The sequence below is a fragment of the Buteo buteo genome, chromosome 1 (genome assembly GCF_964188355.1).
Source record: "Buteo buteo chromosome 1, bButBut1.hap1.1, whole genome shotgun sequence".
Lineage (NCBI taxonomy): Eukaryota > Metazoa > Chordata > Aves > Accipitriformes > Accipitridae > Buteo > Buteo buteo.
In genome coordinates this window covers 72,342,614-72,450,398 of record NC_134171.1, presented here as the reverse complement: position 1 = coordinate 72,450,398, position 107,785 = coordinate 72,342,614, and the positions used below count along the sequence as shown (strand labels likewise).

General features: G+C 40.1%; 4 protein-coding genes and 1 long non-coding RNA gene across 6 annotated transcripts; 2 read left to right on the top strand and 3 right to left on the bottom strand.

Annotated features, from left to right (window-relative positions):
- Positions 1-13,338: 13,338 nt before the first annotated feature.
- MGARP (mitochondria localized glutamic acid rich protein) lies at positions 13,339-36,658 on the bottom strand. Its single transcript, XM_075036273.1, has 6 exons — positions 36,414-36,658; positions 34,506-34,609; positions 33,334-33,436; positions 28,562-28,795; positions 14,100-14,258; positions 13,339-13,387 (listed from the first exon to the last, which is right to left on the bottom strand). The coding sequence occupies exons 1-6, from the start codon at positions 36,496-36,498 to the stop codon at positions 13,341-13,343; spliced, it is 732 nt and encodes a 243-aa protein (XP_074892374.1). The 5' UTR covers positions 36,499-36,658; the 3' UTR covers positions 13,339-13,340.
- LOC142034658 (uncharacterized) lies at positions 30,262-32,033 on the bottom strand. Its single transcript, XR_012651715.1, has 2 exons — positions 31,874-32,033; positions 30,262-30,553 (listed from the first exon to the last, which is right to left on the bottom strand). It is a non-coding gene; the product is annotated as an uncharacterized LOC142034658 (long non-coding RNA).
- Positions 36,659-38,008: 1,350 nt separating the features above from the next.
- Positions 38,009-41,068, bottom strand: NDUFC1 (NADH:ubiquinone oxidoreductase subunit C1). 2 transcript variants are annotated; one of them, XM_075036252.1, is made up of 4 exons: positions 40,927-41,068; positions 40,084-40,187; positions 39,151-39,233; positions 38,009-38,438 (listed from the first exon to the last, which is right to left on the bottom strand). In XM_075036252.1, coding segments are annotated over exons 1-4 (249 nt in total). In that variant the 5' UTR covers positions 40,988-41,068; the 3' UTR covers positions 38,009-38,437. The 2 variants fall into 2 exon arrangements, with proteins under 2 accessions (XP_074892353.1, XP_074892361.1); XM_075036260.1 differs by lacking the exon at positions 38,009-38,438 and having other exon boundaries at positions 39,150-39,233.
- Positions 41,069-41,584: 516 nt separating this feature from the next.
- NAA15 (N-alpha-acetyltransferase 15, NatA auxiliary subunit) lies at positions 41,585-83,363 on the top strand. The gene is made up of 20 exons (XM_075036238.1): positions 41,585-42,016; positions 55,499-55,583; positions 56,461-56,565; positions 57,287-57,444; positions 60,019-60,153; positions 60,324-60,477; positions 62,852-62,971; positions 63,626-63,721; positions 63,858-63,964; positions 64,381-64,453; positions 66,273-66,442; positions 67,131-67,283; positions 69,483-69,611; positions 72,046-72,259; positions 73,430-73,623; positions 75,781-75,889; positions 76,475-76,573; positions 77,317-77,460; positions 78,545-78,642; positions 81,550-83,363. The coding sequence occupies exons 1-20, from the start codon at positions 41,963-41,965 to the stop codon at positions 81,748-81,750; spliced, it is 2,598 nt and encodes an 865-aa protein (XP_074892339.1). The 5' UTR covers positions 41,585-41,962; the 3' UTR covers positions 81,751-83,363.
- Positions 83,364-97,678: 14,315 nt separating this feature from the next.
- Positions 97,679-107,450, top strand: RAB33B (RAB33B, member RAS oncogene family). The gene is made up of 2 exons (XM_075036225.1): positions 97,679-98,130; positions 104,102-107,450. The coding sequence occupies exons 1-2, from the start codon at positions 97,879-97,881 to the stop codon at positions 104,543-104,545; spliced, it is 696 nt and encodes a 231-aa protein (XP_074892326.1). The 5' UTR covers positions 97,679-97,878; the 3' UTR covers positions 104,546-107,450.
- The last annotated feature ends 335 nt before the right edge of the window (positions 107,451-107,785 follow it).

The following is a 107,785-nucleotide window of genomic DNA, read 5'->3' as shown; positions in this document are numbered from 1 at the left end:
CGTTAACCACCATACACGCCCTTCTTTGCGCTTCACAGTAATAAACAGAAGAGCTTTAGCTGAATAGGAGGCGTTACATTTTCACGACAGACGAAAAAACCCACATTGCCAAGGAGACTTTGGACACTGGAAAGCCACTTGCTCAAAAGGAGCTCTAGGCTGAAGGTTTTCTCTTCGGACTGATTTGGGCCCCCTTGTGCCTGTACATTGTAAAAGTCTGACATAACGCCTTTTCAACAGGAGCCCTCTGAGGACTGAGCAGCGATATGCAGACGGTGCACAACCGCACGCACACGCTCCTCACCTTCAGCAGTGTGCAAAAGCTCTTCTCTGCTACATCTCAATTTCCATCTCACCTTCCGTGTCTACTGCTCCCTTGGCACACCTGTTCGCCTCCTCCTCCACCGACTCTGATTTCCAGTCCTCAAGTTTCTGCCTTAGGCACATTACCACCCACTGCTCTACAGGTCCGGCTCCAGTTCCTTATGCATTTGAACTGGGTATTTCTTTCCTCTGCATCTTCAGGGCATCAGCTTCCTTTCCTAAGGAAATAAGATCTTTCAGAGACCTTTAGGCCCTAGAATCTGACTGACTTTTATAGGTTACGTACAAATAGCAGTTTTCTGGGATATATAATGTGGGCAGTTATATTCCTCAGGGATGGCACAAACATTTCCCTGACAATAAAGGTAGCCCTAAAAGTATCAAGCCTGTGCCCTGAAGCATGGAAACATTGGAGATTCTTTTCTTCCAACAATGTATCAGGCAATATTAATAATAGATGGTGCTACCAGCAGTGGCCACTACCAAGGTGTAAACTTAAACTTAGCTGTCACTTTGTAATAAGGCACACATCATAAAATTGAGGTCTTACCATATGCTAGGCCTGCCAGACATTTAATGAGGCATACACTTGGATGTCATTAATTACACAATTTGCTACTAGTTTAACATTAAGCAATATGAAATTTCAGTTGTCAGTCTGCTCTTTAAAAGATGAGAGATATCACTTTTAGATCTTTTGTTTATCTTTAAAAGGAAGCATCAGACTACATGGGGAAAAAATTATCATTTATTAATAATATAGCTGACATCCACATTGCTGATAGAAATTATAGAAGTGTTCAGTGTTTGCATATTGGAAAATGTAATTATTTTAATATTCTAACAAGCACGCAAATTGTATCAACAAAGGTGTAAAGTTAAAATCTCATTGGCAGTGGATGATCTAAGTCCACATTTCATAGGCTTTGGGTTTAGGTCAGAGATAGCAGCTGACAATATAAAATTAAAGAAAGAAAAGAGCAAGTCAAGAAAAGGGTAGGATATTGGGAGGAAAACATTAAAGGGTCCCTGGCAAAAACTGCCTTGTTATAGACTGGAAATAAGTCTAGCTGGGTGGGAGTTTTAGCCCTCAATACCAATTCTTTTGCAGCCTGGCAGACCTAAGTGCTGTCAGCTTCGTCTTTACTGCTTAATTACTCCTGACTCGACATGCTCGCTCTTTTAGGGTGGTGGATTTGGGGTTTTTTTTTCTTCTTCTTTCCATGGGTCCCCAAGTTAAAATTCAGAAAAAAAAGAAAACCTCTTGCCATGATCCTTTTCACAGAGAAAAAGAGCGGAGTGGACAGCTTCTTTCAAAACATAGGCCCACTGTCAGCTGAACAAAAGCCACGTAAACCAAAGCTGCTTTGTACAACTTGGTAGCTCCTTCATGGAGTCACTGGGCATGAGGCAGCCACATGGCCACCACTTAGGGGTGCTCTAAAGATAGACTTGAAGTGGTCCCTTCTGTAATGCTGATGGTCACTTTTCTGCCACCTGGCCTACACAGTCCTCTGTTTATTCAGTTTTTCTCCACTCTGGATGCCACGGGACCAATGTTTCTGCATCCCTTAATGTAGTTTATTTATGCAACTTCCACTTCTCACTTTTTCTTCCAACAAGCTGGACTGTGCAGCCATTTTCAGTGGAAGCTCAGCAGCACTTCTCTGGGAGGGAGTCATGACAAGTGCTCTCTGAGTGTAGAGACCTGTGCTTCTCTGCAGAGAAAAACAGCACTGGTTTGAGATAATCACAATGGCATCTTCATTTCTTTCTCTAGCGCTGCTTCTTTTTGTCTGTTTTGTTGTTGTTTTTTTTAAAGAAACTAGATTAACTCTTAAGAGAAATACAATTTTCCATAGGAAGAACAGCTCTTTTTGCTCTTTACCTTAAGCTAGTTGTAAAGCTATGCTGAAAAATGTTAAACTTAAAGTGAAAAAAAGCAGGGCCACCAAGGGGTTTGGATCAGTTCAGCTGAATTACTAGATAAATTATAAGTGATGCAGCTATTAAAAAAAAAAAAAAAAAAAAGAAGAGCAAAAAAGAATAGTAGCCCTTTTCACCCACTCATGATGTAGACCTGCAGTCAATTCAAAACTGCTATTGCTGGGATACTGCTGTGCGATAACATGGGGTCAGCAGTTCAACAGATGCTTCTCTGCCCCTTTTGCATATAGAAAGCTGTGGTCCACGTTGCTTTTTAAACATTGGTCCTCAAAAGACTGTAGCCTATCTAATTCTATATGCTGAGCCTACTGCCTTTAGTTGTTCAGATGAAAGGGGAAAGTTACACTGATTCAGACTCAGAAGTATGACCCAGAAGAAATGACCAAGAAATGACCCAGAAGAAATAAGGGAGTGAGGGTCCCATGACCCTTCTGTCAGTCAGTCCATTCTGTAAATCATTATTAATGAAGTAGCAGTAACTCTACAGGTGTAATTAGGGGTTTTTTCCTTCCTAGAATTGACTTGCAGAATATACAGACTATTTTCTGAAAACTCTAGAAATAGAGCAACAGTAAAAACTACTGATAGTTTCTAAAATAAAAATATCAATGTTTTGAGTTTTTTTGTTTGGGGATTTTTTGTTTTGATGTGGGGATTTTTAATAGACCCCATATTGTGCTTATAGAGTCATAGAAAAGCATCCCATTTTTACTGTGCAGTGCTCCAACGTCACTAAATTAAGCTATGTTTTAGCCTAGGGAAACATGCTTTACTGAGACCTAGCTCTCTCTGTCCATCCATCTCTCTGTCATTCCTTTTCTTTTGATATTATTTGCCAATTTCAGCTCGGTTTTATAAAACGGTAGAGATCTTAAAGATAAGTTCCTACAAGTTTCAAGAATGCAAGTATCAGAGCAGACAAGACCAACACCAGTGTGTGTCCCCACCAGAAGGCAGCTATTTTTTATGCTGACCCACAGCAGCCAGTTGATGTACTGATATGCATATAGCTGTGTACCAGCTACAGCAATGCTATTTCTTAGCTGACTTGCTTTCTCCCCCACTAAAAAAGAAGGCATTTGAGGTATATGGAGATGTAGTGGGAAACCGGTGGCACTAGGGAATTAGAAGACATGAGGAAGGCCTGATGGGCCAGGAGCAAAGGGATCACATGGACCACAGAGGATACAGCTGGGATTGCAGAGATAAAGATGACAAGAGAACTTCTACATAGACCACAAATCTGTGGTAAAGCAAGCATTACAGTAGAGCTTGCTTTCTATATAGCTATGGAAACATGAAGCTGTGGGACACACATTAGAAGTGCTTAAAAGGCATCCTAATGGAAGCCCTGCTTGGACCCAGATACATACCATGTTACCATTTAATTGTAAAACTATAAACTCAGCATTTTCAAGGAAGCTCTAAGCATACAATTATCCAATATAAAGATAGTCTGTAGAAATCAAACCCAAAATCCAATCCCTATGCTTGCTGAAATTAACAGTTGGATTCTGGGATATTCACTGTCAGCCTGCTACAAGGGATGTTACTGGCTGCTGTTTTACACATCTCTGCCAGCAGGAAGGAAATTCCTGATGGGCTGTTTGGGATGGATGTTTTGTTGTACACACTCGTCCCAAAAGTGATCACTTCACTAGCACAACTCTGAAACATTTGAATGGTCTTGCTTTTATATAAGATGATGTCTAAGACCCTACCAAGCCCTTATAGGAAAAAAAGTATTACATTGTGAGCCAAGAGCTCAAAGATTATTGCTGGTGGAAAAATATCACTCTGAATGGTAAGAAGCAGAAGTAGTCTGGACAGCATCCTATCCTTGAGTTGCTGTACCCCAGCGCAGAGCAGACACAAAAGTCAGGAGACCAGTTCCTCATCTATCCTGCCAATGGGGTTTTTTTGCAGTGGACCAAGGTGGACAGATCCAAAACAGAGAAGGCTGTTTTGACACACTACCGATAACTGGAACAGATTTTTAGTACCGGGCCAAGGCAACTGCAGGTAATAACACTGCAAACGCTGAGTCCAGAAAGGGTCATTGATTATCTGTTTTGTATATGACAAATTGACAAGTGTTTCCCCAAGTCCTGTCATACTTTGTACGAAAGGTACAAAAATATGACAGAGAAGTAGTGGAGGATGGCACCAGTGCTCTAAATCCCTGCCACTGCAAGGTGCTGGTCAAACAGCCAGTCAATCCTAGAAAGCAAGCAATCGGTATTCACACTTCACGGGGCAGGAGCACCCCCTCTCCCGTAGCCATTCCTGCCTGCAGGGCAGGGGGGAATACACCTCCCTGGCGCCAGACTGGCAATCAGGTTAACTTGGCATGCACAAGCAAGGCTCAGCAGCTTTTGGAGTTATTTTTGCAAGGATATGGGACCTAATCTGAAGTCTATAGATCTGATGATTCTCCTATTTCTATTGCCAAGAATAAATACCAGATAAATAAAGGTTCCATCTGTGAAGAATTCCAGATCTGACAGCTTTAAGGCAAAGTTTCAGACTTCTTGTTGCCCCCAAACGCAAAGTTTCTGTGCTATGAAGTCACGTCTAGTGTCAGCTTAACTCAAACTTACTTAAACTTCCTATCTACTCCTTGATTTTATTCATGCTGTAGGCTACTAAAGCAGCTTATATTTTACAGTAAGGTCCTTTAAATTGCATGTCTAATCCTAATCTTTTCTGAATTCATTCTATCTCCTTTATAATGTCCCCTTAATGGCACACAAGTTAGAAGAAAATAAAATAAAATCTCAAGCCAAAAAACACAGACCCTCCTTTCTTTAAAACTACAATTCTACTTTGGTTGTAAAGTAGGTAAGCACAAGAAGCTTGTGATCCTCAGCATTGCAGGGGTTGCAACACCACTAATCATGTGGGAGTTATGCGATTAAAGCAGGGGAGCAACGCAATGCTGAAACAAGCCTGTTTCAGGCAGGATTTTACCCTTGAGTAAATTTGTGTTGCTTCTAAGAAAGAAAGAATTGCATGGATATAAAGGAAGAAAGTCTGTAACAGTTTGTTGCTCTATGTTAGATATACTTTAAAATACAGCAGTTGCAGTATTTTAGAAAAAAGAATCTAAGAATAAGCGTGAAAGAGTACCTAATTTTCACTCAAAAAATACATGGGATGTCTGTGGCATGTTGATTTCCTTAATTTAGACATAGCAGAAAACAGAATGCTCACAAGGGACCCTTCTGATACAGGAAAATCCTTTGGAAACTGTGGTGTTTTGTGAGAAGAAATTTCTTAGGCAGACTATCTAGTTTTGTTTTCAACTGTTTTGCTTTAAAGAAAAATGAAAAAAAGAATTTTCCTCAAAGACAAATTTATCTTTCATAGCATATTATTTCAGCATTGGAAACTACTTTTCATTTAGGAACATCCAAGCTCTGCAATTAGTAAATGTCTTCATGTGGACAGGGCCCGAGTGAGGATCTCTCAGAACTGGTATAGAAGACAACTTTCTGAGAAGAGACTTGTTGAAAGCAAACGGGCAGGGGGTGGAAATCAAGCCATTAAGGTTTTTCTCAAAGTAACAACTTCAAAGTCCTTCTCTCTTTGTTTATAACCAGGACTGAATACTTTGTGTAACCTCCTACTGCTGATACTTGTAATAAGTGAAAAGGGGCAAGGCTGCAGTGATTTTGATTTTATAGAACTTCATTAATCATTTAAATGGAAACAAAGACATTCACATCCAGCCTCATTGTGTTCCCATTGGCAAGAACTGTCAAGCCTTGAACAGTTACTCTAGGTTTGGCTCTTCTGGTATTATCACAGCCTCGGCACCAAATACTTTGCATTGGAAATCAGTCACTTACTACAACAGTAGAATGAAAAGGATCTGTATGATTTGGATTTTCTCCAAACCACAATTAAACTTAAAAAAAAAAATCAAGCCAATTTTCTCCAGTGAAAAAAAGCATACATTATTCATTTCCTCCTGTATTGTTCAGCTCCAGGTTTTGCGGATGCGGGATTCTTTCTCTGTTCTAGGTTTTAGTAATCATACTGCTTTTGATTTAGTGCCCTCTTCTGCTGAATAATGTGAGTGCATGTTGCCCAATGGTTAATTATTCTCAATTAGCCCTCACTGGAGAATGACACTTCCCAGTAACTACTGAGAAAGAAGACAGCCTTATGAGGAAGAAAGAAGCCGGGGGGTGGGGGGTGAAAATCACATTATGGGGAGGTGATCAATGAATCTCCACAGTCCTCAGGAATTTAATTTAATTACAGAGAGGGAAAGAGGAAGTATGATCTTGATACATATTACTGTCTCTCCTCTTTCACTTACTCTCTATATTTTCCCCTTTAATTTAATTAGTTTGCATACTGCAGTCAATGCTGAACTGAGAAGACAAACTACAGGCAGCCAAGCTTCCCGAGATGAAGCATAGAAACTATAGCAATGTATAACATTTTTTCTAGGGCACAAGCAGAGCTCACACATATATCTTTTGAAAGATGATTAAGTCATGAAGGTTTAAAATAAGGAAAAGTGTTTATCACTACAGAAGCAAGATTTTTAGGTAATTAAGAGACATGGAATCTGCACATGAAGCTGATACAAATAATCAACAGACCACATGAAGAAGTCTTATATTCTATGGAAGCTTCCCATTTGTTTGTTATACAAGAGCTGTTGAATATCAATCGCAAACAGCCTTTCAGAGCTTGCCAAAGGCATCATCTGAGTTTGGTAAAATGTGAAGAAGAAGTGGAGAACGTTTGCAGATAGCTAAACTGCTAAGCAAATTTTGCCATTCCAACAACCTGTTCAATTACCTGTAGTTCAAGCAAATGGCAGGAACAACTCCAGCACAGAAACCTCCAGTTTTAGCCTGTCTTCCCATCCCAATAAAGTTGGAGGAGGCAACATCTCCCACAGCATCCCAAATAAAGGAGTAAAGACAAGAATGCAGGAGAATCCAGTTACCCGCAATGACATTTGATACCTGTCACTCTGGGATGGACTCTTATTTCCATCATTCTGCACACCTTCCATCTTCTGCAGCAGGTGAGCAGGGCAAGAGGAAAGTATACAACCAAGAAATACCTTTCCTAAGAGCAGAACTGTCTGTGGGGAACAGGGACAGCATCCCATGGAAATCAGCTAATCCATGGGTAGCAGACCAAGTGACACTAGCTCCTATGTCCTTTCACACAGAATGCCTTCTGTCCCTGTGTGTCTCCCCTCATGTGCCTGTGCCCTCTAAACTCTCCTCCTACAGCACTGCTGGCTCAGTCTTTCACCCCCTAACTACCAGCAGAGAGGAAACAGCATCTGCAGTAGCTGATTATAGCCACCAAAGTGCTACTCAGCTGCATCCTATATGTGCATTCACTCATCTGCTGGCAAACACAACAAAAGAAGCTACTGATCTCCTCAGTCATCACTCAGCTGGTGGGAATTTTGTGTCCTTCCCACCTCTCTGGTAAAACAAAAGTTGGAGTTGGCTAGTTGGCTCAAAATTTATGAGGGAGAAGAAAAGGAGAGAGACCAACGGGTGGGAAAAAAGCACAGTCTCAGTTCTTGGTTTGGTTTGGGTTTGTTGGGGTTTTGTGGGTTTGGTTTTTTTTTCCAGAAAAACAGATAAAAAATAGTGTTTTATCACATCATCAGAGCTTGCCATGCAGGCACAAGAAATCTTGGTTAAAGTATTTCACTTTCAGACTTTCCAAATTTTGAGTACCAACTTGCAGTTTGAATGATCTTTTTAAGTAATTGTTTTACGTTTTTAAGAGGCAAATGAAAATAAAATTTAAATTCTATATTGGCAAGCATGAGCAAAGAATAAAATTGAAACTGTTAGATAGACTTCATCTATCTCCAGCATTTCAGCCATGTGAATTGGCTGCTAGCAGCCACAGGCTGTCATCCTTCACGTGAACTAGCGCTAGAGGGAGGTGAAACACTTTGCCAGCTGGTTTCACAGATACTCGCTGACTGCAGAGGAGCAATTTGCAGTTTGGACAAATTTAGGAACCTTAAGTTTTACTCTGAGCTTTGAAGTGTATTGTCAAGAACAAACCTTTCCCCCATCTCCTTTAGTCTTGCACTATGTCTGCTCTGCTTTCTGCTCTGGTCCTGTTCTCCTTAATGAGCCCTTTCACCATTTTCTATGGTTCATCACAGCCTTTGTGTAGCAACTCAAAAATTCACTTTCCTGCAGGTAAAGGACAGAAAAATATTAACCTATGTGGTAATTACACTCCATACTAGCATGAGTGATAAAAGTGATCAATGATGGCCAGGGACCACTTAAACCAGTAAGACAATTTCTGATGAAGCAACAAGGCATTCTGCATGCAGTTATTGGCTATTTATTTTGAAGAGCAGCCCTCTGCAAATTGCAAAATATCTCTGTTGTTAATCTGGGACAAACAAGTGCTGAAGCAGACCATCCTGTGCTACATATCATCACAGCTAGAGTTTATATATATATTCCTAGTTCCTTTGGCTTTCAAGAGTATTGCCTTTTTTTTTTAATTAAAAAAAGAAGAAAAAAAAAAAGAGGATCTCTGACACGAAGTATATATACAGGCTATCCTGGGACTCCTACATTTTTTTAAACTGGAAGGACGAAAAGCTTTGGAAAGGGCATCATAGGTTGTGCTTCAATTCTTCAGGCACCTGTTCCCAAGGGCTAATATATTTTGCCATGTACCAGAGCAGTTCCAGAGATAAAGGGACATTCAGCAAAGCCTACAATTTCAGAAAACCTACTGCTAGCTGCAGAAATTAGAAACAGCTTTTTTCTCTAGGAATTAGTGAAAATGAAGAACATTTAAGAGTATGCATCCATCACAGGATGTTTAATCTACCAGATAAATAAAGATAGACTCTCATCCAACAAAACATCAGTCTAAGACTTTTATTCCAGTAGCTTTGTCTACAAAAATTGCTTTTAATCACAGTGGCTTTATCCTTTAAGCAGAAGGCTGTGGTGTGGCTTCTTGAAGCTCAGAAGCCTGATTTTGCCTCTGCATTATTCCAGTTATTCCTAAGCTGGTACAGGGGCAATAGGCTATATTTTTGCTGGAACACTGTTATGATTTGCTTTATGATGGGGGAAGGAGCGTGTGTTGCTTTGTGCCATGGGTAGGAAAATCATAATGCTGTAATTTTCCTTTCAACATTTTTCCAAAGTCCTGCTTGAAGATAAAGCAGTCAGATACACCTTAAAACTCACACTTTCTATTTAAATTGTGTATAATGTATCTTATTTGGCCCTGGTTTAGCATAATCGCCATTCTGTGATGGCTGTAATTGGTCTCAGTAAAGATTTTGTAGTAGGTGCACACTCATGCACATGCACATAGCACAATGGAGGTTTAGGAGAACAGTGTCATATAAACCCATTATTCATTATAGATTTTTTCATTATTAAGATAATACTAACAAGACAAGATTATTTAGCTATTCTGTTCTTTATTAGTCCCTAAGAATCCTTGTCCATTTGAACACCTGTGGCATAGCCTTCCATGGGGATTTTGCTGGCCATCTGCAAGCGCTCAGAGAGGAGCTTTACCATAGCCTAAATTGCTCATGATTTGCACAAGAGCGTTCTCTCAAACTTCTGTGTTGTTACACCACCGCTGCATGCCACTGCTAAGACAGAACAACACAGAAAGACTACAGCAAGCTGAATAAGGTTTGGTAGGAGCCACCACCTCAATGATGATAACTTTAACCGGTGTTATTTTGATTTTCATGCTACAAAGTACCTATTGCTAATGCTTGCAAATGGGTTTTGTTCTCAAAGCAGGAGCCTTAAAAATGTTTATTCCTGGATATTATTGTGCAAGGAAGGGTAGCTTCTAAAATGTTTATGCAGAAGGAAAATTGGGTCTTGTACATCCAAGTGTCCTATGCTTACAATTGCAAATCCAAACTTGGGAGCAAACAAGGTTATCTTCCCTGTGACCCAATTTAAAAATCCTAACAAGTAATTTTTATAAGATTTTAACTTAGTTAAAACTTTTTACTTACATTCTAGCATGGAATGTTACAATGGTATAATTATGCACCACAGTTTGGACCAAAAGTCAGAAATCAATGTACATAACAAGACAACGAAGACCTAAAACAAGTTCACTTGACATGGTTTCAGTTAAGTCTACCGCTTCTCTTAGCACATGTATTTATTACATACTGGGTGGTGCTTTGACAGTTGTTACTGGATGCTACTTTCTAAAGCAGAGATGTTAATCACAGAAGCGTCTCTCTGACCAACTTAAATTGTATCAGGTTGTCTGTTACAGCAATGAATACTGGTCCTAATGAGCAGTGTGTGGTATGACAAACTGCACAATTTCTTTTATGTCTCCAAGGAAGAGTATGAGGTTTCACGCAGGAATCAGCTGGTTGATTGCCACAAATATTTCCATTAAACTTTTCAAAACCTTCAGCACTGCTTACTGGGAAAAAGAAAAAAGAATCTAGTTTAGAGGAAGCAACAATAAACAATGTTTAGCAACAGACTCGATTCATCGGGTCTTTTTCTTTGCAAACATTCAAAGCACACTAAATTTGACTGCAGGTTATCAGTTAAGTGAATTACAGCATATAAACACTACTGCTGCATAAATCATGCTTATCTGATGGCTTGTGAAAACTTGCTCTGCTACCACCAACAAAGCCCAATTTCAAGGAATCCCTCACCTTCAGCCATGTTGCTCAGGTATAAATGAGTTCCCCTGCTTGCTGGACACATTCCACTAAGCCTTACTTCTAGCAACAGTTACTTGCTTAACTTTAAGCAGGAGGTAAACCAATTGTGTTTGCTGACATTACTGATACAAGTAGCTTCATGGCAGTGTGAATTCAGGGCCAACAGCCACACACAGTAGAACTGCTGTACTCTGAAAAGAGAGGGGAACAATAGTATATTCTTACTCAGGCATGCTCTCAGCATCAATTCAAGGCTTCATCTGAGGATTTCATCCATTACTACTACTTTTATCCCTTCACCAAATACTTAGTATTTTTTAAAAAAGTGAACTGGATACTAATTTAATTCCCACATCAACATTGTTTTGATTTTTTTTTTTTTGCTTTTAATTCCCCCCAAAATATGATTTGTTTTAATGCAAACTGAAAGTTAAGGTCTGTACCCTAAAGTGCTCACAATCAAAACATACACACACACACAAAAAACCCCCCAATTAGTTCTTTCCTAACTGGGCATGCATCGTTGCTCTTGACTTGTAAATTGGAAAAAGTCAGCCTGGCTTTCAATCCAGCCACAATCTTCTAGCACTAAGTAGTAAAGTGTTTTATAAACATGGCGCTTTTTTTTTCCCCAACAAGATTGAATTGGAAGGTAGTAAGAGATACTTTTTGTAATCTTGTGATGCTATATTTATAAAAAGACTTTTTTTGTCAAAAACAGCCAAAGCAGTTTAAGCAGAATTCAGTGGATGTGTATACTGGTAGCAGATTCATCTATTTTTCACCTATTTTCAATTTGTTCCATCAGAGATGCTTCCTACAGCTTGCCTTTCCTCCCACTCCCACACCTTTCAGTTACTATCTCTGCCTTCATTAATTGAATTGGATATATTTGGTATTTGCTGTCTAAATCAAAATCTAGAATAACAATGCAAAAATTTTTAACATTGCAAGGTGTTTACAGGGAAAAATAGAGATTCCTAACTCTATTGCTTTCCCCGTATCACTGCATTTATGTGTCTCGGAGTGGAGAGAATTTCTTGGTAACTTATTTTTCTGATGTGATATCCTCAGGTGCCCTTAGCTTTCACTCTGAGCAAAAATAATAGCTTTGAGAGGCACACTTTTGCAACTTTTCTGCACATCTCATCCATTCATTAAATATCTGTTCCCCTTCACACCATTATTCCTAGTAAAACACAAAAATTCTATCTGGTAGAGGAACATAACTTACACTAGCATTTTGTAAATTACTTTATAATTGTGGTGTTGGCTTTGCTTTAATTTTTTTTCTTAGTTTTGAATGCTAAAACAACATGGAAAAAGACCATGCAGTTTAAGAACAGTATTTACCTTTTATCACAAAAAGATAAGAGGCATTACCTTATTTTATATTGCAGTGGATGATGGAATAAGCAAACCTGCATTTGCAAGGGACTCAGATTATAACGATAAGGTTGTGTATATTGAACACATGTTTTGAGGATGCAATGAAAAATAACTTTCTTTGCTCTGTTTCCTTCTCCTCTTGCATTGGTGCTCCAAGAAATTAGTGTATGAATTGTTAACTAGCAGCAAAAATAATTTTGAGAATTCCTGACCTGGGAGGTTTATTTGCTCAACTTTCAGTTGTTTCTATTCTAGTTAGTATCTTTTCTAACAAGATTCATGTTCATATTTCAGCCAAACTTTTTATTCCCTCAGGTTTCTATCACCATCTTACAGTCCATTTTGGAAAGTGGAGTCACAGGGAATAGCAAAATAGTAAGAATATTGTGGACAAAGCATTTTATTCTATAAAGTAGTAAAGCCAACTGTGCAAGATACTAGCAAAATAGTAAGACTATTATATTCAGTATTTTTCATTAGCACAAACTAAGAGTGAAAAAATGTCTTTTTTTTACAAAAAAAAAACAGTCTAGAAGCTTACAACTTCACCATGTTTACACCGAGGATAACAAGAGAGGAGTTCACTTGTATAGGGCAATAATCCAGAAGTCCAATATCTATATAATTTAAACCAATGTCCGAAGAATACTTTTTGCCTAGAAGAAAGCTACAACTATTGGGTTTTTATCCAGTTTGCATGGGACTAAGATAAAGCCATAAATAAATACCCACCGTGACAACTGATATAGAAAAGTTTTGCTCCCTAGCCTGTAAAAGATGCCAGCAGTCGTTCCCAAACAATAAGAAATACTTCAGTTAAGTTCTTTTTTGCAGCGTAGTTGTTGGAAGCAGAAATACAAATTCACCATCAGAGTGCATGTGCAGACTTAGCACATGCTGCAATTGCCACTAACTGAGAAAAAAATAAAGGTGAGGAGCGGGAAACCACACGCTGCAATTGTACCGTGTACCTTTAGGGTTCCTTAGCAACTTCTTCAGGCATCTTCTCCTCCACAGAAACTGAAAATGGAGACAAAACACCAATGAGAAACATTGGAAACAACTTATTTGATGACAAATAGTCAAGTAAGTTGTTTCCTTTAGTCCAAAGGATCCTTTGCACTAAAGTGATACAATTTACAGTTGTATTAGGTATACAGACGTTTTTCCTTCTAGCTTTTTAATTCTAATTGCAAAAGAGTTGAGAGGCCAAACTTCTACATTCCTTTAAAAATCTCTGCAGTGATGATTTTAACACACATTTTTCTTGCATTCAATTATAACATTCAACTTCAATAGCAATATAAGATTGTTTATAGCTGCATTGAAACACTGCAGGGCTTATAAATATCACATTCTATATTTTTCTTTACAGCAATATAATTTGAAAGATAGAATTTTCTTAAATTAAGTCAGATGTTAAAAAAGTGTGTTACATCCCATGCAGCACAAGGGAGAATTTCTTGTTCTTAATGAACTTTACATCTAGCCACTTAGCAGGGCACTGAGCTCAAAAGACCCCCGCAGTCCAACTTAGCAATACCTATTTCTACTGCATGGCATGTAATTTCAAAATTAAATTTTCTGCTAACACTATGATGCCAAACACAGTCATCGCTAGCAGCCACATTGCATCATTTGAGTTCTGCGTGCTCTTTCAGCTAGTTCAGTGCAAACAGCCATTAGTGCTTTTCAGAGACCAAACATTTCAGACCCAGCTGTACTCTTGCACCTTCTGAAGCTTCCCCCGACTCCTCAGCATCAACGTCCTGGCTCTTTGAGGATCTGTCAGAAATCTCTTGAGCTGCTGAGGCTACTCCTTCCTTGACACTGTCTAGGTTTTCCTCGTGGGCAGAAGAAGCTGCAACATCCAAGACTTCACTCACAGTTTCTATGAATCAAATTAGAGAGAGAATTGTCTTCCCATTCACCAGCCTAAATGAGGGCGAGCAGTCAAGGCTCACAAAGCATAAAGTACCTGCCTAACATACATGTTTGAAGTAACTGAAGACAACAGGATCTATCAGATGGTTACATTTTATCATGCAAATAAAAGTTTGCAAGTGGAATTCCAGGGAAAGTCTGAGTTTTCCCAGCCCTGCAGCAGAAAACGATAAACATGAGCTATTTTCATGTCTTTTGACAAAGGTCAGTATTCTCTAACATGTATATTCTCTTGCAGATACCCTCATTTTATTTTCTGATTTCTGTCAAACCATTACCAATGTGTAAGATACTAATGGTAAAGCTTCCATGGAAATAATCCTAGTCTGATCAACACCATAGGACATTACACATAAACTCCCCAAAACCTTGCAAAGATGTCATGGGTAGTTTTAATGTAGAAATATCCTAACATCAGGCTGAAGGTTCAGGCTGTGATTCCAGTGTAGCATGATTGCCAACTAGCCATTTTTAAATACTCCTTAAGGATAAAGCAATCTATCTGTATAAAAGTTGGTAATAGGTAATGTGTCTACATACAGACATGCTCTGCAGGGAGACTGAACACACCATCCAGCAGTTACAGGTTAAATTTTACTTGAGTAAATTCTGTCTTACCATGTTCTTCCAACCTTACTGTTGGAGGTCTCCATCATCACACACCTTAACTGCTCAGCAGGATAAGGTTTGCAGGGACTTTGTTGTTACAAATTGTGTCCTATACTAAGCTACATGTACATTAAATACAGCTAACTAAACAGCTCCATTAGAAGTTCAATAAATGCAGCAAATAGGAGTTTTGCAGAGCTAGCATCCCATGCCTTTTTCCAAACATCAGCTTGCAGCTATTTAAATACAGCATGTTCTGAACATCAACTATTTCACTTTGTTTTGCAGAATACTGACTGAATTTTGAAGAAGCAACAAGGAAAAAAATTCAGGAATTGCTACCTTTGTCTTTAGAGGGAACAGGCATGCAATAAAAAGAGTACATTTGAAATTCAGAACATTAGATATTTTATAACTAGCATCACTTGATGTAATGCAATATATTTGCTATGGTAACAAGCTGCTGGGTTTGAGTTTGTAACATCAAACATTCAGTTTATATTACCAAAAACTTGCTCTGTGGCTTATAGTATTTCATCTGGCTAATTTTTGTTTATTTCTTGTGATGTTTCAGTGTTTTCATTTCTTTTGCACTAAGACGAGTAGATCAGTAAGCAAGTAGAGGGAGCAACATGGACTTTCCTGCTTTTTAATAAAACCTTATTTCCTTTGAGTGGGAATCGTGCTTATTTGTCACCTACAGCAATACCTGCCTTGAAAACAAACGTTAACACTTACACCACTTGTACTGAACGATTTATCTCTGGTCTGAAGTATTCTTTATGGCTATCAGAAAGGCAGGCTACTGCAACAAAATATGGATTCCTCCCAATGTGTCCATCCAGGTCTCTGCAGAGTAGCTGTCTCTCCCTAAAATACAAAGGGCCTTGTTGCGACAGGCATTGCCTTTTTGAAAACCGACATCTGTACGTATGTGTAATTGTCGTTGGTTACTGCAGAAAACTCCAGCTGGTACTTTTATTCAAGTAGCATTCACACCCATTCCTCGACCTTCCTGGTGCCACAGCTGAAGTCCTCTTTTTGAGAGGAGAAAGCTGGCCGTAGCTGGCGGTCCAAGCGCACTTGCTCACAGCAGCACCAGTCACGGCAACTTGCACCGGATCATTATACATGCCTTAAGACATTATCTCCAGCAAAGATTCAGACTGGCCTATGAAGATCATTTTGGCATCACTTCTTTGGCCTATTGCAACTAGAGCAAGCTATCCAAGTGTCTTTTGGTGCTTTGAGCACCATGAAAATAAGAACCAATCTACAACCACGAAGGCTATTTTGAGCATTAATCTGACGTACCAAAACAAATCTCAGTGTATTTTCTGGTAGTTTGTACACGGCTCGGTCTTGGAACAAACAGTCTGTACCCCACTCATGAGGATCAATGCGTTTTTCTCTGTCCCAGGGAATTGCTGTGATCCCAGAGCAAGAGCAGATGAATGATGACCTGGCAAGCTGAGAACGAGTCCCTCACCTCTTTCAGAATGGGGACTGCCACAGGGCTCCTTCTCTGCAGGGAGCACCAGGCGTACTGCCCGAGTCCCTCACATCCTCTCCTACCGATTAGCTGGTAGCACAAAGCATTACAAAGTTTAGGAACTTCTCCTTTTTGTTTCCCTGGATGTTCAATTTACCTCAGTGCTATTCTCCGCCCCCCTTCTTTTTAAAAATCTGCATGCATTTCATATTTTTTCAGTCCAGCTTAATCTCTCGCAGTTGTGCCATGTAAAATCCTGCAGTAACACCATATTTCATAAAAGAGATTTTAATCTATGACTGGTACAACGATGACTCATTTTCCATAATCCTTAGAAGAAGGATTTTACTTTTCTGTCTGTTGAATTATTGCAAAGTTGTTAACAAGTCTGTCGTGAAACTCTACAGCAATTAATAGATGTAATTGAAATTGCTTCTAACTTTTGTTAGTTTGAACACTAAAATATTTAAGCTTCTTTATTTTTTCAAAATAGAGTTGTAGAGGAATTACAGCTTCTTAACTGGTTCTGTGTTATTTTCCGAATGATGACCAGTTTGAAATTCTGAAGTCCCCATATTTCCTTGTGCAGCGACGACTGTGACCCATTGTTGTCCATTTATGCCAGCTTTCTTACAATTTCTACAGGCTTTAACTGAACAAAATTAATCTGCATTGTGCAACTGCTTCTCTGCAATGAAGACACAGGGTAAGTGCTGTTCATATTATGTTTTCTGCTGAATGCCCAGCTGGTTTATTAACAATATTACACAATACTGCTTCAGGTCCTTAACATCTTTAACAAAACACCCACTTGCAGTGTTCCAGTCAAATTCATCTCAGTCAAATTCACCTTGACCCATACAATTTAAAATCTGCCAAAAATGGGAATGTTCTTGATTTTTTTTTAGTTTCTTCTTATAGTCACAAAAGTGGGGTTGGTTGGTTTTTTTCTTAATTCTGTAGTAGGGGAAGAAACCCCCACATCCTTCATCAACAGCACTGGAGTTAAATAATTTCATAATTTTACCATTTCATTGAGTGTTTGGTGTGCCGTGTGTGTCCCCCCTCCCATCTTAGTAGGTTATGTTACTCTACAGAAGCTATATACTTCACTGTTTCATACAAGGTATTATACTGGCAGCAAAATCTCAGCCTTTGTGTATAATATTAGCCATTTTTTCCTGAAAAAAAAATATTTATTTTTCTTATGCCCTGGGATAAGTAGCTAAGTCCCAGTATCAGTGGCTACAGTTTTCAATTTTGCTAGGCATTTGTATATACTATTGCACTTACAGATCTGAATTAGGAGCTTAACTTTCTTGTGATTTCAACAAAAGAGAATATAAAAGAACTTCAGGCCTCAGAGAAATCAAACTAATCATGTTTACTAACTGTAGGCAAGTGGTTAGGCTTTGCATATTGCATCAACAGCTGTTCTGAAAGCATTCAAAGGGATTTTAACATACCGAGGATTTTGAGGACAAACATCCTCAGGCTAGTTAGACCCCCGACATATTTCTACTACGCAACCATCAGTACATAACTCTACATCTTTGTAATAACCATTGCTCACGTGTAACACTGAACCCTAACAAAAATATTGCCTGCTTCTGCCAGGATAGCTATATGTATGTACTCTCAAGTGGTCTTTAGCTCCTGTGCTTTATGAGATAAACCATTTTGAGAATAAATGCATCCTTCCAAATTGCACGTGCAGGAACACAACATGACTGGGCAAGCACCAGCAGCACATTACATATGCATCAAGCACAATACCAAACCATTTATGTTATGAAAACACATCTGTTTTGAGTAAATACAGAAAAGGAAATTGACTTTACAGACAAAAGGAAATTAGGGTTTTGTTTTTATTTTTTATTTTTTTTTATGAGGCAGCAGCATTAGGAAGCTCCTGTAGCTTATTAGAACAATATCCAACATCTAGTTGCACCCAGAAATATAATTTTTAGGAAACTATCCCTATCATCTCTGGGTTGGGGGAAGCTGCTTCCTGTATAAAGTAGTTATTCCTGCAGTCTTTAAGGACACATATTTTACAAGTGCTACAGTTGCAGCACTGAGAGCACAAAACGCCACATTTCTGTGCATTCACAGTAGAACAGAAAACAGTCCAAATCCCGGGCGCTTCTGCATCCTCATGATGGTCAATTGAATTGTCTGAATATTACTGAGCTCAGCATTCTCCCAGCAGAACAGAGAAAGCACAATAAGCGGGGACTTTCATGCCCTGTGTGACTGTTTGCTCCAGCTAATAATAAAAAATAAACCACACGCACACACAGATTGACTTTCTCCTGCTAATAATAAAAAACCCAACACAAAACTCCATGCACGTGTATTGACTTTCCACTATCCAAGATCCTACTGCTTGCATAGCCTCTTCCCCCAAAGCTTTCAAGCATTTAAAACAAGCTTTCCAACTTTCCTAGGGGAATTTTTATGCAGAATCAGCCTGGATTTTTGTCTGGGATGCAAAGCTCCAGTCTGAAATTAAACCAGCTCGCACTGGCAGTCATGTCCTACCACCTGGGAAACAATATGCTATAGGATGATCTTGAAGCAGGAGGAGAAAGGGAGGTATGGAGAGAATTGAGTTGGCACAGATGATGATATGTAGAATCTGAAATCTGCCAAGAACTTGGTTCTTGCAAGAATTTTTTGTAGAAGGTAACTGTTTCTGATAGCATTTATACAGGGCATATATTGTTCTACAGGGTGTTAGCATTCAGTGTTCATAAAGCTGGATTTTCCAAGCTGTGTTCCATACCACATACCATGCATGAAAGCTAATAGAGCAAACTACCAATTGTCCAATACGTATGTATTATTTCATACGTCAGCTTTCATTGACCACAATTCCTGAAGAAAGCAATAGGGTATGTGAGATCAAGGAGAAGAAGAAACAAATAGGCGACTTCTTTACTTATTCTACACGTCTACAGTCATGTCAGCATAGCCAAGAAGAGTAAGCAGACAGGTCGAGAGTGAGAAGTTCTGCTCCGCCATCTAAACAAGCCTGGACTTCTCTGGGAGCAAGGTACCTTCCCTTTGTTAGAACACTGAGGTTTCTGTAGTGCTAATTTAAGCTACTGCTTTAAAGCTTAGAGAAGCCCTTCAAACAAATCAATCATGTTAATGTGAGGATTAGGTCTTCACACTTACCCTGAAGTAGCAGCTAGTTCGCAACTAATTGTTAAGAAAACAAACAAATGAAACTTACTTTACATATAGAAAGAAATTAAAGGAAAGAACTGTTTTCCTCATGCAGGTGAAGCACCTTTGCTTGTGAAAGCAATACATCTTTCTCTTAACATGTAAAAATAGAGGAAGCTGTCTCTCATAGAGCAGCATTAAAAGAAGGAAAAGTCCAAATTTTTAAAAAAGCATGGGGGCACTCTTGGAATTCAGAATTTTACTCCCATAGCAAAAGTTTCACCACCCTTGGCCAGGCAGCTCAGCACTACTGCAAACACTGTCCTTGTTCAGAGTGCTTTTGTCCTGAAACTTTATTATTATTTTTAATATCTGTTGATACCAATTTATAGATGACTGATACAAATAGCCTGTAGGCATAGTTAAACTAACTTGTACATTATATTTTTAAATCTTATTGGACCTTAAGCTTTTACCTTGTATTTTTAAGTGGCTTTGAAAGTATGTTTTCCTCATTTACGATACATATGGAGAAGATAGTTGCTCCAGATTTTAAAATGAAAGCTACATTCAATTTTTTTTCCTTGCTTGGGGAGATGTGGGGATTTCAAGCCCCCCCAGGATGGAAGTTTCATAACAAGATAACCACAGCCTTCTCAGAAGTACAGCCTGTATTTTTCCCCCCAGTTTTGCATTTCTCTACTAATATATTTAAAACCATCATATTTTGATTCTAATCCTAATCCTTTGATTCATTTTAAAAGTGATATTTCCAGTTAGAAACAACAACAAAAAAATCTGAACAGGCACCGGTTTCCTGCAATTTTTAAAGATACTTAAAAATACACTTTTCTGAGTGAAGCATTTCACTTGAACCAGTATCCTTCATATCATGAATTATTTTTTTTTAAGCAGTCAAGATGAGGCTGGTATCTGTAATGCAGAACGTCAGGTTCAATTACTTTAAAAAAATATTCTTTGCAGAAGAATTTGGCTTTATAAAGCTAAAATAATACAAGTTAGGCAGCATAATACAAATGGAATCTGCCTGGAGCGCATGAACCAAAGCTGGAGTACAAAACAAGGCTTTGAGATTTCAAGCTGCCTATAACACAACCAATGTCACACACTAATTCCAAAGGGGAAAAAAAAAGTCTAATTTAATTGTGAAAACAGAAACAATATTTAATTTACAGTCTTTTAGAGAACCACTCATACTAGAATGTGATGCTTCTGTTTACATAAAGCTTCTCCTCAGTAAGGTCCACCGAGGGTCTCAGGGCGTCCCCTGAAATGTTAGGATAGGCAGAGCAAAAAATTCCCCATTCCTTTTCATAGTTTTAAAGTCCCGCTAATTGAAAACTGACAGTGGAGTAGAATTTACTTTTTAAAAGTCAGATTCTGCCATGACTGAAAAGTAATTCAAGAATGTATTGAGAGAGACTGCAAAACAGAGCACAAGAGGTGGGGGTACCTGCCTCCCTCAGATATAATCCAGGGGAGAACACAGCAGTAGCAGTATGAAACTGTGATTCCCTTTAAGATCAACTTAACACATTTTGGTCCCATCAGCAGCTTTAAAGAAAATGGAAAAGAAGTTCATTCATCCATGGCTTTTGTTCTAAATCCTGAGGTGGTGGTGACAGCTAAGGTCCCCTTCCTTCCTTCCTTCCTTCCTTCCTTCCTTCCATCAGAAGCCACCTGCCACCCCAGCTACAGCTGACGTGGGTTCAGCACCTCCTCCCTCTGCTTACAGGGGCTCAAACCACCACCAGCCACATCAGTAATAAGAAAAGGGGGAAATAATAATCACAGAGTCAGTCTGGGACAAAATAAGCAAAACTGTGCATATGTTCCTGTAAAGTGAGCAAGTGCTTCAGGTCTCATTGGCCGGGAAGACACAAGGAGCTCAGCACGGAGGGCTGATGTTCCCCACCAGGAGCATCCCAAGCACCAGAAACATCACTCAGGACTACTTGAAATGCTCTCTCTCTGCTCACTGCCATTTTATTTAGTGACCATTTAAGATTATAACAAGCTAGAGTAAGTTATCTACCTCTTCGAAAAGGAAAAACACTAAACACTTAAACATTGGGCTTAAAAAGGAAGAAACCTACTGGATGGTTAACCACAGACCAATGCCTCTCTCCGACACCGTGAATTCAGCACTTGACCTTCAGAGAGGAAAAAATAAACCTCTCAGCTCTATGTGCGAAATTGAATCAGGGAACTAACAATTATTTAGAAAAGCACTGATTATTTTTCAGTCCAATCAGTTCCTTGAACGCACAGGACAGAACTAGTGGCTGGCAACTGCCAAAGCCCACATTGCTTTTAAGAAATTGTTTGCGGAACTGCCCTGGCCTGACAATGCTGTTGTTTGGGCATGGCATGAAGGCAGCCTCAGCCTTCCCCACCTAGCAATACCTTGCCAGAGCCCACAGGCGTTAGGAGTTGTCTCCCTTTGGCATTTCAGCTATTCTGTAAGTTAAACCTGAACCAGAGGCTCAGAGCCCAAGGCCTGAACAAAGGCAGGCTGGGATTTCTAATAATCCTGCTGCTATAAAAATATGAGAGCTTTTTCTTTTTGCAAGCAATCCATAATTAATCCAGATAAAAATCCATGAGGTCAGCTGAGAGCCTAAACCATGGCATTATGAAGCACATTTTTAAGGAAAAAAAAATTTATTCACTCCATACAGCAAGAAAAGAAACAACTTCATTCACAGGTTGTTTGTGCCTAATGTAGGTCACTAGTTCCTAAGAAAAGCCTCATTAGTTCATACTAATGACCAGAAGGCTCACTTCAAGAGAGCTTATTCTACAATGGATGATGAAAAAAAGATTCAGAGAGCCTGTAATGGTCAGAATAAAAGCATAACAGTGCATACCACGTTAATCCAGAATAGTTTATAATACCTCATATCATTTCAAGTATATCATTTTATATTCTGTAACAAGGATTTGTAGCAAAGAGAAGCCATTCATATTGTGGTTTGTTAGTTGGTTGGCTGGTTGTTTTAAACATCTAGCCACTGACTGGAACAGATCATGAGAAAAAACGAGTTAACATAAACAGCATGTATGAAAATGCACTGATAATTTGATGTGTGAAATCCTTCTGAAGTTGTAAAAAAACCTTTTAATTAAAGTTAGGCATTTTCTTTAACACTCTTCATACAAAGTAATGCACCAAGTTTTACCCACTTACCATTGTTTTCAAAGGAGCAACCAAAGTTCAGCATGTTGATTTTAGAAAAGGATGTTTCTCTCTGCCATGAGAAATGCTGCCCAAAAATCAATACAAAAATCCCCATCATTATCATTCTGGTTTGAACTGCCACCACAGGAGAACAGAAAGGAGTCCCTTTTGCCATTTTCTCTAAAGTAGGACACTAATAGTATTCCTCTGCATGCCTTATTTACAGAAAATGTTCAAATAACACAGATAATACTACTTAAAGGTAAAGTAAATGCTAACAGTTTGTGTTGACCAAAGTGAGTTCTTGCTTTCCAATTTAAAGAAAGTTATTTTAGGATTCTTTTTAAGTCTTGACAATGAGCTATAAATATTGTATTAGTAAAAAGCAGTAAGTCCATTTTCTCCTTAATAGGACAATCCTTTAGGCATTATTCACTTCATGTCCTTTTACCAGCTTTAATCTTTTTTTGAGAAGCTACTTGTCCCCTTGTTCTACAATAGACAAATAGGAAGACAGTTATTTTATGTAGTTCTCCCCCACTTAATTGTTTGCACTCTTAGCTGGGAAGTTCTAGGTTTTTTTCCATTTTACTGGAATCTTCCTCCCCAGCACAGTACATGCCGTAAAATTCTCTTTTCAGCTAAGCTGATCAAAACCGAACGGTCTCTCCATTTACCAACTTTTGTCTTCAGGTGCTCACAACTTTTAAAGAAGTCTTTTCTAAATATTGTTCACATTCTTCCTACAGAGATTTTCCAGTTATACTATGACAACTCATCTGCAAGCTCAGTTTTATGAAGAAAAAACAGAAGGAAGAGAGAAGAGACTAATGGCCAGTGTATGGCAATCAGAGATGCAAGAGAAATGCAGCAGCCCAAGGGCCAGATAAAGAAAGTGATAAATGTGAAGCAGAAATACCCAACAGAAGGTCCACAGATATGGATACTTCCCCAGTAGGATAACATTCACATAATTCAACTTTCTAGAGCCTAATTTAGCTAGCTTAGTCTACCACAATAATTGAAGAGAAAAAAAATCCTCTAAATGGAGGTTCAGAACAGAAAACCTTTATTACAGTTGGTAATTAAGCACAGGTTTCGTCAGATGATGTGAATACTCTCCCTGATTCCACCTGTCTTCTATTACACCAATTTACACCTAGAGATCCATTTCATGCCATGACATTATACATATGAAAATGGTAGATAATAGGCCTGTTATGAGATGCTTCTGATCTATACCAGTGAGGTTGAAAAGAGAGGAAAAAAAAAAAAGTGTAGTTATTTTCACAAGGTCCAACTGTAAACAAGTGGTATAATCATAAGGGATAAGGTCTGTCCAGCCTTACGCACACTGCATCTTACCCCAGCACCTAAGGTTGTAAAGAGCTGCAGGCTGCACAGCTTTTGCTCCTTCCTCCATCTCACACAAACAAATGCCTAGAAGGATGTGTTTGTTCTGCTGAGCAACATCATTCTGAAAGCCTCTGAATAAGTATGCACAATTACAAATTACTGTGAGGACTTTTCAGCAATCTTCAAAATACTCCCAGTGTCAGAGCATTTGAATACACACCCAGAGTTTGGTAACTTACCAAGCAAAAACAATGTACACTGATCATGTCGGGTGTTTTTGTCTGCTTGGCATCATTGTGCAATCAGGTCAGCAAAAGTCCTGTCCAGAAAGCAGTAACTCCTGTCCAGTGCAGCCTGTATTTGTTTCTCTAGGCTGCAGACAACTGGCATTGTAATGCCATTTGAAGCTTGACATGGAAAACACTGGCACATTCACACACTAATCCTCCCCAAACCTAGTTACTCACTCAAATGGTGTTTGAAATAACAGAGAAGAGAACATGTCCTTCAATACTTAAAAAAATTAGGAAAGAACCTATGCTACAGAAGTCAGGAGTCCAAGAAAGCATGGTTTTGGCCTAATTGCTTTTGCCTTTCCAGTTGATAATGCCAAAATCTCAAGCCTCATTCCTAGAGTTGGAGAAAAGTTTATAGTGGCAATCCAAAAAACTAAAAGTCACAGATGTAACAATGCTGCCTAATCCAAACAGCAGCTTGCCAATCTGTACATTTTATAGCATTTGCTCTATCTGAAGAAAAATTGATCTAAATTTATGGTCCCCAGACACAGAGTACACTAGAAGGAGAACAGCAGGAAACTTACCAGCATCTGGCAGTAACCAAGAGTGACAGCGCAACAGATCAAGCAATAAAAAGGTACAGAAAACTAGAATTTAGAGGAAGCTAAAACCTTGGGAACAGAGTAACATGGCACAGTACTTTTTTTGGCAACAGTATTTCACTGAATTCCAGATACCAATAGTGGGTTGTAAATTGCTTAAATTGAGGCAAGGAAAAAATTCCAGCCAGGTACCATTGTAATTAACTTTCTAAAATTGAAATTACCCTGATTAAGTACCTACCTCCAAAGTTGGGGGATTTTTTGGTTTGGTTTGGGTTGGGTTTTTTTGCACATCTGTGTATAATCACACATTCTTGTTATCTGTATACATACATATTTATGTATACTGGAGCTGGAGACAAACATCCACTGGCACCTTGCACTTTCAAAGACATTACAAAAAGCCTTACACATTAAAAGAAACAACTGCATTTGAAAAAGCAGAGGTTTACTGGTAACCATAAAAATACTTGCACCTTCATCTGCAGAAGTAACATCAAGCTATCAACAAAAATAATAAAAGTCATTTAAATAAGTGTTCTTTTTTCAAGGTAAGCCTGCATTTCCCTGGGCAGTTCTGAAAGAAAAATTCTTCCCTATCTCACTAAAAATGGAGATACGCTTTTTTTCCCTCTAAATGGAGAGAACACAAATGATAAAAATGGTTAAATACAAAACTGTCAGATATTTCCAGATGGATTTTAATCATACAATTATTTTTTTTAAAACACAAATAGCTGTTGACTGCAGGTAAACACTGAACAAAGGGGTACATAGAGAGCAGAGAACTTTTGACTCAAAGTACCATCTTCTTATATTTTAAATATTATGCTGACGGAAACTAGCTTTTACATAGCTTAAAGGAAAGGGATACTGGTTTAAGCCTGTGCGTGTATGACCACATGCTGCTTGCTAAACCCCTCAAGCAGTCAAGGGCCAGAGGCTCCCCATCAATTCCTCAGAGACCCAAGGGAAGAACTGCTTCATTCAGGGGTCCTGCTCTTCTCCTGCAGATGGGGCCAGGAGGAGAGGAGCAGCTGAACGCTAAGGAGACCTGCGGCAGGAGCCTCTGCAGCCTCCCAGGGCAGGACCCGGGTTACACAGCAGTCACAGCAACTTAGCCCCCGTGGGGGAACCCCACGTGAACGGCTTATGAGATCCACAGGGTTCACCCTTGACTCAGGCACACCCTTTACGAACAGCGATTTACAACAGTCTTCACTGGTGACCAGTGGCACGAGACAACTGTTCTCAGAAGCAAGTTTTAACACCCCAGAAACGTCCAAGAGATCAGGCAACGCTACACCGGGGAGAATACTCCCTTGCTTTAGAAACTAGTACTGACTGAGGGGAAGTACAACTTCTGCTGCTTTATATTAAATGCTTTAGCTAATATGTGATATCCCAATTAGAGGTTGGAAGGAAGATGGCTGATACAACATGCAGAAGTTCTCAACAATTTTATAACCCGCAGGTTCGTTTCCGCCTGCTTTACCACACAGCAAAGAATAACCACTGCAGCAAGATTTGACAGAGGACACCTGAAATGACCCTCAGAATCCCTTATAAATTTCAAGGTAACAAAAGTGTTGTTCTAGTGCTGTTTTCTTCAGTAAGTGGCCAGAGAAAACAGATCTAAGAAATCGGTGATTTCTAAATAGCACATCCACTTCCAGTCAACACCAGCAGTAACTAACAGTTACAAGACATATTTCCTCTTATAAAATAGTGACCACTAACTACATGAAGTCACCATGTCTAGAATTAGATCCTCAGACTTAATCCACTTATGCACAACATTTCTCAGGGAAGATCCTAGCTGCTTCCTCTTCAATAGAGCAGCAGGAATATTTATCATACGAAAGACCCCACCCTATCCAACAATTATCAAATATTCCTAGACCAGCATTATGAAAGGAAAATTCAACCACTTCTGGACACAAGCAAGTGCCCACTCCTTAAAGTGGTATGTTGCAAGTGCTCGGTAGACCAACAGAGATAAACACTGCAAGACATTTTAAAACATTTTGTATCTCTTAACAGCTCTAATTCACTAACTTTAACATATACCAGACTACTTTTCTAAATGAAATGGTCTAAATATTCCATAGGAATGGAAATTTTTACCTTATACTACCTTATAAATACACTACAAATATACCTGTACTTTTTATTAGTTATATTACTTTTAGCAGATTGAATCAAGTATTGGTTTAAAATGTTATTTGTAATGGATTGTTTTGCAGACAAGCACAGGAGCTGTTCACACGTGAATTAAAACCCCATTCATACCTAGCCCTTTCACAAAAGTCAGCCACTTGAAGTGCCGCACCATTACTCAAGTTCATTTGTTAAAAAGGCAATTAAAATGACATCCGTTCCTCACTGCAGTCACCAAGGAAAAAGGCGAAAACAATTCTGGAATCTGCTAATACCTTTCAAGGTACTGTGATAACCTCCCACGGACTAGCAGTCAAAATGCTGTTAATCTCAGTTTGACCTGTGTTTCAGATATATCCTCTCAAGCGGATGTTTGTATTCTCCAAGTAACTCAAACATAGGTGTGCAGTAAGTCATGTTTAAGTCAAGCTGAAAACTGCTTCAGTGGTTTTCATGCTTACTACACCCACACTGAAGTCTTCCCTTCCAAAGCAGGAATTAGAATTAAGTTTCCCTTTCGTGACAGGCTGGCAAGTTTTGTTGTTGGTGGTGGTGTGTTTGGTTTTTAACTGAAGATACCAGATGCAAATGTTTGCTGCTTTCCTATTGACTGAGAAATTGCCATTGCTTTATGTGTCCCTTCCAACTTTAGCTGAAGAAATCAAGAGGTAAGAGGATAAGCCATTGCTCACAGGTTAGTAGGAAAAAAAAAAAGTTCTAAAAAAATCAAGTTAAATTATAGTCCTGTACTTTGTGCAATTTACGGATAGGTTTGCATTTGCATTATTGTGAATTTTAAAAGCACAGTAAACCATCTTAAACACCCTGACAGTTCAAAATACTGAATATGTAGCTACTAATTGATTTAAGTGTTCAATACCAATTTGATGTTTTATTGAATTTTGAAATTTTTAGCCTATTATATCCTTAAAACTGAGATCATGACAACATTTTGGTTGCTACACAAGATTTTCTTGACATTACATTGAAAGAACAGCTATAATTATTTAGTGTGAATACCTTAGGAGTGGCCAGTGAAATAAAAGTGTTCAGATTCCTTAACATACCCTTAAGAACCAGGTCACTGAAACAACTGTTTAACCGACCATATTACGTGGCCACCTTAATATAAGATCTTAAAGAAGAGAAATAGAATGGGGTAGTAAATAAACTTTTCATTCTACTAGTTTTAGACAGTAACTCTGGTGCCCCAGGCAGCATGCTTTTAGAGACACTGATTTAATGAACTTAATTACCTTACACTCATGATAGGTCAAGGTAACAGCTGAATTAGTTTTCACTGTGGGACAAACTCCATTAGGAACACTGACATTTGTTCTTAATGTTCTGTAGTAAGAGGCAGAGTTTTAGAATCCACAACACACACACACACAAAAACCACATTCATAAGTTAACCTTGCACTGCAGCAGCTTCTGAATTAGCAGCAACTTCCAAATTAGCAGCAGCTTCCTGCTGTGCTTCCTCGACAGCAGGGGACGCATCTGGAGCTGGTAAGTCATTCTCCCCTCCAGTTTCTGGGGATACCCCAGCATTCTCATCCTGTGCTGCAGGTCCAGCAGCAGCTACTGCATCAGCCTCTTCCGTGACTGTCTCTGCTTCAATGACTTCAGCCGTCTCTTCTTCATCACCTTTTAAGGATTTATTTAATACAATAAAGACAGTAAAGCACATGCATGCAACACAAATTTGTGAACTACTTTTTACCATCCTCCTCATTTAAATTTAAAACGCAAAGCTAAGCTTTGGGATCAGAATTTACAAAGTCAAGAAATCAACAATTAATCCCCCCATATTGTCTAATGTGGCACGAAAAAAGATGTTTACAAGATGAGGAAACCATATTCTTAATTACCGAGTTTGATAACTGCTTCAGTGTAGTAAGAAAAGAAACTGTGGCTTAAAGCAAGTGACTGCAAGAGGTGCGAGTGCAGGGAAGGATAAAAAAGGACCCCACCAAGTGTTGCTCCAAACCCACTCTGCTGAAAGGGCCAGTGATAACGCACTCATGGGTGTCAGAGGGAGCAGGATTCTTACCCTGTTTGTAGCCAGCAGTGGAATTACCACACTGGGAATAAGACATTTGCTACCACACTTAGAAGCTCTTACGGAGTGTATTATGCATCAGGCTCACAGCTTAGAAGCACTGCAAGCCAAGACGTGCCTTCAGTTTGCACAGGCCTATTTTCAAGGTGGCTAACTTGGCTGGCAATAGCTACAATAATGTCGAGCCCAACAAGTTTTCAGATGGGTTTTGTTCCATTTCTTAGCTCTGCGCTGCCACAGGTACTGTGCTATGCCTGCTCACCCTGCTTTCTTTAAAGCTGTATTGAATGCGCTGTGACCCCTGCAAGAGCCATAACACTCAAGTAAGAAAGGTAAGGTCTGCGAGGCAGAATAAAACAGGGGACCCTTACTGAAACTAGGTGTATGCAAGTGAGAAAATAACTGGCTAATTTTAAGCAGTCAGCATTCACTTTACTGGAGATATGACCAGTTATGACTGACCGTTTTCTTTTTACAAGCCCCAACTGTCTTTAAAAAAGACTTGTCTATGCTGCTGTGGGTCAGACTCTTTAGAATCTGAAAAACCCAGTGTTTCCCAATCATGCATTACTTCAAACTCAGCTAAGACAATTAAAAACTAACAGCACAAAGCAGCAAAGATGCACACTCACCATGCAAACATGCACTAAGATCCCATTAACAAAAGAAAGTTATATACCAAGTGTTCATTGCAAGTTTACCGCTAGAACCAACTTGCCATGTGAAGAAACAGAACTGGAAATAAAGTTTGTAATACAGTGTAAACTAAGTGAGAATAGGAAGGAAAGGACAGAGCTTAAAGAGACATAGTCAGAATTTATTTTATTCTTTTATATCTTTTTAAAAACTAAATCAGATCAATTTTAAATCTTGGTTTTCTTATTCTAGTGCAAGCCTATCTTTCTGTGTTCAGGTTTAAACACAAGTCTATTCGTTGCTCAGTAAAAATCAAAGCTTTGTATTGTGCAACCTGATCATGTCCCTTTAAGAGAATGCTGTATTTCAAAAAAAACCTAAATTGATTACACAAAGAACAGACTAACAGCCAAGCTCAACATTCAGTACACTTTATTGGACAGTCAAATATAGAGTGCATTCATTCAGAACAGCCAGCTTCTCAATCTCAGAACTCCCTCTACAAAGCAAGATTCAGTAATAAGCTCAATATGGTTTGGCCTTGCAAACATAGGTAGTTCTTTTAAAGTCTCACAAGTGTGGAGTTTTACAATAGAAGGTATAAAGTCATTCCAAGGTAGGCTGCAAGGTACGCAATGGTGAACGACTGTCCTTTGTTTGTATTTAACTTCCTCGGGTTTGGAAAGAGATTTCCCTTGTATTTTAGTCTGGAAAGTGTAAAAGCAGAGGATAGATTAGAAAGGTTGAATCAGCTTGCATCAAGTTAAAAAGAAAAGTCATTGCTAAAAAAGAAGGAAATCAGGAACAAGTTTAAAGGAGACACATGCAAATGGAAGACAAAACTCAGTATTTGCTAAATAAGCAAGTAGAATGTTCTGCAAGGCAAACATCACTTTACAGTTCAAATGATGTCCCAGATTTCCTAGTGCTACTTCGACTCAGGCTTCTGCCAGGGGCTTTTCTAAATCCCTCCCTAAATTTGAAAGTAGCTTTCAGTTAAGAAGAGCTACAGAAAATTTGCTATTAGAACTTTTCTTAAATGTCTGGTATCATTAATTAAAATACCATTAAATATCACTTCAACCCTCTAATAAACAAACAAGCCTAGAAGAGCATTTGATTGTTTCTCTTGTTTTGACAGCCTCGTTTGCTACATGCAGGTCTCTAGAATAGACATTTTGGGTTTGGGCACAAGGGGAGAATTTTCCTTGGGATGAGAAATCACAAAAATCATTCGTATCAGGAGAATCTCTCTCTGATCAGCTGCTCCCCAGTATTAATTCTTCCAGCTAGAAAGTCCTTCTCTTACCATAGGACATGTAGTAAATATGCCATGAACGTGCTGTTCAGCATGCTGCTTTTCCATCCACCACTTCATATTGTTACCAGCACTGTTTTATAGCTTATTTTATGTGACCCTAGGAAGTATTAGATTACTTTGAGAACAGAATTTTTAATCGCTCTAATTGGCAATGCTTACTGCGAAAAAGTGTAAGGACTAACTGAATCTAAAGAATGTGTCAGGAAAGAAGCTGCAGTGGCACTTCTGGGAAAAGCAGTACTACAGTAACACTCTGTGACAAGATACACACAAAAATATGGCTACGCAGGGAACAGGAAAAAAGGGGAGGAAGAGAGATGTTAATTCTTTTGAGAAAGCACAGAGAGGATTCCATAGGAAAAGCAAGAACAGAAACCTCTTTTGGGAAGATACAGTTGGGAATGAAGAAGGATTTTAAAAAGAGCTGATTCAACAGTTGTTTTGTATTGTGAATTGGAATTAGCTACTCAGAAGCCCATTAAAAACTCTGGGTTGAGCATTTACTCAGAAGTCCAATATTGAAAATAATATAGGAGACAAGTTTTAGCTGTGTTCACTGTATGGCCTTAGAAATGTTTTGCACTTCTTACTATCAATAATAAGGGAGGCAGCAATCATCTGCCATTGGTTGTGACATTCATGAAAGTTACTAAGCAGCACAAGGCATCAGATTATGGGATGTCTGGAGAGCACCAAGTACTCTTACCCCAGTCTCGGGCAACACAGGTATAGCCTTCAGTGGCTCAACAGCACCACTGACTCTGCGGGTATCCCACTCAAACATTTTGGCAGGCTAGGGTTAAAACTCAGTACCTTGCAGAAGTGAACCTTAAGAGAAAAGAGGGAATATATTGGCATCATTTTGAGTGCCCTGGAAGGTTTGCTTGATGCTTTCACATCTACCATGTTCTTCTGACTATGTTAGAATGTAACGAGCATAACCCTCATTTCTTCCCTCAATGACTAGGTCACTAGAAGAAAATACCTACTTTGGTCCTGGTCAGATTTTTTTATTTTAGGGACAAGGAAGGATTGCATTAAAATTGTGGCCAAATTCTCAGCATTTAAAGAATTAAGTTTAAAAACTGTATTGCTTCCAGCTGTGTAAAAGAAAGGAAATTAAGGTGTTTTGACATTTTAAATCTTAAAAGTTCTAAAACTAAAAGATGTGTTGTGGAACTTCAAGACTAACAACTTCAAAAAAAATAATTTTAGAGGCAGACAATTCAAAGCATGTTCTCACACTGAAAACAAAATTTAAACTCAGCATACTTTATTCAAACCTATCCTTTGTGTGCATGCAAATATATTAAATCAATTCTCTAGACATCAGCATCAGAAAAAATAAGGAAGAGCTTCAAGTGCTATGGCCTCATAAATTTATTTGTTTTTTAAACAACAACTAAATAAAAATATAAAGATCCTTAAGAAGCAATTTTTTCTAATTGCTTTTCCTAGCAAGGCTGTGCATGCCAAAGTTCTATCTTTTATATTAATGCCGCCGTAATGCTAATTGATGTAGACAGAGACAACATTCCATTACAAGTATTTGAACTAACAGGGTCTAATTATTTAAGCATGAAGAGCTAAGTAAGGATTTGCCATACATTTAGGTGGTGTCTGTTTTTCATTTAATCCTAAATTAAAAAGGACAAAGTCAAAGTTGTGGGACAAGAAATGGGTCCAATTTACAATATTTTTAAAAAACGTAGGTTTTTTCCTATTGAAGTGCATTCCCTGCTGGCACGTGGCCTGGAGCCAAACTGTTGACTGAGAAAAAGATATTATCTCCTTCCCCCCCAACAAACAAAAGAACAAAACTGATTTTGACAGCATTATGCATTTAGTCAAGTTTCATTAAGCTTCCAGTAAATCAAATGCAAATACCCAATATAAAATTAATGGTTCACACATCAATTCTTTCCATCCAAAGAGACTCCTGCAGGTTGATGACAGGCCAGATTTACTGCCTGAACATTAAGTCCAGTCCCAAAATTTGTGCAGAAGTAGCTTTGTAACAGAACACTGCACAACCACCTTTGTCTTTACTCCCACTCACGGAGCTCAGACAAGGACTTGGACAGCGTTAAGGCCTGATTAGACAATCTAGAAATCTGTTCCAGATCCTCATGTACCCGGAGAACAAGAAAGAAGAGCTCAACTCACCCTTGCTTGACCAAGGTTTGTCTTTCCGCCCCTCAGCTCTCTCCTGAAGAATATTCAAATGTTCAATATACTTGCTGCGGGATGAACTGACTACTCTGTAGGCCTGAAAGGAAATTATACCTAAACTTACTGTTACATCCCTACAAAGTTACCAAAGAAGAAGAGGGGAGAGGGAAAGAAGAGTTTTTAAGCAAATGCTACTGCTCATCTTAAAAGGCATATCAAATTATGCTAAGTAAGGTTAAAAAAAAATTACAAAAAAAAAAATCTATTTTGCTATACTAACATATTTATAGATTTCTTATTTCTCAGTGGAATACAATATACCATGTGGCTTTTAAAGTGCTGCAGTGTTTTGGGAATTGAACACAGTATTTTAAAAGACAATTACAGACAGATTATTTTTAAAAAAAACTATGGTCAAAAGGTGACAGCAAGAAAATTTGTTATTCCTCCAGATATGCAATCGCACAAGTTTGATATTGTGAACAAGTAGAAGCTACTTACCATTCAAGAGGATTATTTTGTGGGAGAGGGAAACATGCACCTCTCTGGGATGTGCTAGTCAGTATCTCACTATCTCAAATCTTGGGGGGGGATGGAAGGAAGCTATGAAATGGAGGCTTTATGGATGTGAAGCAGAGTCTAATATATTTAGATGCAAGGAAGAGAATGATTACTGAAGAGCTTGACAAAAGTAGATGTTTACAAAACTTTAACATGCTTAAGTAACTACTACTCTTATCTTTCTTTGTGCCCCAAATAGCAAGGTTCATAATATTGCCCTTGCGGCTTCAGACAGCTCACTTCACATCTGTCTTGCCCACTTTGAGATATTCTTAATGTTTGTGGTTGACAAGAAGAGGCAAGGGATTAGAGGCAGGTGCCTTGCTCCATCTTTGGACATGTTCATTTCACATAAACTATGTTTTCCACTAAGAATGACAACAGCACTAGATACCTAAGTAACACTAAAACGGGCAAGCAACAGGCATCCAATTTCACTAGTTCTCTTGAACTGATTCTTAAGTTAGACTGTATTTAATTATATGCTACGACACTCACATTCTATTGACAGTTTGCCTCTTGACCATGTTCTTTAACCCAGAGCACACCTTACACCAACCATGCCAACTCGGAAAGCACAAACAGCTCCATTCCCAAACACTTACATAAAATAAACCACCAAAAGCAGCAACACCAGCAAGGAGGTAGTAAATCATGGTCTCTCCAGAAGAGCCAGGAACACTCCCAGATGACATCTGGCGAAGAGGTGCTATAAAAACCATTATTGAAATTGATGTAAAGTGCTGCTAAAATACGGTCACAAAATAGAATGACAGAATCTGAACTTTGTATAGGAAAGGCCGATTTTAAAAGGTGTAACAAAACAGAGAGGTACAGCCTAGCAATGTTTAGGACAACTGAGTAACACCAAGGCGTGGTGCCTAACTGAACAAGGTGCGTGGCTGAGCTCTTCCTAAGAGTGTAAGATTTTCTGTGAACTACACTGTCTGCCTACCAGCTTCCAAGTAGTGGATGCAGTCTATATATAGACTAAGGAACATTCAAAAAAAAAAAAAAGGAACATAAAAGAGTTCCTGCCTAAGGTATGTAAAAGAATCAATCTGTCCTTATTTAGTCTTGCTGCAGTCATGATCAGCAGAGGTAACAAATCCTCTTCAGTTTAATAACAGAGCACTTTAAGAAAAAGCCTTTTCCTTTGAATTCACATTCTTTCATTTTCAAATAGACTGCTGACATTTAGATACATGCCCATACGCTCAAGTATTGGCCAACAGGGCAGACAGGAAGGACTACAGTTTTATCCCTGATTGAGTACATGTTCACTATAATAGCAGTGTTAGCCATTTATTTTTGTTCACGGTTTCTGTAGTTTTGATGCTTGCTATAGCCTTGGATTCTTCTGTATATCTCAGAAGGAGACTCACAAAAAACACACATAATTCTGTTCATCAGCAAAGCTTTCAGCTGGATTTTGTGACTTCATCCCAGATGAGTAGCACAGGCGAGAAACGCCTCATTGAAAGGGTGCTCATGAAACATAAAATGGCTCTGAGCATTGCAATCAGTAGCTGCAAAAATAGACTCAATCTCAAAATATTGCCACCGTGTGCCAGATTATGTTTTAGCATCATCTGTCTCATGACACGCTTTCCAGACTCCTCTTCAATAGCCAGGCATCCTAATGGATCTTCTCACATTTATACGTACATTCTGTAGCAGTTTCTCACGAATACTTTCTTCTCAAAGGCTGCACATTATAGGCAGGAGAGTGCCCAGCCAGCCTGCAGTCACCCAACACGGCCTGAAGATATTTTTTTTTTTTTTGCTACTGGTTACACAATTCCTGATGCACCAAAAGCCATGTCTGCAACACAACCACACCAGGCTGATTCACGCTCCCTCACGGTGCTACGAGGCCGCTGAGGAAACCGGTGCTTTGACTATCCACCTAAGGGCGGTTTTTTAAACACCCCCCTCTTTTTTTTTCTTTTTTTTTCTTTTTTTTTCTTTTTTTTTCTTTTTTTTTCTGGGGGGTGCAAGTGAAGACAACGGCGACCCCCTCGCTGCGGGAGGGGGGTTACACCTGCCCGCCACCGAGCCTGCTGCCATGGAACGGGGCCGGGCGGCGGGGAGAGGGTTGGGGGGGCACGGCCACCACCTCACAGCCGCTTCTCCCAAGGGCGAGCCGCCTAACGGAGCACGATCCCGGTTCCAAGGCAGCCGTCCAGCCGGTTTCCCAGCGGCGGCGGGGACGACCGAGCAGCCGTACCCGGCTCCCGCCCCGGCCGCCTCACACGGCGGCCGCGCGCCCTCACCGACCGCCCCAACGGCCGCGCCGCGCGCCCGCCGCACCTGCTCCCCCCCACCCCCCCCCCGCCCCCGGCCCGCGACCTTCGCGCGTCCGTCCCGTGTCCCCCCGCCCCCCGCCGCGGAAGAGGCGGCGGCGCGTCACCGTCACCCGTCCCCGTCCCGTCCCTCCCCGCGCGTCCGTCCCACCGTCCCGTTGACCTCTACCCGGCCGCGGGTCGAGCTCCGAGGCGGCCCCCGCGTACCACGCTGCTTGAGGCGGCTCGCAGTAGAGGGAGCCCTGCTCAGGCGAGAGGCCAGCGCCTGCGAGGCGGCCCTGCAGAGATACATGGCGGCGGCGGCGGGAGCCGGGGAGCGGAGCGGGCACCTCGGGGCTGCCGGGCACCTCGGGGCTGCCTGACAGCGCGGGGCTGCGGCCGCGGCAGAAGACACCGATCGCCACCTCCGCCCCCGCGCGGAGGGGCGGGGCCGCGGCGGGGAGGGGCGGGGCCGCCGCCAGCCCCGCCCCGGCCCACCTGGGCGCCGGCCGCTGGCGGCGGCGGGGAGGGCGGCCCGGGTGGCGCCGGGGGAGGACGTCCCTTCCCGGAACGCAGGGGCGAAGGCTGCCGCGCCCGGTACCGCCGCCGAGAAATTCCGTCTGCCAACAGACTGCGCTGGCAGGAATTACCGAGAACCCAACAGACCCAAAATATGAGGAAAGAGACCCGGGACTGCGCTTACCGGCGGTGGGGGGAAGGATGGCTAGGAGCGCACCGCTGACTAAAATATAAAGTTCTCCCAGAGCGTTCCTTTCCCAACAACGCCCGGGAAACGATCTGGAGAAATGAAGTAAATGCACAGCAAAGGGCACTCGGGCTAAACACCAGGAGAGGGGACTTCAACATCGAGAAAGCAAATCACTGCTGTTGAAAGTCACAGGCCTCTCGGGGTTAGAGCTGTGCAGCTGCCCTTCTCCTCCCCACATAGACAGTTGCTCGCTGTTACTTGTCTCTTCTCTATACATAGCTTTAGTGTTCCATCAGTGATTATTTAATGCCATATGCTGCCAACTGTCATTATCCCTTTTTTCCATCCTTTGTCCTTGACTGACCTTGATGCACGAAGAGAAGGCGAAGGCATAAGCGCTCAGAAGGCAGCACGCGCGCGGCAGACCAATGTCAGCCACACGGTCTCACCACTGAGATCGCAGGCACCTTTCAGGCAGCGAGCAATTCTGAAAGCGCAGCCGGGGAAGGCCAGCCTCTCCTCCTCCATGACAGAGGCACCTGCCCTGGGCAAGGCACCGCACACGCTCCCCCCCTACCGCCCTGAACAAACACGGCACAACTGGCACTATCCCCTCAGAGCTGCAAGACAGAAAAGCAGCAGTGCCCCAGAGAACCTACGTAATAGCTGCTGAGGAAGGGATGGACTCATGAGCTGCAGGTCAGTTAAACAGTTTCCAAGATTCAAGACACAGTTTTCGTCCTTGTTTTCTGAAAATACAGAATACACTTGAACTTTGCATGCAGTAGCAAAAGCAAAGCAAGCTTCTTGGCAAGGAAAAATAATAAAGACCCCCACAGAATTTAGAGGTTGGCCACCTCTGATTTTTGCTGTCTCTGACAAAGCTCCACGTCAGCACTAGGCAAAGAAAAAAAATTTAAGAAAAAAAAATCAATCCACAAAGGACTGAAGAACAACAGCAGTACCCAAGGCACTAGAACAAGCTTGCAAACAGATGTGTAACTTTAATTATGGCATCTTTAAGTCACTAGGTCAAGCTCTGAAAGTCTACCTGGTCAAGACTGAGTCAAAAGCTGCTTCTTTGATGTGTGAAGTAGCAAATGCACATTTTGGCATTTGTACAGATTAGTTTTATTATGTTTCCCATAAATCCCATTCTTGTATTTGCTTATCGCTTATTTTGTAAATTTAACAATGAAAATGATAGCAGGGCAAGAGTACACTTCTGGAATATTTGCCAAACTGCCTCTGAACTGGTGTCATTTTGTAATATACCTTCCAGAATAACAAAGAGGGTTTTGAAATTAACACTGATAAACTATGAAACAGGAATGCCACATAAAACAATTTCAGGACCAGCAGAACAAATATAAGCAGCAAGAATAGTCTTCACAAGTTTCTTCCAGACCTTACAATATATTTCAGAATTCTGCACATGAAATGTATGAACATATAAGTATTTAGATACTTTGTACTTCTGCTGTGCTCCTTTATTTGTAGGACAACTGGTGATCATGTTACTTCTTACTGAGCATACTGTCAACCTAAGAAAGAGAAGGGAAAAAAAAATCTTAGCAGCAAGAAAAATAGATGGTTAGAAACACCTCAAAGCATACTATATTTTTAGCTGGAGAGGAATATGTATGGGAAAATAACAGCACTACAGGTTTTTCAGTAGCTAGTATAAGGAATTCTGTCCTGTGGCATATTAATTGCTGGCCATAATTGGAGGCCATAATCCCCAACAGACATTTTAGCTGGCAGAAACACAATTATTTTTTTTACATTGAAAAGGACAATGACCACATACAATTTGCACTATAATGCAAGTCTACGGGCACTGACTTTTTAATCATTCTTTAGTGTAATATACAGGTGAAACTGAGAAAAACGTTTCCCACTGTAGACCTGTTAAAATAAGAAGAGAGGCAAAGATAAGCTATTTTTAGTGTCCTTGATCTCCCTGCCACTAAAGCACTTGTAAGGTATTCTCTTTGCGACCTAAATTTATTACAGACACTAAGAGATGTGTTATTTTCCAAGTTTGCATGTCCAAGACAGAAGGCTGCCAATGAAATTGCACACAAATTAATATATAGATCAGTCGGGAATGAGTTAGAGTAATAGCAAAAGCCAAGATGTAAAGTATTAAGGGAAGAAGGCAAGTCAGTCCAACATCTTGATTTCTAACAGAAGTCAAAGATCTGCAGAATTTGTGTTCAGCTGAGTCAAAAGCATCTGTATGTACATACTTACTATGAACATCCTGTACACTTATGTTGTTTCTCTTGTTTTCTTCTTTCGTATTCCATTATATCTTCATTATGCTGCTTGAAAAGCTATAAAATAGCAGTATATGATAAACAGCTATACAATGCCCAGCTGCAACCAGAGAACAAAAAGATTTCTACGGAATATGAAATTCCTATTATCAGAATGCAAACCAATACATAACTGGGACAATACAGAGTAAATTATCAAATGTCCAGTGAGGCATTTTGTCCACACCTCTTTCATTTTCTGCTGGCCGGGGGGGGGGGGTGGTGGTGGTGGTGGTGATGTGCCCTACTGTCAATCAATCCACCACCACTCCAAAAATGGGGGAAGCCCCAAAGGGAATCCACCCCACCCTGAAAAGTGTTGTCATCATGGGAGCACTCCTTGACCTGCACATTTCTTCATGAAAGCTACTACACTCTGCTTATTTTATCAACATCAAGCCTGTGAGTTCTCTGAAACAGGGAACATCTTACATCTGCATTTTGCTCAGGAAAAAAGGGTCTTAATCAATTGACTACAGCTGAAAGTGAGAAGAGAATGCATCTGTAGTCTGATAAACACAACATTAGTTAGAAACATCCCTAGGGTTTGTTTTGTGTGGGTTTTTTTTAAGATCCATTGGGGAAAACAATGTTAAAGCCTTAAAACAACAGTCTTGAAGAATTAATTCTTCTGTTGTGGCTGTTTTAAGTTTGCAACAGAGAGAAGCTTAATAAGTTGTTCATTTTTATAACAAAAAGCACAAGATAGATTTGGGAAAACATAAGTAATCCATATATCATGCTTCAATCTCGACAGCTGCTATGACCATCCATTACCCCAATCTGCTAAGTAGGTTGTAGTCATTGCCTTCAGATCACTATGGTTTGGGAATAGTTAAGTTCAACAAAACCAAACGAAAACACTTACAAAAGCCCACAAGGCAGCAGTGGTGCTAAAAGCCAAGCCAACTCCAAACCAGTTTGGTTGGTCATAATTACGTCTTTTTGCAACAAATGCAGACCGAGTAAAAGCTAAAAAGGCAGAAGGTTACAAACATGTTAGCATTTTTCAGGTTTAGACTACCAAGTCAGTTACTGACACTCATACAATCAGGAGGAAAAAAACCCAAAACCAAACCACAACAACAAAACAACCAAACAGATCAAATTATCACATATAAATGGTCCCCATAACACACTCCCAGCTCCGAGGGAAAGGAGAGAGGAGATGCGGCCCTGCCAACAGTTGAAAGCAGTGCCTTTCCCCGCCTCTTTGCCCGGCCACAAAACCCCATGCCCTACCCCATTTTTTGCTTGCACCACTTCTTACTGTCCCCTGCAGAAAGCTCCCACCCCCCGGCACTGTCTTCCCGAGGGGGACCGGCACCACAGCTGCAGTAAGGAACAGCGGGTCCTCCCCCCGGCCTGGAAGTAGCACCAACTTAATACCAAAAAAAACCCCAAAACCTAATTGGTTTGTATAAAAAAATAACAAGAGGGACATCGCCACTGCAGCTTGTTTTAATTCCAGGCACGAAGCGAGGGGCGCTCCAGCTAACGGGGCCGACAGCGGGCCCCCCCCGCAGGCAGCCGAGCTCCCACAGCGCTCGGTCCAGCGGACAGGCCGCGGGGCACCGCCGCACCCCTCCAACGCACAACGCTCTCGGGGCAGAGGACGACAGACTCCCACTCGCCTAAACCCCAACGGGCTCCCCGCTACCCCGAGCTCACGGACGAGCCAGGCCCCGCTCTGCCCCCGCCGCCGTCTCACCGAGGCTCGGCGCTCCCGCCACCAACCGCAACCTCTCCCCCGCCCTCAGCGCCGCCGCCATCTTGTCGGCTCGACCCGGCTCCGCCCACGGGGAGGGGGGAGGAGCCTCCCTGCGCCCCGCCTCCCCCCCCCAGCGCCGCGAGCGGACGCGCTCCCCCGCACGAGGCCCGGCGGGCCGGCAGCCTGCTGCGCAACGCCCCGCCCCCCGCCCCGCCCCGCCCCGCCCTTGACTGCGTCTGCTGACGGTAGAGAGCGGCAGCCGGAGCGGGTTGACCTGTCCTCCCTGGAACCGGCTCCGCGAGACCAGGGCGACGCCTGACCCACCCACCCCACCCCCCCCGCCCCTTTCTGCCGTACGCCCGCGCGCGCGGAGAAGGCCCTGCCCCACCCCCCCTCAGGGCTAATCCGTGGCGGCGCTGCGCGGGCGACAGCCTGACGTACAAGCACGGGGTTACGGGCAGGGACGCGCAGGGCCTGACTCAGCGGGCGGGGCGGGCCGGGGCGGGGCCATCCCCGGCTGGGCTGGGCTGGGCACGGCACGGCACACCTGGCGGGGGGGGCGGGGCCGGCGCGGGGTCGCGGCGCATGCGCGGCGCCCGCCGTGACCCGGCTGGGGAAGCCCTCGGCGGTGGCCATTTTGGCGGCGCTTCTCTCCGGCCTGCTCAGTTACCACGTGAGCCGCCGCCCGGGGCTCGGCTCGGCGCGGCGCGGGGCTTGCCCGGCGCGCAGACGGCGGCCGGGAGGGGCCGGGCCCTCGGCCGGCGAGAGCGCGGCCGTTTGAAGGAGCGAAGGGAGAGCCGGCGGGCGGTAGGGGGGGGGGGTGGGTGGGTGGTGAGGCGGCGGCGGCGGCAGTAGCGGCGGCAGCAGCCAGGCTCCGGCGGGGAGGCTCCCGGCAGCGGCGAGCGAGCGGCGGGGACGGGACGCAGCCCGCCCGCCCGCCCGTCCGTCCGCCCCCCCCACCCACCCATCTCCCTCCCTCCCCGGAGCCCCTTCGGCGGCGCCGGAGCCAGCGGCGGGAGCGGGAGCGGCGGGGAGGATGCCGTCGGTGAGCCTGCCGCCCAAGGAGAACGCGCTCTTCAAGCGCATCCTGGTGAGTGGCGGGGCGGGAGGCCCGGGGAGGTGGAAGGCGGCGGCTCCCCCCCCGCTTTGCCCCGGCTCGTACCCCGGGCTGGCGGTGGAGCGAAGCCCCGGCGCCGCCCCGCGGGCCCGGCGCCACCGCCCCGGCCCTTGGCGGCGGCCCGGCCGCCGGTTCCTTCCTGCCGGGGCAGGCCGGGCCGAGGGGAGCCTGTCAGCCGCGGCCCGTCCCGCCCGGGCGTGGGGCCGGAGGAGCGCCGGGGTGCGGGGGGTGTGGGTGTGCAGCCGCTTCTCTCGCCCACCCGAGTCGCTGCCCGCCGGCGGGCAGAGCCGCGGGGCCGTGGCCGGGCCCGAGGGGCTGCCCCGTGCCCCAGCGCTGGCCGCGGCGAGGCACTCCGGCGGCTCCGTGGAAATACACCCGCGGCCACTTCGCTCGTCGGGTTGCTGTCTGCGGCCGCTCTGCCCAGAGCTTTTCTTTTTTTTTTTTCTTGCTTTTTTTTTTTTTTTTTAATAACTCAGATCTTTGCCGTAGGCAGTGACCAGATTTGTTGGTCGGTGGGGAAGATGGCTTTCACAGGAGGAAGCGGAGAAGGATGAAGGTTTTGAAGTCTTCCCGAAGTTTGACTTAACAGCTAACTCTTGTTCGAGTTTGACGATCGATTTTTCTGGGTGGCAGCCGGCGTGTGGATGAAAGAGAGCGCAGTGGAATTTAGGCAATAAACCTCGTTTTCAGAATGAGATTAAGATAGCGTGCAGTCCAAATACCACCAAAGCGTGCACAGTTCAGTTGCGTTTTAAGGAACTTGTTTCAGCTTCGATGCGGTGTTGCAGGAACCTTGTGTTCCTAAGGACTTGGGGTGAATTGAGGACTACAGAATTACGTTAGTGAGCAACTTCAGTGGATTTATTTAGAAGACTCTGTTATCTGGGTCAAGCACTATATTGCTTTCTCTCAGAAAAGTCAGTTTTGTCTAAAAATCTTATGTCTTGTTTCAGAGAGGCTTAGACTGCTCTCTTGGATCCTTCCAGAGATCAGAAGCAAGATGAGTACTGTAGTCATCTTGGAGTAACAGCGCTCTTACAGCTCTGTAAACTTCTGCCACTTAGAGTGGGGGGGATGAGTGTAGCCTGCTGTCACTTTTCTTTTCAAAATATTTTGTGAAAATGAAATAAATCTGTAGAACTAGAAATCCCTGTGTACGGGCATCTCATCATGAAATGTGCAGCTCTAGTTGGGGTTAAAAAGTAGATACAGTGAACTGTAAAGCTTACTTCTAGTTTGAAATATTCAGTCCTCCTTGGGAGTTGGTATGGCCTTGTACCAAGTGTGTAATTTTTGGTGTGTTATGAGCTGGGAAAGTAGTAGCCTTGTCGCTCACTCACCCATCTTCCTTTGCATTGAGGACGGCTTGTGTGGTTACAAGACAAAGTGAATCGAGGAGCCTGTCTGTGTTTAAAACTGTCTATTTTGGGGTTTTGTTGGTTTTATTTTTTTGTTTTGTTTGGGGTTTTTTTTCCCCTGAGCTTGGTGCATGGCTGGCTGAGTATTTCTGTGGAGGGCAGGAACCAAAGGAAGAGTAAGAGTTTCTTTGGAGAAAAAGCTGGCTCAGTGCCTGTGAGTTGGATAAAGCTTCGCAATTTTGTTCAGGTCAGAAAAAAGAAAGGCATGCTCCAGTCCAAGCAGATTTCTATAGACTGAAGGAATTTTAATTTTGTCCTTTTTTTAAACTTTAATAAAAATACAAGAGTTTTGGGTACTGGGTAGGCTAAAAGTTATTCTGGCATTTTGATGTTTTACTGTATCTTGCAGGGATGAGCCTGTGACCGTGTAGTCTAGTATTAAGACTGCCCTGTGATTAGGAGCCTTTGTAGCGCGTGGTGAACAGAAAAGGCTTGAAGCTGGTTTTCATCACACTGAAGATTTGGCTAATGAACTGCTTGTCTGCCTTGTTATGGATAATGGCCCTACTTTGTGAAGTTTTGATTAAGTGTTTGACTTGAATTAGTGAGGCGTCTTTTAGGAAGTCCCATTTATCAGTGCAAGTCCAAAGGAACATTACTTCCCTACTCCTGTGCCTTTACTCCACCTCTCTCTTCCTGCAGCCTCTCCTCGGTCTTCGCCCTCTTTTCAGGAGACTGTAACCTTGCATTATGCTGTATCCTCTGCCGCCTCTTCCTTTGGCCCATGGGTGGCTGAACAGCAGCAAGAGGAGCTTGAGTCTGCCTGGGCAGTGGGCTCCCTGTTAGGACCTCTGAGCCCCCGGCCAGCTAACAAGGTGGTCTGATTGTCTGGCCCTGGTGCGGCACATGCTGTCTCCTGGCCCGGGCAGACCCCGGAGTTGTTCCATTGAGTGTGCCTGGATGAGATTTTTTTTTTTCAGCAGATGCTTTGGGAAGCAGCCCAAGTGGTATTGAAAGGATGCATTACCCTTCAAATAGATAATTATTGGTGCACAGGCTGTTCACAGAAATATAAAATCATTCACGTTCTGATTTTCATAGAGGTAGTAAACACAAGAGTTAAGTAGGTAGCAGCCTTGTATTTTTGTAAGTGAAGCATAAAATGAAAAAAAAGCAAACTGATTTTGTGTGTAGGTTCCTGAGGCCTCATTTCTTTGCCGTTTTAAAGTATGCCTGTAACAAATGTTAAATGTTAAGGTCTACACCAAGCTGCCCAGCTTTCCGTAGCGAAAGGCAATAACTAGCTTTCAGAGTTTGGGGGTTTTTTGTTTGTTTCGTAGTAAACATCTTACATGATCCGTAAATTTTGCATGTGGATTTGCTTGCAAACCAGCATTTCCACTTAACTGGCAAATTCTGAGTTCAGAAGCGTGTGCACTTTGCCTTTGCGTGTTGCAACACACTTAACTAGACTAACCTCTTCTAGTCACTTTACAGGTATGTGGAGGTTCTAATAGAAACATTTTTCCATTTGAAAGGCATTTTACAGTTTAGTGTTCCTGTAGTACAAAGGGAAAGCGATCTGCATGATTAGTTTGAATAAAAAAAAAAAATCCACAGGATTATCGATTGCCATTCTGCTTAAACTTGCACTTCCATTAAAAAGAAAGTTTCTAGCTTATATTGTTTTTATAGTTTTAACTATTTGCTGTTAAGCCTGCAGGTAGATAGTCCTGTTCTTCTGCTCAAAGTTTCTGTGGAATTTAGAAGAAAAGTGGATTTCTACATTTTTCCTTTTTTGTTTTTGATCCATTTGAACATTTAAAATTGAGTCCATATAATTCTTTTGGACACACGTAATCTCTAGGCAGACCAGATATTACTCAAGAAGAATTCAGGTGGAGGCAGAGGGAAGGGTAGAATAGCAAATGCAGGAGTCAAAGGAATGGAGAAGTTGACTTTTTTGGTACTCAGAAGGCTGGATGCCCTATGAAGTAATGGAAAAAGCAGTTTACTCCATTTTTGCCCCCCCTTCTTACTAGCAAATATAAAACTAGTAGTTGTAGGAAGTAGGAATGACCTTTTTTTTTTTATTAAATATAACTGATGAATGTTCCTGGCATTTTGCCAAATTATTCAGCCACTCTATCTGATCAGGTACAATTCATCAAATATGTTCACTTTTATTTCACAAATCCCAAAGACAGTATTCAATTAACTTCTGTTTGGATGTAAAAGTTAAATATATTGAAAATGTATTGAAGAAATACTAAATACAAAGCTACTGGAGGTGCCATATGTTACGTGGAAGAGTTTTTCAGTTCTTTTAAGCAGCGGAGGATAAACTTCTTGGAGTCATGGTGTTCTGGCAGAGTAAGAGGATGCAAATACTTCTCACCATAGCTAGTGGGCTTAGCCTCTAGCTGAATACAGTTTGAGTGGGGAGAAGTCTCAAGTATTTAAGAAGTGAAACATTGTTGTATTTTGTGATGCAAACAATTCAAGTGAGGAACTAAGTGTGTTCAGGCCTTGTTTAAATAGTTTTACTGGTTTGTAACTCTAGTACATACTGTAGAAGTAGCATACTGAAGCAGCAAGATGCCATGCTGGTCTGGGCTTGTGTGTATTACGTTATATGCAGATCAGAGTTTCTCAGTTTGTTCACGACTGGTGATAATCGGTGGTCTTCATGATGTCTGGAGAACCATACATCTTCAATCTTTGTATCAGTTACCTTATGTGCTAGGCAGGCTTGATTAGGCATGGCCAGAACCTGTGTCCCCTAGTGGGTTATTACAGTAACCAAGGTGTCTGCTGCAAGAGAGGGGGGTTTGAATTTCACCTTTAGTTAGCTGTTGCTATGGTGATGCTACCGTGCTTGATGGTATTTATCTTTGAGCTGGTCGTCTTCCTTTCCATGCTAGCTTTGACAAGTGTTCTACTAAAAGATACAGGAACTTCCAAATGATATGAAAGCCTATTGAACAGCGTCTCTGCAATGTCTGCTGTAAATATGCCAAGTCCTTCCTGCTGGGCCATCTTCCTATTTCTTCATTCCAGAATCTGCTCCCTGTCCCTCCACTTTCAAACTAGACAGACCTGTGCTTCTCCTTCACTAACACTTTCACCAGCACCAGTCCTTTAAAAATAATGTTCTGTCTTGTAGAAGTTCAGGTGCTGACTTCAAGGTCGCTGAGGTGGCAGACTTGAAAATCTCTTCTGAAGTGATCTTGATTCAAGATTAAAGACCAATTTCCAGAATTTCACTTTTATCAGTAACCAAATAAATTAGCACATTTTGCATGCAATCATTGTTGCATTTGCATGACTGTACAGTAATCAAGTATGCTCACCACTGGAGTTTCATCACATACTATCTCATCTGAAACATGCAATTGCTAACAAGGCGGCTTTTCCAATGTCTTGGCTGTTGAGATGTCAGTTGCTTGTTTTTCCTTTGCCAAAAGGAATACCCCGCTTGGCTTTGCCAAAAGTAATAGCAAAAATTATGTCTTGGTTGAAACATTGGAATGGAAGTAAAGAACAGACCTGCTGCTTTAAGCAGACTCACTGTTCTTGTTTTTCAGAAATATTTCTCAAACTTGCTAAAGAAATTAATTACTGTTTGAGACTCCAGGATACCATTAAGGAATCACTTGAGCAATACTGCTGTTACTAAAGCCTGTTCACCAAATTAGGCCATTTGTTGTTATTGGGGCTGTCAGAAATTGTAGAAACAGGATTCCCTGCTGTAAGTTTCTGAGGAGCAGCATAATTTTGTTCCTTACCTGTTTCATTTATGAAAATAAAAGACTTATTAATAGAAACACATACGAATTTCTTCATGGTTGTAAGATCATACCCGGTCTTGTGTTGTTACAGCTACAGATACTCTTAGCTGAACCCAAAGTGTTTTTTGTAATGATCTGAAACTAATCTTACTTGGGGCAATGGACTTAATCCAGTTTATGTGGTACTACCCTTTATTTTGGTTAGAATTTGATCAAGTTGTGTTCGTTCCTGTTTTTCAAAGGTTTTCTTAATGAGTTTTTGCTGATGGCACTTTCTGGGCATCTCAAGTTTAAATCTCTTGTCCACAGCAGCGCTGTATCAATGCAACAAGAGTGGTGATACGGAGTTACGTCTTTTCTGATTTTGCTGGTAGGGGATTTAGAGAAAATGAACAATTATTCATTGCCACCCTTAAAACTGAGGTCAATTAGACTTGTTTTAGGGATTTCTGTTTGCTTCTATGCTACCACACAATCAAGTTAGCGTACCTTGTAATGTTGAAGAACAACCTTTCTTACCTTACTAGCCACGTTTAACTATTTTGCAATGGCTCAACACTACGAGAGAACATCTCGTATATCTCAGAGCTAAGGGTGAAAAGTACTCTGGACATAATACATGGGTAGAAAATGTCAATAGCCTCATCGTGTGTCTTGGGCTATGTTGCGAGATACAGCTGAGTTAAAATGTTCATGTAAGTCCAGAACAACCGGTTGTGTGGGCTTCTTTAGGCCTTTTCATGCCATATCTTGGAGTTTGAACTGATTTACTTAGTTGTTTCAAATGATCATTCAAAACCAAATATATCCTGTGCATACCAGATCTTTTGTGAGGTCCAGTCAGTTTCCTGTGAAATTCAGAGGTGAAGCCTGAACATAGGGGTTCCAGGGTAATGGACAGAAGTCAGCTGATCTTAGTTGACGTGGCCAAATTTATGGTAATTCTCCCCAAGAAGGAAAGATTAAAGTAAGCAAGTAGTGGCCAATAGAACTGACGCTGAAGAACCAATTTTTCAGAAAGAGTCTTGCTTCAGTGAGTGAGAATTTCTAGTTTTACTTCTAGAAGAGCTGTAAACTATTTGTCAGCAGCTGTTTCCAGCCAGATTTTGTCAAATACAGGAATAAGGCCAATTCAAAAGCATAGACATAGCATAGATTTTTTTTTTTCCTGCCTCAGTATTAAATGAAAAGGTACACATATTTCTGATCTTTTTCCTAACTAATTTCAGTTTGAACTTGTTCTGTTCCTCTGGTTAAATTCTACCAAGCAATGCTAGTAATGAAGGTATTGGTCACTTCCAAAAAGTAAGGCAAACTGTGTAGGAGGATTTCTTTGTCTCTTCAATTAGGCAATTGCGGAAGCCATTCCTTACACAGAAGTTCTGTTCATTAACACCACAGAGCAATGAAGAGGATGATTGTTTTTGAATTGACAGCAAAAAATCATGCAAGTTTGCCCCAGAGTTTTTCAGCATTAACGTATCTGTAAGGTTTGTGTGGTTTTTTTCAGTCCTTGAGTTTAAACATCTTGTATTTGTCGTGAAACTGAATCAGCGTGGTGGAAGCTTTTGCCTAGAGCTGTTGAGCTGTTTGATATGGTTAGTGCTCAAAAGACCCACTAATTCACGGTGAGTAGTTGCTCCTAATGCTTCCAGCTTTCAGAATCTTCTTTACTACATTTAGCTTGAATTAGTGCACCTTAGTGACTTGACCTGATCTAGTCTAGCTGTAGAGAGAGTAACTGTGCTGGAAAACAGCGTTGAGCTGTGCAGTGCCTGGACTTACCATCTTTTAAGTTGCTGCATCTGAACTGTGCTAAAGAAATAGATAGCAGAGTGTCTGAGTGGCAGACATGCATATCATGCATTGTAAGTGCACACCTTCGCTAATGCTAAGGCCAAGTATGCTAACACTGTCTGCTGCCAAAGGTCTTAACGGCATTGTAGTTGCCAACATTGCTACGTGATGCCACAAGTGTGCCTGTTCATGGCTGCTACGGGGAGAAACTGTGGAGTCTGCTAAGGAGCACGTTGCTGTAGTTGAAAGGATTTGTCCACCTTGGTTCTGCTCAAGCCTCACAAACACTCAGGGAAGAGGATAGCAGAGTGTCGAATCCCTGAATTGTTCCTGCAGAGCAGCCCCGTTCTCCATTGTAATTTCTCCTGGGACTTTCAGATGCAAGTAAAAAATTTGCCTGTGCCCATGTGTACATCAGTTGTCCTATCAGGTAACTCTTGTATATGATGGGGCATAGTCTGCGATATATTGCCTCTTATGATGACACAGGCTACGTAACCTGCTGACGAAGAGAGGCTGAGTACAGTGGACTAGCAATGAGAAATTAAGTTTGCCTCTCTGCTTGGGGCTAAATCCAATTTTGGTACTCATTTGGTGAAGAAAATCATATTCTTTGGCTAGTCCATCATAGCATTGACTAAATGAGGATGCTTGCTTTAATGGAGTTACCGTCAGTGAGAAGTGATTTCCTGCGGGATTTTTGGTGGTGGTTTTAGGGGTTTTGTGGTTTTTGTTTTGGTTTGTGGGTTTTTTTTAGAGTATTTGAGTTTGCATTTGTTTTGATACAATTAATTGGCAGACATGGGAGTTTAAAACATTGATGTTAAGTTGGAGTTAAAAGTGTGACCTGGGAAAATATGTAATCTTAGAAGAGAAAACAGTTAAAAGTTCTTCATATTGTTTTTTGCAAAATTCTGTCTTTTTAGTAGAAATTGCGTGCTATTGTTAATGCTCCAGTTCAAAGGGCATAACAATTGGGAATGTGATCCCACCCCACACACCTGGGTCTGGTATATTGTTTTTACTCTCCCCCCACTCTTTCATATAACCAGCTGTGCTGCTCCAAGTAAGAATAAAAAGAAAGCAATCAATAACACCCCAGTGCTCCCATTTGTGAGCTTGGGGAGCAAATGGTACCTTCTTTGCTTTGGTACTTATTCTTGAGGAAAAACCTCTGGTTTTGCATGCTTCCAGGTAAGAAGACAAAAGGCAGCTTCTCCTGTATGTTGTTCTCCTGTGACTATCTTCAGCTTGCTCATGAGACACTTTTGGGTCTGCTTCTCACCTGCTTAATCAGCTGCAAAATCTAGCCTGGATGGACTCTTATGAGACTTTTTTTTTTTACTACTGCAAAGTGGTTTTAAAATGCTTTTGAATCAGCTAGATTGGACATACGCGTCTTCTTAAGTACCCCTGCTAGAAAGGCAGTTTTCTGCTTTCTGTGTTGTGATCTAGGTGATTTTTTTGCTTGGGTTGAGTCATACCTAGTGGCAGTGTAAATTTACTGTGCTGTGAAGCTTCTGGTAAGACCTGTGGTAACTCCTGGCATTATACTGAGTTAAACATGTTAACTATTGATGTTACTGAACATACAGGACACTTTAATCTGCAGTGTAGTGATTATAAAATGTCTTACAAATAGCAAATTTAAGTTGGGATGGCTATTAAATTATTTACTTTGGTTATTAAATGCTTGCAGGACATGAAGACTGCTTTGTGATAAAGAGGATTTGCACTTCTGGAAGTGCATATGTGCAAAATATTTCATGTGTAATGGCAGAATCTGGTCTGCCATGTGCTGCGTATTTGATGCTGAGATACATACCTGCATGTCAAAATGCTGCACTTGACTATTATCCTTGCATTTTAGTTGGAAACATATGTGCTTGACCATTAAAACGTCTGTTTTGAGAGGGAAGGAATATGTCAGAGGCAAAATGTGCTGCCTGCTTACAGGTAGCAAAGAACTAGAGAGCCTACTTCTGTACATTTCAATCTTACAGCTGTAAAATTTCTAAAATGCACTTATGAGAATGTATTTGCTTATATATAAAGAAAACAATGCTTAATTAAGTTTGGACAAGAGTCATCTCTGTGCTATTGTCAGCAGACCTTAGGAGTCCCAACTACAATCAGTAGCATGGCCCATGTGTATAACCTCGTGCATAACCGAAGCAGTTGCTTTAGAATCCAAGTCAGTCTTATTTGCTAGCTGTAGGTTTGATAACAAGGTTTAGAAAGTAGATACACTAGGGAGGGAAGATTCAAAACTGGAAAACTGGGGCGAGGGGGGAACAAACTCCATGTAGCTGTTAGCTGTCCAGATGTAGGTAAGCCGTAAACAGTAAAGTCTTTTCACCTTTCTTTATGGCAGCCATCGAGGAAGAAATGCGGAAGAAATCATTCACACTTGGCATGCTGAGCCATGTGTATGTGTAAGACATTTGCTGGCCGAAGACTGATTCTGCACAGATGCCCAAGTACAGCTTAGGGATCCAAAGACCAGAACATGAGCCCTCCTTCCACCTTAGACTTGGGATTCTAGAGAATATGGGCTGCTTTGTTCATTATAATTTCACTGTCAGTCTCTGTCTCGTAATCACCATGCATTCAGATCCATTGAATAAATACTTGGTGGTACGGGAGTGGTGCAGCTACAAATTCTCTCCTACCTGCTATGGTCTTGCATGATTTTGAAGGAGTCATACTCTGTCTGCCTCATCTTATTAATTCTTTGTAGAATTGTATTAAAGCAGGTGCTATTTCCTTGCTATAAATATAGAAAATGAGTTAAAGGTTATAAAAAGGATCTTTGTGTGTTTGGAGTAGGCTGTAATTCTGGCTACAGCATGTATGGAAAAGCTTGTTAGATATCTTAAAAGATCTAGTAACTTATTAAAGGAAAAGCTTTGAAGGGCAGCAAATGTGTAATAGAGGTTCCGTGCTGATGAGGAGTCAGATTCTTTTCTTTTAAAGCATTAGCCTTAACCTTACTTGTTAGAAGTTTAGCTTTTATGTTTTCTCATTGCATGATGTCACAAGCTGTAGCTGGAACATTTGTCTGTCAAGCATCACAAGCAGGCTCTGACTGCTGGCTTTGGAAATGTGTATGTGCAGGAGTTTAGCTTAGAGGAGGTAACTGTGCTCTTTTAGTGGTCTCTGGAACAGAGAAGTATGTTACTTCTGCAGAACAGCTGTCCCAAAGTAAGGGTTGGGGGTCTGGCAATGACTACTACAAGCTATTTATCTGGGAGGAAACAAACTACCCAGACAAAGACAATTTCTGCTTCTAGCAAGCCTGTATCTTTATGCCCCAAGAATACTTGAGATGTCACCATTCCTGCTTCTGTGATTTATTTATTTTTTTTAATTATTACTACTGGTTCTTTTTTCTCCTCTTGCTCAGAAACTACTGACTCCCTTAAGGATTTTCTCTCCCATGCTCTGTATTACTCACACTCATCTTTCCTTGTGTTATTCTTTTTGTTCTTCCTTTCCCCTTTTCGATATTTACTGTCTCCTTTTTCTTAAATGATTTTTCTTTCATGTTTCTGTTCCTTGGAGCCACAGATTCACCAAGGTTTCTACCAGCCATGGTGGCATATGCTGCATTCCTGACTTCCTTCTCTCTCTCTCACACATCTTTGGAGAAGGACATAGGTATATGCATGGCTTCACGTAGTGGAGTCTCAGTGATGCTGTTGGACCCGCTTTGATGAAATAATCTTCTTTTCTGAAGAAGGACAAAACATGAACTCAATTTCATTTGTTCCCTTCCTTCCTCTGTCAAAACATACAATGTGTGCATGGAATACATACATAGAATAAGAAAACTCAAAAAATGACACAATTTGAAATGTTTCCATTAACAGAATGAAATAGGCTTGACATATTAACCTGAAAGGTTGGAGAAGTTGTATATAGTAAATCAGTCCAACTTGTCTTGATCTAGAAACACCTGAAAATGGAGCCCTATGATACTTCACTGGGGGATATATGCAACTATGGCTAGTTCCTCATTTGGTACTTCAGGTGATACGAGTACATGATCAGTTATGATAAGTTATTGGTCCTATCCAGTGTTCTCTGGGTTGATGGGAACCTTTCTGTAGATGTAAGTGGATATAAACTCGTAAATTTTTCCTCCCTGCAGCCTAAAGGGAGGATTCATTACAATTCTCAGTGAGTTTACTCTGTTACACAAAGTACCTTGCATCTTAAGTTCTGTGTTACTCCAAGAAAAATCTATGTGCAAATATTTCCTGTCTCTAGCATATATACCATCTTGGCTGACTTTCCTTAAACCTCAAGGTGAAAGACTGGTTGTTAGAGTATGTAAAATGGAACTGTTCAGAGATAAGATTTCATGTTCATAGCCAGCATCTGAGCAGCTGTACTTAAAGGCAAATTGCGAAACCCCAAAGTATGCTTTCTGCTTGTGACAGTGCGTTAGTTACACTGGAGACGTGTTCGTAAGTTCCTGTGGCTGCACCACTTCTGTGACAGGTTTTGCTGCTCTCACACCCACCTAGGTGGGAGCAAATGGCAGTTCTACTTTCAGGGAGGAGGCCTGGGCGGTAACTTACATGAGTGATGATTTCAATCAAAAAAAAAAAAAAAAAAGCTTGATCCTGTTGTGTTGTCACCTGTAAGCTCTCTGTCAGCTCTGACCAGTGGCTGATTAAAGTGACTCAGCCAGCTACTTGAAAGCAGGTAGTGACTAAAAGGTGTAAATAATAACCAGTCAAGTTTAATAAAAAAGAAAAAAAGATGCCTATACAGATTTCCTCTTACCTAACCCTTAATCTTCCTTTGCTAGGTGGTTGCCCTGCTAACTTTTCCTGTCCTTGGTGATGGAGTGAGTTGTCTTTTGGAGGTGTTCAAAGTCAAGGTTGGACAGGGCTTTGAGCAACCTGATGTAGTGAAAGCCATGGGCAGGGACATTGAACTAGATGATCTTTGAAGGTCCCTTCCAATCCAAACCATTCTGTCATTCTTTTGTTGACATGTTCCTCTCTGAGTCCATCCTGCTTTGGATGCTCTCTCTGAACATCTTCCTTCTCCTCCTCCTCCTCTTTCCGTTCCCGTGATTCCCTTTCTCCAAAGGGTGGTGACAGGATAGGGGGGAGCAAGGTTCTTGGTTTGTGATGCCTCTTGGTCTTCAGCCTTGATATTTCAGCTGTATGACTTCAGTACCTAGAAAATAATACATCCACTTACTGGTGTACCGGTGTTGCAAAAGCAACGTAAAGCAGAGAAGTTGAGGTAGATACACCATTTTCTTTTTTAAGCATTTCCATAACATTTATGTAACTTCTGAAGTTTTATTTTTAGAACTTTGTGCTTGATGGGAGGACCTGTTGGGCCTGCCCCTCCTAACTTTTTTTGATGGGAGTTCTTAGAGAACAAATGGTGTCCATACGTGCTTATGAATGCTCTTGTGTAGTTAATTTGAAGCAGTGTGAGGAAAGGTGGAATCCTGAACAAAAACTTATTTAGGAGGACTTGAACGCTGTCGGCTGTACCCAGTTTTACACTCCTGTCAGCCATCCTGCCACCAGAACTGGTCAACTAGAGTTAGTGAGATCCTGTTATGAGCGACTTCGTAGTTACCATAGGATTTGGGTCTGTGCTCGAGCAATGTGTGTTTCTTTACTCTTACACTCAAGTCGGGCCATTGGTATTACAGTAAAGTGAAACCTAAGAAATTCCTAGCATTTGCTTAAGTGATTTAAAGTGAATGAATTGGTGTTTACAACATGACGTCTTCTTCCTTTGGCTTCTATTTAAAGATGAGCACGGGGAGTGGATTGACAGAAGTAAAATGCTAAAACTGGTTTTAAAAGTTCATGCTGTGTGCCATTTTGCATTGCAGTCGCCTTGCATAATGAAATGAGACTCAAACACAAGGAAATTGTTAGATTTGGATTTAATAAAACTGTAGAGGAATGTTTTAATTTCCAGTATGGCAAGCTGATGTTAGCATATACCAGTTTTGAAAGTTTGGATGTATATGAGATATAGGTGGTATTCAAATTGATTGCAAGAGGTTGCTTTCAGAGATAGTTTAAGCCAAGTTCCAGTGATTTAATTTTCTTTCCTGCCTGTATGGTTGTTGGAGGTTGTCTCGTGGTGTTTCTGTGAAAGAGAATTGAGACAAAGTGAGTTGAATGCTTACCAAGATACATTATGACATAAGGTTTGCCTTTATGTTAAAGGAAGGTTGAATCTCTGTAGGCACTTATGCTTCCTGTGGTATCTTATCTGAGGAATTGCTGTATGATAATGTACCTTCAATTATACATTTAAATTTATGTTCTTACTAACATACGCTATTTTTTCTGGTGATGGAAAGAATTTTTAATCACAGGAAGCTCATTAAACAGGGTTCATTAAAATATTAGTACATTTTCTAAAAGCACTAGCTGCACTGATGCTTAATTTCAGGGGTGCAGAAATAGTTTAACTCTAAATTTTTTGAATAAATGTACTCTGTTCTTCTTCAACAGAGGTGTTACGAACATAAGCAGTATAGAAATGGGCTGAAGTTCTGTAAACAGATCCTTTCTAACCCAAAGTTTGCAGAACATGGAGGTAAGTTTTCAAATGGCATGTGCTCTCTTTTTCCCCTATACTTTAGGACAGAGTAGTAACTTGTAAGTTTGATATTTATAGCACTTTATTGTTAACCTTTTGCCCATAAAGCAGTAAGAGCATTCAGAAACCTGCACCATGTTAAGCGCTTATAGTTGGTAAGATTTGTCATTTTAAAGACAGGTCTTACCAGTAGTCACAGCTTGCCAGTCTTTATGCTGCAAGTCTAATATTCATTATAGCACGGTGCAAGTTTCTTAATACACGTATGTATTGGTTAAATCACTTTTCAGGGGCAATTGTTATTCACTCATGTAGAAGTGAAAGACAAAAGGAAGAGATTGAATATTGTTCAGCACTGTGGTCTGCTACTTCTTTTGAATGAATAGTCTTATTGTAAAAGAAGATGATGTTTGTACCTTGCTGTATTTTCAATCGGCTCTTAATACCGAGTTGAGAGTTTCTTTCTGCTGTCCAGAAATGTGTTTGTTTTTTTCTTTGCCACTAGTTTGGCATGGGTGGATGTGTGGAAGTCTCAGTGTTGTGAATAAATACTTGAGTAGTTACAATGCTCCTTAAAAAAAAAAAAAAAACTCTCCAAAATTTTTGTAGAGCAGACAGTTTTTAGTGCCTTTAAAATAAAATGCTGCTTTACTTTTTGGTGGAAGTAATGCATAGAGTTTATTGTCATGCATGATATACTTAAGTAAATAATCTGCCAGTATAGTTTTCCATGTGAAAAAAAGAATGCAAAATCTTGATGCTGATAAATGAGTCTAAATTTGCATTTATACTATATTTTGAGTTGCTATATTAAGCTTAAAAACCTATGAAAATGAATAACTGGTTCTTATTTAATCTTTTTTTTTTTTCTTAGAAACCTTGGCAATGAAAGGACTAACATTAAACTGTCTAGGGAAGAAAGAGGAAGCTTATGAACTTGTGCGTAGAGGCCTAAGGAATGACTTAAAGAGTCATGTCTGTATCCTTTTTGAAATAGGGCTTTTGCTTATGAATGAAAAAGGTTTATTTCTACAACTATTCAATTTATAGAATAGCAGCAAAAGCCAGTACCATTAGACTTCAAACTGGAAGCTCAGAATTTTAAATTTTGTTTCTAATACATAAGAATATTTTGTCTAAGCTATCCAAAGGGCAGATGCTTTGCAGCTATCTTTGCAATCACACTTAGCTCAAATATTATTCTGGCTTGCGTTTTATTTTTATCATCAAAATGCAATTCTAAATATATGCTGGGCTGAACTAGGCATTTAAGCACGTGATTTGCTTTAAAAACATTAGTAGTTGCCATTACATTGATAAGGACTTGTCATATACTTAGAATGCAGGAAGTGCAAGCACTTCAGTTGTCTAATATAAGCCCTTACTCAAAAATGTGTTTGAGTAAGCCTGATAGTCTTTTCAGAGATCCTATTACTTTATTTCCTCCCCCAGTACATGAAAAATACAGTTTACAGCATGTTATATGCACCCTATGTATATAACCGGCAAAAAGTTCTCCGTCTTCAATTTGCAAGCAGTTTCTTTGTACCGCTGAGGAAAAGAGTTGTAATGATGGTAATAATGTTACTGTCTGTTTATAAAACGACTTAAGAGCTTTTTACCAACTGTTCTGTCACTGCCATGTTGGATCTCTTTTCTCTGTGTTCAAATTCAGTAGAATCCTTAACAGAGTTTTCCAGGTTGGCATGTCTATGGCCTCCTTCAGAGGTCAGACAAGAAGTATGACGAAGCTATCAAATGCTATAGAAATGCACTGAAATGGGACAAAGACAATCTTCAAATCTTGAGAGATCTTTCTCTGCTACAGATTCAAATGAGGGATCTTGAAGGTTACAGGGTAAGTATACATACTGCATTTATTGTCAACTTCTAGGGGACTGCAGCAAAGGTGGCAAATTGTTTAATGACACTTTTAAAAAAATACACGGAGTTAGATCCAGAGTGTTAAAACTATGTACTACTCAATACTTTGTGAAGGTAAAAGCAGATGTGCTACTGAGCAAATTCTATGAAGTATACTGATTTAATGGCATATTAAATGATTCTTTTTCAGCTCAGTGCAGAATTGTTTGTTTTGTTTTTAATGCTGTATAGTCCAGCAATGGACAATGGCCGGTCTGTTTGTTGTTTTCTTGGAAGAATCCCTGCAGGTAAAAGGCAATATGTTCAGAAGATGACTGTTATTCAGGCAAAGGCGTTTCTATTTTTCAATAACTTTTTACCATATATCTCTCCTCCTTTAAATCAGTGGCCGCTAGTTTTCTCTTGGCAGTTGGGTAGTGGTACAAAGCAAGCAGTATGCTGCATGAAACATAACATTTTGCTTCCCAACCAACCCGGGCATTAATGACTGCTCCTTTGGGTCCAAATATTTCCTTACGTTTCCTCTGAGCTGAAAGATCATGGATCAGAATTCTTGAATATTCCTCTTCTTTCTTGCTTTAATACTCAAAACGTTTAGATTACTATCTTGTTTTCTTCTGTTTATTTTGTAGTAAAGCTGAACGCAGATTGGTAACTTAGACTGGAATCCCCTTTCTGCCTGTTACTGCACACCCAGTTATTTGCTGCCTTGTGTCAGTTGTCTGTATTTGCTGTGTGAGATGTTGTTTCACACTAATGAACCATTACGAGGTGGTAGTGTCATGGCTGTGATACTTCTATAAAGAAGAATACAAACTTTCTATTGTCTTCTCTACAAATGCTACTCCTAATGTAGTTAGATTATTTTTTTTTCCCGTCATCTTGAGTTGAGAGCTGATGTCTAGCTTGCCAGTACCTTTATTTTTTAAAGTAGCAGCTTCTGTTCAGTGTACACATCGCAGAGATTTGTATGTGGTTCAGGGTAAGTCATAGTTGCTGCCCATAATCAATATGTGTGGCTCACTTAGGGTTAGGCAGAACAATGACTATAGAAGACATGTTTGTTTCTTACTGAGCTATCCAGGGAAAGATGACCATGGTTACCCTAAGTATTTATAATTCAAACAATAATTAATTGGAAAAAAAGAAAAAAAAAAACTTAGTTCCTCCTAAGTTACAGTTTTTGTGCCTGGAAACTTGTCCATGATTCAGCTGGTGTAGACTGGTGTAATAAGGTATTCCTTTTCACTGAAAAAAAAATCTTTGAGATTTTTGCTTGAGAGACCTTGGATAATATTTTATGTCAGGTTTTCATCTTTTCAAATTTTCCTTGCACTTTTAAAGTTGTGGTTGTTAAAACACATTAGTTGGTCTCTTCGTAGATTATTTCCTTTTCAAATTAGGGTAATGTTAGTATGCTAAGAACAAGTTTTGTTCTCAGAGCTGTGTGGAACCATCAGCTAACATAGGTCTTCAGTGAATGTATTTCCAAGTTAGGACATTTCTTAATCACTGGTTTTTTTTATACTAGTAATCTAGAAATTTGACTTCTCTCTTGCTGAGACAAGATAGCCAAAACTTAGCATAGGTGCCAAAATTCATTTGCAGATGTGTGTTCTCTTGGCCTCTAGATAAAGGTGGATACAAATGTATAATTGCTAAACATACAAGGAACGCGTGGTTACAGAATGCATTAAGGATTAAATGTTAACATGCTTAGAAGCCAGTAATACATGACTGATCATATTATAGTTTCTAAAGAATGTGAATTTACTCTCAAAACTGGGAATAATGTTGTGGGGTTTATTTTTTCCCTTCACTTTAACTTCCACATTCTCCTACTTTATAAAATTTTGAGTGATATTCATTCTAGTCAAACTGCTATAACTAGTTTTAGTTCTTTGTTAACCTCTACTTCTGACTGGGCTTTTTCAGTAGGTAGTAACTTCTTTCCTTTATTTTAAATTACTTGAAGATGCCTTTCAGGAGTCTGTAACAAAACAAGTAACAAGTTTTCCCTCGGATTAAAACAGCATGATACCAAGCAAATCTGTTGCATCTTCCAGCTGTAATTATCATCTTGCTGAAGAACAGGGATGCACTTGCGTGACCTATTTTGCCTAACAACACTTGTAATTATTTAATACATATGTACTTCCAAGGTGGATTTGAAACACCCGTATATAGTAAATGTTATTGCAACTCAAACCAAAGTATCTGTAATTGCATTCTGTTCATAAGTGGTAAGACAGGAAAAGCACGTGTGTCATACATTAACAAAGTTAGTCTGACTCATCAGTATTCATTTGGACATGATGTGTTATTTTGTGGTTGTTTTTTTTTTTTTTTTTTTAGTCAAGACCATTGTAGTGTTTTAACATTTATTCTTTCTTTTGTTTAAAAAAAAAAACCAAACAACTTTGCATATAGAAAACTGATTTTTAGTGGCATTCCTTAAATATTAGAATACTGAAGACAGAGTGTTGCCTAATGGATTCTACAGAGCATCAGAATAAAGTCAGGAAAATTAGTAGCTACTTTTTTGCAGGAAACAAGATACCAATTGCTTCAGCTCCGACCTGCACAGCGAGCATCATGGATTGGTTATGCTATTGCTTACCATCTGCTGGAAGACTATGAAATGGCAGCAAAAATTTTAGAGGAATTTAGGAAGACACAGCAGGTAAGAGGAAAACATGAAATTGCTGTATGGATTGCTGCTTAAGTTAAAAATAAAACACTGCTTGCTTTCGTGATGTGAAAATTTTATGCAGTTTCTTTAATCAAATGAATTAAATCACAAATACATTCTAGAAGGCTGAACTTTCTCATGTGTCTTGCTTTCCTATGTAGACATCACCTGATAAAGTGGACTATGAGTACAGTGAACTGCTGCTGTATCAAAATCAAGTCCTCCGGGAGGCAGGACTATATAAAGAAGCCTTGGAGCATCTTTGTACCTATGAAAAGCAGATCTGTGATAAACTGGCTGTCGAAGAAACTAAAGGTAACTACTTTTTTGAAGATACACTTAAACACATAGTATACAATGGAATGCCTGTACTGTCAGCTTTTCCCATCTTTTGGAACTTCATCTTTGATTTGCTTTTAGATTAATTTATTTAATTCTGCTGTGGTAGCAGACTACCTGTCTTGCAGCTGTTCAGTCCCTGTCATACTCTTCTCCCAGGTTGATAAGACATCAACAGAGTACAGACATACTGTTCTGAAACTTTCAAGCTAATGAGCATTTCACACAGATGATCCTGAGTTGGTGTCCTGAAATTCTGTTAGGGTAGTGTACCCACACGTGCTGTAATAGCTTTGATAGTGGTCTTGACAGGGAGACTACTTGCTGAAAGGGCAGAATCATCTTCGGCAAAGTAGAAGGCTTTTAATTATGCTCAGTCACTCTTACAGTGTATGGAAATAGGTTCTTTAGCTGGGCTACTCAATGTAGGCTTCTGTTACTGTATTATTACAATCCTAGTGTATAATATTATAACAGAGCAATATAATACTGTATCTTATATTCCATAGCTGGAATTGCAGAGTGATAGAGGTTTGTTCTTACAGCTCTGTTAACAGGTGCACTTTTTAAAAGCATGCTTTGTTCCTCTTCTGCTTGATGTTTGTACAGTCCTTCTGTGAAACTTCTAATCTATTGAAGATATTGTTTGTTCATGGCCCACATTGGAATCTACTTGGATTGAAGCAAAGGGAAAAAAGCTTTTTACTCTATAATATTATTCATGTAGATTTTGTAGCTAGCTCCCTATTCCTGCTAACAGTAATTTCACTGTCTCGCAAAAAGAACCTAGGAATTGAGTAGTGACAGTATTACGGAAGGTGTGTCGTACTTCCTCAAAGAAGATGATTGCAGACAACTCTCCACGGTTGCTGAATACATTATTTGGTTTGCATATAAATGGAAATAGATGTAGAGATTACACTCTCACAGACCATTTTTAAGACATAGTAGCGGGAGTTTTGGTTTTGGGGAGTGGGGGTGGTTTTTTATGACTTGGGTTTTATCTGAAAGATCTTTTGACATACTATGTGTTCTTAAGATTTTGGTAAAGGTCTGAGGCTGGTACTGAAATAGGATTTTCAAATAGGATTTCACAAAAAAAAAACCCACCAAAAACCAAAACAAAACACAAAATCTTCTAGCAAGTTACCAGAAAAAAAGCATGGAAATGCGCTACAGTCTGTGTGCTTTCAACAGGGTACAACTGATTAATTTTTTGGGGCACAGCTCCTGTTGTGTTGTTAGGTCTACTTTAGCTGCAGTGCGTACTACAGAAAAGCCTGCTAATAAATGAGTGTTGTCTATGGATTTTAAGTGTATGTGCAAAAGCCATTGTGGATGAAGTACAACTGAGAAACTGAAAATAGCATTGGCATTTGCCACCATTAGATAAAAATTATAACTTTCATCCCAGAGAAAGAATTTAGGTTTATTTTCCAGATTCTGTCATTTTCAGTGAGTGAACCATTGGTGTTTTGCCTGGCATTAGATACTGCATGTAGTCCCCAAGTTATCCTATCTGTGGGAAGCAGCTTCTCTTGACAAAATTATGTGTCAGTTGCATGACATAGGGAAGAAGAGAGGTAATGCTGACTCCTATTTTCCTCTTGAAACTGGATGAGAAAATCTTACCTTAATCTAGAATGACACTGTATCACCTCTGGTGTGTAATCTTCTAGTGCCTAACATTTGCCAATAGCAAAGCTCTGTAAAATATGGTTTCCCATTGTGAAAAGGGAAATTGACTTTTGTTGCAACTCCAGCATTAGCAAAGATCCTCTAAACAGTTGTTAGATCTAGACTTTACTTTTAACAGTTGCATCTTATAATGAAGTATCATTAGAAGGAAACTTGCTTGCAGAATCTTGAGAATTCATTAATCAGATCAATGGCTTGATTTAAAAAATTGAAGTTAGTTTTATGAAATACCAGACTGAAGAACCATTCTTTTATTTGCAGCTCTGCAGTTTCAATTTGGTTTTCAAGATGCTATATACATGAAATACCGTGTACTGCTTTTAATTGCCTTCTGTAGTAAAAACTGCGCTTAAAGTAACCAGTCACTTCAGTAAGTGAGAAAAAAAACCGTGCATCTTGCTTTTAACATTAAATTTTCAAGTAAGTTTCAAGAGTTACTGGCTGAGTTGTAGAATCGTATTGTAATTGTAGCTATTATCAAATTAAAAGCCTACCTGTCAGCTAGTTTGTGATGGCACTGTGATCATTTTTTCTAAGAAATTAGAATCTACATGGAGTTAAGGATTATCTAATCTTTTACTGTAGAGTGATTAATATTACACTGCTTCAATATCTTGTTACCTTAATTTAAAACTTCTTGGATTTCATACAGGAGAACTCCTGCTTCAGCTTGGCAGACTTGAAGAAGCAGTTGAAGTCTATAAAGGACTGCAAGAAAGAAATCCCGAAAACTGGGCCTACTACAAAGGCCTAGAAAAGGCACTTAAACCAGGTAAAATGATTTGATATGTTGTAGTAAAGAAGTTGTTTCTGCACATTTGGGATTTTTATATGGATAAAAAACTTGTATTGCTTTAAATAATAAAACTATTCTTTAGTTTTTAGTCATAGTGTGTACATATTGTCATAATCTTTCTTTAAGAAAGGCTGGAAGTATTTCCTGTATTGTTATCCTGTCTTAAAAGCAAAACAACACAAAAATGCAGTAATCTGTGTGCGGTTGAAAGAATAGAGTTATTTCTTAGCAGACAGTTTTAATTTAGTTTTTTTTCTTTTACTGTCTCTGTTATCTTATGTTGTAGGTAATACAGGTTTTGGAAAAACAGACATGATTCTCCTGAGTGGTTTTCTTTGTTGAAGATCTTAGCACAGTGATAAGGCGGGAACTGTTTTTTAAGATGAGAGATAAGCAGTTAGTCTTCCACTGCTGGAAGAGGAATTTACAGATACTGAATACCTGAAATCATTTAGTATGGCAGTTTTAAAAAGAATAAAATGGAAATTAATGTTATTTAGGAAGTATATAGCTATTAGTTGCTATATATACTGATTCTTTTTTTACTCGGATATAAATCACTTCCCTCTCCCCGCCTCTCCCTTCTTCTTAAAAAGGAAGGAAAAAGTAAACTGTAAAATTCTGTTCTAGCTAATATGATGGAGAGGTTAAAAATCTATGAAGAGGCCTGGACTAAATACCCAAGGGGACTAGTTCCAAGAAGATTACCGTTAAACTTTTTGTCGGGTAAGTGCATTTTTGCTGAGCAGGTAGTGATCAACACTTGTGTTTCTTAGATACTAATGTTTTAATGGCATAAACAGTTTGCAATTGACGAGTAATGTGTGGTAAAACAAAATCAACAGGTCTTTTTCCTCTCAAGGTGAAAAGTTTAAGGAATGTCTGGACAAGTTTCTAAGGATGAATTTCAGCAAAGGTTGCCCACCAGTCTTCAATACCTTGAGGTCATTATATAAAGACAAGGAGAAGGTAGGTTTTTCCCCCCACTTTTTACACATTCTACCTCGTAGCTGGGATGCATTAAAGAGATGAAGGAAAATTTTTGTTCTTCAGTGCACACTCCATCAGCACCATTGTATATTATGGCCTAGTGTATCTAGAAAAAATCAAGTACAAGCATACATAGCCTTGTGCCAAGTTGGTAAATGTAGAAAACTAAGGTTTAGTATTTATAAGCTGTATAAGTGTTAACCAAGGGAAGCTTGGTCTTAATTTGTTAAAAAGAGAGGTGAGATTGAGTGCATTCCCATATGTATTGTAATTCCGGATATTGTACAATTCTTTTACCAAAAATAACTAGTTTGGGTAACACCAAGTAGTTCAAACTGAAACAAAAATATCATCTTGCCCACAGATATTTTTTTTGTCTTGTCTTGCATGTGTAGGTGGCAATCATAGAAGAGCTCGTGATAGGTTATGAAACCTCTCTAAGAAGCTGCAGGTTATTTAACCCAAATGGTGAGTGCTAAGACTGTCATACTTCATGGCAGTAGTGCCTGGTGTAAGCATTACATGAGCATTCAGAGGCAAGGAATCTGGGGAGTGAAGAAATTGAGATGATGAGGTTTTTTCTTTTTTTTCCCTAACACGGAACTGAACAATAGCCATCCTTAGAATGGATTTAAGCTGTCAAATATAAAGTCTGTATTCAAAGTCTAGTCTCTTGTTCTAAAAATTTTTCATGGATCCATGAATTTGGTCATATCTTTGCAGTTTTGAGTTCAAGTATTCTATTTTCAAGACTTGAGTTTATCATTGTCCAGGAAACTGAAATTTGAAAGCGATGTTAAATCTTTAATTACAGAAATGTCAAACAAAAAGAAATAGATACTGATAGCACAGTCTTCAGGGGGATGGAGTTTTGGAGCTTTTGGTGGGGGCTAGGTTTTGTGTTCTTGGGGGTTTTGTTTGAGTTAAAAAATGTTTTCCAGGTTTTGACTGACAACTGTTTTGTTGTGAGGTATGGTTCCACATGTATTGAATCCAGGCTTCATTGTTTCCTCTCTGGTAGCTTTATGATGTTTTTTCAGTCATTTGCCCAATGGCTTAGTAACAGAAAATCTCCAAGAAGAAAACTTGTCTGCATAGAGTATCAACAATTTCAATACCTTGAAATTTTGGTAGATGGATTATAATGGTGTAATAATCAAGATAGCGTGAATGACAATATACGTTAAAACTTTACAAGATAATCCTAATTATTAAATATATTTTTATTAAAGTTATAACCAGTTATTTCCCTGTTTTGCAGAAACATTAATGCAATACTTCATTACGAAATTGTCACCTAAGTTGCCTGTTACAGTTTTCCCTTGAATTTAATGCTATAGGCTGCAATATGGCCGCTTAATACCTGTTTAAATTTGTCCAAGCTTTTCAAACACATCTGTGCTTTTCTGGTTTAAGGAAGCAGCTTACTGTTATTTCAGTTCAATATTTGCTTTGATATTAAATTTCAAATAAACAAATAAACAATTTTCTGCTACCTTAAAATGAACAAATGCATATAATTGCATGGTTAAGTTATATCATAAACTGAAGAACCAGAACCTTTTGGTAGCACTAGAGCCCCCTCCGCCTCCCCTCCCTTTTTTTTCTCCCCTGCAAGGTGCTATGCTTCACAGTCAAAACTGAGTAGTGAACTTAACTTCGAAGACTTCAGTAGTAGTTTGGAATTCAAGCAGAGCGCTCTAACTTTCAAAACTGAATTGTGTATAGGAATGTTTTCTGGGATACATCTAGGTGAACAGTGATGATAAATTTGTCAAAGGTGGAGACGGAATATCTTTTTAAAGCTAGGGTTTGGAACAGACAGCCAGTTTTGTTTAAAAATTCTCGAGTCTATGGACTGAAAACATGTAAATGCTGAACGTACTGAAATCCTTTACATTGTTACTGTGTTTAGCAGGACTCTTTGCTTATAGCCTTTATCTAAAACAGTTTTAAATAAGAACTCTACATCATGCACTGCAGTCTTGCACATCTGGCTGCCCTGATTAAGGGACTAGTTGGAACAAAATGCAGCTCCCTTCTGACCCACTAACTCACTTTTCCTTTCCCTTAAAACCACAGTATGAGAAGGGAACAGTATATACTCAGATCTTGTCAAACCATAGACTTAGAAGTTAATGGACTTACCTGGACCCAGGTGTTTGGAAGCACTCCCAGGTCTGGTATGACAGCCTGATACAGAGGTAGAATTATATGTATAGCACTCTGCTTCCGGCGTGTTAATAAACTGAACAAAAAAAACCTCTCCCAATTTTTCTCCCTCCAGATGACGGTAAAGAAGAACCTCCAACCACTTTACTCTGGGTCCAGTATTATTTGGCTCAACATTATGATAAAATTGGACAGCCATCCCTGGCTCTAGAATATATAAATGCTGCTATAGAAAGTACTCCCACTTTGATAGAACTCTTCCTTGTGAAGGCAAAAATCTATAAGGTAAGTTTGGCTTACTCTTAGTGACCAGAGGTTATTAATTTGTTATGATGGAAGACTTTTATACATGCTTATACTTTCCTATAATGTTTTTGATATGAACATTGAAGTGTTAAAGCTTGCATTAAGCATGACACATGGAGAATCCATGGAAAATTACTTAGTGAGTTTTAGTGGGTTTCTAGATAATGGTGTTGTTTGGCTACTTGGGTTTTTTAATGCATATGAATAAGGCCCTATGAAAGCTTTTAAGTCAATAAAGGACAAATATCCTGCAAAATGTGAATTCTCAGTTACAGTTACGTTTTTTATATTAAAAATCATACTAAAAAATTTAGTTGATGTTTTAAATGTGTTCCTCCAGTTCTTACCCCCTGTTTTTTTAACAACTAATAAAAAACTAAACTAAAAACAAATTTCTCAACTACACTGTGATATTGTATCAGAATGGGATTATCTAAAGTGTTCATTAAGCATTTTCAGGAAAAACATCTAGTGCCAGAAGACCTATAATTCCATAATGAGGGAAAGTAATTTTTCTGCTTTTTTCTTTAAAGATCTGTTGCCTTCCTGAAGAAAGCTATTTATTAAAAAAGTCTAAAAAATTAACTGATTATATTAAACAGTGAGTAGATAAAACATGCATGTTTTATAATTACTGAATCTAACTTGAATTTCTATCTCTTTTAAGCATGCTGGAAATATTAAAGAAGCTGCAAGGTGGATGGATGAGGCTCAGGCTTTGGACACAGCAGACAGATTTATCAACTCCAAATGTGCAAAATATATGTTGAAAGCAAACTCCATTAAAGAAGCAGAAGAAATGTGTTCTAAGTTTACGAGGGTTTGTTGCATTTAACTATAGCTCTTTTGAATAATGTGGGCCTAATCCCTTGTGGAATAACTTTGTGTGTTAACTTTCTACTCACCTTTACTATAATCTTCAAGTTCTGTTTCGGAGCAACTATGACTGCTTGCTTCACTAATGGTAGTCAGTATCAGGGTTCAAATGAATCTTGGATAAGCATGATTCCATAGTATTAAGTGAAAACTCTAAGGCTTGGATTTGATCATTTTTGCCAGATAGGAAAAACACAGCATGCCTCTTTTAGTGCTAACTTCTCGGAAAACTATTTTTTCAGAGTAGACTTTGGGTTTAATGTTGATTCTATAGGATCCTTGAAAGATCTGATAAAGTTGCCCATGTCTCTTAGTTTTCTGTAACGGTAGTAAATTAGAGAATTCAGACTTCTCTTGGAACAAAATTTCTCTGTGGCTACTAAGTGGGAGGGTTTCTGAGATGTTTTCCTTTTGTGAACAAGCTTTCATCCCTATGGCCATGTTTAACAGTGATGAAGGGAAGCTGCATACTGCATATTTTTCTTTCTTTTTTTTTTTTTTTTAAACGGCTGCTTACCCATCACTAGTTAGCTGGCAGAAAAAGTTTGGATTATGCAGATTGCTTAATTTCATGCAGCAGTTTTTGTCCCTGCAGTAACCCATTGTGATAGGTTTGATGGTCTCACAGTTAGTTAACTTTTTTTAATTGACTTCTCTTGCTGTTATTCTTTCATAACTGAAAGTCAAAACAGCTCAATATAGTCGTTCCAGAATATTTGGCAAATTACAGTTTTAGAATACTGGCAATATCATTTATGTGTTGTCAGCAGGAGGCAGGCAACAAGCTGCTGAGAACTACCTGGGGAAGTAAAGCCTTTTTTGTTTGTTTGTCCTGGTTTTCTCTTCTCTCTTGAAGAGCAGGGGAAACTTGGAGTTAGGTAGGTTGAATGGTGTGGGGTGGGTATTTATAAAGTAAAGCTGAAGGGGTTTTGGAAAGTGGAGGCTGTGTGCAGGCAAACACAGAGGGAGGGAAAGTTCTGTTCTATATAAGCTCAGTAGCCTTATGTGGAGTTTTTGATGCAAAACTGCTATGAATCTAGGTTAATTGACCTCTCTCAATGCCTTAAGCAGCTTCAAGATGATGCCAAAAAAGCAAGCATACCAGTTGCCCAAAAATGAACTTTAAAAATATTTGATGATGTTGCTCTGTGTAATCTCTTTCATCTCCTTTTGATCTTATGTCTAGTGCTCAAATACAACCTTCTTAATTAAAAAACAATAATTAAAGTAGACCTAAATTAAGCATAATGAAAATGGAACTAACAATTTTTCTGATTTTTAGCTGCCTAAATCAGACTGGTTTGAAGACTGCCTTTCTCTCTCATTTGGGGTATTCTCCTTACCCTTCCATTTGAATATTATGTCATTTTCCCAGTTTTGGCTCTTGGCTGATTTTTTAATAGCCTGGTTTTTCCAAGACCAGAGTAAAGTCAGAATGGCTGCATGCACCCCAAGTAGCTGACTTTGACATTAAGCTTGAAAGGCATATGATTAAGTCTTACAGATCTATGCAAGTATATATAAAACCAGATTTGAAATACAACCGCAGTCTGCTTTTTTGAATCAGAAAGTGTCAAAGCTACCAGAATTCCTTTTGCTTTGCCACTGCTCTCCAGTACTGATCACATAACAACCTATTACTACTGCCAGTTACTATGCTTAGCTCAGTCAGCAGGTCTCTGGAAGACACAGATGGCATTTTTAGTTTTTTAAAAAAAATAAAAAATAAAAAAAATCCTGCAGGTGTCAGTGTCATGCCACATGCTAGAACTTTTCTGCTGTTTTTCTTCAGGCTGCAATGTGTTACTTGTGCATACTATTAAAAACAGTGAATGAATGTCTTTACTGTCTTAAAGATGAGGAACTGTCACAGTTAAATGGTCACTACCTGGCTATTCATTAAGTGTTTCTGACTTCCAATAAGTGGAACATAGAGGATTTTTTTTTTTTTAAATTAATGAACAAAGCAAGTCCATCTTAACTGTGGTGTTTTTGAGTTTTAGGACTCCAGTTTTGAAATCTAGCATTCTTTTGATAGCCTCTTTATTTGTCCTTTTAATTAGAACCAGATAAAAGAAATGGCAGTTAACAAATTGAATGAGACTTTTTTTTTTTTAAAAAATAATGCTGTTTTTGCTTTTAGGAAGGAACCTCGGCAGTAGAGAACTTAAATGAAATGCAGTGTATGTGGTTTCAGACAGAATGTGCGCAAGCTTACAAAGCAATGAACAAATTTGGAGAAGCACTTAAGAAATGCCATGAAATTGAGAGAGTACGTATCTAGTTAAACTGCCTAGGCTGGAAAACACTAGCTTAAGTTTACTGTATTAACATGTTTCCTTTCTGAGCAGTAAGAGTATACTTCATGTAGCTTCAGGAGAGATTTTGTTTCATGTTGGCTACTGGTGAGTTGACTAAATTACATTTCCTCCTAAAAATGCCATTGTAAACTGTGTATTATAAAGTAATTCCATAAAGTCATTTGAAGATCCAGGAAAGAACAGAAAACTCTCAGAAATAATTTTATTTTTGGCAGAGTACATAAAAACAGGTATTTGGGTACAAACCAAGAGTATGTGTACCTTAAGTCCAAAAAGGATTTGGCTAAGCTGACAAGCCCAGCACTAAAGGAAGGATGTCACCTTGGTTATTGTTAAGCCACTGTATTTTAGAGGGAGAAAATAAATGTAAAAAAATATCAAAAATATATAATATCTTCTCCTTTAAAATAAATATATTAAGCTACAGTTTAAAAGAAGCTATTAGAAATATAAAGACTTCTTAAAGTAGAAATTTTATCCAAAAAGGGGGGTTACTTGCACATTAAATGCAGATCCATAGTAAGGCAAACAACAAAATTTGAATGCACAACTTCTAAAAAAAAAAAAAAGATAAATAATTATGGGTGTGGGTTTTTTATTTTTTGAGCACATTAGGGTCTAGAAAAAAGACTGGACAGCTGAGTGTGTAAATGCAGTGCTCAAAGAGGAGAACTTTAGTAGGAAGATATGCTGCTTTGCAAATAGAGAGGCTTAAGGATATTTCAACACTGATGCTTTTCTGCAGAGGGGACTAGTCTGTGGAATATTCTCAGATCAGAACAAATCAAAGGGATTTGCCAGGACCATATTCTGTTCACACAAATCCTTTAAATAAATTTGTGTGAAATCGTTTTAAAAGAATTTGTGTAAGAAACTACTAGTTTTGTGAATTGTCTTGGGTACCAGAAGAGGTCAGCAAATGGAAGAGTTGACTTAGGCCATCCTAAAAAACATTTCTAAGTAATTAAGTCACTATGTTTAATTTTTTTATTGGATTAATTGATTGAAGGTGTAGTAAAGATCAGAATTAAGATAGACAAATATGTTGTATTCAGAAACCATCAACAAAGCATTTGTTGGAAAAAGCAGTGCCTCTTAAATCTTTTAGAGGTGCCAGTTGTGCTTAAGGCAGTCTAGTTGATAAAATCTGTTCTGGATTTCAGAAACACTTTTGATGTCATCCTTCACATCATGAAGGATCTAAACTGTCTCAGAAAAAGAAGGGAAGTTGATCTCATGGATTTAATAGCTGGTTCATGACTGGGAAAACAGAGTAGGAGCAAATAATCAGCTTTTAAAGAAAATGAGTTTATCATGGAGATTACCAAGGCATCTGTCTAGGGTCTCCATTGTTTGATATATCAATAAATGATCGCAGAAGGGGAGTGAATAGTGCAAGGACACCACTTGCCCTGTCTCAATTAAAATGATAAACTGGGGCACGAAACGTAATGTTCAACAGTGTAGGTGGTGAAGGAGGGACAAGAAGAATTCTTTGCCTGTGCATAAGTAGTAAAAGGTCTTACGTGAATTATTGCTGCTCAGGAAAGAAATCCTGGATTCATTATAGGCAGTGCTGCAAAAACTTCTGTGTTGGTGTGCAGCAGCAGTCAAAAGGACAGTGTTGGGAATTAAGTGACTAGAGAAGTAATAATTTTCTTCCTTTATATAAATCTGTTGTACTGTTTACATCTGAATATCACACCTCCTTAAAAATGTGCTAGTAAAATGCGTGCCATGGAGTAACTTTGACATGAAGAGATTGCAGTTAGCTTGCCACGCTTAGTATTTTAGCCTCAGCTTTGACAAGCAGCAACTGAGTTTAGCATGAAGTTGTATGAGATCACAAGTACATGGAGAAGTTGAAGAGGGGAGTGACTTTTCACTGCTTCTCAAACAAAAACAAGGGGATGTCAGGTGACAGTGAGGAAAGCAGATCTTGAACAAAAGGAAGTACTTTCTTACACCACATGTGATTTAAGTGTGGAATTGATTGCCACAGCATTTAATGGAAGTCAAAATTATACTTTTGACTGAAAAAATTAGAGGTGTTCTTAGAAGAAAAATTCTTCAAGTGCTGTTTCAATACAATGAATGTAGAACCTTTGTCCCTTAAACTGCAAATTGTCAGAGGGTAGTTACTATTAAGAGATTGTGAAATGGCTGTATTTTGGTTCTGACCTAAGATAGCTTCTGTTCTTTTCACCACGACTTTATTTTTGGAGGGTTTTGTTAACTCACGTTTCTAAAATCTAAAAGTTGGGGTGTATTTGTCAAACAGTAGGTTTTTACTAAATTATTCCTTTGGAGAGAGTGTATTAAAAAGTCAAGGTGAGTATCTGATTGCTAATACTTGCTAAATAACATTATGTTATGTTGTGTTAGCATTTTGTAGAAATCACGGATGACCAGTTTGACTTTCACACTTACTGTATGAGGAAGATTACCCTTAGGTCTTATGTGGACTTGTTAAAACTAGAAGATGTACTTCGACAGCATCCATTCTACTTCAAAGCAGCACGAATTGCCATAGAGATCTATTTGAAACTTCATGATAATCCCCTAACAGATGAGAATAAAGAACACGAGGCTGATACAGGTATTCAACCCTTAGGATTTATTAAATATGCAGTTTCGCTAATTAGTGGATATTTTACAAAGATCCAGCATTCTTAGACTTGTCAACTGTAGTAGCCAAAAATAAGAGTTTTGTCACAACTCAAAGTAGGCAAATTGTAACTTGGCCTGCATGTGAAAGTAGATGTTCTACTGACAGTTAAACTAATACGTGTTTTTATTTTGGTTATTGTGAAACAATGATGGTTTTTATTGTGATGGTTGTAATTCTTAAGTAAAAACATATTTGTGTTATGAAATGGCTGAGAAAACATGGAATTCTCATGGTTGTTGGTCCATGAAATAACAGATTGAAGCAGGTGTGCTTGGTGATAGCTTTTTCTAAGCATTTTATCAGTATGCAAAAATTTGACTAGGTAGCAACTTATATTTTATCATCTCTTGCTTCTGATGTAAAAATAATTTTTTAATCAATTCCCCCCCCCATCTCTGATTGGAGAGTAACTTAAGTGATTATGGCTTGGGGCACCTCAAGTGGTATGAATAGAGGCTGTTGAATCCTTCAAGAGGAATTTGTCAAGTTCTAATATTTCTCATTTCAGTTCATTTATGTGGCTTCAGGTTCAAATTAAGACAAGTAGAAGTGTAATAGAATTTTTTAGCCACTTTCTGATGTATTTTAAATTAATTCTCCATGCTTTAATTGGAGGGAAGAGAGGATCTGAATATGAATCAAATGTAAGATGTCTGTAGGGCATTAAAAGCAAAGCTGGAACTGACTATGCCAAAGTGCAACTATTTCACCTTATTTTTGTTAGAGCATTTAATTACTACATTAAACATAACTTGTGTTGTGTAATGCTGAAGGAATAAATCAATGTGTATTGGTGTGCACTTTTACTCCTGGCACTGGATTTGTGGAGTCATGTAGTAATTACTTTGTCCCGCCTTCAGCATGTTATACTATTGTTCTAATTCCTATTGCCCTGATTTCACAATGGAATTTGTGAATTATGAAGCAGCAGTGTAGACTGTACAATAATCTATCGATACTAACTAAGCTTTTACAAAGGTAACAGTAGTATTACTAGTTAGTAGATATGGTTTAAAGAAGATGATGGTGTCTGACAACTGATTGAGACTGTTAATATTAGACATCAACATTGTCTGGTTTTGCCCTTTGCGTGTGTAGCGAATATGTCTGACAAGGAGCTAAAGAAGCTACGAAATAAACAGAGAAGAGCGCAGAAGAAAGCACAGCTGGAGGAGGAGAAGAAGAATGCTGAGAAAGAGAAGCAACAAAGGAATCAGAAAAAGAAGAAAGATGATGATGATGAAGAAATCGGAGGACCTAAAGAAGAACTTATCCCTGAGAAATTGGCAAAGGTGCTTACTAATGTAATAATAAAGTCATAGAAATTTTTAGAAAAGTTACAGTGAGCACACATATAATTTGAAAGCCATTCAGATAACGTGTTTATTTTTTGTATGGCTTCTTTTCACAGGCGGCACTTTAAAAATAATTCTTTTCTAGGAATAGCTTGTTGGATATGCTGTCAGTAATGTGGTGAAATCACAGCTTTTGTGCCTAGCTTTCAAAGGCAGCGATTGAACTAATAGACATTTGCTACAGGTGGAATTATCTTCATGTGTGTATTGCACTAACTTGTTGATTATACCCTATTTCTAGTTGATCGGATGGAAGTCTTTCTATTCTGTATGTAAGGTGATTATCATTCACTCTTTATGTCCCGTAATATTTTTTTATTTATTAAGCATAGGCAATCTATGAAACAGGAGACATTGAAACACTGAATGCTTTAACAGCATTTGTTTGCATTTGTTTTGAAGGGGGGAGGGGGAGGATAAAGAAGCTGTTTGGAAATAGTGGTAGACTAGACTGAGATGGATTTTGAGATCTGGATTAGGAACTGTAGAGATATATAAAGGGCAGGTGACCCAGAAGACTATTCTTGTGCTAAAAGTTGTACCTGTAAGGAGCAGGAAAACACATGAAAAATGTGGGAAAAGATAGTGGAAAAAAAAATGGAGAGACTGGGAAAATTAATTTATAATAATAGTATCCAAGTACTGTTAGATACAATATTTGGTATTTTTACATTACACATAAAATTAGTATTATTGGTTTTGGAGGGCATGATATTTGAAAGCTGAGACAGTGAACTTCACTCTGTAGCCAGGAAGCAAGTGACTTAAACTTGACTAGTCATTTAAGAATATTGTCTGTATTCCCATTGTTTAGCTCACTGATTGCAAGAATCGGCACTTGTAATTGCAGTGCTAGTTAAAGTTGAAAAGGTCACAATGGCATGTATTGAAATTGAGTTGTGGAGTAGAGGGATGTCGTGGGATATCCCAGGAAAATCCAGGCAGTCCCCAGGGTTATAGGGAATAGTTGCAGCTGTATAATGCATTCCTTTGGCAAATCTTCCCTAATTATATTCCAAATTTAATATCAGAATCATGATATAGACACTTCCAAATTCAGTTAGTTCCTAGTGCCCGAAGATCATTTCTGACCTAGCTGGTCACTTGCAAACAGCTTTCCTGAAACAGTTGCCCCTAGACTTCTTTGGATATGTTGCTTTGGCCTTAAAGGCATGGCTTTGTAATCTGTTTTATTATAGGTTCCAAATAGTTTAAGTGCACAATTGTGACTGATGAATGCAAACTCATAACAGCACATATAAATGATGCAGTTTTTTAATAAAAACTGCTGTAGTATATGGTTAGCAGGAACTCCATAAGGTGTCCATCATTGTCCTCAACTCAGTTTTTTGCAAGGAAGCGTATTGCTTCAACATTACTAAATTGTTATTGGTAGACAACATTTAAATTTTGTATCTGATTCTTAGAGTGTAGCTTATGTTCATAAAAATGTAAATATCAAGGACAACAGACAGTTCTTGTTTGAATTCTCTTAACCTCTAGATGCAAGAGATCCATCTGCAAAGAATCCTTGCACAGAATTAATTTGTGTTAAAGCTGTCCGTTTACTGGATTACGCTAGTTAAGACCAGGAGACGATGATCAATATCTAGTTAGTTCAGGCTTCCTGTTAGTGTCTTGGCTGGGAATGTCGCCATGACCTGGCAGCTTTCATGAACCTGTCTGAAGCTCCCATGAACCGACTCTGTCGTGGGCATAAAGTCGTTGTTTACCAACATCTCAGGCCCGTGTGTGCAGATTGGCATGGGGAGCCGTACTGCCCATTACAGTGCAGGTTGAGCTGCAGCTGTGTTGACTACTGATGTATGATAGAAGGCAAAGACTTGTATCTCTATAGGAAAATGTGATTTGTAACTGTCACAAAGCAATTTTTTAGGCTTGTCAGTCTGTGTTTAGACCCTAATATTGAGTGAAAGATGCAAAATGTGTAACAGAAGAGGTTCTAAGCATCTCCTTATGCATTGCCTTATGAGAGTAACTCACTGATGTGACTCAGAAATAGCTAATTCTGTTGTAGAGTTACTAGGTTTAAACTTTGTGTCTTAGTTGTGTGTCACTTCCTTGAATCTGTAGGTTGAAGCACCTTTGGAAGAAGCCATTAAATTTTTAACACCCCTGAAGAATTTAGTGAAGAACAAAATAGAGACGCATCTTTTTGCCTTCGAGATTTATTTTCGAAAAGGTAGGTGAGACAACTAATGAAAGAAAGCAATTTGCAGTTCATAAATATGTATATTAGAATTTAAGCAAAAATTATTGATGAGGTGGGAAGAGTCAGTCCCTTTTGACACACACAACTTCTCATTGGACCAACACCCGAGCCTTGAGCAGTCTGTGAAAAACCAAAGTTTGAACATTTGGTGATTATCCACTTTCTTTGCTGTGTTTAAATCTATAAGCAATGAGACTGTAGTTAATTCTCCCAGCTTGCATTTGCCCTAGTTATTTGTAGTACAGAAGTACACACTGTAAAGAATTGGTTTACAGTTGCTAATGAGAACTGGTTTTTTGAAACACTTAACTAATGCAAGAATTCAAAAGTAAAGTATTATACTTTAAGAACTTATTATGTTCATATTTACTTATTAGTTTAAAAGGCTTAATTCGCTGGTTAAATAAACGCATGTTAGAAAAAATGGCTGTTGCAGTACACTCAGCTTTAGTTTCTTCTGATCATTCTAATTTCAAACACTTAATACTCCTGCAACATAATGCAGTGAGTTCCAATAACAGGTTTTTGAACATTTGTCAACACTTTCTTTTCCAGAGAAGTTCCTTCTGATGCTTCAGTCTGTGAAGAGAGCCTTTGCTATTGATTCCAGTCATCCTTGGCTTCATGAGTGTATGATTCATCTCTTCAGCAGTGGTATGTATCAGTTTGATATGACTTCATCTGTACATTCCAGTTGATGCCTAACCCACATAGTCATTGATTATTTTTTTTTAGTTTATACACTGTTAGCACAATTAATTCAAAATATTTAATACACGTATTAGAAAGCTTTTTAAACAACTGACTTATGCTAAAATTAAATATGTTTATTATGACTGCAGCTGGATTTAGTAATTATTCCAATAACTATTAGTAAGTCTTTTTAAGACTGTGAGTAGTATGGTGAACCCCTGAAGGAGTGAGTGAAGAAATGGGAACTACAAAGTGAGGCATCTGGCTTTACAGCAGGCAGCCTGTGTCAGCATGCTAGGAGAAGTCGTAGAACTCTGTCCGTTTTGTTAGAAGGCTGGAAGGATTTTCTCCCTTCCCTTGCCCCAAAGGTCATCCTTCCTGTTGATGGCTACAGAGTAGATACATTTAAGAACAGACTTGTATGACTTCAGTCTTTGAGCCTAATAGATTTTAATCAGTAAGGGGGAGAGTGTATTGGAGTAAAAAGGCTTTGGCTTGTTTTAAGCATCAGAAAACTTGTCACAGTTAAGCTTTTTTCAACCAGATCCAGTTACTTACCTTTTTGAATTTCATGCATCTTCCTTTGAGATTTTCAATTATGTTAATAATGTAAACATGACAAACATTAAAATAAATGCTTAAAGTAGATTTTACTGGGATTACCTGTGCTTACCTCAATTAACTTCTTTTTTCCAATTCAACAGTATCTGAAAGTAAGGATCTGCCCGATGCAGTTAGAACAGTGTTAAACCAAGAAATGAATCGGCTTTTTGGAGCAACTAATCCAAAGAACTTCAATGAAGCTTTCCTTAAAAAGAACTATGACTCACTACCACATAGGTTATCAGGTATTTTGCCTTTATTCTTTTTGTGCCCTGCTTCTGTAATTTCTGTGCTTATCTAGCAGTGCCATCTCAGTATCAGCGCCAGTGATGTAAAAAAATCACTCTTTCCATCTTCTCTCGGTTTGTGTTTTTGTGACAACATAACCACCAGGTTGTCTGTGGTTTTCTTTAATTTTTTCTGTGTTGCTAAAATACAGATTTTTGGGCCTCTGTGCCCTGTTTTCATTTCTGATGCATGCTGAATATATTGTAAGACTGTAACTGTATTTCATGCATCTGTGAAATAGCTGGTATGAGCTATGGTATGTGAAGTAGTATTTCCCGAGTTGCAGAGGTTTTTTGGTACATGCATTTGAAGAGACTGACTGCTGAGAGAAATGTGCCGAGTGCTCAGCAAGCCAGGTAATGCCCAGAGCTATTGGTGTACCTAACAAGAGGATCTTAGATGGTGCTGGTTGCCTCTTACAAAAGGCTGTCGGTGTCGATAGTGACCACGTATTGCAGCGGGTACCACGTGAGGAACAGGATGTAAACCATGCAGGGGAGCAGCATTATTGTTGTGGCTCAGTCTGGGCTCAGACCTGACCACAAAAAGCAGTGAGTTAGTCTTGCATCTTTTCTGGCATCAAGTCGCTTCAACTACATCTGTGCCGTGGGACTCAGAACTGAGTCCTGGCTGAGTCCTGACACCGTATTGTAAGAGCTCTGTGTGCACATCTCTTCTGTGCCCCAGTTTCTGTGCGAAAGAGATACGAGCAGTGGTGCTGGAGGGAACTGTGGTGTGTTGCAGCGGGTCTGATTTGTTATTTTTCACTACCTGGGATTCCACAGTACGCTGCAAAATGCTGCTACCCTGCAGTATAGACAATGCCTATTTGTTTTAATGCTTCATCTACCATTGAATAGTTGACTTAAAGCTACCCTTCTACTTGCTCAGGTGTCAAGTTTTAATGCTCCAAGTGGTTCCGTTTTGAACTACTACTGTAGAGTTCAGTACCCTCTCTTAGTCGTCTTGTCTCTTTTATGTTTGTATATAGACGTTTTTGGTCATCCACTGGGTGATGAAAGCTTATTTTTCTTCCTGTAGCTGCCAAAATGATGTACTATTTAGATCCTTCCAGTCAGAAAAGGGCAGTGGAGCTGGCAATGACCCTGGATGAATCCCTCATTAACAGAAATCTTCAGGTAACAGAAATTTATAAATTGTAAACACCTTCTGGTTTATCTATGGAAGCTTTATGCAAATTAGGAGGTAAGAGGAAGCTGAAATGACTGCTGTGCCTTATGGTAAGGAGCTTGGTTTGTCATGTGAGAGAAAGGGGTATCAGGTTCATCTGAACCAAAATGTTTAATGTCCTTTTTGCACATTTAAATTAATTTAGTTTTGTCATAATATGAAAATAGCTAGCTAGCAGCAGAAACCATGTAATTGCCACAGGTAGTGGGAAAGCTTATTAAACACAAGAGAATTCACATGGCAGAAGATGCTAAAGCTCCCCAATAAGAAAAGATTGTAGCCTGTCCAAGCTTTAGCTGTTACTCAGGCAACATTCATGGGAAAAAGATTGACTTGAGTGGCTCAAACTCTGTGAAGGCTTTCAATATTCATCCCCCTGCAAGCCAGGTGAATTACCTTAGTTTTAGTAAAAGGTGCATATGCATGTTTTGGCCTTAGTATGTAGTTAAGTAAAAAGCTTGTAAAATTTTGAAACTCTGCTCTATTCTGGTGGTTATGGAATAATGTCCCTGTGCCACTGTCTCCATGCCCCTTTCCCTGCTCCTCCACCTTCATCAGGGAAGGCTCTCAGTTCTGACTTGCAATTCAAAGTATTTGAGAGAAGATAATTTTTTTTTAGTATCTTTTCTTATGTTTGTTGTAAAGAATTAATAAACATGGTTTTTTCTTCCTATGACCACATGCTGGCAGAACCTTACCTGACAAAGCAGAGAATTAATAAAATGTCCTTTCTTTTTTGTAGTCTTTTCTAAACTCTTTCTGTATCCCAGTCAAATCATCATCTTTGGCATCACTGTGAGTGTGTCCAGCACACTTAATTAAGTATTCGAGAGATTCCTTGGCAGGCTGTGCAAACTTCAGGACATTTCGTCTCTCTCAGTTCCCCTGGCACTTCATTTCTTTATTGTGCTCTTTATGTCTGGGGACTCAAGAGTTTTTTAGATCTAGTGCAAGTAAAATTGGTGAACTTTCTAGTAAAATTATTCTTTTGTGGGCAAAAATCAGCATTTTCCAAAACACATCCCTTTGGATATATACTGGGTTCAACAGAATTTTAATTGTGAAGGATTTTAAATTCACAATTAAATTTTTGGACAAAACAAAGGCGGAAAAGAGATAGGAAAAGACAATTTGCCATGATTTATGAACTTGCTTAGGATGTTAAAGATTCAGATCCTTTTTCTAGCTGTGATCTGGTTATGGGACACAAACTCATGTCTTATATATCCTAAGTACATATTTAGCAGTTTTCATAAACTGTTTTCTTGTTTGGAGGGTTGTTTTTGTATGTTACTGTTTGAGCAGTCTCAAAGAGCTTAAGATAGATTATCAATAGGTTTAGAAAACAAAAATTAAATTGCCTTCAACATCATTCTTTTTGCCTTATAGCTGTGGTTTTTGCCTGAGAGTAGGATTCTGGGAATTGAACTGGGGAAAGGTTAAAATGTAACCAAAAATGCTTGATTGTTTTAGAGGTGTTAACTTGGTAGGACTAGGAGAAGCACTTACTGACTCAGCAGTGTATATTGGTGATATACACAGCATTGTGATAAAACTGAAAAAGTTCAATTTAAGCATTCTTGGTGCCAACATAAAGTAAGAGTTGAAGTTCTACTGAACTTTTAGATGGGAAATCGGAAGTGCCCTAAAAGAATGAGAATCTGAAGGAGTCTAGGCATTCATTGAAAGGCATTCTCATGTGCAAAGAGATCCAGTTTATTACATTTCATTTTAGTAAAGACCAGCTGTCTCAGGGCACATTTGCAGGCATAATTCTAGATATATTTGACCTTCTGTGGATGCCAGTGTCGCAAAGAGCAAATGTGAGGAAAAGGGGTTGTTGAAGAGAACTTCATAACCCCATAGTAGGAGGACACAGCAGTTAATCTCAATACGCAGAACAAATAAAAGCTATAGTAAATGTCAGAGGAGTGGAAAAAGACTAGCTCACTATGCTAATGCTAGCATACATGACATGGACTGACATTAAATGCTGCCGGGCTTTAGTGAAGCTCAGTAGGTTGGTTTCTTGTGTTTGGAATGCAAGGGGGGGGGACGGGGGGGACGGGGGACAAAACAACAAAAAAAAACAAACCAGGAAATCTTTTTCTCTTCTAAATCATGAACAAAAATGGGTATGAAACTGCAGATATATCTGAAGATTGTGAGAATATCTGAGTAATTTGGTTTGATTCACTAGTTACAGACACACTTCAGTAAGTCACATATCCTTAAATGTAAAAATGGCTTTTTTTCCTCTACTAGAAATGTTTTCACATCTAATTAGGGTTATTCAGCTGATGCTATTTTTACATGTTAATTATATTCCACAATTCTTTCAATTCTATCTGAAAGCACATTCACAAAAGTCATTATTAGGAAATTTAGTATATATTCTGGATTCGTTGTTTTTATTTGCGGACACAGAAATTCAAATGCATGTTATGTATTGCTGAAATGTTCAGTGTATCCCAAGATGGGGGCAGCGGGGTGCAGGCATCACAAACCCAAAAAACACATTTAGTTGCAAGGAAGCCTGGTTCTTGGTTGCCAATTAGTAAGGATCTATTTATTTTTTTTTTTAGGAAAGTAAGGAATGGGACAAATGAGTATTCTCATTTTCAGTCAAGATTTCTAGCTGTTTTTTAAATTCCTTTTTAAACTGCATTATTTTGAATCAGACTACACTGGTATTTCATGCTGTGTCTAGTTAAAAAAAAGTCACTTGGTATTGATAGAAACCTGAAAACAATACTGGGAATTTGTTTTCTTTGTAGTATTGTATTTCTGGTTTGTGAGCGTTCAGATGAATGTCTAAGAAACCATAACACTTCTTTATTTTTCTCTTTAATTAGACTTGTATGGAGGTATTAGAAGCTTTATGTGACGGTAGCCTTGGAGACTGTAAAGAAGCATCTGAAACTTACAGAGCAAATTGTCATAAGCTTTTCCCTTATGCTTTGGCTTTCATGCCCCCTGGCTATGAAGAGGATATGAAGATCACAGTTAATGGAGATAGTTCTGCAGAACCTGAAGAACTGGCCAATGAAATATGAACAACTTTATTGGAAAAAAATGACATTGGACCATATCTGGTGTATAATATTTTTGTCACGCACCTGCTGAATTGTTCTAACTTACACAGAGAACAGAAGGAAAAAAAAATGTTGCCTTCAAATAGTTTTACTTTTTTTTATCCTGCTGACAAAGTATATATATAAAATATCTAACATATTACTGGATATAGGTTGTTCGGTTTCTTAAAAATTAAAAGCTGCTAAAATTGAAGAAAAAAAAACCCTTCTCCTTACCTACCTACCCATGTTTTTAAACTAATTTATATGAAATCTGGAGGTGTATAGCCCTCAGAGCAGGTGTGTGGCAGAAATATTACTTTAAATTTGTCTTGTGAGATTACTGTTATCTCAGACAGCAAAAATGCTGTTTTAGCACTGGATTCTTTCACTGAGCACAAAGAGTTGATGGGGCTTTAGCATCTGACTGATTTTGATACGGGGATGATTCTGTCCATAGGAAGTATGCAATGTGAATCAGAATATACAGAGAAACTTGCAACATACGTGTTATGTTGTAGATGCTGGGACATACAGATATCAAGCAGAATTAAGAAACATAGTGTGTTCAATAAGCTTGTTGTGTCTCTGAAATTCACTGTACACGATCAGTTTGGTGTTCTTGCACCACAGTTTTTAACTGAAGGAACCAGTTAAAACTATTTCTCTCTTTGAATGAAACTTGGGGGTTGGGGTGGGGAGAATCAACATTGCTGTTCTTGAGATGAACCTATCGGCGTAGGTTGGCCAAACTTTTTAAAACTGTAATGCAAGAACCAAATAAAATTATGCACTGTGATGTGGCACCAACTAATTAGAAAGATAGCATGCATTTTTCACATGAGTGAAAACAAAATGAGAACATACTATGGCTTGAAGTTGCAAAGAGGAGAACTCCTGACTACCATTTTGACTGATCAAGAGACTAATAGTTTAAAACCTCAGCAGGCCTTGTTCACGTTATGCAGAAAAAAAAAAAAGTGCTGCAGTTTAGATACCTCTGGAACTTTTCCACAGTGTCACAGGTTTGTAATACTTGAAGCCCTACATTTCTAAGAATATATTTCTTGCTCAGTTGTTTCAGGCAAGCCCAAGACTTTGTAACTTTTAAGGGGCCCAAGATTTTTTTTCAATAACAGACCAGCTTCTTATTCCTGCAGTTACAGATGTAATTTCCTTTGTCAAACATAAGGTACCAAATATAATGCAATAAAACGTTTTGAAAAACAATTGTGTGAATATTTAAACCAATCTCTGTTGTACTTTGAAAATGAATGGGTTCACTAGAGTGCAGCTCAGGGTTGGCTTACTGTGCTGTCCAGTTACGCTAATAATGTCACTGCTGATGGGTGGTTGTTGAGTATAAAGCGCAAATGCATTATATGTAAATACTGAATGTCTGGGAAGTCCTATAACACAGAATGCTTTACTACTTGGCTTTTAAGTTCCACCAGTGTTATGTTGAATTTTATTTTCCAAGTCAAGCTTCCGTCTACAAGTCTACTGTGTTAATAATATAGATAAGTGCTTAATTTTTTTTTTATAGGCTCATCATATAAAACAGAGCAGAAAATAAACTACAGCTTATAAAGTGAGTGCCTTCTTTGCTGCAGGAGTTCAGTTACAGAGTATCTGTTGTGTGGATACACAGCCTTCCTTTTCCACTTTATGGAATTCAGTGATTGACACATACAGTTAAGAAATCCAGGAAGACTTATTAGGGTTTGTAGTTTTCTAACTGTCAGAAGAACAGGTTTTTGTTTCTTGTATATTCAGCACCACTTTCTTTTCATGGTTAGGCTATCCTTGTGTATGTTTGCAGTGTAGTTCATGTTGGAAATGTAAGTTGTATTGCTATATTTGTATATTTATTCTGCTGGGCTTTTAGGGACTAGAATACCTGTAGAGCCTTTAATTGACTCTGGTATTTATGTCTAGATCTCAGTCTTTTCTGCAGCCTGAGATACTTGGACTGCATGTCTTCTGCAACTACTGAAGATGGTTCAATCTTGCCTACACAAGCTATGAGCTTTTGGCCTTGCCTCTGAGTATTGCTGCCGTTTTCTTGGCTTCTGATGCTTAGCTGGAGGCAGATGAGTGCTCACTCTTTTTAACAGATTGTGAATTGCATCAAGCAATTTATTTTTTTTTTTGAAATTCTGTTTTTTGGGTGCTGCCTATAAATGGGATTATTTCCTTTTTCACTGCCTGTTTTTGTGTTGAAATAGATGAACTAAAAGCAAGAAATTACTTGTTATCTTTCATTATGCAAGTGGGAAAGGATATTTCTGTGGGCCTTCCAGAAGCCTCCATCTACACATCTATTGCGATTTCCCCAAAGACACTTCTTCATAACCTTGCTGAAAGGCATCCATAGTGCTTCAGAGATTATGCTTTTGGATGAAAAAGGTTCCTCGCCCTCTTCCAGAAGACTGCAGTCCCAGGAAATGATACTAAGTCAAGAGTTTACCTGAAGAAGAAGGTTCTTTAATTGGCAAAGAAATTGCTATTCCTTCCATCTTCGCATCTCTCCTGTTAGATGCAATGCTGACTTCTGAGGAAGAGTTTTTAAGAGCTGGAAATGAAGTTACAATCCAATGCAATGAGAGTCTTGCGAAGTAGTAGCACAGAGAGCCACGCTACAGTGAAAACTTTACTTTGCATGCTGAGATCCAAAATGGTGATCATTGGTGCTTGGCTGCCAATGCAGGTGAGCAGGGATTGCAGTCATGGCCAGAGTGACCTAGAACGTTGGCTTACTAATGCCATGATTTGGTCTTCATGATTTTCACTGGAAAAAGATGTTTTTACCATCAGCGGAGCTGCTGGTGATGACATATGCTGTGGATATCTTTCCTGGGGGGGGGGAAAAAGTGCAAACAACAGATTTTTCCCTAGATAGAGACTGTAGATGGTGCAAATGCACATTGCATGAAGCAGTGCCAGAGTCAGAAGTGGACTTAAATTGTAAGTAACTGAAAGTGGTTGTTTGCCCCAAGATACTAGGTGAGGTACTCGCTTTTTCCATTTGGAGACCAGGGCGTTCAGATACGTGGTATGTGTGAACAAACAGGTAAAATAGTCTCAAAATGATCTCTTCGGTAACTCACTTTATGTCTTTGCATCTTAAATGCCTTAAAAGCCTCTATATTCTTCTACAGTTACAGTTTTTTTCAGTAGAGGTCTTAATACTTCCATGTTCACAGGGGAGGAATCATGTCCTGATGTGTGGTGTGTCAGCGAGAACACAGAAGGAAGTTTGTTGCTCAGTTTTTCTCCTAGCGTAAGGAGAAAATTCCAAGTTTCCCAGGGAGCTCTCTAGGGCTAGAGGAGGTAGGTGTAATTAATCTATGAAATCTTCCTTTAGTGTTTGCTTTGGTTTGTTTTTCCAGGTGTGGAGGTGCTCCAGCTGTACAGTAGACCCTGGAAGTTGTGTAGCACCTTACTCTTTGGCCAGATTGAATTGTCAGTGTCTTCTTAGAAAGAAAACACTGATGAGAGTAGGGCGAGATCAGTATCATGTGAGCAAATTCAAATAAGAAAACTTAAGGTCTTTGTCTAACAGGATGCCTTTGAGGGTTCCAGCAATGGTGCCATCGTTCCTGCAGGGCTAGCACCCCATACACCATGGTTGTGCTTTGAACGTGTGCCACTAATGCTAACAAAACCACTTGATACGATAATCCAGCGCAATATACCTGAATTAAAATGATTTTATTTTTCCCTTTTCATGATCGCTTTAAATGTTTCTGTAAGTGTTCTGTACTGGGTAGCTAGCTAACTTTGAAATCTTTCCCCCTAAGAAAGTTTGTTCTAAAAATGCAGTTTGTACCTAAGTGGTAATGTAAAATAGCTCAAACTACGTGGAAGTAAGTTACACTTGTCTGATGACGTGCTGCTTTGGAATTCTGTGGAGGAAAATGATGCAAATGTAGTATAATTAGACAGATCAGTAAGGAATCGAGCAGTCTATAAGCTCGTGAATGAAAGTTAAAAGTTCCAGATGGAAGAAAGTGGTTGCCGAGCTAGTGGAAAGGCTCTCGCTTCCAGGAGCGTTCCATTTGTGAACTGTTCTTGGATATGGTAAGGAGCAAAGGGCGTATTCTTTTACAAAACTCATGGTCATGTTGTCATGATCACATTTCCTGAAAATTAAAGCTGCAGTCTACGAACACTAGTTTTAATGCCTGTTTTGGGCAGAGACTTTTCTTCCCAAGAGCAATACAGCCAGCAGTGAGAATGGCAAGGAGCAACTGATAGAGCAGCTCGGCAAAAGCAGACTGAAGCGAGTTTTAAGGAGGTGGTGTAATAGAAATTCCATTTTAGATTAAGTATAAAATAGCTTTTTTATTACTAGAAAGATTACTGAAGCTGTAAATACTATAAATGCAGTCTTCCCATGCCAAGGAAGCTGTAAATGTGTATTACTTTTAGAGTGGTACAAGCAAATAGTAGTATGTTCACAAAGATTCTAGCTTTGTATGTTGGTCTTCAAGTAAATCGTGGCAGAAAACTTGGAGGACAAAGATTGTCCAGTTTACAAGGGACCATATCAAAGGGTTTGTAAAAATATTGCGAGAGAAATATTACTAGAAAATCCAAAGCATCTTAGAATAGTTTTCCTAAGATGTTTGTTGTTTTAATTGAAAATGTTACATCTGCTAACTGTTCATAACAAAAGACGAAAAGTACTTTTACAAAATATTTCTGCCTGGCACTGCCCATTCAATATCTACCTCTACTAGTCCTAGTCTAGTTCAGCTACTGCATAATTTTAGCCATTTAGCATTTAACAGATGAAAGTGTCATTTACCTGGTTGGTGAACAAATGTATGATGATGGATAACGTTTAGTTTTTAACTGTAATGCAATAAACCACAAATTTAGTGAAAGTCCTGTTGTTGGTTCAGTGCAGCAGCATATTTATTGCTTCATTGCTGATCCGTTCAGAAAATCTTAATTATAAACTCCACCAAGTTACTTGCAATTGTACTGGGATTTGCTTTCCCTTCCAGCCTTCCTAACTGGTTAATAATGTTGTACTGTGTTTTTACGCTCTTCTCTGGTGGTAGCAAATATCAAAACTGGCAGGAAGTCAATCAATGAATAAAAATGCTGAGTTCTGTTTGTAAATGAGTACTAGTGTTTCCTTGTAGGGTCCAGCATCCTCCTTAGATGCCTATCAGCTTGGTAATAAACGATCTCTTGACTAGTTCCCTTAATTCCCTATTGTCTCCTCCCATGCTGACGGGTTGTAAATTGGGGTGCGGTTCTCGCAAAAGGGAGAAAGGTCAGTAGGGAAAGGCTGTGGCTCCCTTTGGAGTCGGGCTGGAAAAGAACCACCTTGGCAGGGAGCTGGCTTTCCTACCCTACAAGCTAATTGCATGTACGTACGAAAAGATCCTTTGCTCTTTCAGGCTGCAAAGAGCCAACGTGGGGATTTGGGAAAAGCTCTTGCTGAAGGATTGAATAAAAGGGGTTTGAGAGGCAAGCTGAATGAAGAAGCATTTGCCATTTTCCTCAGATCTGGTTGGGGGGGGGGATAATAAATCTCGGTAGCCACCTCTTCCCCACCCATAAGCCCACAAAGCTTTCCTGACCCAGCATCCCTGGATGTCTTGTGGTTTTAATCAGTCAGCAGACAAAATAATACAATAATGCTGACAAATTGGAGCAAATGTAACTAGCTAGCAGCTAATAACCTATAGTGTGTTGTGAACTTGACAGAATTACCTGGAAAAAAGGGTTTAACTACTGTGTCTAATGAGTAACAGTTCTGATTAACACTGTCTACAGAGAGCGCAAAGGGCTCCAGCAACTTGCAGGTTCTGTATTTTGTTATAAATGCTGGGGCGGGGGGTGACGGTGAGATACTGAAGTGATTACAGCAATATCCTCGTATTCACCCCTTTGGATGTGAAAGGGGAGCTTGTTGCAGTAAGGGTTGCTTTGCACAGATCGTACCCTACTAAAAAAAAGCATCCCCTAAAAAATAGCATCCCTTCCTTATCAATGTCCTCAGTAATTTCATTTTTCTTTTGTGAGAGGGGAGGAGCATCAGTGCTGAGTAGCTGCCTGCCTTGAACTTTTAATATTTTCAAACTTCACCCTTCCAATTCTGGGAACAGCACCTCATGATTGTCTACAATAGGACTTAAAAGCACAGAAGATTTATGAGGAGCCAAGGTAGTCTAGCAGTTCATATGTTATTTTATCTGCATAAATCTGTCAGGACTGACTTTTCATCAGTACCCCTCCATTCCATCAGGTATAAAGGATCTTTCTACCTTGTCATTATGCTTCTGGAAACTGTTCTGAAGGTCCCACGTGCAGAAAGACGACACTTCTCTGCAGTCACTCTGTCCCTCAAAACACTGAAGGGATGCCTGCTAATTGCCTAGCGAGTCCCCTTCCTGCAGCCATCAAACCTCAGATGCTACTGGAGGTGAATACTGTTCTAAAAACAAAGAAAAACCACCCGGTTGACTCACTGTACAGTTGGCAAAGCAATGTCAGCGTTCTGCGTTCTTTAATTATCTTTTTTAATCATATGTACAAAAGTAATGTTCTCTTTTGGATTGCATGACTTCTGTAATGCCTAAAGCAGAAGCAGGGGAAGGGGGAATCCTGCTTGGTCTGTGGCTTAGCTGTGCCGTAGATGAAGCAGTCAGCAGTACTCCAAAACTGGACTTGGCTGCTACTTTATTCCCATCTTGCCTTCATGCAGCTAACCCAAGGGATGTGTAAATAGTCTTTATGTAAGGGAAAGTAAAGGGTGAGCAAAGATGGGGCTGTTGAGTGGTTCATGCAGTAAGACTGGCATTTCCATGGTAAGTAAGTGCAAGTCATGGGTTCGTGAGGGCTTTTCCAGGACCTTGCAGTGTCTGGTGTCTTCTCCTGAACTTCTTCAAATCAAAAGCCATCGCTCCATTCTTCTAAGAGCACCACAGAGATGTCCAGTCAGCCCCTGAGAGCAGGAAGAGCGCTGTTTTGCTGAATAGACTTTGTACAAATTTATCACAAAAATATGAAACTTAAAACCAGACACTCCTCATAACATACTAAGCTGCTTTTATTAATTATCTGCTAATTTTTCTTGCAGTTGTCTTTCATCTACAAGCATTTTTATAAAGTTCTAGGAAAATGTTGGCTTCTGGGCAGCTGATCCACTCGGGTTGCTGGAGATGTGCCTCCTGGGGGTGATGCCCTTGACGGAGGTGAGCTAGAGTCGCTGCACAAGGCAGTACGTGTGGGTAAGGGAAAACCTCCACCAGCAGAGAGCACAAAAGGGTGTGAGACGCTGGTTTTCAGACAAAAATAAGAATAATTTGAGAGTGTACCAAATCTTCTGGCTTGGTTGCATTGAAAAGTACAACTAGGATTGAAGCTGTCCTGCCTCTTATAAATTATTGACAGGTACACAATGGCATGTATGCTGTGTGAATAATGTATGGTGACCTAAATTTACCCTTACACAGAACCCTGAAAGAGAAGGGAATGGAGGAAAAGCCTTGCACTGCAGCTAGGTTAAAACTGAGAAAGCAAAGTGATCTGAGTGCAGGGGTGCAAGTCCTATGTCCAGAGGCACGGGCTGTTGCTGAATGTTAAGAAAGGCCAAAAGAAAGACTGATGCCACTGGAATAAATACAAGCAGGAACTCTGAATACAGAAAGAAAATTAAAAATCTGATAGCAGAAGGGACATCTTAGCAAACCACTGGGAACATAAGGCTTTTGCCTCTTTTGTATGTTAACGATATTATCAGATGCATGGGGTCCACCTATTTGGGCTTGTTTTTTTGCTTTTTCTATATATGTTATAAATTATTCTTTCTGGTGAGATCACAGTATTTTCAATAGCACAAATACAGTATAGTATTCTCTTTCTAATATCCTTTCACATGTAGCCCTCTTAAAAAGCAGATTTGTGTGGCTGACACCTTGAAGACTGCCTTTCCTACAGAGATGTCGTCCTTGGAGCAGTACTTCAGTGCAGCTGCGGAACCATCTTACTGGTAAAGAACCAGGTTAGTCATCACAGTCTGTTGGGTCTTTCCAGCCTCTGTACGGAAACCAACAACCAAAGCTAGTTGCAATGTTTTGGGGTTTTGGGGGGGAGGAGGGGAGCAGAGAAATGGTTTGCTGTTTGTAAAGGTGATGTTGATTTTATTGGAACCCTCAAACTTACTCATGCTGAAAACAAAACTGAAGTTGCTGATGTAAGTGGGATTTTACCAAAAGGGACTGAAGTGGGGAGAGTTCCCAGTTTTGTTCATCGGTGGGATGTTTTTATTCAATGTTTTAATTAAAACGGAAGCAGGACTATGCCCTTGTGTCCTGGTTTCAGTTGGGATAGAGTTAATTGTCTTCCTAGTAGCTGGTACAGTGCTATGTTTTGAGTTCAGTATGCAAAGAATGTTGATAACACTGATGTTTTCAGTTGTTGCTAAGTAGTGTTTAGACTAAAGTCAAGAATTTTTCAGCTTCTCAAGCCCAGCCAGCGAGAAAGCTGGAGGGGCACAAGAAGTTGGCACAGGACACAGCCAGGGCAGCTGACCCAAACTGGCCAAAGGGGTATTTCATACCATGGGACGTCATGCCCAGTATATAAACTGGGGGGAGTGGGGATGGGGGATCACCGCTCGGGGGCTAACTGGGTGTCGATTGGCAGGTGGTGAGCAATTGCATTGTGCATCATTTGTACCTTCCAATCCTTTTATTACTACTGTTGTCATTTTATTAGTGTTATCGTTGTCATTATTAGTTTCTTCTTTTCTGTTCTATTAAACCATTCTTATCTCAACCCATGAGTTTTACTTCTTTTCCCGATTTTCTCCCCCATCCCACTGGGTGGGTGGGGGAGTGAGTGAGCGGCTGCATGGTGCATAGTTGCTGGCTGGGGTTAAACCACGACACCTTGATAACAAATGAGAGCCTGGGAAAAGAAGGAAGCAAGCTTATTCTTGCAGATATAAGTAACAAAACCACACTCTGATATCATACTATTTGAAGAAAAACCTGTTGCCAGAAAATAAAATGCACAATATATCCTCACATCAAACAAAGTCCTGGGGCTCAAGGGCTTCAACCTGGAGCTTACACATGCGGGCAAATCGTTGGCAGAGCACAGTACAACTGGATTTTTTTGCTGCCCGGGAATGATTTATCGGGAGCCATGGTGCAGACAGGTAAATATAGAAGCTTCGTGACATTTGATGAACCTTTCTGCAGTGCTGCTTTGGGACATGCAGAAAGCCCTTGGGCTTTGCAGGGACTGAGAAAGCACGGATACGGCTTTTGGCTTAACACACACTTGGCAGATCGAAATGCTTCAGAATAGCTTTGCTGCCCACTGGCGCTGTCTGCACCCCTGCTGTCAAAATGCTCCCCGTTTGGTTTTCTGGTAAGTCAGCCCAACGAGGCAGAGGGCATGCCCAGCGCCAGAGCGGGGATCCGTAGGCAGCGTTGGTACAGCTTTGTGAGGAGAGCCTGCGTTTCAGTGATAAGCTCTTGACACAGAAGTGATTCAATTATCACCTCAGCTACCTAGATAGGCCAAACAGCTCATTATTTCAGTCACTGTCATCCAAGAGCTGTGTGATGTTACATTTCTGTACAGACCCAAATGGCCAAGCAGTGTTTCAAGCACTGAAGATGCAATCCTGCGGCCATTCCCATTCCTATGAGTAGGATGTCAAGTGGGTGCTCCTATTAAACTATCACTTATAAAGCTGCAGATGCTGCCTTTAGCACTAAGGGTCCAGGTTTTTTCTGCCCATTTTGGCAGGGGATTCTCACGGCAGGGGCTGTAAGGTTTCTGTCAGACAAAGACTATGATGTTATGCCCAGTGCATGAGGCCTATTATTATCATCCAGACAACCTAAAGCATGCACTGATTGGAACATCAAAGCCCCAATCTCTCATCAAGTATGCAATGAGAATAAAATCCAAGCATAAGCCAGAAATGGAAAAACTTTTCTTTCTTTTAATTTCCTTAAAGCTTTTAGTTTTATAGTTTTGACAAGAACAAGGGCACAGAAGTGAATGAGAAAGTCACATTCCAGTAACTAGCAGTAAAAGCAGCTGTGTCAAAACTTTATTTCAATTCAAAGACAGATGAGACATTTGTCTTTGTGATTTCAACAGGGTATGTTGATACTTGCTTTTCCAGTCTGCTTTAAGAACCTGACATACAGGGTCCTTAAATCCTATCTCCTAAAAAGCTGTCCGTTGTTGCTGCAACATTTGTCATCTGTATTTTATTGTAAAGGAACATGTTAATGGGAGGTCAAACTCTTCTTAGACTTGCAGAGTCAGGTCTTACCATAGCAGAACTTTCCCTTGCAAAACCACAGGACTTCTCCCTGCAAAAATGGAGGATGTGAGGCCTCGCACAAAAGGACAAAGCCACCAGAGGAATTCAGAAGTCAGAGGTCCAGTATCTCTGCAGAAATATTGAAAGCATTTCGAAACAGCCTGTCATTAAACTACCAGGATCAAAAGGACATGCCTGGAAACTTTTTGATCCGTTCAGAAAATAACAAGCAACATGAGACAGTCTTAGCCTTTTTTCCTAATTTGTTCCTTAACTTAAAACCCAGTAGACATAATTTTTAGGTATTGAACAGTCCGCGTTTTCATGGGACTGATAAGTTAAAATATGTCTTCAAGGGAAGACAGAAATGACTGTTCTTGAAATGCTGAGCAAGTCCACAGACTTGTAACTATTTTCAGAATCTCCTTCCGTAGAAACTTCTACATCTGCTAAATAAAAATAACTGTGAACTTAGGCTCTTGTACATCCATTCACTGAACACATCCGACAGCATATTAGAAGTATTTGTCCTTGCAAAAGACGAAAAGCAAAAGCTTTTTCAAATGCTTATATAGCAAGAAGAATTTTTAATTTATTCTGTTACTATAAATAAATTCAACTATATTTGCTGGTCTCCAAACATATTAGAAAGGAACATCCAGAAATAATCTGTGCTGGATGAAATGTAATGATCTAATCAACATCTTTATCCCTACATATGTATCCGAAGTGATGAAATTTCCAGTACTACACTGAAATAGCTTATAGAAAAGTGACTTAAGCCAAGATTCTCCTGAGATCTCCCTGCATGGGAGTTACTGCATTAGCCATCATTTTTTAATCCGTCACTAATTAGGAAGATCTGGCCCTGCAGCCTACTGTTCCACGGCTGAGGACCTCCAAGGAATTGTAAGATCCTCCTCCTCTTTATAGAGAATTTGCAAGGAAATACTGTACCTCTAACTTTCTTTGGCCACATCCCAAAGCACTTTGCTTCGTGGGGATTTCCAGGAGTGCAGTTCCACCCACTGCAGTACTAACGAGGCAGCTGCAGCTGCCTTGCTGTGCCCCTAGCAAGGGGGAAATAGGAGAGCAATTGGGAAGATGTTAACTGACATTGTTCCTGTAGCATTGAAAACCTCTCTCAAAATTTTGGAATGTGCTGTTCTGGCTCGTATTCGGAAAACACTGTAACCTAGCACTTTTTATCCAGGGCTGGCTTTCTCTGCTGAAAAAGGGCTGTGTACTTCACCTCAGGGCAACCAAGTGGCATAAAATATCCCGAGGTAGAAAATCACAGGGAAAACAGAATACCTCGGCCACTGTGGATCGGGGTTGTTGAGGCATCAGTTATTTACCTTGCTGTGGAATTAAAAGACAGGGCTTTACTGCTGATATTTTTTTTTTTTACTTTAGAATAACTCCTGTGCACTTGTTGCTCTAAGATAAGCACCCTTCAGAGTGAGAAGAAGTCATTACAGAAGATGCATGAATCCCGTTCAAATACTAGCGTGAATGTTCCCTACAAAGAAAGCTGGAAAGAAATTTTACCACGTACCAATAACTTTCACTGTTCATTGACTTTTCACTCCTGTTTGGAGTTCAACGTCATACAAGTTAATTTTTAAATTTTTTTTATGCTTAAAAAGCAAGAGTTACCTAGTTTGTTGTACTTCTGACTTAACTGTACCGAGAATTTCTGTGCAAAAGCTGCACAGATCGATTAAAAAATCCTTCAAGCTATTAAGTGTATTTGTAAGCTGCTCTTATGTAGGCACTGCAAAATAATAATCATTCAAAAAGAGAACTCTATAATGTTGTGATATATTTTAAGTTCAAAAGGTGCTTTAAAAACAAATAGATTTTCTACTTTACAGCTGTTGGTAGAGCACTTTAAATCAGTGAAAGGATCAACTTTAAAATAAGTTTTAAGATAATTTTTAACTTACAGGTGAAGTGTATCAGGAATATTTGTTCTTATACAAAGGCAGACTTTCAACAGAGCAGTTTTGATACAATTTCTGTTTGTGAGATCCCTTACCACGGATCAGCAGAAGTCATGAGGGTGTAAAAACAGGCTCTCTTCTCCCCTTCTTCTTGTAGTCTTCCTGTAAGCTTCCACTTGCCACAGCAGGCAGGAGAGCAGACTAGCTGGATTTTTGCTCCAGCCATGCAGGAACAGTTGTAATTGTCATACCAGAAAGACACTGCATCAGTTTTGCATGGGTTCACATACGCAAAAGTCAGCAGGCCACAAACTTAAAGCAGTTGTTTACACGAATCTCTTCACATGTAATCTAGTTTCATCCTTCCCAGGCTATACCTGATAGAAACATAGTTTGTCCTCCTGGTGAGCTACTGCCAGATGGACTAAATGATGTGTGCTGAAGGCCATTGGGCTGGAAAACAGGAAGTTTTGACTTTTACCATTAATGGATGTGCAGCATACCCAGCATACACGAATTTTCTGCTATCCTTCAGCTGAAATGTGCGGCTAGCAATTAATTGTTGATTGCTGTGGGACACATATCTCTCAGCCTCAAATGGATTTGAAAACAGTGCGTGTTCTACCTGCTGTTCTGCAGAACGGGATTTGGGGATTTCTGGTCTGGTTGGCAGGGCATGCGGAATAGAGCAGTTCAGTGAGGAGACAGAGGTAGGTCTGCACTTAACAGCCAGCCGGCCCGTCCTTGGGGCATTGACCCAGTATGCGAGACCCTGGGTCAAGTCCCTGTGATGGGACTGAAAACTGAAATTTGATTTTCTGGATCTGATGCATTTTAGCTATCACCTATTCCTACTTTCCTGCTCTGGGTCTGACCAGACATGCCATTCTGAATCACCCAACACTCTCCTGGGAGAATTTTAGTCACGAAAAATACATTCCCATGAAAAAATTCTGTTTTGACACACTGGAATTTTGTCACGTACACAACTTAGAGATTTAAGCAATCTCTACACAGCTTAGGAATTCTGGCTGAAACTATGAAAGTTTGCACGTATCTGCCCATGTAAATCAACTGACTTTTCCATCTCCATCTTACCACAATTCGGAAGGGCAGTGGCATCAGGCCACCAAGCGCAGAACAGACAGTGACTGCTGTCCTCTTGATGGGAAGCCACCTTCCCCCAAAACTCCTGCTCTGGAGGGACAGCTTTACTGGAGAAAGGAGGAACGGGTGGGATGGGTGAAGTGGTCTCATGCCAAATCACTGATTTCTTACTGATTTGTTAAGGCTGATCAGGAAGTCTCATGACTGGAGTAATAGGGAAGTTCAAAAAGGACAGTTAAATTTCCCCCTTGTACTTTCACTAGCTCAAGCTAAGGCAAGCTGCTGCAAGACGAGCGGGCAAATGCTGAGTACTACTAAGAAACCTTAAGTGAGTGAGGAGCTTCATTAACTGCACTCAGGATTTTATTTTGTCTCCTGGAACAACCGTGCCTTCTTTTAAGTAAAGAGTACTTTACTCTTTCAGTAAAGAGTACTTCACTTTCTGTACCCAGAAACCCTGAGCAAAATCTTTACATATTGTCCACATCTGGGAGAATATTTAAACTCTCAGAAGGTATTTACTTCAAGTCTATTCTTTCTGCTGTGTTCCAGAGCATCCCCCTGAAGGTGGTTCTGCCTGTCTTATGGCTAACAAAACAGAAACTAGGGTGGCTGTTGTCAGTATTGAGAGGCAAATTCACGGGCAAGGTGTTGGGGGTGTCAGTGTAAAATTAGCAGGGTATAAAAAATTAATGAGTAAGAATGCCTTCGGCCACTAGATGGTGTATAGATTCTGTCATTTAAAGTCTTAGTTGTTGAAATAAAAGATGTTAAGAGCTGTTGAAGAGCTCAGATCTAATTATAACTCACTTTGGCCCTGTTGGGATAACCTAGGTCAAACTCAGCTAAATGAGCAGTAGGCAGATCCTGCCAAACAGCTGTTTAAAGTCTCCTTTTAGCATGCTAGCCAGAGCCCAAATCACAGCATCCCCCACTAGAATTAGGATTTCTCTACTTCTTTAATCATTAGGCTACAGAGACATGATTGCTTGTGCTCCCTCTCCTCATCCAAACACATTTTACATTCTGGCTGCAAAAAGGAGCAATTCTGTAGAAGGGACAGTAAGAACTCAAGGGTGGCGCAACCTCCTTGCCTTCCTTTAATCTTACTTTCACACCGGAACAAAATTACTCCTCTTCTTTGACAGATGGGCAAATAAGTTACTTGACAGCATAAATGAAGGTATCTTCTCTCAGAAGAGGACTACAGGGTGGAGGTGCTTCTCTACAATCTTCCCTTAGGTTGGTCCGAGGGAGGGGGAAGGAGTAACAAGAACTAAGATGGGCACTGTAACTGAAGTTGCTCTGAACTCAGGGTGTTTTATTTAATCTAGCCCATTGTTTTTACATATCAGCAATGACAGGCTGCTCAAAGCACTATCCTTCAACCACATGACAGTTGCTCTACAGGGAGCAATGATCCAAGGATAACATTTCTTATCTGTGCAGGCAGAAGGCCCGAGTGGTCAGAAGCATGCGTAAAAGGATAAGGAGGAGGACTCCCAGTGGCTATTATTAGGTGTCTGATCCAAACCTTAGGAATCCTGGCTCAGCTATCAGTCTGTAGGCCAGAGAGCCACTGTTAGGGTAAGAGTTCTCTCAATTACTGCAATCTACATTTGCTTTTCAGTGTAGGGGTTAAACTCTTTTAAAGATTTTTTGCTAGCTGACATTGCTTAAACTTGATGTCTCCATCCTACCTCTCTCCTAGGCTGATGCCCTTGGTGAGTTTATTAACAGATTCTTACGGCAATGCCATACTTCCCCTCCTATGGCGAGACAGGTCAATCACTTTCGGTCCACGTGTCTCCCTGTCAGGGATGAACTTGCTGCCGTCTCATTACTGTAACTGACAGCGGAACGGTCAGGCTGGCGCGCAGCAAGGGCACAGGGGTTGGCCAAGACCCGCTCGCCCCTTGCCACGCCACAGAGCGCCGACGCAGCCTCCACAGAACACCTGCCGAGCACCACGGGCAGGCTGCCCCGCAGCAGCCCCCGGCCTGGGGAACTGCCAAGTTCGGCAGCGCCCGAGCCAGAGGGCTGGGCCGCCGGCATCACGCCACCAGCTTGCCTCACAGAACTACCACAGAAAATACTCCCCGCCATTAAAAAACATCCTTCCTCAGCGATCCCGGCCTTCCTCGTCTCATTTCGGGCACGCCGGCTAGGCCTCTCGCCCGCGTTTATTCGTCACCCACGTAAACTACTCGACAAATGCAACCCGCCGGCGGAGGTGCTCCCCGGGCACAGGCGGGAAGGGGCAGCCCGCTTCCCTCACGGGCGCCTGGCCGGGGCCTTACGGGCACACCCCGCTTCCCGAGCCCCCGCCGGTGCCCGAGTCACCGCCACAAAACCGGCGACGCGGCGGCAGGGGGGAAGCTGCCGTTCCCCTCCCCCGGCTCCCCGGCCCTTCGCCTCACGGACCGCGGGCGGGCGGGCGAGGGGCTCCCCCCGGCGGCCGCTCGCGCCCCCATCCTCTCGCGAGACCGCTCCCCAGCCGATGAGGCGGGGACGGGGCGAGGCGCCGCGACGTGACGTGGCGGTTGGCGCGGCGCGCGGGCGCTGTTGAGCGGCCGTTTCCCTTCCCCGGGGCGGCGGTTTAACGGGCCGCGGGGCGCGCGGCCCTGCGCCGCGCGGGAGGGAGGAGAGCGGGGCGGTCGCCGCCGCCGTCGCCGTCCCTGAGGCGCTCCGCCCGGTGTCCGTCCCGTCGTCCCGTCCCCGTCCCCCCCCGCCCCCGGAGCGATGATGGCCGCGGCGGCCGACCTGGAGTCCTCGCTGGAGCTGAGCCTGACGAGCAGCGGCGCGGTCGCCGGCGGCGGGCTGCCCCCCGCCCGCTCCCGCATCTTCAAGATCATCGTCATCGGGGACTCCAACGTGGGGAAGACGTGCCTCACCTACCGCTTCTGCGCCGGCCGCTTCCCCCAGCGCACCGAGGCCACCATCGGCGTGGACTTCCGCGAGCGCGCCGTTACCATCGACGGCGAGCGCATCAAGGTACCGCCGGGACGGGGCCAGGCCGAGCCCCACTCCCCGCCTCCGTGATCGGGCCCTGCGAGAGCCCCGGGCGAGGCCGCCGGCGCTGGGAGCGCTGCCCGCCGCGGCCCGGTGCCGGCCTCCGTCCGCCCTGCGGGCCGGCCTTGCCCCCCCCCCCCCCCGACCCAGCTGCTGACAGGAGGGAGCGGGCCCGGCCTGGGATGGGGCTCCGGGCGCTGTAGGCGGCGGCCGGGAGAGCAGGAGAAGCGGGAGGAGAGGAAGATGCGGGTGCTGACGGGTCGGGGCTGGTGAGCCTCTGCCAGCGCCTGCAGGGCCTTCCCTCCGAAGGCCCGGGGGGTCGGCGTGAGGACTGGGCATCCCGGCCTCCCTGGCCGCGGTGGCCCTGGCAGGTGTGGAGCTGCACGGCAGGGTTCGTAGGCTCTCGTGTGGCGCTTCCATACCCCAGAAGTTCACTGTGGTTTCTGTCGCGTAGCCCGTAGCCTCGGCTGTGTCTGCTCTGCAACTTCGTTTAAAGCTACTTTGCCTTGCTTCTGGTGGAAATAGAATTCCTGTGCAGGTTTCTATGATGGTGAAGAGTTCCCACCGTAGGCCAAACCTTTGCACAGCTTTTGGCAGGTGTTGATCGATAACTTCTCCTTAAAGTGGGCTTCTAGGTAGATCTCTTACTTACCAGTATTTTAGCGTTGGCTGTGCCCGGTGTCAGTAGCTTGTTGCCTTCCAGAAATTCTGCTCCTGTGTTTATCAAGAATCACGCTTAATTGGTTTAACCTTCAAGTCCAGAAAGCTACGCAGATGCCACTGTTAAGAGCGTTTTGCTTTAAAAATGTCCCCTTAAGAAGAAATTGAGCATCTTTCAGGAGCAAACTGCTGTGTCAGTGATAGCAATGTGTTACAACTTCTGATTATTTTTTTTTATTTTTTCTTTTTAGGGTTCTGTTACGATTGCTGCATGTTTAGGCAAATGGGGTACAGAACTGGACAGTGACAGGTTGGATGCCTAGCTCACATTGGACTGTTGGTCTTTATTCTGATTATAGGTTTAGCTGAAGCTTAGTCTTACAAAACTAAATTTAGTGAAAAATTGGATAGGAGGAAAAAAATGCTCTTTTCCCTTCTCTGCACTGTAAAGCAAATTTTTAAAAGTATATGAAACATACCTAGTCTGCCTGGTAGATGCATAAATGCCAGTGGTGATCCTAACAGTCATTTGCAGATTAGACTACTAGCTGCTTACAAATGCAGTTTGTTTATTAGGTGTAACATGGTTTTAAACAGAATCCCCTTCTACTTCGGTATTACAGTTTGTTTCTAAGAGCAAAGTTTAATAATGTGTAGAAAAAAGGAGTAACAGTAGTCTTGGAATTGTACTTTTGCATTTATTACCACCAGGTTTTGTAATTGCAGCTTACAGTCATGTAGCTGAAAGCTATAGTTTTTCCTTGCTTACTGATTAAAGAAATTGTGGAGGGCATATAAGTCCATTTGCTTTCCTTCTCTTGTGGGGTTTTTTTCGCCTCATATCCTTCTTTTTAACTAAAAAAGAAAAATGAGTCAGAGTCTTTGTTACACTTTTTCTTTATAAAACCATTGAATAGCACTTCTTTGGCTAACAGCTGAGATTTGTACTCCTTGGTCTGTTGCTATCCATGACGGAGGAGAGAACCTCCTGAGGGATGTCTTCTTGTCAGCACCATCTTATTGACTGGCATTTTCACCACCTGTGGATTATGCCTGGCTGTTGTTAGAGAGAAGTGAAGAAGAATATAGCCTAATCCACAGTTCTGAGATGCTTTGCATAGGTTATTGTGCCATTTTGTTATATATGTTGTGGTAGGTTGTTTTGCTGTGTTCTTGAGAATATTACCTGTTGAATATACCAGTTCTGGTTGAGGGAGGTGGAGAACCAAAGGGGGCTCTTTTGAGACACATTGTTTTATAGGAAGTTCTGTTTCAGCTTTAAAAGGAATAAACATCATTATGGCCAGGACTCTAGCTCTTAGGGGGATGCTGTGTGTCATCAAGTATGCACCAGTTTGGGGCTTTTGCCACCTCCTCTCGCTCATCTTCACCTTTCTTGCTTGTAGCAGTGAGCTCCAGCAATGCCTGTTGAACCAGGAAGGAGAGAAGCTCAGCTGAATTGAATTACTGCTGTTCTTGCTGTGCCCTGAGAGAATTTTTCCTCTTGCATTGAAGGAGATTATAAAGTACTGTCTTCTCTTTCTCTCTTCTCCCTTCCCCCAGCCAGCTGGATGGTCATTCTTGTGCTGCTACAGTACTGAGCATTTCCCTCGCATCTGGAAAAATGCTGTGTCATTGGCAGGAACACGAGCACAGTTCTTCTTGCTGGGGGTCTCCCACACAGGAATTATGTAGAATTCCAAGACATAGGGGCAAGTGTATTCCTTTGTAGCTTGTACAGTAGGCTAACAGCTTCGTATGAAACATCGATGCCTAGATGTGGTGAATAAATCAAAATTTTCCACAAATTAATTTTTTGCATTCTAAATTTTCCTCTTCCTACATTGATCTAAGCATTGAAAATCGAAGAAAACAATGATGTCACTCTTTAGTGACCTACATTAAAAGAGCAAAGGATGCAAATGAAATTCAAAGAAGAAAGTCCAAACATCATGTTCTATATCTTTGAGCTCTTCAAGTGTTTTTTTTTTTGCCCATATCTTGTCAAAGGAGGCATTTTATCTTTATAAAGGCCAGTCATGTTTTTACCAGTGTGTTATAAACCACTCATGCTGAGGGAGTCCTTGTTTAGAAAACAGCCTCTCTGGATCCACAAAAAGGAGTCGGAAGGTGGGAGGTGATAGCTGAGTCAATATATTTAAGTACCATTTGTCTTTCCTAGGGAGTGTGATGAAGTGATTCTGTCCACAGTTTTATTAGCTGAATTATGCTGTTAAACCAAGTTTTCAAATCACACGTTTTAAAGGGCTATCATAAAAAATGTGCTCCCTTGAAGATGGATGGTATTGAGCTAATAATGAAACAGTAATCTTAGATGTGCATTGATGAATTATCATTATTAACGTGAACGTTTTCAGTGTTGTTTTTCAGTGGAGCAAATATGGGGGGTGGGGGGGGAGGCAGAAATGGAATGGTCTCCTCAAGTTCACCTGGTAAGAGGAAAAAAGCAACTTCTAAAGTGTGAAATTTTCAATTGCGGGGAAGGATTTGCCTCTCAGTACAAATGATTCCATGCCAAGAATATTAACATTTTTAATTTGAGATAATAACCCTTCAAGCTTGAAAGCTGCATCTAAATAAAATTTAGGAGGAACTGTAGTTCAAGCTTAGCTTGGAAGATATGTTAACCTTTAATTTAATTTCCCCTTCTCTACCCAAGGCTGGCAATAGACTTGCGGATCTGTGCTTGACTGAAGCATGACTGATTTCTGCTCTGTGAATGAGGTGGGGAGAGAAGTATAAGCTCACAGCTGCCTGTGAAAATGAGCTCCCTCTTTTTACATTAATTTGATACAGCATTTTCCAAAGTTATCTATAGTGATTCCTTAACATTATGTTGTCTGAACGTAAGGATTACTTCAGTCTGTGCTTCTTTCTTTTCTCTTGATTTGTCAAATTCCAAATTAATGAGAATTTTCCATAAGTCTCTTGATATTTTCATAATGAGTCTTCATAATGTTTTATACGTACATAGAACTAGAAGTATCTCTCATCTGGGTAGGTGAATTAATCTTATCCAAATTTAGGTGCCCGTATTTAATCTGATTGTCTAGACTCTTTTTTAACAGACCATGGAGATGCAGTCAATTGTGTTTAGAGTGTAATACCATTGGCAAAAAGCGGATATTTGCTCTAAAATGAGATGGATTACAACTGACTACCATTTTCTGCGATCAGAGGGTAGGGTGACTTGCCTTGCTTTTCTTAATAATTTTAATGACTCTTTTAGAAGCAGCACATGGATCTTTGTAGGTCTGTGGATCAGAAGCTGCAGATAACTGGACTAGGCTACAGAAGCCAAGCTGTTCTGATTTTCTGTAAATTCTTAGTTCCCCTGATGAAACCAGTAACTGCCATTTCCACCTGCTCCAATCTGAGTTTTTCTCAAGGATGGGTGACCAGGATTGAACATAATATTGCAGAAAAAGTCACACCATCCTGAAACATCACTTATTCTTTTTCCTTCACTCTATCACACTAGTGATTCATAATGTCCTGTGATTGACTCGTGTATCTGGATCGTCATCCGTGTTAATAATTTCTAAAGTGATGAATCCTGTACTTACAGGAAAAGTCTTTATTATTAGTCACTGTTATCAAGACTTGCATCTGCTTCTATTCAGAAGTTTCACCCTATTTCTACTGTTCTAGCTTTCAAAAAGAATTTGATGTGATACTGTAATCCTCCTCTCTATCAGTGATGCACCTTAGCTTCTAGCCATCGGCAAATTTCCCTGGCACTTGGGTTTCCTTTTTTTTTTAATATCAAAGTCACTGGTAAAAATGGTAAACAAGGCAACTTTCAAGACACTTGCAATTTCTAAATAAGTTTTACTAAAACATTTGGATCAAAGGAATGCAGAACTATGGTAATAGGAGAACGAGTTCATCAAGGGAAGATATGGTCTGTACCTTTCATGAGAACAGATTGAATTTTAAATTTACCTTCATCGTTTACAGAACATTTAAGATTCCTTGAGTTCTGAGTCTGAAAAAACCTCTCCTTTTGTTCCCAGGGAGGAGACATTTCTTTCTGACATTTTCTGCTCAAAAGTGAAAAGCTGAAGTACTAATCAAACTGCCTCAGCCGTCAGGGATCAGCTGTACAGGACAGACAGGAAGCTAGGACTCAGGTTGGATCCAAGAAATTGAATGTTGTCTTTCAGTGTTAACACCATCACTAAGGTGTGTGTGATAAGAGCCACACACTAGTTTATTTCTTACAGTGTACAGTCAATCTAGTGTTGTCGGTGAACTGGCTCTGACTGCTGTCTATTGCAGTCCCATGTCTCCTGGAGAGCAAGTTTGTTAAAATATCACTGTGTCTGATAAGTGCACAATTCTGTAGTGTAGTCTATGCATCTGAGGACTCCAAGCTTCCATTATACCGGGATGATCGATGCATTTAAAGTTTTTTATTATTGCTTACATCTGCTTGTGCTTCAAGGCTTGTTTTGTTTTGTTTTAATCTGGACCCGAGAAGTTTGAAAGTTCTGAGTGTTTTTTTGTCTGTTGCACTGACTAGGCTTCAAACAAATATGTTCGGTCTATTTAGGATAGAATGATGTGTACCTGGAAACAACAGTAGCATGCTAAGCTAACAGGGAGTTTATGCCTTTTTTTTTTTTTCCCCTTTTATGCATGCTTTGATACTACAAACCACAGTATGGTCCCAGTTTAAGCATTAAGTAAGCTTAAGTTAGAGGTTCATCACAGGAGGGTTTGATTCCAATAGATAAACTGCAGAGAAAGATTTCTTTGTCTTGTTTTTGTTGTTGGTGGTGTTATTCATGCATGGTTTGATTTCTTCCTACTTTTATATGGTACCACAATAGGCAGTTAACTTCTGGCTAAGAACAAAACTTTTGGGGAAGATGATGTTATTTTTGGCAATAAAAAAATCATGTCAGCTGAGAGTTGTGCTGTGAAATACATGTTGTTTTTCAAATAAAAGTGGTATCGTCAGACTTCAGGATTTGTTTTTGTAAAAAACTTTAAAAATACATGCTCCAGTAAACTTTCAGAAATTTGCATTTGTGATCAAGTTGCATCATCGTTTCTTCCTGGCTTCAGTTCTGAGCAGCTTTGAAAGCAAAAGTTTCTGAAATTGTGTAAAAGCAACAGTTTTCTTCAGCACAAACTTTTCAGTATGATTAATTCAGAAGAGTGGATTTCTGTGATCGTGTGACTCCCCTAGCTACAGGTGATTTGTATTATTTTCCAACATGAGTAATAAACCATTTTTTTTCTCTCGTTGTCTTTCCTTTTTCAGATCCAGCTATGGGATACGGCAGGCCAGGAGCGCTTCAGAAAGAGCATGGTGCAGCACTATTACAGGAATGTACATGCTGTTGTGTTTGTATATGATATGACAAACATTGCCAGTTTTCACAGTCTGCCATCGTGGATAGAGGAATGCAAACAGCACCTTCTTACCAATGATATACCACGGATTCTTGTTGGAAATAAATGTGACCTGAGAAGTGCTATTCAGGTACCTACGGACTTGGCCCAGAAGTTTGCTGATACTCACAGTATGCCATTGTTTGAAACCTCTGCCAAAAACCCCAATGACAATGACCATGTGGAGGCCATATTTATGACACTGGCTCACAAGCTTAAAAGTCACAAGCCATTAATGCTTAGTCAACCCCTCGATCGCGATGAAATACATATAAAGCCTGAACCAAAACCTGCCATGACCTGCTGGTGTTAAATCACGTTATTATCAGCTATCACCTTGTCTTGTTTGCAAATGCTTCAAAATTACGATCTTGGCAAAGTTCCAGGTTTTGGTAGCAGTTATAGCGAATCTCTTTGGCACTTTAATGTGGTTGTTTTTTGGTTTTTTGTTTTTTTCCCTGGTGTGGATGTGCCCATCTCATGTTCTTGCACTTTGTAATTGTACTTTCTGAATTACTGAAGTTTCACTATAAATATATGGAAAAGTAAACTTTCAGGTGAAGTTTTGACAAAGCAATTCTACTTGAGCTCTTGCTGCCTGAGATTATTTTCATCGCTTGTGGTAAGTTTATAAATAGTAAGCCAGTTTACTTACATTTTTGGTTGCTACTTGCATTGGAATAATGTAGGAGAAGGTGTTTTGTGACAGCCAGATAGCTTGATTTTTGGGTCAGCGAGCAGGCAGATTTTTGGTGTATGAAGGAATATTTGGTGACTGCTAGCAAATTGCTAAGCAAGTACCTTTTTATTAAACAAACAAACAAACAAACAAACCAAAATGAAAACAGGACTGTCAGATAAAGTTTGCGCTGCCAGTGTAGGTGCAAACTGCTAGCTTTTGGCTTGTCATTCCACTGTAAACTTTGTCTGTTTCTTCATGGCAATGGTAAGAGAATTGACAAACTTGTCCCTACCTCTAGACAATTATTTGATACTTAAGACTTCATTAATTTTTCATAATTAGCATGTAAAAGTAAACTATGCATTCCTTCTTACGGAAAGTACGGTAGCACAGGATTTGGGGTAAATTTGGGACTATAACTGTCCTAACTTCTCTGACCTTACTGAAACTTCAATGAGGACTTATTTCTAAAGATGCTGTATTGGAATTGAGTGTCCCAGGCTAAGTAAAAACAGATAAGTAAATAAAAGATTGAGTGAAGTTGGCAAAAGCATACTGGTTTTCAAAGGTAGGGATTTCAGAGGATTTTGGTGATAATGAATGCTTTTCAATATCTTGGAAAAAGCTTTTTACAACTAACTTGCTAACATATTTTAGGGATGGAAATGCTTAGGACAAAATGTTAGGAATATGGGACTTTCTTAAAATACTTCTGAATACAAAATAAATTAGATCTTGAAATATGGAGAGAATCTGCTAAATACATCATCTGTTACAGATTTTTGAGCTACAACCTGCTCGTGTAATGTCGTGTCTCTATGGGGGGCACCCTTGGCATTTCTAATGTGAGTTAGTAATGTGTTGGGTCAGATGAGGGAAATTACTCCTCTAGAACCTTCTGTGTTCTCATAACTGCAGCCATTTTATTTCAGTTCTGTCTGAAGGTCAAGTTTCATAATAAAAATGGTGCTAGGTTGCACGTAATTACGTAAAGTGAAATGTAAGCCATGGAACATAATCTATGACTTCATATACCATATCAAACAATGTTTTGTGACTTAGTTTTTAAAGGAATTGACGTAAAAATGAAGATTTTTGATTTGCAATGTGTAGTGTGTGATGCTGACTGGAAACTATACAAAAGGGCCAGTTCAGAAGCTGCGACCCTAGTGATCACATTAGAAACAAATTATTGAAACACAGTAACTAATATTATTTAAACTATTACAATTAATAAGGTGTAATTCTATTGCAAGTTATACTGACAAAAGAAAAATGCATTGACTTTTTTCTAGATTTAGAAAGAGCATTCAATTTCGTCTAATATGATTAAGATGCTTAAAAAGAATCTAAACAAAAGGTAGTATTTTTTCCTGTATAAAGCTACTACAACTGTGACAGTAATTTTGTTTAGGAAACATTTGTAAAAGGGAACTTTTGTATTCACTCTGAACCTTACACGACTAGAATTTGGTTTACAGTCCTTTAAGAAACAATCAGCTTTTTAACACTAGTGTCCTTAATGATTTTTTTAAGAAAAGGATTGATCTTAAATTTATGTGTATACTATTGTAAATAAATATGGTTTACAGTCCTCTTGGGCAATTTGTTTTTCACTCATGTCCTTAATCCTTTTTCTCAAAAGGATCCATCTTAACTATTTGTATAATAAGTATGTCAGCAAATGTTCTTTTTTTTTTTTTTTTAATTAAAAAAACAGAATGAAGAATTCCGAAGTCAGTCAGTCAGGTTGGGGGTTGAGGTAAAGGAAATTATGTAGCTACAATGTTACTGTTAAATTTGATATCAACCATCTGCAAATTTGTTAAGTTTTATGTTATTCACAACCTGTAAATAAGGGCCCTCGTCATTAAAACTGTGTGGAAGTAATGTTTAAGTATGTAATTTTGTCTTCAGCACAAAGCATGTTTTAATGGTTCTGCCATAAAGGTAACGTGGTTATTAATGCAGGATTCAATATGCTTCCTGGCTTTCAGTGGTAATGTTCTGCCCACAAAATTGATGTCAAAAGTACTGAACACTTTGTATATGTATTTTCACTTTACCAAATTGTAAAGTTGGGTTATTTTGTATGTGTTGGGGGGAGGGCAAGACACAATCCCAGAGACCTAATAAACTGGCTTTGCCACAAACTGTTATCACTTGTTTTCGATAATTGTGCTAGGAATTATGATATAATTTCTTGTGGTAAAATCCATTAAAAAAAAAAAACTATCAGGGAGAAAAAGGAGTTCTAGTTTCTGTATGTGTGGGTGACAGTTTTGTGAAAGACTGTCACAGTACTTGGACTACTGTCAGTGCTTTCTTGTGATGGCTCTGAGCTGTGGCAGCCACCTGATGATTCAGAGGCATGTTTGGGATTTATTTCAGATTCCAGAAGACTGGGAAGTGATACAACAGTTTTAAAACTAGGAACTACTGACCCTTGAATGTATGTCAGAATGCTAAAGGAGTCTTCTCCACTACTCTTCTCTTAGTCTCACCTCATGTTCAGAAATAAAAGCTCTAAACTTCACATACAAGTGGGATTTCTGTGTTATCTCAAAAGTCAGTCTTGGAGGTTTCCCTATGTGTATGAATGCACATGCACAGCAAGGCTTCAATTCCAATTAAGCTGGCTTTTTGGTAAATATCATAGCCCTTTCCCCACAAAGGAACTCTCAAATCATTTGTGTTATGTACTGTTTCCCTGCTGTCCTAGTTGTGCTCCTCTTCTAGTTCCACACTTAATAGTGTATTACAAACACAAAGGTAAAACACCTTTTAGAGATGATTTGTGTCTTTAAATATGATTGCAGTCATCACCGCGCACACGGGCCAGTAATTCTGCTGAATGATTAAAAAACGTGC

What these genes read in the sequence shown, in the direction of transcription:
- MGARP (XM_075036273.1), bottom strand. Translation starts at nt 36,498, where the DNA reads ATGTATCTCTGCAGGGCCGCCTCGCAGGCGCTGGCCTCTCGCCTGAGC. An exon ending in GAGCCGCCTCAAGCAGCGTG is followed by an intron (nt 34,610 to 36,413) that starts GTACGCGGGGGC and finishes TGGTTTTTATAG; the next exon opens with CACCTCTTCGCCAGATGTCA. An exon ending in CAAACCTTGGTCAAGCAAGG is followed by an intron (nt 28,796 to 33,333) that starts GTGAGTTGAGCT and finishes AATCCTTAAAAG; the next exon opens with GTGATGAAGAAGAGACGGCT.
- RAB33B (XM_075036225.1), top strand. Translation starts at nt 97,879, where the DNA reads ATGATGGCCGCGGCGGCCGACCTGGAGTCCTCGCTGGAGCTGAGCCTG. An exon ending in TCGACGGCGAGCGCATCAAG is followed by an intron (nt 98,131 to 104,101) that starts GTACCGCCGGGA and finishes TTCCTTTTTCAG; the next exon opens with ATCCAGCTATGGGATACGGC.
- NDUFC1 (XM_075036252.1), bottom strand. Translation starts at nt 40,987, where the DNA reads ATGGCGGCGGCGCTGAGGGCGGGGGAGAGGTTGCGGTTGGTGGCGGGA. An exon ending in GGCGGGAGCGCCGAGCCTCG is followed by an intron (nt 40,188 to 40,926) that starts GTGAGACGGCGG and finishes CTGCCTTTTTAG; the next exon opens with CTTTTACTCGGTCTGCATTT. An exon ending in CTGCTGCCTTGTGGGCTTTT is followed by an intron (nt 39,234 to 40,083) that starts GTAAGTGTTTTC and finishes GCTATTTTATAG; the next exon opens with CTTTTCAAGCAGCATAATGA.
- NAA15 (XM_075036238.1), top strand. Translation starts at nt 41,963, where the DNA reads ATGCCGTCGGTGAGCCTGCCGCCCAAGGAGAACGCGCTCTTCAAGCGC. An exon ending in GGGATCTTGAAGGTTACAGG is followed by an intron (nt 57,445 to 60,018) that starts GTAAGTATACAT and finishes ACTTTTTTGCAG; the next exon opens with GAAACAAGATACCAATTGCT. An exon ending in GGCTGTCGAAGAAACTAAAG is followed by an intron (nt 60,478 to 62,851) that starts GTAACTACTTTT and finishes GATTTCATACAG; the next exon opens with GAGAACTCCTGCTTCAGCTT.